General features: G+C 38.7%; 3 protein-coding genes and 1 long non-coding RNA gene across 4 annotated transcripts; 2 read left to right on the top strand and 2 right to left on the bottom strand.

Moving 5' to 3' along the window:
• Positions 1 to 11,468: 11,468 nt before the first annotated feature.
• LOC128519718 (uncharacterized) lies at positions 11,469 to 27,665 on the top strand. Its single transcript, XR_008357892.1, has 5 exons — positions 11,469 to 11,566; positions 12,210 to 12,283; positions 20,860 to 20,962; positions 21,095 to 21,341; positions 25,716 to 27,665. It is a non-coding gene; the product is annotated as an uncharacterized LOC128519718 (long non-coding RNA).
• An 8,855-nt stretch (positions 27,666 to 36,520) lies between these two features.
• myl13 (myosin, light chain 13) lies at positions 36,521 to 42,897 on the bottom strand. The gene is made up of 7 exons (XM_053495612.1): positions 42,715 to 42,897; positions 39,288 to 39,315; positions 38,362 to 38,511; positions 38,094 to 38,267; positions 37,548 to 37,625; positions 36,901 to 36,933; positions 36,521 to 36,755 (listed from the first exon to the last, which is right to left on the bottom strand). The coding sequence occupies exons 1-6, from the start codon at positions 42,814 to 42,816 to the stop codon at positions 36,905 to 36,907; spliced, it is 561 nt and encodes a 186-aa protein (XP_053351587.1). The 5' UTR covers positions 42,817 to 42,897; the 3' UTR covers positions 36,521 to 36,755; positions 36,901 to 36,904.
• Positions 42,898 to 82,308: 39,411 nt separating this feature from the next.
• On the top strand, positions 82,309 to 127,421 carry pth1r (parathyroid hormone 1 receptor). Its single transcript, XM_053515641.1, has 13 exons — positions 82,309 to 82,767; positions 106,104 to 106,206; positions 110,019 to 110,129; positions 112,160 to 112,281; positions 112,778 to 112,872; positions 113,807 to 113,999; positions 114,809 to 114,962; positions 119,165 to 119,225; positions 119,320 to 119,386; positions 119,608 to 119,702; positions 121,317 to 121,458; positions 125,231 to 125,272; positions 125,782 to 127,421. Exons 1-13 carry the CDS (start codon positions 82,693 to 82,695, stop codon positions 126,136 to 126,138), a joined length of 1,617 nt encoding a protein of 538 aa, XP_053371616.1. The 5' UTR covers positions 82,309 to 82,692; the 3' UTR covers positions 126,139 to 127,421.
• Positions 127,422 to 128,774: 1,353 nt separating this feature from the next.
• Positions 128,775 to 142,554, bottom strand: tmie (transmembrane inner ear). Its single transcript, XM_053509066.1, has 5 exons — positions 142,550 to 142,554; positions 142,044 to 142,383; positions 136,018 to 136,135; positions 133,709 to 133,858; positions 128,775 to 129,010 (listed from the first exon to the last, which is right to left on the bottom strand). Exons 1-5 carry the CDS (start codon positions 142,552 to 142,554, stop codon positions 128,775 to 128,777), a joined length of 849 nt encoding a protein of 282 aa, XP_053365041.1.
• Between the last annotated feature and the right edge of the window lie 1,625 nt (positions 142,555 to 144,179).

Below are 144,179 nucleotides of genomic sequence, written 5' to 3'. Positions count from 1 at the left end.
CAAGGCAGCAAGGAAAGAAAAAACACCAGCATATTGTAGATTCTAACCTATTGCTTAATGCGGAAGTTGCAGTACCTTATGTTTCAAGAGGAAGTAAGTAGTAGTTTCTTAGAAAGTGTATATATAAATAATTTAAAAGCTTCTTGAATTTCTCACTTTTTTGTTATTTACTCCTACACCTTAGATTTTATCTTCATACTCTTTGGAAGTTCCATTAAACCAAATACCAGTCGAGTGATGCGTTTTATTTGAAAATCCTGAGTGCGTGTCTTTCTATCACCCCTCTGAAGGAACACTTGTGGCACTGTAATACTGAGAGCTTTAGGGAAAGTTAAGAGTTACTTAAAGAATTTAATCATCTTGGTCACGTCTGAAATTTAACACAAGTCACAACATGTCACTGGCGAAGTACTGTATGTTATTCTGTGTACACAGCTTCATCAAGGAAAAGTCTTAACCTCCTGTGCTTATGCCTCGCCTGCACCCTAACTTATGTAACATGCCATGATCAAATTTTCTATGCTAGCTAGCAACACCCATATTAGCATAGTTTGTTTATGTTTATTTGTAATCACCAACCTGAAGATACAATTGATGCAAGTTAAAATACACAGACATCTAAACTTTAGACAGAAGAAAATAAATATTTCAGAACCAACAAGCAACTTTCATACCTTAAAACCAGTTTGTTGTTCAAAACCTATTTGTGAACTTTTTAATGCAGAGAAACAATTAAACTACTGAGTATGTGCAGAGAAGGTTTAATCACTCTAACGTGTTTCTGATTAGAGGATTTCTGTGTGTTACGTTTGGCCCTAGTCAAATAATTGTTGGCTATCTGTAAATGCTCCATACAGTTCACTCTTTTTCTGGATTAAAAATGATCTGTTGGGGCAAGGTGATATTTGGTAAGTTAGTATTTTTTCTTGATATGAACCCAACTCGTCCCCTTAAATGTCAATAATAAAGAGGTGCATATTTGAACAGGAGCACCTTCTTAAACTAATATGTGTACCACAAGAGCACATAATCAGTCTGTGAGAGGCAAAATTATTGGTGGCTTGTATTCAATTCAATTCAATTTTATTTGTATAGCGCTTTTAGCAATTTTCATTGCCGCAAAGCAGCTTTACACAGTCAAAAGAATTATTTAAGTTTGTATGAAATGTGAATTTGTATGAATCAAAATGGTCAGTTTGTCCCTGGTGAGCAAGCCGAGGGCGACAGTGGCAAGGAAAAACTCCCTGAGATGGTAATAGGAAGAAACCTTGAGAGGAACCAGACTCAACAGGGAACCCCTCCTTGTAGGGGATCAAATACTTATTTCCCTCATTGAAATGCAATTTAATTCATAACATTTGTATCATGTGCTTTTTCTGGAGTTTTGGTTGATATTCTGCCTCAATCCTTTACCATAAACCTATGATAAAAAATATAGACCCTTCATTTCTTTGTAAGTGTGCAAACTTAGAAAATCTGTAGGGGTCCAAATACTTATTTCCCCCACTGTATATTCCTTATCGTGGCAATATTTCCTAGATAAATTAATGCTATCTTGGTAATATTATCTTCATGAGCTTTAAATGAAAGACTGGAATCTATAATCACACCTATAATTACAATTACTGTTGCACTTGATGAAACAGAAAGGCCATTTAAAGTGTGATCAGAAAGCTCACTTCTAGGTGCATGTGCAGGCATAGTGATGCAACCCTGAACAGAGGCCAATAGGAGGTACTACTTTAATAAGCGCCTTTAGATCTGATGCAGAAGCATAACTCGGACTTTACCGATCAGCATACCAGTGAAAACTCAGACACACACACACTTCCCCTCAGTCTCACACATACATTTACCTTATTCTTATAAACACTCACACACGTATCTTTCCCTTATACTTACAAGCGTGCACACACACACACACCCACACACACACACAGCCTTACCTCAGTCTTATATATGCTCTTTGCACTTTTTCATACACACACAAACATGGATTTTCTCTCTCACTCTAGCTTTCACTCTGTCTGTCAGTGACACACATACCCTGTCTTTCTTCTCCTGCCTTACATTAATATTTGCATGATTGGTAAATTTTTGTATTTGACATGTTAAAGCACATTTACCGCATGGACAAAAAAAGTCACATAGTCTAATCATTTGTTTAATCATCTTTAGCTTAGATGATGGCACTTTCACCATGGCCTTGTTTTAACCAACTTCTGCAACACCACGTTCATTGTCATTGAGCTGCACCATTTTTTGGCTTGAGATTGATGATAGGAGAGTCACACTGCTCCATTAATTCTTCTCCAGAATTTATAAAGATTATAAATTCAGTTAATGTGAGACCTCTGAGGAGGCCAAATCATGTGCTGTAAGGAAATAAAAAAACAACATTTGTGAGAGTAAAATCATCTCGGGTTACTTTACTGTAACGCTGTTTCCTGTAAAAGTGTGAATGAGATGCTGGGTGAAAACGCTATGGGAAAAAATCTTTGTTCACTGGTTGTTGAAGCATGTGGGTCAAACACGCCAAAAACTTGGCTTATATAACCTCGGTCAGGTGACGTCATCTGATCAGACAGAGGTTTTTGTTTCATCCAGCTGTATTTACTCAGTGCAACTTTTTACATCCAAGTGTGAGATATAACATCAACATGTCAAAAAAAAAAAAATAATAATAATAATAAAAAAAACATAATCACTGATTTAGAAAAGGATCACCTCACTCCTAGAAATGTAAACTTGTAAACTCAATCAGGTGAAACCTTCTCGAAGTACACAAAGCTTTGCACCTCTAGACTTTGCAATATTTGAACGCTCTTCTTTGCAGAACTGTTGAGTTAAATGTGATGGTGACCTTTTGTGGTCTGTGTTTTTCAAGTCATTTTGCAGATTTTCAATATTCAAGATTTAAAGAACTTTATTAATCCCAGTGGTAAATTTCTTTGTCTTGGTTACAGTGAGGGAGAAAAGAAAAAGAGACAAGGAGACAAAATTAGACTGAAGAAAAAAGAGCAGAGACAAATTTTAAGTTTGTATCGCAACTAAACATAATTTAATATACAGATATTGCACTTGGAATGGAAAAGGAAAATAAATTGAACAAATGATACTGGTATTAAATATTGCACTTAAAACTGATTTGAGCTGTCTGAGAAAGTAGTGTATTAATGTACTTCTCAGAAAATATAGCCGACTCTGTCCTTTTTTTGTAAAGTGCTATTGTGTTAAATGACCAATCCAGTTTGTTATATTCTGAGACCATGTCCACTATCTCCCGGAGGCACAGGGGTCTTACTTCTCCTGAAGTCTACCACAATCTCTTTAGTTTTCCTGATGTTGAGTTGTGGGGTGATTATGCTCACACAAGAAAACAAAGTCATCCACCACAGACTGGTACTCAGAGATATCATCATCCTTAATACATCCAATGGCAACTGAGTCATCAGAAAACGTCTGCAGATGGCATGACTCTGTATTAAACTCAAAGTTGGATGCAGAACACTGTCTCAGAATGCAGAATACCGGGGACAGCAGGTAATCCAGGAAACCAAGGACATGTCTATGTGCATGTTCTTTAGTTTCTCCCCCAGAACTGTGGTCAAATGGTGTTAAAGGCACTAGAGAAGTCAAAGAAAATAATCCTAACAGTTGTTAGGATTGTCGGGGTGGAAGTAGGTTCAGTGGAGCAGGTGCGTCATGGCGTCCTCTACTCCCAGTTTGGCTCATAGCAAAATTGAAAAGGGTGAAGAGAGGACTTTACCTGGGGATGAAGTGTATCTAGGATCAGTCTCTCAAACAACATCAAAATATGTGATGTCAGAGTGACAGGCCTGTAGTCATCCTGAGCAAAGGGTCAAGGTTTTTTGGGGACCGGTAGAGTGCACGATGTCTTCCACAAGGCAGGGACTTTCTGTAGAGACAGACTCAGGCTAAAAAGGTGCCGGAGGACACCTCAGAGCTGGGGAGCATGGGACATCAGGACTCTTGGGATCTGCAGCTAGGAATCTAGATCTGCAGCTTGGCACGGCCTGCTCAGGTCACATTTTACCTGATCATCTGTAATGTTTATTAAAGGGACTGCAGAAGAAGTGTCTGTTTTCTGTGGGTGGAGGACAGGGAACAGAAAAGCATGTATTGAAGCTGAAGCCGAGGGAAGTGTGAGACAGGGACGTCGAATCTATTAAAGAAAGTGTGGAGATCGTTTGCATGTTTCACATTCCACTCAGTAGCCACCTGTCTTTTTTTTTGTGCTTTGACTATTAAACGCCTATTTGACTATCGCGCACGCTGGACAGATGAGTGCTGCACATTTTCTCTCTTTCTTTCTCTCGCTGGCATCTTAAACAGGCCGAGGCTGGGGCTCTGGCTCTGTTTCTAAAAAACGCACTTTGTCTGTCTGTCTGTCTGTCTTTTCAGACCTCTCAGTCTGTAGTCATGCAGTGTAGTGCAGCAATGAAATCTTCTGACCAAACTCTCACATTTCTCTCTGTAGTAGGTTTTCTGGCACATGATGTACATTACCGACAGGGGGCAGTCGTGTTTTTATCTCAGGTCTTGTGTGTCTACTGAAGCCAATAATGGTGTTAATCTCTCCTGGACACCTGTTGACAGCAAGCGACAGAGCTCATAAAAATATCCTGTTCACACTGTAAACAATGATATGTATTAATTCTTAATTTTCTTCTCTCCTCAATAATAATTCTTCTTTGACTGCACTTTCTTTGTTTTTTATTATTATTAGTAGTAGTAGTGCTGTGAATGTATGTATACAGTATATATATATATATATATATATATATATATATATATATATATATATATATATATATATATAATATATATTAAGCAGGCGTCTCTGCTTAAAATTTCTATTTTTCAGCAAAATCTCCTTTATGATTTTAAAACTTTTCTTTTTATTTATGGACAGTTGTATTATGCTTTTTATGCAGATAGATGAGTGTGTCGCGTGGGCGCCGCAATGTTTGTGTGACCCTGGTCTTGGGTATGTCCATGGTAAAACAACTAAATTAAAGTAAAGTGAAGTGACTAATGTGCCTAACTTTTTTCAGCAGACACTCTGTTTCACTGAATTATCCAGGACTTTTCATGAATATGTAAGACCTATTGACGCCTGCTGACTTGTATTGATGTGAAACAAAAACACAAAACATGGTTTCTGAAACATTCTTGAAATGCAATTCTTATGCACAAACAAAAAATAAACTACACAGCAAAAATATGATATACAGTATTATATTATGACTTGAATAAAGCGACTCACATCGGTGTTGTACCAAATACCTTCCACTTCTCAATAATAGATTTTACTGTGCTTCTAGGCAGTGATAAATCCCTTTAATTCGTTATTGTATCTCCTGAATTGATATCCAGTGAGGTATAATGTGCACAACTTTATTATGGAGATCTTTTAACAGTGCCTTGCCACACATAGTGATTGTTTGCTTCAGTTGCACTAACAGTAACTGAAATGCTCTAAGGTCTCATGTTGAACTAATCAAAATGACGACAGCTGATCACAGTTGAAAGTCAAATGGCTTTGTGTGATATTGAGAAGGTGAAGTATATTCAATCAAATGAAGCCAAAGTCATTTTTAGGGGGGGTTGATCCTTTTCCATATTGGTGATTCAGTTTTTCCCCTATTTCTCCTGACATGTTGGTGTTATATTTGTCACTACGATGTTAAAAGTTGCACTGAGTAAATACAGCTGGAAGAACAAAAACTGTGTCTGTCTTCATTTTAAGCGGCAGAGCAACAAAATGTGATTATGTTAAAATGGGCTGAATATTTTCTATACACACTGTACAGCAACCAGTAGACAGAGATACAGATAGTAATAAAAGCATTGTGTTACTCTCCTATTGTCTAGTTTAAAAATGTTGTGTGTAGTTCCCCATTTTAGGGAAAGTGGCTTCATCCTATAAAATTTTCTCTCTATGCCTCATTCATCTGTTGCCTGATTATATAAAATGTTAACTGTATTGTTACTGTATAATAGTACTGTATTCCTCTTTTACAGAGGAAAGAAAATCTGGAATTTGCAATAAGCTGAAGTTACACATAAAGGAAAAATATGAAAGAATCTACGTCACATCTAGGAAGCAGAACAGCACTGTCTGATGTCTACACCGAGCTGTACGTGGTGCATGGTCACACTGGGGGAGTGAGTCAGGAGCATGAGGTTCTGCAGATTGAAGCAATGCCAAGGACCATCAGTAAAGAGACAATCACATTCAGTAAAGTCTTCACTGAGAATTCAAACTTACAAACACAGAACGGTGCTCACCCTTGGGATTGCTGGAGTGGGAAAGACTGTGGCTGTGCAAAAGTTTGCTCTTGATTGGGCTAAGACAGAAAATAATCCTATCAGATGACGTCACCTGACCGAGGTTATAATAGCCAAAAATTTGGCGTGTTTGATACACACATGCTTCACAACCAGCAACATGACAAGATGTTCCCATGGCGTTTTCACGCAGCATCGAGTGTAGCCTTTGAAAGGGAACTTCTGACGGCCCACTCACATTTCTCTCTGTACTACTGTAGGTTTTCTGGCACATGATGTACATTACTTACAGGGGGCAGTTGTGCTTCTGTCTCAGACATTGCATGTCTACTGAAGCCGATAATGGTGTTAATCTTTCTTAGACACCTGTTGACAGCAAGCGACAGAGCTCATAAACATGTCACGTTCACACTGTAAACAGTGATATGTATTTAATTCTTAATTTTCATCTCCTTCTTTTTTATCACTAGGCATTACTGAGATGGACACTCCATCCAGGTTCTTCTTTGGTCTTAAAAAAAAATGGAGCTCTCTGAGAGAATTCTAAAAAGCTTTGTAAATACGGGCCCAGGTGTTTCATTAGTGGGGATTTGCGGCCTAGGGGGATTTTCTTTATGGGGGAGACCAGTCTTCCATATCTAGATATTTCTTTTGTGATCACTTTGTCTGAAATAAATGGGGGAACGTTTGAGAGCACAACCTTTTCGCATGGGGAACTGAGGGGAGAAAGCAATATGACCCCATTCAGTGTTTAAAGTGTTAAAATAAATGACTGAAATGTATTTATTTTTGCTTCATATTCAGTTAATTTTATACATAAACTTGGGTAACAATTTTAATTATAATATATTTTTTTTCTGGAGGTAAAAATTGCTGGTGTCAAATTAACCCAAGGAGAAAAAAGATGTTAATAAGTTTTAAGGGAACAGTAGGGTTCATTTTTAAACCAGTTTGTATTAGAGTTCTGACCTTTTTAACATTGTTAACAAAAATTACAATGGAACTGTTCATACGGGAGGCAGCAACGATATTCCCATGCCCAACCACCTCTCCAACCACTAAACAACATCCCTCTACACCCGCCGTGCACACCACTCACACAGCATGCCAGTAAGGCAAATTTTCAAAAAGCCGCGGGCTCGGAGCCGCCATGCTCCCGCAGCACGTTGCACAAACTCCCAGAAACCACACACACTCACAAAAAGCTACTTCACTCACACACTCATTTGCACCACAAAGTATGCAAATCTGAGATATTATACACAATGAAATATTGCATAAAATGCGGATATAAATTGGCAGAATGCCAATTGCTCTCATACTCTACTCGCACTCCGCCACGCCTGTGTAGAGAGAGAGCAGAAGAGAAGGAGAGATAACAGTTAGCTATGGTCACTGCCACACAATGTATAAAGTGAAAGTATATTTAGTGTAGAGTGCAATCAGGGACTCCAGCAAGACTAACTATGACATCATAACTAAAAGGGAGAGCCAGAAGGAAACACAGACATGAGGGCTCCCTGAGATGTAAAGCAACCATTCATTTCACTTTATTTTCTGATCCATGCTTCCAAGCTTTTCTGTAAATACGTGTGCAGATTTATATTTTATCAAATGAAAAGAAACACATTAACTACATACAATTTTATGCCCTTTTATGTAGTGTTTGTACCTCTTAATTCAATCCTTTCAATGATCTAAATTGTCATTCAGATAAAACTTTTATTTAATTTAGATTTCACAAGAAAAGACATTGTTCTTAATTATAAATTACAGTATTTAGAACAATAGTGTATTGTTCTAAAATGGGAAATTGTTAAGATATTGAAACATGAATTTTAAATGGTTACAGACACTACAGATTGTTTTGCTTTTTAAGCTTTTAACAAAAAACCATTGAAGCAACAATTTTTAGCAGAAGAGAAGAGATAACAGTTAGGCATGGTCGCAGTCACGTAATGTATAATGTGAATATATATTTAGTGTAGAGTGCAAGCAGAGACTCCAGCAGGACTAGCTATAACAGCATGACTAAAAGGGAGAGCCAGAAGGAAGCACAGACATGAGGGGGAACTGAGATGTACAGTAAAGCAAACAATCACCTCACCGTCAACAAACCTGAGTGATCAATGAGAGTGGGGAAGACAGCATCTTAACATACCAGTTCACCATAATACTCTACGTCCATGAGTCCCCCAGATCTGCTCCTTTACCTAAGGCAAATCTATTTATAAAAATGCTTGAATAAATAAATAGGTTTTTAGCCTGGACTTAAACACTAAGACTTCATACTCAGTATACTGAATACGTTGGAAGGCTATTCTATAACTTTGGGGCTTTGTAAGAAAAAGCTCTGCCCCCAGCTGTAGTTTTAATAATACGCTGTACTGATAAGCCTGCATCCTTTGATCGATGTAGGTGTGGCGGATCGTAAGACACTAGCAGTTCGCTCAAATACTGCGGCGCGAGGCAATTTAAAGTTTTATATGTCAAAAGTAGTATTTTAAAATCAATGCGAAACTTCACAGGGAGCCGATGAAGTGAAGATAGGTAAGATATGCTCGTATCTTCTGCTTCTAGTGAGGACTCTTGCTGCTGCATTCTGGAGCTGAAGCTTATTTATGCACCTAGTTGAACAACCAGACAGTAGGGCATTACAATAGTTCAACCTAGAGGTGATAAAAGCATGAACTAGTTTTTATGCATCGTTTAGCAACAATATATTTCTTATCTTGGCAATATTTCTGAGGTGAAAGAATGCTATCCTGGTAATATTATCTACATGAGCTTCAAATGAAAGGCTGGAATCTATAATCAAACCAAGGTCTTTTACTGTTGCACTTGATGGAACAGAAAAGCCATCTAAAGTTACAGTGTGATCTAAAATCTTACCTCTAGCTGTATGCGATCCTATGACTAGAAATTCTGTCTTGTCAGGATTAAGCAAAAGGAAGTTAATTAGCACCTAATCTCTTATGTCCTGCACACATTGCTCAACTTTAGTAAGCTGATTTTTCTCATCTGGTTTGCTGAGACATATACTGAACAAATATATAAACGCAACACTTTTGTTTTTGCTCCCATTTTTAATGAGATGAACTCAAAGATCTAAAACATTTTTTACATAAACAAAATAACTATATCTCTCAAATATTGTTCACAAATCTGTCAAAATCCGTTACGATGAAGAACTGGAGTCAAGTCGAGACCCCAATGAGGACAACAAGCATGCAGATGAGCTTCCCTGAGACGGTTTCTGACAGTTTGTGCAGAAATTCTTTGGTTATGCACTCCGATTGTTTTAGCAGCTGTCCGAGTGGCTGGTCTCAGACGATCATGGAGGTGAACATGCTAAATGTGGAGGACCTGGGCTGGTGTGGTTACACGTCGTTTGCGGTTGTGAGGCTGGTTGGATCCTTTGGAGACGGCTTATGGTAGAGAAATGAACATTTAATTCACAAGCAAAAGCTCTGGTGGACATTCCGCCTGTCAGCATGCCAATTGCACGCTCCCTCAAAACTTGCGATATCTGTGGCATATCCATATTTGAAAGATATGGTTATTTTGTGTATGTAGAAAATGTTTCAGATCTTTGAGTTCATCTCATAAAAAATGGGAGCAAAAACAAAAGTGTTGCGTTTATATTTTTGTTCAGTATATAACTCTGTGACGTCAACATAACAATGGAAACTAATGCTTACGTTGCCCAAAGGAAGCATGTAAAGGGGAAAAAAAGCAGTGGGCCTAAAACTGAACCCTGTGGAACACCAAACTCCACTAGAGAACATTCAGAATAATTACTATTTAAGTCAACATACTGATAACGATCGCTCAAATAGGATCTAAGCCAGGAGAGGGCTGTACCCTTAATTCCTACTACATTTTCTAATCTGTGAAAAAGAATACTATGATCAATGGTGTCAAAAGCTGCACTGAGGTCGAGTAATACAAGCATGGTTACATAACCTTGATCAGAGGCTAATAGGAGGTCATTTACTACTTAAATGAGTGTTCTCTCTGTGTTGTGATGAGGCCTAAATCTTGACTGATACAGTTCATGTATGCTATTTCTATGTAGCTGATCCGCTACTATCTTTTCCAGAATCTTAGAGATAAAGGGGAGGTTTGATATTGGCCTGTAATTGGACAACTGACAGTGGTCAAGGTCAGGTTTAAACGGTTTAATAACTGCTAATTTAAAAGATTTTGGAACATATCCAATGCTGAGTGAGGAATTAATTATTCTTTACAAGGGTTCTGTTATTGCTGGTACTATCTGTTTAAAATAAATGTGTCGGTATAGGAGAAAAGGAGAAAAAGGCACTATGTACTGTACGGAGGGAAAATCCCAGACACTTTTCAAAACGAAGAGAACTTGCAGTTTACAATTGCATTTTCCATATGTAGACGCATAAAGTGTGACATAATTCAAATGCAATTGCAAATTTTGCATTACTGTTTGCTTTTCAGCTTTCGCGAATGAATACTGACTGCCAAATTTCAAATGAAAAAGCAAAGTCCATTTGCATTTCCTGTGTCATACATAATTCAATAACTTTTTTGCTATGGAAATTTTAAATGTAAAACCAACTGTACTATAATCCACTCTATCATTGCTAATAACTACAACCATTCCCTTTGCAATATTTAGTTTGAAATGAATTCAGTTGTTAATTTTTTCTTATTAGTTTTTTTGCAAAAAGAAATAAATAAAAAATTAAATCAAACTTAATGAGAAAGGGGAATGCTTACTGATATTATTAATGATAGAGTGGATTATAGTACAACTGGTTTTACATTTAAAATTTCTATAGCAAAAAATTTTTTTTTTTTATTATTTAATTGTCATTTTTTGCAACTATTAATAGACTGTACCAAATTGCATTCATTTTCATACATACTTTTACAATTATTATTTTTTAATGATAAAAACACTCCGACTCTCATTTAAGAAATTATCTGTTTTATTGGCCCCAAAATTGTCGGTGTAATCATTTATTTTTAAATGTACATTAAAATAATTATTAATCAATTAAACAAACAAATAAATAAACAAATAATCCATACTGCAGCCTAACAGTGTAATATGTTTGATGTCCTGTGAGGCGTTTCTCTGTTATCTCGTGTACTCTTCTGTAAACAAACGGTTGGGTCTTGGTCATGCACTTTTTAGACGGCCCCTTAGTGACTCCATAAATATAAAGCGTGTGTGTCCTGTTCCCCTAATGTTTTGTACAATCCTATGAGAAAGGTGGGTTGCATTTTTTTTCTACTTATTTATTTTCCATATGCATATGGAAAAGACATTCCTGTCTTTTACAATTATTATATGTTTATTTTACTTCTTCTCCATCACCACTATGTTCTTTGTTGTGTATTGAAATGTAAAGATGATGTTTTTTGAACATGTAAGTTGTTTATTCATGACTGCGAGTGTAGCTGACTTAAAAATGTCTGATCATTTAAGCTAATATCTTCTACGTTGATTTGTATTATTTTTTGCATATGTCAGAGTGAGCAGAAGATCTTAAGTGGACGTATTTTTGTGTCACTGTTTATATATAAATAAAGTGCTCTCTAAATGACTCCTCACTGAACAACCCTTTCGAAATTACTCCTCTCTCTAAATACCTTTCTCTTAATGACTTTCTCTAAATGACTCATCTCTCTGAACAACTCTGCATGTTATTCTAATTTTTTTTTTCTAAAACACTCATTGTTTACATGTGTGTTTTAATTATTTGCCAATTTACACTTATTCCTGAACATTTTATTCACAGTATATAGATATAAGTTGCTACTATTCATAGGTCTACATGTTTTTAAATAATTGGTGTTTTTAAGTAACTCACTACATCAAGCTGTTAAACACGACACCCTGGTTATGTTTGCAGATCACACTTGAAGCATTCAGCTTGTGCATTTATCCCAGATTTCAGCTCCTCTTTCCCATAAAACATCAGCACAGGTGAGATGGTCAGTGAAATAGTTGGTGGCAGTGTTTGACCTTAGGGGGCTTACACTCCTTCTGGAAGGTGTAGATGATCATCTGACTTTTTGAATAACATAAAAATATTTTTTTGGAAATGCAACATAAGTAAATGTATACAGAGGTGTTCGTTTTACAGTTCAAGGAAAGAGGTTTAAGAACCTCTGTTTTATCTGCTGAACATATGGTATTAATGTATTCATAAATATTACGGAATATGTTGTTCGAACTGAAACAGAGATGTCACTAATATCATCTCCAAGGCAGCATGCTTCAGTTAACAGAAACACATTAAATAGTTAAAAAAAAAATTTAATATATTATATATATAATTTAATAAAAAAAATTAATAGTGTAGTTTGTTCATGACTGCGAGTGTAGCTGAAAAGTTCTGATCGTTTACACTAATACCTGCCATGTTGATTTGTATTATTATTATTGTATACGTCAGAGTGAGCAGATGATCTTAAGTAGAGGTATTTTTGTGTCACTGTTCGACTCTCCTCTCATCAGTTCAGGGCATCGTGGGCCTGTAGGTTTAGTTTTGTAGCTTTTTCTGGACATGTTGAAGGTAATGTAGGACTGGTTATACTGTACAACAGCTCTGTAGTAGAGGTCTGACTCAGAGGCTCTATCTTAGTACTGTAAATGCAGGGCAGATCATCCTAAAGCCTGCTAGATGTGATCATAAAGGTTTTCACCCTGACCTTGTAGAGCTTTGTTACGTGTATCCTTCAAGTGCTGCTTGAGGTCTTGTTTCAGTTTGTTGAGATGTTCAGTTTGTTATGTATGTTAATCTGTTCTGTGTGAAGTATCAGCCATATACCCCACTTTCATAGGTGTTAGGGTTATAATGAAAAATCAAAAGTTCAGTGTCTCAAAATATTAAAATATTTCATTTGGAGTTTGAGTAAATCACTATTTATGCCATATAAATACAGTGTGTATCTCAGTAGTAGTCAGTAGTCAGTAGTCTTCCACATGTGTGTACTAATCTAGACTGAGATACACACTGTATTTTCACTGTGTTGAACAGTAATTCTTTTGAGAGGAAGAATTTAATAATAAAGTTATTTAAGTTGGATTGTATTGTAAATCTTTTTTTCAGTGATCTTAGGAAAATTCTAATATTCTAAGACAGTGACAGTAAAACCTTGGATTGCGATAACTTGGTATGCAAGTGTTTTTCAAGACGTGTTTTTCTGGCGAGAGTCAGGTGATCAGAGCTGAGCCAATGGTTCTTCTTTTTCTGTCACTGCGGGTTTATGGGTAATCTTTTCCTATGCGTATCTCAATGTGTGCGTGTCACTCGTATAATCAACATCCGTGCGAGGGTGTACTGTTTACTATAACACTGTGACCACGTGTGTCTGCGAGTGTAAAGGATTTTTTTATTTTGCATCCAAGTATAGTGACTGTTCTTTGGAAGATGAATCTATTTAATGAAAATGCAACATCACACTTCTGCGAAATCCTTAAAAGGAGGCAAATGCGAGTTTTATTAGAGAGGTTCCTTGTTAAAGTCGCACAAAAAGATTCTAGTGAGCTAACGGATACGCTTTGTCAGAGAGCAGTGATGCTGTTAGTGTGTGTGTGTGTAAGTTTTCCTACACAATATCCACCTCCTCCTCCTACTCCTTTTCTTCTCTCTCTCGTCTCTCTGTCACACCAGCTACGATTTTTTTCAAAGGAAATTTGCATAATTTTCAAGGTAAAGTGCAGGTTAGTTATTTTTTAAAGTTATTTTTACTTTATATTTTGTATTTATTAGTGATGCATCAGAAAAAAAAATTCTGGGTTGAAACTGAAACCAAAAATGGCTACTTTTAAAAACTTTAATTTTTTTAAACAAGCTTACACTGTATTGTAAATATATAATATACAGTGGTTGGACAATGAAACTGAAACGCCTGGTTTTAGACCACAATAATTCATTAGTATGGTGTAGGCAGGGGCATTTCTAGGATTTTCAGTTAAGGAGAGCTCCCCTATAGATTTAGGTTTAACACATAATTGGCTTGTTCAGAATCAGTACTCAATCACACACTCTTTTTACCCTATAAACCTTTTTCTAACCCTAGACTGGACAAGGGAATAAACTGTGTGGGTGCCAATCAAGGGCGTAAATTTTCTTTGGACATTGGTGGGGACCTATGTCTTACCGCCCCCCCCCCCCATCCCCAGTCTGGCAATACTTTGATTGCTATTATTAATTAGTATTCTTTCACTTGAAATGCAATTCATTAAATTAAATTAAGGAATAGTGTAATGTTAAAAAATATTTAATAAAGACTGTCCTTTATTGTGCCATACTGTAGTGCAAATGAAATATCTCAAACATCAGTATATATTAAAGTTGATTACATCTAAACATAAACTACTGTTACTGTAGGTACCACACAACAGCTCAATGCCTATTGCTCCTATATGAAGGAGCCAAAAAGACCCTTCTCTCCATCACTGTCTGATATACAGCACAGTTGTTTAGGTTCTGTCACCTGACAAAACAGGATAAACACATGCCATTTAAACAGCAATCATTTTATTTCACTTTTTCTGAGTCTTAGTGTGCAAATTTAGAATCATATCATTAATGTTTGCCAAGTCAGTGAATGCATTTTAAAAATTATTTGTGCAAAGTGGATTGTCTATTGGTGAACTGTCAACAAAATTCTAGCCATGGCAATATTAGTATGTAGCACATCAATTTCTTTCACAAGACTGATTTCTGACAAATAGTCGTCATTAGATTAGGAGAACTGACAGGGATCATATTTATACTTTTACATTTAGCTGTTTAATCTGCTGTTAGTGTTAAATCCGTATTCACAGACTATAGCCTGTCCTGCTATAATGAATGTGCGTCAAAGCGGTAAAAAACAAACAAAAAAACAAAAAAAACACTAGCATTAACGTTGACTATTGTCGTTACTTTGTTGGACTTTGATAGATTCACTAGAGAACTTGAAGTCCAGCCTCTTTTTTTTTTTGCTGCCGCCATCCTCACATATATACGTCACCCAACACACCTTCTTGCACGGGAAAAAAATCCACTGCATTTGGCGCTGCTTGTATCTGAACGCAGCCATAGGCTCTCACATGAGAGCAGGGAAAGGCACAGCCAATCAAAATGTTCATATGTGTTTTGGGGGCGGGAGGACTCACAGAGAGAACGTGATTTATCCCTTTCTGTGTGTCTAGGTTAAGGTTGACAGCACGATTTTTTTAAGTGGATTAAATTATTGATGGGGACATTTCAATGGTCGGAGACCTACACCCCTGGTGCCAATAATGTCAAAAATTTATCTGTTAATTCTTTGACAATTGAAGGTTTTTTCAAGTCACATGGGAGTAGGTCTCCAAATAAGCAGCAGGTAAAAATGGAACATCTTTTTTTTTATGTGACTTGAAAAACCTTCTATCTACAGTTAAATATAAATATTGTAGCATTTTACCGCCGGAAAGGATGTTGGAGAGACAAGTGAGCTTACTTGCTGCCCAATGCAATGGCTGGGAGTATTTTATTAAGCACAGCACTGTAGAGCATGAGCAGCACATTCACACGAGAACCAGATCCAATTTACCCTAAGCATAAACCGGAGCGCATTCAACACGTCACACACACACACACAACATGGCCGAAGCCACTACCCCAAACACCCTTCCCCAACAGGGTGAACACACAGACATCCCCGCAAGGCATGCTAGTCGTCAGCCGCCGCCCCGCCCACGCCACAATATTAAAACTTTGATTATCATGTTATCTAGTTTAATTTAGTGTAGCTATAGAAATAAGACAGTAATTTTTCTATTCATCCCCTTAGAATTTCATAGCTACTAGGCTATTAATTCAAATTCATTAATAAAGACAAACATTGTTTTTGTAATTAAACCAAAAATCTTTAGCAATACCCTGTCCACTAATAGGGGTAGTATTAAGTTAACTGTAGCACTGCCACAAGAGCCTGAATATCATTTAGTATTTTTAAAAAAAGATTTTTGCACATTTACTCATAAAAACAACTGTTAAAGTAACATTTATTTGTTTACCATTTATGTGGTGGTGAGCACTGATGCTAAATCATTTCTATTCAGCTGTCTGCCAGTCGCTTATGATCAGTCATGTGAAAATAATTAGACAAACATGCTATCAGGGTGATATATTTTAAACAATTAGACTATTAAAACTAACCCTAGGTATACACACCATAAACAGTAATGTGTCGCCTCTGGCCACCAGTCTGGTCAAATTTAGCCATTTGATGAACTGATGCTGTATTGGCCGCAAAAGGAGGCCCTACACTATACTTACTGTATGAATTATTGCGGTCTAAAACCAGACGTTTCATTTTCATTGTCCAACCACTATATATATTGCTTTATATATTGCTTGAATTTAATGAATCTGAAATAAAAAGCTAAAAACCAATAGAATAATCAAACTTTTATTGACAGTAAAATAACAAAATCTAAAGTATTTTTTAACAAAACAACAATACCAAATATTATCCTATACATTTTATATAACATTAAATAAAATAGTTTTTTACCAGTTGTGCAAAAAAATCCACAATTATCTGTAAAACTGCATTTAAAAACAAAATGGGAGTAAGTCTCTATTCTGCTCCTAAATTTCCGTGCAAATCAATGCAAAACAACAGTGCAAAAACAGCAACAAAACTGTACAAAACTGAACAAAACTGTAGACATCATAGTCTATGTAGCCTTAGTTGTGCAGTGCTATAGAAATTTTAATGTAACTGCTATGCACACATGGACTACTGTTTATTTACGCAAACGTGGCAGGTTTTTCTTTAAGAACAAAAGTTCAAAAGTTGCTTAGCTTTTAGGTTGGAGTGACGGTTCTGTTCTGTGGTTTTCAGTGCTGGTGTTTGGGGTATAAACACCTGCATTCAACCTGTGCAAGCAATGGAAAGCAGTCTTTGTTCGAGCGCAAGTAGTCAAAGTGATTGTCGCTTCTGGCAATGTGTAGTTCAGCTAGATAAGTCTTTAATTGTTGTGCGGCTGCGCTTGTTCCAACACCGCTGCCAATCGGGGTGCTTTCCTGTAGAATTTTAGAACATCTCAGAAAGTAAGGGAGGCAACTTTGCTATGTGCTCCCCGTCATGTCTCTAGAATAAAATAGAATAAAATACTATTAATAGGAAATAAATATAAAAAAAAGAAAATAGAAAGTAAATCTCACTAAGAAAGAATAAAAAATCTGTACAATACAAAATACTGTATACAATATAAGAAAGATAAGGAAAATATAAGAAAAACCTAGCTGTACAATATAGAAAATATAGAATTTATGGAAATTTTGTTTGGGAATGAAGTTGAATATAAATAGAAATGTCCAGGTGGTATGCAGATATGCTTGAAAGGTTTAAAATTAAAGTGTCTTATGTGCATCAGGGAAACAGAATATAATTGAATAAGTAAGTAAGTAATGTGCAGGTGTGCAGTGACCACTAGTGTCAATGAATGTCCAGAGTGAGTGCAAGAACCATATGTGTGGATGTGCAAAATGGATTCAGTACTGTGTGGTGTACTGATTAGGAGAACCGTATTGCCTGCTGAAAGAAGCTCCTCCTCAGTCTCTCTGTGTTGGTCTTCAGGGAGCGGAATCACTTTCCAGACCTCAACAGAGAGAGCAGTTCATTGTTGGGATGGCTGAGGTCCTTCACGATCTTTCTGGCCTTGGTCCAGCACTGCCTGCTGTAGATTGAGTGCAGGTCAGGGAGCTTGGTGCGGATGATGTGCTCAGCTGATCGCACCACCCTCTGTAGAGCTCATCTGTCCTGCATGGTGCTGTTTTCAAACCAGGTCGTGATGTTTCCAGTCAGGATGCTCTCTATGGTGCAGGAGTAAAAGTTCCTGAGCACTTCGTAGGGCAGTCTGAAGTCTCTCAAGCGTCTGAGGTGGAAAAGTCCACTATCAGCTTCTTTGTCTTTCTGAAGTTCAGGAGGAGATTGTTCCTGTGGCACCAGTTCTCCAGATTTCCAATCTCCTCTAGGTAGGTTGTCTCATCGTTGTTCGTGATCAGGCCCACCACAACGATGTCATCAACAAACTTGATGATGGTGGTGGAGTTGGTAGTGGCCACACAGTTGCAGGTGTACAAAAAGTACAGAGTGAGAGAGTGAGAGAGGCTGAGACATGTCTGCCCATCTTTACTGTCTGTGGTCTGCCAGTCAGGAAATTAGAGATCCACTGGCACAAAAATGAGCTGAGTTCCAGGTGCTCCAGCTTGGTGGTGAGTCTGGAGGGAATTAAGGTATTAAATGCTGAGCTGTAGTCGATGAAGAGCATTTTAACATAATTCCCCCTTCGGAGTGTCCAGGTGAGTAAGTGATGTGTGGAGGAGATGAGAGATGGCATCATCTGTAAAGAGGTTTGAGGCAAACTGTAAGCAAACTGTAGTGGGTCCAGTGGGTCCGGTAGTGAAGAGATGATGAAGACTCTGACCAGCCACGCAAAGCAGTTTATCACTAAAGGGGTGAGGGATACATGGCAATAGTCATAAAGAGAAGCAGGATGAGGTTTCTTTGAAACAGGAACGAAGACTTTTTGAAGCATGTGGGGATCACTGACTGAGATAAGGAGAGGTTAAATATTGTTGAACACAGGTGTTAGCTGGTCTGCGCAGGCTCTGAGGACTCTGTCTGGTCCTGCTGGTTTCCCGGTGCTTTCCTCACATCTTGCTCGGAGATGATGAACGTGCTTTATAATCCGTTATTGTCCTTAGTCCCTGCCACAGGCTCCTAGAGTCACTCTGTTGGAGTTGTGACTCTAGTTTCCTCCCGTAGCGCTGCTTCGCCTCTCTTACCGCCTTCTGGACGTTATATGACGCAGCCTTTGATGGTTCCATGTCCCCCGTCACAAGCCCCGTGTTATAAGCAGCGGTGCGAGATCTCAGAGCGTCGCGGATGGTTTTATCCACCCACGGTTTTTCTTTGAGAAACGTTCTGATAGTCTTTTTCTTCACGGTATTATCTGTCAGTTTTCCGATTAATCCCACAACTGCTTCCGTAAACATGTTGTCATCTGAGCTGTTTCTGATCATGTCCTAGTCTGCATCATCAAGTGCGTCCTGTAACGCGGCCACCGATTGGTCCCTCGAGCGGACGACCTCTCTCTGAACCGGAACTTCCTGTTTAAGCCTTTTTTTTGACATGAGAACGATAGTGGCGTGGTCGGATTTCCGAAACAGGGGACGAGATTGTGCCTTGTAGCCGTCCTTGACTGTAGTATAGCAATGATCCAGTGTCCTTTCACCCCTGGTGGGGCAGGTTATGTGTTAATGAAAGTGCGGCGCTGCACGTTTGAAGTTGGCACTTTTAAAGTCCCCTTTTAAATTAAATGATATTTTTTTTCATGATATATAAACATCAAATTAAAATGGTTTAGGATTGAATGATTTTTTTTATCTCATATGGACGAAACTGTAAAGTATGACACAATAGTAAGGTTAAAGTCAGTGCTGTTACTCGACTGAGCAGTGGAGAGGATGGTGCACATTTAGTGTACGCATGGCTTTAAATCTGACAGTAAAGAAGAAGAAAAAAAACCAGGAACCCAAACATTTTAAGACGATGTCATGTACAGTTGTGATGATGTTGCAACACTGTTTATCAAAACACAACACTGAGTCAGCATTATTTTTGGAATTTAAGAAGGACTATAATACAATAATGCTGAGATCATGTTTAATGAATGACAAAAGTTAGTTGCAAATACAACCTCAAACCAAAGACTATTAATCCTTCCTTAAAGTCTGAATACAAAAGCTTCCTGCATAAACCTTGTGTCCCATGTCTCTAAGTGCTCGCACATTGCATGTTGTAGCCTTTTTTTCTGGAAGTGAGAAAGAATGTGGAAAATCAGTGAGTGATATTGTGCAGGATTGAGGCATCCTGATCTCGTACAGTGCAGCTACACTGCAGTATCACATAGAGCTTCATCATGTATCAGCACTTCTGTACTGTAATGTTTGTGTTTACACAATGTTCAAAATGCCCAACATTCTGTCTTTAATGGAGGGGTGCCAACAAATTTATTTATGTGTGTAGCTGTAATGGTGCTCAGAGAACTAGAATAAAGAATAAAGTTTACATCACAGAAATGTTGCTCAGCTGTGTCCCTTTTATGTACAGTTAGGATCCTACTGAGGCCACTTACACTTAACTGGAGCCACACTGTTCTTTTCAGTGGACGCATGTATGTACATTGCACCATAAAGTGCCACAACAATATAGCAACATTTAGTCTAACCTGTCTACATTTGGACAATTATGTCTATGTCCCTGGTCATCAGTGTCGGAGCTTCACGTTTTTTTTTTAACTTTAAAACAGTTGAGTTTATTCATTTTAGGAAAATGATAAGAAACATGACCAAGTGTGTTTTATCTTTTTTATCTTGTTAAATTTTAAAGAGGGAAAAAAAAGAGAGGCAGGTGAACGAAGGACTGTTTATAACTGTTATAAAGTAAGTGACACTTCACTTGAAGTGGGTTATATGTTACTTATTGTTTTCAATATTTTTATTTCAGATTGAGAATGGGAGATAAACGGACTACTGTAACAGTTAAAAATCTAACTTTATCCACGTGGACCGTCTGCATCTCTGGTTACTATGGAAATGCTCATCGCAGAGTAATGCAGATATTAAAATGACCAAATTATATATATTCATATATGTGTGTGTGTGTGTGTGTGTGTGTGTGTGTGTGTGTGTAAACATATACAGTAAGACTGAAATTAATATCTGTTTTTGTGTATGTTTAGTTCATAGTTAAACCTGGCGAAATAAACCCTCAGACTGGTTCCTTCTGTTGTGAATATCCAGAAATCAAGTTGAAGTATGGAGATTGCTCAACGCCAGCCTGTTGCGATAATGCAGATTTATTTTGCAAATTTTATTACAAAGATGACCTACGTTTCTCTATTGGAGAGAGTGGAGACCACCGTGCAATACATCTGGACTGCAATGCCAAGACTTATGACCCAAAGCAACTAACATGCAAAAGTTATGGTATGTCATTTCTTTTGCCACTTATTATGTATATTAGGTATAAATGCTCAGTCTCCACTTGTATGGCAATACAAATTAGATAAACAGGCCCTGAATATTAGTAAAAAGTGTGGTTAAGTAAAAAAAAAAATCACTCTTTGAAGGCAATCTTCCACATGTAAATCTCCTTACCTACAGTATCAGTTATAGCTAGTCAGAGAGTAGTCATCTCACCACCTCAAAATGAGCCTTCATCAGGAGAGGGTGACAGTGCTTTGGACAACATCATTCATTCAATTACATTTTATTTGTATAGTGCTTTTAACAATTGTCATTGTCGCAAAGAAGCTTTACACAATCAAAAGAATTATTTAAGTTTGTATGAAATGTGACTGTGTGTGAATCAAAATGATGAGATTGTCAACCAGAATTTGAATTCTACTGTTGCGGCACCCGGCGGCGGCATTAGGGTTTTGCATTTGCTGGCTTTACGTCGGCTTTAAGTAGCGCTATAACCATAGACTGAGGCCTCAGGTCAGAGTTCATTTTCTCAAGCATTAATAAGCTGCAGCTCATCGACAGCTGCACATGATACTGTAGCATATAAATTTAAGCCGAACATTGTAATTAAACAAACGCATAATCAGAGTACTAATTATATATACAGTATATATTATAAAAAGTACAAATGTAGAATTTAAATTAAATATAGTCATTTCTTATTTACATTGAATTTAACGAAAGTAAACTTTAACGCAGTGAGACTTTAGATTTTATCATGTGTAATTAGAAAATCCACAAAAGGGTTTTGTATCTTCTTATACTTTTTAATTTATAGTAGATTTATTAACTGAAATAAATAAAACATAATGACCATAAAATTCAAACATAAACCGACGTCAGTCAGCAGTGTCGGTGGTTTTGCATTCTTATGATAAGAATGAAATGCAGTAGGCTGTTATGATTATTGTAATTTTCTTCAATAATAAAAACAGTTTTAAAATGTAAATTTCTACATTACAGTAGCACATAGTGGATTACACGCAGTTTTGTTCGAAACGCACACTCTCTCATTTAAACTTGAATGAATAAACAGACAGGATCAGCCATTAACAGGATTAATCTATCACCTTGTTTGTAATGAAATTAATAAGTCTTTTTTCCAAAAAGTTAATTGCCAAATAAATGTTTAATATTAAATAAATGTTAAAAAATAAAAAAAACAGACGTATGTCAGATTCTCGTCTCCTCACATGCCGTAGCCCTGCGCTTTAAGTTAAGGAAGCATTTTTTTTTATATCATTATAAATAAATATTATAGCATCTCCTTTTTTATTAAATTAAATATTAGAGTAAACCAGTTTTAAAAATCAATTTTTTCATACAGTTCGTTGTTAGACTTCTGTATGTTGAGTAAAATGCAAATCGGACAACATGGTCGCTTTACTTATAAAACTTTATTTACAACGCTTCTGTTATGCAGTCGATAGAGCCAGCTGATTAGAGAAGAAACATGCAATCAGAAGTAGTGTATGGAAGGCTGTGAGTGGGTAGATTAGTGACAGTTGTAACACTGGACAAAGGTGTGCGTGCAAAGGTGTGCGTTTCCAAAGAGATGTGGAAAACACTGTGCGTAAATAAAGAAATAAATAAATAGCTCAAATGAAATTTTTTTTTTAACCACTATTATTGTAACATATATATATCAGAAATAAAAATACAAATGTTTTAGTTTAAACCAATGAACAAAAAAATACGACAAAATGGGCATTTGAAAGTTTTTATTTTTTTATTGATCATACGATTGGTTTTCTTTTGTGGCATTAGACTGTAGATTTTAGCTGTTTCAGTGTGTCCACGCTGTAAGGTGTAAATGTGTAAATATGAAGGATGTCTTGTATAATATAATACACCTGTCCATAAATAAAAAGGAATATTTAGACCTATAGCAAAATATATTTTACTTAAATGTCACAGATTAAAACAAGGAAGAAGACGTCCTGAGCTTCAGTTCATTGTGATGCGGACAAAAGGTCTAGGAAGGAAACGGAGACATCAGTTTTCATTACTTTACAAAATCTGAATGTATTCAGTACATTTATGAATTACACTCGAAAAAGTATCAAATTAAACTAGAAACATCTGATTTAATTGGTACCAATAAACATTTTTAGTTTTATTTATTTTATGTTTTGCTGGTGAAATACATTTTAGGCAGAGACGTCTTTAGACAGAGAACTTGAGCGTGTGAAAAAATTACCCAAAACTGTGTATACTCGCCTCACAGACATGAAAAATATATACTTATAGAAATCAAAATGTCTCCTTTTACCTAAACTAATGGAAAACAAATTTCAGATGATGTAATTCGCATGAAACGTGAAGATACTGAAGAAGCATCATCTGCAGTGGAGATTTCATCCTTTTTGCAAAATATCTCTTTAACAAATTTTTGTCCGTTCAGGAATGATTTTAAAGGCGACTGATTTTAATCTCCCGCTGTTGTCTTGTTGCAGCGGTGAATGTGGCGGTAGAGTACATTCTGCTCTCCTACCTACTGTATAATGTGAATGTATAAAGTATTTAGTGCAGTGCAAGCAGGGACTCTGGCAGGACTACCTATGACATCATAACTAGAAGGGAGAGCCAGAAGGAAACACAGACATGAGGGGGAACTGAGATGATACTGCAGCATGAGACGATTTAATGCTTTATACGTAATGCGGAATTTCACAGGGAGCCAATGCAGTGAAGATAAGATAGGGGTGATGTGCTCATATCTTCTGGTTCTAGTGAGGACTCTCGCTGCTGCATTCTGGACTAGCTGAAGCTTATTTATGCACCTAGCTGAACAACCAGACAGTAAGGCATTACAATAGTCCAACCTAGAGGTGATAAAAGCATGAACTAGTTTTTCTGCATCGTTTGGTGACAACATATTCCTTATCTTGGCAATATTTTTGAGGTGAAAGAATGCTATCCTGGTAATATTATCTACATGAGCTTCAATACATGAGCAATACATGAGCACCGAGGTCTTTTACTGGTGCACTAGCTAGAACAGAAAGGTCATCTAAAGTTACAGAGTGATCTAAAATCTTGCTTCTAGCTGCTGGTGGTCCTATGACTAGAACTTCTGTCTTATCAGGATTAACCAAAAGGAAATAGGGTTAGATGGAGGCAGATGATTCGCTGTGGCGACACCTGAAAGGTAACAGCCGAAAGACAAAGAAGAAGATAAATACACAGCAGGGAAAATAAGTATTTGACACGTCAGCATTTTTATCAGTAAGAGGATTTCTAAGTGGACTATTGACACAAAATTTCCACCAGATGTAGCCATCAAGTCTATATATCGAATTCATACAAAGAAATCAGAACATTTAAGTATACAAAGTGAGTCATAATAAAATAAAGTGAAATGACACAAAAGACTGTATAAGTATTAACCATACTTTATTTAATACTTTGTAGAAAAGCCGTTGTTGGCTTCTAAACGCCTCTTGTATGGAGAGACCAGTCGTCTGCATTGCTCAGGAGTGATTCTGGCCCATTCTTCCACACAAACGGTCTTTAAATCTTGAAGGTTCCTTGGGCCTTTTTTATGAACCTTGAACTTTTTTCTCTCCATAGATTTTCTATGGGATTTAGGTCAGGTGATTGACATTCAAACAACTTTATTTTCTTTCTTTGAAACAGTTTATTGTTTCCTTGGCCTTGTGTTTGGGATCATTGTCTTGCTGAAATGCCCACCATCTTTTAATTTTCAGCTTTCTGGTACATTTCTCCATTCATTTCATATATTTATATAATATATGTGTGTATATATATATATATATATATATATATATATATATATATATATATATACATTGATATATTCAATAATATGAAGTCTGCCAGTATCCCTTGCTGAGAAGCAGCCCCAAAACACGATGCTTCCACCCCCAAACTTAACTGTTGGTGTGGTGGGCAGTGCCATTTCTTCTCCAAACATGGTGTGTAGAAAGACTGCCAAAAAGTTTAATTTTGTTTTCCTCTGACCATACTACTGTCTCCCAATAATCCATAGGCCTATCCAAATGCTGTTTTGCAAACTTTAACCGAGCCTCAACATGCTTTTTGTTCTGCAGTGGAGTCTTTCACAGTGAGAGCATTCATGAATGTCATGGTGCTACAGTGCATTGTTTATAGTTTTCTTTGAAACAACAGTACCTGCTGATGCAAGGTCTTCCTGAAGTTCTGCCCATCACTAAAAACTATGGCATTACTAAACAGTTGCCATATTATGAAATAGCCGTTCTTTAGTCGGCCTGATGTGTTGCTAGTATAAAACTTTTTTTTGTATTTTTGTATTTATTTGCTGGTGAGTAAATGCTATTTTTTTTTTTTCAGGATCTTGATGGACCAAAGTCCCCAAAAAAACATAGGTGCTACCCCAGCTGGTGGGAAATTTTTTTTTTTAAATGCATCTTAATTAATTAGAATATCATTAAAAGTTGATTTATTTCAGTAGTTCAATTCAAAAGGTAAAACGTATATAATATAGATTCATTACACACAGACTGATATAATAAATGTTTATTTCTTTTCATTTTGTTGATTTTGGCTTACAGCTAATGAAAACCCAAAATTCAGTATCTCAGAAAATTTGAAAACTTGAAATGGTCTCACAATCGTGGACCCAATCGTGGGGAAGCACATTAATAAAATTGAGGCATTTATGAGATTCCATGTTACTTAGACTGTGTAAAAAAGGCCTCATTGTTTATCGTTTGCTACTTCTTAAAGGAACCATATTTCATTAAAAAAAAAATTATCTGCAAGTTAAAATATGACATATAATCATATTTCAATGGACTAGTTTTTCTTTAGCATTGATAAAGACATAATACAATGATTTTAAAGGGCTAATTCTTAGTTCATTATTCACTTATGCCCAATTATACAACCTTCTTTATTCAGATGAATACAAAGATTTTTATGAAAATTAAAACATAATGTTCATGACAATAATTTATATGACCCAAGTGAATGAATCATAGTCCTCCAATAAAAAACAGTTGTTTGCAAGAAACACAGTAATATTTGCAAAGTTTAACTTTAAATCTTTAATTAATCATACAGAGGATGTTCTAACCCCAAGTTCTAAGTGCATTGTGGAGTTAGAGTTTAAGGTCAGTGGGTCAGTTTGAGAAATAATGTTGGATGCATGGAGGATCATCAAAGTTTTATATTTGCTTACATCATATTATATCTTCGTATAATGGTATTAGGAAGATCACATACCTTGGTGATCTTCCTAATAACATTATACTGAAAGCATTGTTTATCTGAAGACATATACAGTGGAAAATCCATAAAAGCTTTTAATGTCTAAGAGTTTAGGGATTTGCGCATATGTGTCTTTGGTTGTGCTTTAGTTTTGAGACTAATTTGTGTTTGCAGTGTTTTGAAACTGGTACACATGTGTTTACCGGGCTTTTTTCACGTACATTGGAACCTTGGATTATGAGCATAATTCATTCCGAAAGCAGCCTCGTATTTCAAACCACTCATAAACCAAATCGAATTTTTTAGTAAAAAATAATGGAAACTCAAATTATTCGTTCCACAGCCTGAAAAAATAAATACTTAAAAATAATTAACACAAAATATTAAATAAAAATAAAACAAATTAACCTGCACTTTACCTTTGAAAATAATCGCGACAGAGCAGTGTTTCTGTGTAGAGCAGAAAATTATCCACAATTCCGCAGCCCAAGAAAAAGAAAAACCGTTGGCTCAGTTGTGATCACGTGACGCTCGGCGTCAAAACAGGAAGCGCATGCATGATACATGATACTCTGTACTCCTAAACTAAGACTTGTTCGTTTTTCAAGTCAAAATGTATTAAAAATCTAACACTCGCAAACCGCATTACGAAGGAGTTTTAATTTACTTAGATGTTGTTTTTAGGTTTTTCCCTTTTTTATTTGGGCACACTGGTCATTGTACTCATTTAGTTTTCCTTTTTTTTTTTTTTTGCTTAGTTATCCGTGTTTATCTTAAATTGCTTTATTTTGCTTAAGTTGTAACAGCTTTGCATATTAAAACAATAAAAGGACTACCTTCCATTGCGAGGCTAGTGCCACAAGTGCTGTGTTCCAGTACTGTTTTCTTGAAGATTGGGAGAGATGACTACAGTAAGCTACACTCTCAAGGTCTTATTCTAAAGTTAGTGCTGAATCTATAAAGGCCTGATATTTTGAGTATTTGGTCATGTCCATGGTTCCCAGAGCTCAAGCAGTCATTTACTGCAAAGGATTTTTTTCCAAACATTAAAGCCAATCCTTATGTTTGTAATCATGTTTATTAATATTATTTTTATTATTATTATTATTATGTACTAGCCCCTCTACGGTATGTGTATGACTACTGTAGTTCCTGAATGGTAATGCCACGCCTTTGTCAAACCGTTGTGTACAGACCAAATGCCTTCTACACCGACACCTTGTAGCAACACTCTTTCTCAGTGGAAATCCCCTGACACAGACAGGTGCTATGAGAATGTGTGTTGTCCAGCAGGTGTCAGTGTAGAGCTGAGGATCAAATCCTTCAAAGCTTCTAATGTATCACTGATACAAAATGCTACATAAGGCCCATCATTACTGCATGTACTTAGCTGAACAGGAGTTATTTTTATTTTACTTTATTTTTTTTATGTTGTTTTATTCTGTATGTATTTTTGCACATCATTTGAAAGTGCTGAACTTAAAAAACACTCCTGGCTCTTACTCAACCAAGCCTACTAAAGAGACATTTAACACCAGACCGCCACAATTAGTGGTCCTTGGTGGCTTCCAAAAGTCCTGTGACACCACTGATGAAGTTGTTTAGAGAAAAGTTATTAAAAGAGTCGCTTAAAAAGGAGTCAATAGGAGAGAGTCGTTTAGATTGATTCATCTGGACATAGTTGTATAAAAGAAATCATTAGGAGAGAGTCATTTAGAGAGAAGTCATCCGGAGAGCAGGACTTGTTTAGAGAGAAGTCATCAGTAAGAATTGTTTAGAGATGAATCATTATTAAAGTGTCATTAAGAGAAGATTAATTAGTAAAGAATTGTATACAGACGATCCATTAGGGTCAAATGCTTCCAACATTGTTACAGTAGCGCGGTTTTGCACATCTTACTATAGTAACACACTTTTGCACACATTATTACGGTAAAAAAAAATTTATTACATTAATAGTTATTATAGTACCATGCTGTTGCAAAATGTCTCATGCTTTTGTTTATGTAACCACAATAAGACTATTTTTGCAAAGGTTCACTACAACAGCTATGTTACAGTATTCATTAAGGAAGGGCAGTGGTTCAGAGAGAGGGGCTGATCAGTGAGAGGGGGTATTCAGAGGAACACGTTTTTAGAGAGTCTTTTAGAAAAAAAAAATGGTTAGAGAAGGAAGAGTTACTTAGAGGGAGGAGTCACTTAGAGGGAGGAGTCACTTAGAGGGAGGAGTTATTTAGAGGGAGGAGTCACTTAGAGGGAGGAGTTATTTAGAGGGAGGAGTCACTTAGAGGGAGGAGTCATTCAGAGGGAGGAGTCACTTAGAGGGGGCAGTCACTCAGAGGGAGGAGTCACTTAGAGGGAGGAGTCATTTAAAACACTACATGGTTCTGAGACAGGAGACAGTCTGAAAAAGTCGATCCGGAGTCCTTTAGATAGAGAGAGAGAGAGAGAGAGAGAGAAGAGTTCTTCAGAGAGTCGTATAGAAGAATCAGTTATTCAGAGGGAGAAATCATTCACCAAGAGGAGTCATTTACAGAAAAAAGAAAACAGATTATATCCTTAAATGACCTCTCTCTCTCTGATCAACTCCACATTGTACAAAATTCCTTTCTGCTTAACTTTTTATAATAATTTATTGTTGTTATTATTATTATTATTATTATTATAAAAAAAGGAGATAGTTTAACAGGAATTTTAATACACCTGAGTTCAGAAATGCATGGTTAGAAATAAAATTCCAATTAAAAGTTGATTTTTTAAAATCTTTTCATAACCGGCCAATCTTTAATGTATTATTATGAGAACAAAAATCTTAAGTTGAGTCAAAAGTTGAGTCCTCCTTTGTCACAACTGTTTACACCAGTATTACAGCAGACCTCTCTATGTAATGTGTTTTATTTTTTAATGACTATTAAACAGAATGCTATGACATTGCTGGAAAGGGGCCAGTAGCATTCTACCTTCAACTGAAAGATCTTATTGTAGTCACATGTTTAATGTTTCCTATGTTTGTTTTTCTATTAGAGGTGTAAAGTTGTCACTGGATCTATAAATCTGATACGTGCAGGATATACAGTAACACATAAACGTGAAATTTACATTTTAACGGGTATATTACAAATCAATCTTATACTGCAGCTTTTTAACATCATTAGTATCTATTAGTATCTTATTAGTATCTTCTGCTACCTGACTTATCACAGCCCGACTGGACAAAAGCTGTCCAGCTAATCAAAATAAGTATACAGAGATTGGACAGGTTTGTCTTAGGCCCCAATTTATATTAAACCTAGCCAACAAACTATTAGCCAGTTTTAGAATAAAGAGTTTCAATAAAATTACAGAAAAAAGGTAAAGTAAATCCAATTGTTTCAAGTGCAGTAAAGATAAACTTATGTTCAATGCTACCACATGTCTCAGAATAATCTCAGCAAAAAGTGTAATTCATTCATTTTTTAATTTTTTTTACATTAATTAAGTGTAAATTATCAGTTAAATTTTATCCAGTATGTGTCTGTCCTTCATGAAACCAGACTGTGACTCATCAGTGATATTATTAAAAATATGTTTCAATTGTTTTTTTCAAGCAAGAATTTAATGGTTAATGTTCAGAAGACAGAAAGGATGCCAGTTAACAAGTAACAAAAGATTTTTTTGGCCTTGGGAATTAATTGGTGTTAATTAATTGTGTTTATTAATTAAAAAATTAGTAAAGGATGCTTTTCAATACTTTAAAGAAAAAATGGCAATAAAAAGGGGCAAGAACATCTGAAAACAATTAATAACACTCTGACGGACTACCATCTGCCCCAGGGGGTTTATTGTGTTTTAGGCTCGCTTATTGATCAGGTAAACTTATTGATCTGTATTGTGGAAGAGAAACAAAGAAAGTGTGTGTGTTGCACATGCTGATACACTGATCTGGATAAGAGCATCTGCCAAATGCCTAAATGTAAATGTTTAGAAATTTCAATGTATTAACTTTAGCGTGATCATAAGCAGTAGCCTTTATGTTGTTGCCTAGCCATGGCTATAGTTCTTATGCTTTTGTTTGCATCTATTTAATGTGAAAACTTTAATTAAATAAAGGTCTGCACTTCCGGTTCTGCCTCGTGACAGTTCTTTAAATGCTTGTGATAAAACATGGACATGAAACAAGATGTCAGGTCACATATCAGAACTGCTACAACCTCATACCAAGAAAACAACAAATCAGGTCATCAAATAAGAACTCAAATAACTTTAACAAAAGAGACTGCATAGTTGATAAGATGTAAAGAGTCATATCCACAGTTTGAAAGTCTCTTTTAAGCAGGTCGAGTATGTTTCTGACATTTCTTATCCATGAATGTATAAAATATGTTTATCCTTGCCTGGATTTGTTTTTGGAAGTTACAGCAGCATACAGTGGTATGATTAAAGATCTTAAGTAACAGACAAGTAACTAATTGTCCTCGTTGCTTCTAATCTGAGGGACTGTAATGCAAAACTGTTCATAACTTGATCATGTCATTTATGTTTCATAAGTTATTAACTCACAAGTGTTAAATGTTAGTATTAATTTTAGCTTAATTAAATAAACTTTATTTGTTAAACTTCACAAAATTACAGATGACAATGCCATGGATTTTTGCCTCCTCAAAAAAAAAAAAAAAGTCCATAATGCCTCTGCAGAGTTATACATGCATTTTAGGCAGAGGTAAAGTAGAGTAGCCAAAAATTGTACTCAAGTAAGAGTAGCTGTACTTCAGAATAGTATCACTCATGTAGAAGTAAAAAGTAGTCATCCAAATTATTACTCAGGTTAGATAATAAGACTCAGGTATTTGGTGAAAAGATACTCAAGTACTGAGTAACTGTTTCATGGTAATGTTCGATTTTTTTAGGTTTTTAGAAATTATTTAAGCAGCCAGACAAATCAAGAAAATAATGTACAGATTCCAAATTTCTTAAATATTTTATGTTCCAAAAAAAAATCAGCTTCCAAATAATAAAATAAATGAAATTAAATAAATGAATAAAATGTAATGCATTTACAGAATAGCAAAATACGGAACAAGAAACACAAATTTCCTAATCTCACTTTTTTCTCATAAAACGTTTGAAACAAATACCTACTGTAGGTAACTTATGTATGTTTGAACAGTGTAAACTATTTCCAGTGTAAGATGTACTGTAGTGTAAATTCAGTTCACCTCCAAATTGCTCAGCAGCAGATAGAAAATACAATGAAAATAAGATTAGAACATGTACAAGAGGTCTCACTTTACCATAAACTGTGTCCAGCAGAACAAATGTAAGAAACTTATATGTTTTAGCCTCTAGCGTATTTGCTAATTATATATGCTAACATTGCAACATTAAATGAAGCAGCCTAACCCTACTGTAGGTCAGAAGTCGAGTTTTTATACTGTATGCTGAAATGTCTGTGTGTTTGTCAGACAGAGACACCACAGTATGAAGCTGTTCTTTTGCACTGTGTGTAAGTGAGACATGTTTTGTATATGAGGCCGGTGATGTTCATCCTCTTCTGTTGTAAAATTGGAGACGGACGTCTCTGTCATTTTTATGCTTTCATTCCCTGTCTACCACGGATCAAAGTTTTTTCCTCGCTTTGCAGCCAGTTTGTGTGTGGTCATGTGACTACATGTGGTTATTGTTATTGCGGCTGATTGGTCAAACAGAGTCATGTGATTATTGTTGCTACCTCTGATTGCAGCCTTCAGCTCGCCTGTATTGTTGGGTCGGGTGTTTCTCATCTTCCTCCTGACAGTAACCCAGAGATTCTCTATAGGGTTCAGGTCAGGGGAGTTGGCTGGCCAGTCAAGCACAATAATAGCATGGTCAACAAACCAGTTAGTAATAGTTTTGGCACTGTGGGCAGGTGCTGGAAAAGAAAATCGGCAATCTCCAAGAAGCTTTTCAACAGACAGAAGAATGAAGTGCTCTAAAATCTCCTGATAGATGGTTGAATTAGACTTGATGAAAGTGTGGACCAACACTAGCAGATGACATGGCCCTCAAAATGATCACAGACTGTGGAAACTTCACATTGGACTTTAAATAACTTAAAATCTGTTGCCTCTTCTCTTTTCCTCCAGACGCCAGGACCTTGATTTCTAAATGAAATTTAAAATTTACTTTTATCTGAAAACACCATTTGGTGGATCTTTGGACCACTGAGCAACAATCTAGTTCTTTTCCCCTCTTAGCTCAGGTAAGACCCTTTTGACATTGTCTCTGGCTCAGGAATGGTTTGGTTTAATAGAATTGCTACAGGACATTTCCGGCACATATCTGTGTATGGTCGCTCTTGATGCACTGACTCCAGCCTCACTCCACTCCTTGTGTAGCCAAGCTCTCCCAAGTTCCTAAATTTGAAATTACCCATATTGCTTGTGGACCTTTTGCTAACGAGTCAAAGTCAAATAGGATCCAGGAGATCCAGGCCATTTCCTAAATTCCTACTACTTTTTCTAACCTGTGAAGGAGAATACTATGATCAATGGTGTCAAAAGCTGCACTGAGGTCGAGTAACACAAGCATGGTTACACAACCCTGATCAGAGGCCAATAGGAGGTCATTTACTACTTTAACGAGTGTTGTTTCTGTGCTGTAAAGGGGCCTAAATCCTGACTGATACATTCCTACAGTACATACATACAGTACAGGCCAAAAGTTTGGACACACCTTCTCACCATCTATCTGTCAATGTGTTTTCTTTATTTTTTTGAACATTTACATGGTAGATTCCCACTTAAGGCATCAAAACTATGAATGAACACATGTGAAGTTATGTACTTAACAAAAAAAGGTCTCCACAGTCACCGGACCTGAACCCAATCGAGATGGTTTGGGGTGAGCTGGACCGCAGAGTGAAGGCAAAGGGGCCAACAAGTGCTAATATAGTGCTGCATATCGTACTGTGTATGACTGTGTATGTGACAAATAAAATTTTAAATTGAATGTGATTTAAACACCTCTGGGAACTCCTTCAAGACTGTTGGAAAACCATTTCAGGTGACTACCTCTTGAAGCCCATCGAAAGAATGCCAAGAGTGTGCAAAGCAGTAATCAGAGCAAAGGGTGGCTATTTTGAAGAAACTAGAATATAAAACGTGTTTTCAGTTATTTCACCTTTTTTGTTACATAACTCCACATGTGTTCATTCGTAGTTTTGATGCCTTCAGTGAGAATCTACCAACGTAAATGGTCATTAAATGAGTGAAGGTGTGTCCAAACTTTTGGCCTGTACTGTACATGTATGCTATTCCTCTGTAGATATGAACCGAGCTGCTCCGCTACTATCTTTTCCAGAATCTTCGAGATAAAGGGGAGGTTTGATATCGGCCTGTAATTGGACAGCTGTCAGGGGTCGAGGTCAGGTTTCTTAATTAGTGGTTTAATAACTGCTAATTTAAAAGATTTTTAGTGAAGAGTTAATCATTTTCAACATGGGTTCTGTTATTGCTGGTACTATCATATACTGGTAATATACAGGCTGACGATTTTATTAATTTAAGGGGAGTAAATTATGCTAGGTTCTGATCTGATCTGGTTAGTTTATCATTTGTATCAATGTTTATTAAATGTTTACAATTTTATTACTGAAAAAGTTCATGCATGAAAAAGTCCTCACTACTGCATGTTATTGATGTGGAGGTTTCTGTAGTGGTCTTTTTTCCTGCTTAACTTTGATACGGTATTAAATAATAATCCAGGATTTTTTTTTTTTTGCCATTTTCTATAAGACTGGAGATACAGTATATGTTAATCTAGCAACAATAAGAGTGTTTTTTTTTTCAGTTAAAGAAACTCTCCTTCCATGCTATTTGAAAATGTGTGTATACAATTTTCTGTACTACACGAATGGTTAATGCCACTTTTTGTCCCGACCGCTTGAATCACAGCTGAAAGCTGACATCTTGATAGTTTTATTTTAAATTCAGTGTGGTTGTGTACGGAGGCCAAACACCAAAAACATCGCTTTGTTCTAAAGTGTATGGACCTGACTGTATCAGGTACTGTTTCTTAGCGTGTGTCCAGACTTTACTGAGGTCACACTTCACATGTCCTCACTGGTGTATTAAAAATACTGACGTAATTTACCAAAATGTATTTTTAAAACAAATCATCACCTTTAACAATTCAACAGTAACACAGCTGTAGACCAATCATATGTTTATCAACTGCTAACTTTAGCTAAAATTCCATGAACAAAAGACACATCCGTGATACAAGGTCTTTCTCCACTTTTTACATGTGAACAAGTTTTAGTAGAAATCAGACAGACTCAGACTGGTGTTGTGAGAATGTGTGTTGTCCAGCAGGTGTCAGTGTAGAGCTGCGGGTCAAATCCTTCAAGGCCTTCCAGTGTCTCTGATGCAAACTGCTGCGTAAAGCCCATCCCTGGTGCATGCACTGAGCTGAACAGGTGTGATTTTTATTAAAATTTTCATTTATCATGTTGTTTTATTCTGTATGTACCTTCGCATGTTATGTGACTTGGAAGTGCTGGACTCAATAAACACTCCTGGCTTTCACTCAACTAAGCCCACTAAAGAGCCATTTTCCACCAGACCGCCACAATTAGTGGTCCTTGGTGCCTATAAATGTGGCTTCCAAAAGTCCTGTGGAACCACTTATTTATAGAAGAAATGTTATTCAGAGAGTCGCTTAAAAAGGAGTCGTCAGGAGAGGAGTGGTTTAGATTAAGTCATCTGGACATAGTTGTTTAGTCATTAGAAAGGGTTCACCTTTTATTTTGTGGGAAAATCTTGGGAATGATAATTACTGCCCTCTGCTGGCAGATTGACATCCAACAGAATAAGGTCTTAAATTCCTTTAATCAGTCTCCCCACTGAATTTCTGTCTACTTTTTTCTTTATTTGTTTATTTTTTGAATGAAAGTTTTATTTTCTCATCCAATCATCCAATAAATAAAATATATTTTATTCTAATGAGTCACTGCTATTTGTTTATAATGTTGTGTAAATATGTTGTGTCTCCTGCTCACGTATAATAAGAAGAAATCCTCAATTTAGTGTAACCAAGTCTATTTTTTACAGTGTGTGTGTTATATTTTCTGAAGTTTGGTGTGAGTGATGATGTGTGTAAATGAATGAGTGTTGTTAATCTCACGCTTCAGTGCGGGTTTGTGGCTGTGTTTGAAGTCTAACTCGGTTTCTGGGAAACTAAATTTATAACCAGGCCTCCATAATTACGTCTGCTCTATGACTGCAAGTCGACTGCTGTCGCCAAAGACCACATGAGAGAGACTATGATGTCATTTCCTGTGCTGAGGTTGCAGTGGAAGCAGAAAGAGGAGGCTTTTTCTTTCTGTCTTTTTTATATTAATAATAATAATAATAATAATAATAATAAAATAATAATTTTCTTGACTTTTAATTGACTGATTATTTTTTTGTAGCTCATCTGTGATTCCTGTCCATGCATAATAAGCCCCACCCCCCACTGCCTAGAGCTCTATTGATCTGTTAAAGTGACAGCATTGTCATTTAGGCATGTGGCACATTCACGTCCACGTTCCTCACAGCTTTATTCAACCATAGAGTCATGCCAAATGTGTAGAGAGACATAGGACCAGTCACCTGCTGCTGGTCTTCCAAGTAATGGGATTAGGCTACTGCCAGGGTTGCCAGATTTCACCAACAATTCCCACTTAGACAGTCTATAAGACTAGTGTTGGAATTAACCATTCATTACCTTGAGAGCTGTCGTGTTTATTTATCAAATCCTACAGCAGAAAAACTCTAATTATTTATTCTGCTCCAGACAAAAGAATCCATTCTGGTAGGATGCCTTGTAGGCATTAAGGACTAGACAGTCTTGTTTGAATTTTTTTTTTCTCTATACTTCTTTCAATTTATTTGTACAAGCGAGGAATAAAAATCATTGCACCTTAATCAGGCATAAAGTTTTATTTGAATGATTTTTCTTTGATCCACAAATGAACAGCGCTGTGACGTACAACATCTTCAGAAGGAAGTGATGAGAGTCGATGAAGAAAAAGAAAGAAAAGAGAGGAAGAGGCTGACAGGATGACCAGAGTGAAGTGTAAAGAGTTTTATAAAAAAAATAGAAAGAAAGAAAAGGAAAGAGGAAAGGAGGAGAAATCTGCATCAGACAGCACTCCTGGATCTGTGGATAAAAGTGAAATATCAATCAATATATAAATATATATGCGAATAATCTACACAGTGTGTGAAATGAGGCTCAGATTTATTGTTGAGTCCTGAAGCTGAAGAAAAGGTGCATTGTGGGTAGTGTGAAGGTGGGACTCTACCTGCTCAGCCAGCCATGATGTACTTTATGAAAGCTGCAGAAAGAGAAAAACAATCAACAATCTGGTTCAAGAGTAAGAAACACCACATTACAGGAGGAGCAGCGCCACCTGGAGTCCAGGCTGAACTTTACACGCCCCGAGTTCAGAGCGGTATGTTATTATAAACGCACTCAGGAGAGGATGTGGACACACGCAGAATAAAATATCACAAAGAAATGCAGATATAAATAAAATATATTATTAATGATAGGAGAAATCACATCACAAAATTAACTAATTATATAGTGTTAAATTAGCATAAAGGGAAATGTGCAGAAAAATATAGCGATAAAATAATCAAATGATTTCAAAATAAATATATGAATGCCTGCTTGGAGTAAATATTATGTAAATTATTTACAAATAGACTAAATAGAAGTATTTTATTAACATGGAAATAATTGATTGAACATTTCAACAATACTCAGTGAAATGATTATAAATAAATAAATGAATAAATGAAATTAGATGTTTCATTCATTCATTTATAAGACCATTTATTTGCTTGTGTTTTTTTTTTTTTTTTTTTTTTTTGCTTATTCATAATTGTTATTAACTGTGGCATAATATAATACATTATAACTGTGGGTGGGTGTTAGTGCTCTCACCCTCGTAATTGATGCAGCCGTTAGCGTCTTCCTGACCGGCCATCAGCTGCTCCACCTCGCCCTCTTTCATCTTCTCACCTGGGAAGAAGAAATAAGCACATTGAGAAAAAGAAAGAGCGAGAGAGAATGAGGGAGGGAGGGAGGGAGGGAGGATTGTAGTTGATTGACACAGTCTTACATTCTGAATGAATATTTTATGTTACAACTACAGGTACATTTCATATACAACAATTATAATTAATTACAAACTCAAATAAATTCTGGACAATTCTAATAAAACAGATAGACAGGAGCCATGCCAGTAAAAGTAATGGAGTATAATGGAGTCGGGGTGCCAAGACTTTTTTTCCTGTCATTCTCTCAAATTTCATATATTTTACAAACATGTTTGGAAAACCAAGTGAAAATAAAAGATATTTTAAAGTATTAGAACAAATTAAGGTCTGTTCATCTTCAGAAATGTTCAGCCCAAACTAATCTGAGATGTTTGTTGATGTAAGTATGATCTCAGTGATGGAAATGGAAAGGGTGTGAGGTGATGTTTACCCAGCGTGGCGAGGACGTGTCGGAGCTCAGCGCCCATCACCGTGCCGTTTCCTTCCTTATCGAAGACCCTCAGTCCCTCAACAAAGTCCTCAAATGTGCCACGACCTTTGGCCCTGCAGATGTGCTGGTGAATGGGCAGGAACTGGTCAAAGTCCAGCATCTTCACGTTCATTTCTGAAAACACACAGGTGTGTGAGTGTTTAATCTTCTTTCAGTGTCTCAGCACCAACATAATGTACTGTAGCTGTGTAAGCCATTGGTCTCCTACCTTCAGCTTTGGGCTTTCCCAGCACGTACATGACCTCAGCGTTGGTTGGGTTCTGGCCCAGCGCTCGGATCACGTCTCCACACTGGGCGTAGGTGATCTTCATCTCATTGGTTGGTGTTCGGTCGAAAAGCTGGAACGCGTCCTTGAAATCTGAGAAGGAGACACGTGAGGATGTGAGACCCACATTAAAGGACAAAACGTAATGTCTTCTTTTAAGGTGTTGAGTATAAAGTACTACAATGTGCCTGATTAAATACAGTGGTTAGACTGTAACGTTCTTAAAGGGTTTCTTGTGTCAGATATTGTGTAAACCTTTTTTAAAGAAAACAAAATACTTGTGCTTCAACGACTACTACTACTACTACTGCTACTACTACTACTAATAATAATAATAATAAACTGTAAAGAAAAAATGTATCAAAGGAGTGATGGAGGAGTTGGAAAGTGGTGGGGTGCCAATAAAAAAAAAAGGATTTTATTGTTACATTTACTAGGTATAAGTGGATCTTCCACATTTCAACATGTAATGTTTATTGTTGCTTCCTTTAAATAAGTTTAAAAAAAAACATATGCTTTATTGGATATCAGGTCACTTTCACATTACAGCACGTCAACATCAAAGTGATTAAACTGTAAAACTGTAAAGTAAAATAATATTTTTTTATGTCCTAGTTCATAAAAGTCTTGTTTATTTACTGTATATACTTAGAGGCAATTATGTAATAAATTAATTATGTCATGAATAAATAAATAAATAAATAAATAAATATTTTGAAGAGATTGGGGATTAAAAAAAGATAAGTTGGAGTTTAATGCCAAAAATATACCACTGTTATATATTAATTCTATTTTTAATAAAGCTTTAGTGAAATATTTTTACACTTTAAAATTTAGGGTGAAATAATTAGATAACTAAACCCACGTACCCTCGATCTGCTCAGGAGTGAACTCAATCTATAGGGAAAACAAACAAACAAACAAAAAATCATTTCTTGAGCAGAGTGTACACAACATCTGGACTACAATAAAAGCTGTACTACAGGAACATGTAAAGTGAGAGGCAGTACAGTTAGACATTAACAGAATTGATTTTCATACAGTTCATATGCCTATATACAGTGGATACAGTAATTGAGTTTATACAGTGGATACAGATGGACCGGTCAGTAACAGAAATACCATAAATCTAAAATTAGTTTCGAGATGTAATTCGGAGGAAGGCACATGTGTGCTGTATTATTTTTTCTCGGCCTTGAGGCCTCAGTAAATATTTCACTTGTCAGCTCGGGTTACACTCCGTTAATTCAGCTGCTCTCGCTTGCCTTCTGTCCTAAAGCATGTAGGCATGACCTTGGCGCGCGCACACACACACACACACACACACACACACACACACACGCACACACAAGCTAAATTAAGTGTGAACATATTTGCTTTGTCACATGGTATGTTATTGTTTCCTGGCGGTGCTACAAATCCAGTTTAGCTCGAGCTAACATTAATCCCATAATACTTAGCTTGCCGTCGCTAATAGATTTTATTCAATTTACTTCAATTAATTCTTAATTAACTTGTGCAATATGAGCTAATGTCAATACCTTGTGTCAGTTGTTCCCAACCCTGGTCCTGTACGACCCCTGTCCTGCTCATGTTAGTGTTTCACTGCGCTCTCTCTCTCTCTCTCTCTCTCTCACACACACATACACACACACACACACATATCTGTTCAGAAGAGGCTGTTAATTTGTTGATTAGTTAAATCAGCTGTGCTTGGAGCAGAGACAACACTAAATGTGCAGGACAGGGGACCCTCAAGGTCCGGAGCTGGGAACCACTGCCTTGTGTAATAGCGTGTAACAGTGTGTAATAGTGTGTTACAGTGTGTAATAGTGTGTTACAGTGTGTAATAGTAAATTAATTTACACATTATGGATTCTAAGACTGTTATCCAAAACTCTTTTAGATACAACGTTTCCTTTTAAAGCATTACAAACTAACAGACTGTCAACGTTTTAAAGGTAATTTAAAGTGTAATAAAAGTGAGTAAGCAAATAAACACCAAAAGTTAAGTATGCTAAAGTAAAGTAAATACTTTTAAAGAAATACTACATGATAAAATTGATAGTGTAAACTTATTTCAATAAAGTAATTAGCTAACATAAATATCTTATACATTTAAGGTAAATAAATATCTTACCATAAAGTAAATATTTGTAAACATTATAATAAACTTAATAGTCAAAGTAAATATTTTTAAATAAAGCAGATAACTGTAAATAACTGAAATTGTATGTCCCAGTTAGGAATCTGAGGTCAGAGTGCAGGATCGGCCAGGTTACAGCGCCCCCTGGAGCTCAAAGGCGCAACAGTGGCAGCTTAGCGGTGCTCGGGCTCGAACCCACTATTTAAGCCAACACTCTTCCTAAATACTGCACATGAAGTGAACAACTTATAGTCTCACAATCTCGTTAAATATCAATTTAGAGATGTATTTCACTTTGCTGATGTAAATTTTTAAGATCTCATGGTATTCCTTAAATGTCCACTTTATTAGGAACACCAGTATTCCTGCGCGTACAAGCTGTTCTCTTATCAGCCAATCGGGTGGCAGCAGCACAGTGTGTACGGTTACGCAGATACAGGGCAAGAACTTCAGCTAAAGTTCACGTCACACATCAGAATGCCGTGTGACCTCTGTGACCTTTACCCTGGCCTGGTCGATACCTAAAGGACGGGTTTGGAGTGTCTGGGATCGATCTGACAGAAAGAATAAATGAGTAATGTAACAGTAGCATTAGGAGGAGTGCAGGAGGTGGCAGGAGGTTGTGTGTGTGTTGTGTGTGTGTTGTGTGTGTGTTGTGTGTGTGTTGTGTGTGAGCGGGTGGTCTGTACTCTGCTGTGCTGTGGGAAGCAGCTAATGAAACTCAGATGAACTCCAGCATTCCTGTGTGTCTGTGTGTGTGTGTGTGTGTGTGTGTGTGTGTGTGTGTGTGTGTGTGTGTGTGTGTGTGTGTGTGTGTGTGTGGAAACGGAGCAAAGGGCTGAAATACCCTCATCTGAAATATATGCTTTTGTCGTGATGTGTTTTTTTTTAACCCGAGCTCTGTGGTCAGCTTTAAACAAAACTCTGAGAAAATAAATGTGGCATTGAGTTTCGCCTTTTTCCAACGATATGGTTTCAGAATATCGCTTTCAGATGGAATGAAATTTATGAGATGGTGAGCTGAAATAACAGTGAGACTGCAAGGGAATGGAGAACACACTCACCACATGCACACACACATACACACACACATACACACACATACACACACATCCAGCTAATGGAAATGTCTGCTACATCATCAGAAACAAAAGAAACTCAATCAGATTTAACTGTCTGATATTATTACTGCTTTATAATAATAATAATAATAATAATAATAATAATAATAATAATAATGTGAATTAAACACGTGTCATTTGTTTTGATCATTCTAAAGAGAAACATTTAGTTTTCATATTTTAGGTTGATAGGATTTATTTTAATATACTTAGTATGTGTATGTATACCCAGTACTATTGATAATTAAATCAGATGATTTATTATTATTATTATTAGTATTAGTAGTCGTAGCCTAGTCATCATTTTCCTGATTATTTTAACAGGCGAATTTTTTTCCAACAAAGCTAATAAAAGATTAGGAGTTAATTTTGCATCTGCCTCCCCCGAGCCTCAGTCTATAATATTCTACACAGCCATAATTCCATAATTCCAGCCATTAACAATAATAATAATGCAATACTCCACTCAGACGCTCCATTCTGCTCCTCGTCTACTCTGTTACTGGGAGAGTTAAAATACCTACATAACACCTTTCAGTGCTGAAGAAGTGCTGCATGAAGAACTACATTACCCATCAGCCCCTGGCACGCCACTTAGTTGTCCTTCATCACTACTGTACCACGCATGTCCTACAGTGTCTAGTGTTTAAACACCACTGTATACACTACATGTCTGTCTAGCCCTTGTCTTCCTGTAGCTTATTCGGATTGTGTTATCTTATTACCGTAGGATCCGCACTTGCATCTGCCTTCACTCTCATTATAGTAAAGCATCAGAGTTGCTCTTCTTAATGGCGAAATGATCCACATGTGCATTTGCATGAAAAACGAATGATAAATTCTACACTGGACTTATTATTATTATTATTATTATTATTATTATTATTATTATTATTATTAATATAACCACTTCCTGATCATTTTGTATAACAAACATCCCTAATATTTAACATGTTACATAAAGAATGTAAAAATATTAATATATTAAAAGTCCAAGCAAAGTTTGAACCAAACATATAAGATTTTTACCTGCACTTCTGCCGGGTTAAACGCGGGCTCCTTGGGCGGCTCGGGCTCCGGGGGTTTTGGGGGAGCGACGGGTTTCGGCTCTTCCTTCTTTTTGGGGGCCATGATGATGAAGATGAAGATGAAAGGAAGGAGAGAAAGGACGAACGGCAGAGACCCTGTGAAATGATCCCGGTGCGAATCTGCCCCGCTCTAAGGGGGTTTTTATGTCCAGGTGCTTCACACCTCCTTCCAGGGGGGGAGCCTTAAAAGGACGCGAGTCGTGCCGGGGCTATTTGGGACACGGCCGTATTCTCTGAACAAAAGGCCTGAGGGATGAGAGCTAAATTTGGGACATTGTCCATGAAGACAGTGAAGCGCTGAGAGACAGAGAGAGGGCAGGATCGATGCAACCGGACACCACTGTGTGCTGGACACACGTCTCACTGTGTCGTTTCTGTTTTTAAAGATTCCACGTATACGACCAGCTCGGCTCTACTGTAGCTTCCCAAATGTCACAATCTAATTAAAGAAGTCATTTGTGTCAAGCATTATATAACCTAAAGCAAATCTTCATCACAGATTAGGATCACGTTGCCTTATATAGTTTAAGTGACTAAAACTAAACATCTCTTGTACTCGTTCTCACCAAATACCCACCTTTATTATATATCAGTCCCAAGCCCAGATAAAATGGGAGGGTCGCGTCAGGAAGGGCATCCGGTGTAAAACCTGTGCCAAGTTTGTATGTGTGGACCGGATGACCATCAACAACCTACCTTTAATATATATTTATTTAAAAAAAAAAAACTATTTAAAAAGTTGAGCTGGAAGATGTGGATTTGGGAGCAGGGGTTTCTTTCTTCTCATTCAACCTTTTAGACTATAATGACTTGACTGGAGTCAGTGACACTGGTTTTCCAGTGTAACCCAGTGGTTCTTGGGTTGTTTCTGACAATCTGAACCAGTTTTCCTTCAGCTAAGGGACACAGTTTGGGTCTTCTTCTGGACCTTCACCTCCCAATAGCTTATACTTATAGTGTTACAACAGTTTGAACTCATCTTGAAATCTGCAGTTATTTTATGAAGACCTAACTTGTGTAAATCTATCACCGTCTTTCTCAGATCTGGACCGAGCTTCATGGAATTCCCGTCCTTGTGTTGCTCAATCCAATGAGTGCTGTCACACACACACACACCTACTGTACACACTTTTTTTTTATATTGCACAGAGAAGCTACCAGCTGGAGTCCACCATCATCATCATTTTTACATTATAGACATTTGGCAGACGCTCTTATCCAGAGTGACTTACATTTTTATCTCATTACACATCTGAACAGTTGAGGGTTGAGGGCCTTGATCAAGGGCCCAACAGGGACAATTTTCGTGGTTGTGAGATTTTTAACTTGCGTCCTTTCGAACTGTAGCCCAACATCTTAACCACTGTGCTACCCCTGATTCATCATCATCATCATCATCATCACTCATAAGAAGCTGATTTCATAACTTTCAGCACCAGTTAGTCAGTAACCTAATAATCCAGGTGTGCTGTTCTTATAATTTTGACCCTTTGTTGATTTCAGAAAACCCAAACTAAATTACAACTTTTGCTCAAATCTCTTGTGGTTTTCTTCTATTAAAGAAGTAACTGAAAGTGCAGTGTCTCCATGAGATTCCTATTTACGATGAGGGAGTGTGAAGAGCGTGACTGAAGGTCTCAGGAATAAATGAAGTTGTTGTTTTCAGACACCGATCGAGTCACGTTTTATATATACAGTATGTAAAAATAACAAACCCAAAAGGCCGAAAAAACATAAAACCAAAAACAAACTGAATATAAGCAGCTTCTTCATGATGGGATAATGAACCTGAGCGTGAGAGGAGAAACCGCAGCCTTTGCGTTTCGCATTGAGTTTAGATTTTTACTTAAAGTAACATAATATAAACCATATTAAGGGCAAAATGAAATCTATGCAAAGTCAAACTGTTATTATCATGATTTTATTATTTAAATCCTGGGACCAAATAACGTTTGGATTTGGGTTATTTCCCTTTTCCGCTTATTAAAAGTCTTGTGTGACAGAAACAACAAGCACAAAAGACCATAAAATTCTGAAATTAAAAGCTCGAAGTAAAGCAGTGGAGTATAATCAGGGTTTGGATTGAAAACCGAAGCTGAATGTCAGGGTCCAAAAGCTTCTGGCTTTAATTTCATTTCCTTTGTTTACGTCTTAGAGGACATGTCAGGGTCAAATCAGTCGCACGACGTCCTGAGTGACTGTGACGTATGCTCCAGAGCCGAAGAAAGGTCACGTTTATTTTGTTTTGTTCTCCAAATGATTCGTTTCCTCAGACTGACTCTTGAGGAAGAAGAAATCCAAAAGAGTTAGGAATTATTTAAGAATTATTACGCCTTTATATTCATGTTGTCTAATAAGGTCAAAGGAAATATGTTTAAACTTTATTTTCATTAAATTTAAATCTGTAAATAACACAATTATGACAAAAGCTCATAACACCGGACACCAGTTGAGTAGAGAACGATCTGCAGTACAAAATAATGATCAAAAGTCTTTATCTGCATGAGTCTTCCCTACACTCCTGAACTGTCCGTCCTAATCATGCCGAATTTAAATTCCTAACACCTCTGGCTTACATGACTGTGTAACATCACACTCCTTAATCTTGGCTACACATTGGCTATGAAAATGTTACAACGCGCTCACCAATCACTGAGCTCACACGTGACAACTCATCGGTTTATAGTTCATAATCGAAGCAAACTGCAGATATCTATATATCAAAATGCACAAAGTTGTTTCTGACAGCTGCGATTTCTCTCACAACGCAATAAGCCGCACTGACATTTGATATCGGACGTCCTCAGGCTGACACGGGGTCACAATCAAAATTAGGAATGTGAAAGAAAGAGAATGGTCACACTTTAGGCCTCCAGTGTGAGAGCGTCCCAGCTGAGGGAGTGTGTTTGGGGTAACGGGACAGTGTGGGAGGGCTTCTGTAAACGGACTCCTGATTATTTACTCACTACATCACTGCTGTAAAAAACAGCCCAGACATAACGCATCAGAAATAAAACTTATTAGAGGGTGGGGAGGTGGGTGTTCCAGTGTGAACCTGTAAGAATCCCAGCCTCATCCAGAGCTCAGGAAAAACACAGGTTACACTCATCACCTTCATCTGTTCTCCTCTGCAGACCCTCCTCTCCATCTGTACCCTCCCACCACTCGTTCTCCTCATCAGTCCCTTCTCTCCATCTGTACCCTCCCACCACTCGTTCTCCTCATCAGTACCTCCTTTCCTCCTGTACAGTCTCACTTCTCCTTATCAGTACCTCATCTCCTCCTCGGTTCTCTTCTTCAGCACTTTCGGACTCCCCTTGTTTTGTGTGAACCCTTGGTGTTTCTAACTGACTCGATCCTAACGATCTGAGTGGTCTGTTAGGTTTATATTCAGTGAGCATATCTGTAATGTATTTAGGTCCTAGGCCACTGAGTGATTTTTAAACGAGTAAAAGTACTTTAAAATCTATTCTAAATGTTACAGGAAGCCAGTGTAAGGACCTGAGGACTGGTGTGACAGCTTTCTGGATGAGCTGCAGCTGTCTAATGGTCTTCTTGGGAGGGCCGGTGAGGAGACCATTACAATAATCCACCCTGCTGGTGATAAAGGCATGGACAAGTTTCTCCAAGTCTTGATTTGAGACAAAACATCTAATTCTAGCAATGTTTTTGAGATGATAGTATGCTGATTTAGTTACTGCTTTGACATGACTACTGAAACTAAGGTCTGTCTCCAGAATCATCCAAAGATTCTCAACTTGCTTTTTAGTTATCTGACCCCTAGAGTGAAGGTATGCGTTCACCTTCAGAGCTTCATCTTTGTTTCCGAATGCAATGACCTCAGTTTTGTCCTTGTTTAACCGAAATAAATCATTATTAGAAACACTCGGCCCGACATTCTGATTAGAACCTGTGGGAGGTGAGGTACTAGCATAATGTCTTTTAAGAAAAACATTCTAAACTTATATTTAGAGTATGTTATATTTGAGTCACATTTGAGCTTTTTTGCAATTGAGCTGTTAAAAAGCACTAATGCCAAAATATTATATTAAACTTGTTTGAATTAAAGTATGAATTTTGTGTGATTTTGGCGAGTACTTCACCTCCCACAGTTTCTAATCAGAATGTCGGCCGAGTGTTTCTAATAATGATTTGTTTCAGGCCTTGTTTCTTAATGTGGCACAAATTTGTAAAGTTTTGGGAGAAACCCAATGCTAGTTTGGTCATGCTAGTCGCTGAGCGTTAACGCTCTCCAATACCTCCTGAAATCTGATTGGTCAAAGGCTTTTCATTAATCTGGTCGTCATCAAATCTCTACTTACACATGACCAAATATCTGTGTGTGTGTGTGTGTGTGTGTGTGTGTGTGTGTGTGTGTGTGTGGAGAAAGAGAGTATATATGGAGTCCGTTTGTCTCTAAAACAATATCAGGTGATCAGCATTGACTGAATATTTCTCCCATGATGCCATGCAGGCCGAGGCATGTTAACCACGCTGAACCTGTGAGTCTATTTGCGTCTCTGCCTGTTGTTCGCTTGGGTGCGAGATTTATGACACCAATTGTTATTTGGTCCCCTTTAAAATGACCTTCAGCCTGAGACACAGCATTAACAAGTGGAGAATAGCAGAGTAGAATGTGTTAGAGAGACAGACAGACAGACAGACAGACAGACAGACAGACAGATAGTGAGACAGACAGAGAGACAAAAAAGGCTCTGAGACAGATGGACAGGCAGACAGACAGACATTGAGATGGAAAGGCAGACAGACCAAAGCAGATAGACAATGAGAGAGATATGTTGGCAGACAGGATGAGATGCAGACATGTGAGAGACAGACAGACAGACAAGCAGATAGGTTGAAAGGCAGACAGACAGACAAACAGACATGTAGACTGAGACATAGACGGGCAAAGTGAGAGACAGACTGGGTGAGGGACAGACATACAGGTAGAGCGAGAAACAGACAGACAGGCAGACAAACAAACCGGGAGAGAGAAAGACAGACATGGTGAGAGACAGACATTCAGTCAGACAGACACTGAGAGAGATAAATAGACAGACAGACAGACATTCAGACAGACAGTTATAATATTGGAGATTGGTGAATAACTTAGACCCTTTAAACATGATGCACAAAACAAAAGTCTAACATTCCAGCTTGCGCCACCCAGAGGAACAACATGCCACTGCACATACAGAACTGCTGATCTTTTGTAAGAGAGAAAGAGAGAGAGAAGGGAGAAAGGAATAAACAGTCATGGAGTCACTCTCAGTCTCTCGCTGATTCCTTCGTATTGATTATTGATCGTGTTTGTGTGGAGGACGGGTGGATCAATCCAGAGATCAAACACCTTGTTAAGCCTTTGTTTATTTACACATCATTGTCAGTTCAACATACACACAACAAGTGCTCTTATGTCATTAATTATCTCTCTCTCGCACACACACACACACACACCCTTGTTGTGAATGGAGTGTACTCTCATGATGCACTCCTCCATACAAACACAATCAATAATCAATCAGAGAGCATGAGCTCGATGTTTCTCTTCCCTTTCTTCACACACTTGTCATTTACTTCATGTCACTTAGCCGTGAAAAACACTCATCACCTGTGTTTCATTTAACACTTTAGTGTTTGTGTCCTTCTGCTGAGCTCCCAGACCTTTACGTTCTTCAGAATGAGAGAATGTCATTTAAAATAATCTAAGCTAATACTTTTCTTAAATGATATTTACACATTTGAAGTTGTTAAAGCTAAGTTTGTTGTTGGTTACTATGAATATCTATGCTGATCTTAACCCCCATCACGCTAAGCCATGATCTGCTACATTTATACAAAATTGTGTGAACGCAATAGGAACTTGTGCAACTTAGCAGGAACGCAGTAGAAACCAGTAAGGATGTGGAATTGTTTCCCTTTACGCGGAGCTGCTACACTTTTTTGGACATGTTCAAAACATCTCGAGGCAGGAAGCAGGAAGAACTTAATAAGGGCATCGTAATGACAGTATTGGCATCGTAATGACAGTATTGGCCAGTTAACGGCATAACCATCACTTTTTAGCGACTTCTTTGACATACTAGTGAAGGGTGTTCTGACTAAGTTGTCACTGTGATGACATGTAATGTTGCTCCATCAGTGGGGTTCTAATATCTAGTTTTGTTTTAGTATAAATATAGTATAAATACTAGATCCAGTGCCTTACACCAAAAACATTTCCCATGACACGATAACAACTTAGTAAGCAAGTGTGGTTCGATCTGATCGAACATAGTAGTAATTGTTGGTTCTATCTAATTGGACCTGAGCGTAATCATGTGTGTGACAGGAAACTAGTGATAACACGAAAGATCTAGGAACTACTATGATCTTAATTAATGCACAATTTTACAGTTTGACCAGTTCCAGTTGTGTTCTTTGATATTTTTTAGACACTGTGGGAACTTTATGGTCATCTTCAGAGTGTGATTGAGCCTAATGTGCTGTTTCACTCTTTCTGGCTGACAAGGGGCTGTCCTTCAACACCTGGCCAACCTTTAATCTCTTGAGATCCTACTATCCTTATATGTGCAGTATATTTTCAATACAATACATTATCTCTACTACATGATGCATTTTATGATTCTCGTATAAACCATGTAAGGCGTTGCTCTTTTGCAATTCCTGTTTGGAAAAACATCAATCATGTTCAATAGTTATGAGGTTCTATCAGTTCTGTCAGTTATCAGGTCACAAGGAAGCGACTCGCCCTCCACTGGAGCTCATCTGCCCGATCCAGTCTCATTCTGGAAGAACATTTGGCTCTGGTGTGCAAAATAACTTTAGATAGTTGTACCTGTCCACCAACATGGATCATCATCCATAAGTCAAACTGTACTTGTGTTGTGTCCTAGGTGTGACAGTGAGAGTTTGAGTAGTTCTCTCTAAGAAGTCTAAGAAGCAGTTCGTCCATTTCCAGTATTTGGACATCTTCTGTTGAGGCAGCAGGGGCAGCCTAGCGGTTAATACATTGGACTACTGATCAGAGAAGACAGGTTTTAAGAAGGTTCTTGAAAGCTTTCCGTATAGCTCTTACACAGAGTAACTCCTGCAGCCTGGCAGTCGTGTCATTAACCTGACAGGCTTGAAAATTGAATATTGAATATTGTGGTTTGGCTCACAGTCAGCTGGGAAATGTCTCCTGGACACGGCTATTGACTTAGCATGCTTGGAGAAAGAAGCCTTGACAGCTCGGAATCCAGACCTAGTTCTGCCAGTGCCGGTGCTGTGTAATTAACACTCGGCCTGTGCTGAGGTGGCTGACACATTGCCGATGTCTTTTAGACCACGTCAAGGTTGGCACAAATCCTTTTGGCATAGCTTATAATCACTATAAAAAGACAGAAAAAAAAACCCAAAGCTGTAGCTGATGGAATTGCTTGTCTTGGCAGCCTTGTTTTTTTTCCAAGGTTCACACAAAACAAACATGTTCTATTTTAAACCACGCCCACTTCCAATTTAAATCTGAATATAGATATAAATATTTAGAGCACTAAACAGGAACAAGAAGAGATGAGATGCCAGTGTGATACTGTAAGCCATTATACATCACCCACCCCCATACACACACACACACACACACACACACACACAGTGTGATTGCATCAGCTTTATTATAATCTAGACCTGTCTTGTGAATTATTGGTCTTCAGTTTAACAGCCTGCTTTATTAAAGCATAATGATTCTACACACTGATTGAAACGTTAATAGGATGTGTGAGCTCATATGGAAGCGAGATAAAGCTCAAAGCGATAGAGGATTGATTGCAAATCAGAAGGTCCACAACTGCCTTTAGGGTAGCTGTGTGGAGACTTGATGGGGAGCTACAGTATCTATGGGGCTGAGATAACGACATTAGGAGGTAGATGTTACAGCGCAGCATATCTTTGAGGATGTGGTTCTTAAGCTGGAACATGGCGGTGTATTTCAAAAGCTTGATTTGTGTTGTTTATAAGGATCATTATGATTTGACATTGTAGTGACATGATTTGATTCTTCCCACCAGCTCTTTTGTACAAGAGATCTGAATTGTACTGGAGAGCTACAGTATTCTTGACCCTCCTCCTTGAGGTGGGCAGGGGTAGCTGAGTGGTTAGGGCATTAGACTGATAAGCTGAAGGTCCAACATTTAAACCCTACCACCACTGGGGGTGCTACCACTGTTGGGCCCTTGAGCAAGGCCCTTACCCCTCAAATGCTTCTATGGGATGCAGGCTGCTTGTCAGTACCACATATTATGAAAACCTACAGCATGTGGCTAAGCTTTTTCTTACAAAGCCCCAAAGTTATATTCCAAAGAATATTCGGGTCTAGGCTAAAACCTATTTATTTAGCCAAGCAATTTTAAGAAAAGATTTGGCTTAGTTAAGAATTGTCCTGGAGCAGATATGGGGGACTTATGAATGTAGAGTACCATAGTGTACTGGTGAAGTATGTTTAGATGCTGTCTCCACTCCTGTTCACTCAGGTTTGTTGACGATGTTCAGTTCAGGCAAGTGTAGTGGAGTGACCAGTTGTTTTACATCCCAGGTCTGTGTTTCCTTCTGACTTTCCCTTTTAGTTATGATGTCATAGTAAGTCCTGCCGGAGTCCCTGCTTGCACTCGGCACTAACTATAAATTCAACTTGTACATCACGTGACTGTGAGCATACCTACAGTAACTTCTATTCTTCTCTTCTTGCGCCCTCTCCCTGTCTATAGTACACATGTCATTCCTGAAGTACCAGTGATCCAGACCCCCTCTGCCCTCTGGACCTGTTTGAATTATCCTGGGGCCTGCTTCTGGTTGAAGATCTCGTGGATTGGGATACATGTGGTGACTGGGGACGGTTCCACTTTACCGTCTTTGATACAGACAGCTGTTCTCTGGAGACTTGTGACCGCGACTTGTTGATAGTTTAGGACTGGAGTTTCCTACAGTCTACCTAAGCCTCCAATAACCAACTGGACTCCATATGACCTTAAACACATCTCCTGTTATACTGAACTTCCAGCCTCCTAACACACAGTATAAATGCAGATCAATCCCTGCTATCTGTTATCACCCAGATGAGGATGGGTTCCCTGTTGAGTCTGGTTCCTCTCAAGGTTTCTTCCTATTACCATCTCAGGGAGGTGGTTTCCCTCAGCACCGTCGCCCTCGGCTCGTTCATCAGGGACGATCTGATCATTCTGATTCACACACGTTTTCTTCTTATTTCATTGAATTGAACTCTGACAAGTTGGAAGTTGAGCTGTAACCATAGCTACACTTAAATGTGCATGGAAATGTCCTGCCTATTTAACCATCTGGCCATATTTGTGCAAATCAAATCAAACCAGCATACACACACACACACACACACACACACACACACACACACACACACTCGTCCCCCAGAGTTGGTTCCCCCTCAAAACATCAGTCCCCCAATTCCCAAATGTCCACAAATTATAGTCTAGCAATAATAAAACAACACAAAATTGCTTTAAGTGTGAAATGCATGCGTGTGTCTGTGTGTATTTGGGAGAGAGAGAGAGAGAGAGAGAGAGAGAGAAAGAGAGGGCATGCAATGGGTAGTCATGTGATGATATATAAGATTAAATCCATTAAATCCATTAACCTTCTGCCTTCCTGGTCAAACACACTAACGCACCAATTCCACAAACCCATTAAGTCTCGATTCTTTCATCTGTGTGTGTGTGTGTGTGTGTGTGTGTGTGTGTGTGTGTGTGTGTGTGTGTGTGTGTGTGTGTGTGTGTGTGTGTGTGTGTGTGTTTTGAGTGTCACCTGCTGGTCACAGCCACAAATCAATAACAATCTCTATCACAAAAACAGGAAAAGAGGTTTCACCGCCTCTACATAGGTGAAACAGTGTGTGTGTGTGTGTGTGTGTGTGTGTGTGTGTGTGTGTGTGTGTGTGTGTGTTTATTGCTTGTATATAATTTAACATTTAAATTTAAATTCCTTTGTGTACTCGTTGTCTTTGAATTATTTATCACTGATTATTTACACAACCACAGTTTTAGATTAATTATTTATTTACCACTGATTAGTGTTGATTAGTTTATTGTTGTCTAAATGATCATGTGTGCATTTATCACTAGGTTTATTTATTATTTCTGCACTTGTTTATTTGTTCTGCATTCTGTTTAACCCTATCTTAAGCGGACTGCAAAAAACGGAAACAAGGTGAAGTTCAATAGTATGAAAAACGTAACAAAAAACTAGTTGCTATTTTTATTATTAGTGTATAAACAGAAAAGCGATATGATCTAAACGCTGATACAAACGCGAAACTTCCACGGCAACGATACAAAAACAGGAAGCCAATCACCTGATCCAGCTGATTAAGATTAGGTGATTGGCTTAGTATGATAAAGAATACTTTTTTTTATAATTATTAAAAGTAGTTTCACAACCCTGGTGCGTGTCTGGTGACGGTTTCACTCTACCATGAAGACGGTTCTGGCCTCGGCTGCTGTTGACAGCTGTTTCTCTGAGGACTTGACTTGGCTGCAGTCGCTCGATAGTTCAGGACACGAGTCTACCTGAGCCTCCAATAACTACCTGCACTCCATATGAACTTCTCCACATCTCCTGTTATACTGAACTTCCAGCCTCCTAACACACAGTGTGACTGCAGATCAATCCCTGCTATCTGTTATCACCCAGATGAGGATGGGTTCCCTGTTGAGTCTGGTTCCTCTCAAGGTTTCTTTCTATTAACATCTCAGGGAGTTTTTCCCTCAGCACCGTCACACTCGGCTCGTTCATCAGGGACGATCTGATCATCTTGATCCACACACACTCACATCTCATACACACTTTAATAATTCTTTTGATTGTGTGAAGCTGCTTTTGCGACAATGGCAATTGTTAAAAGCTCTATACAAATAAAATTGAATTAAATTGAATGTTTATTTATAGACATGTATTATTGATTAATTAATTGATTAATTATTATTGATTAATTGATTTATTTTATGTTGTTTGTATTTTCCTTACATATGTATCTTTATCATGTAGTGTTTTTGTTATTTATACAGTATGTATATGCTTTTCCTGAGTATTTATTATTTAGATCAGTCTATTTGATTATGTATGTGTGCATTTATTATTTATTGATCATGTACACATAGCCAATACAGTTTGTGGTTATCTTTTATTTTTATTTAATTGCATTTATTTAATAAAAGTCTATGTGTTTTATTTAAAGCATATTTTGTGTTTGTTTATGTTTGCTGGATCTATTTATGCATTACCTTTTTCTTTCTTTCTTACTTTCTTTCTTATTTATTTATTTATTTATTTATTTATAGCTTAACACTTCTTATATGTATTAAGTATATATATGCTGTATTTGCGTGTTGTTGTTTTTTTGTTTTATGTACTTACTTTCTTATTTATGTTTATAATTGTTGTATATTATTACATGCTGCTTTTATTATTATTTGCTTTATTCTTTTGTTCACATTTATACTTTATGTCGCATTGTATGTATTAATTATGTATTTGGGTCGTTTTATTTGATTGTTTATTCCTTTGCATTAAATTAATTAATTGTATTTCTTAGTCTATTTGTTCACATTCCTTTACTTAGTTAGTTATTCACATTTATACTTAATAAATAGTGTATTATTGATTGTTTATTAGAGTAATTTGCATGCTTATCTATCTATCTATCTATCTATCTATCTATCTATCTATCTATCTATCTATCTATCTATCTATCTGTCTGTCTGTCTGTCTGTCTGTCTGTTTATTTATTCATTTGTTCATTTAGAGTACCAGTTAAAAGTTTAAGCAGGAGATCGAATTCATTTTTTTACATTCTAGGACAATACTGGATTTTTTTTTTTCAAAACTGTAAAATTACCCATATGGCATTAAATAATTCAGCAACAGCACTAACAATCAGTTATTTTAAGACATGAAGGTCAGCTGTTCTGGATCAGTTCCTACAAGAACAGTATTGTGTGGAGTGTGTTTGTAAAACCCATCAAGCTCCATGATGATGAAACTGTCTCTCATGAAGACCTTCCCAGGAGAACAAGACCAAACCTGAGCTCTGCTGCAGAGGAGAAGTTCATTTAGAGTCACCAGCTTCAGAAATCACCAATTAACAACCAGCACCTCAGATTAGAGCCGTTATGCAGCTTTACAAAGCAGAAGTAGCACACACACACACACACACACACACACACACACACACACACACACTGTTTAAAAGAGATTGTTATTTTACTAGTAGTTTTTTTTTTATTATTATGTTTAAAATTTTTATTTTGTTTTATTTGTGTAACAGAAATTGAGGAACATAAAGGAGACACTCCCTGAGGGAAATATGAGGGGACACAGTCCCTGGGAGGAACATAAGGGAGAAACCGAGGCCCACAACCCTCAACGAGATAAAAATGTAGATCTCTCTCTTTAAGAGGAGCATGAAGGAAAACACTCCTTGTGAGAGAATTGAGGGAGAACCTCTCAGAGGAACATGAGGGGGACACTTCCTTAGGGGTAACAAACATGAGAGAGGAACACTGAGAGGAACAAGAGGGAAACTTTCCCAAGAGGGAAGGATGAAGGAAATACAACCTTATAGAGGAACATGAGGTAGAAACAATGAAAGGAACAATCCTGAGATGATCCAGACCTAAAGGGAACTCCTCCTCCTCCTCCTCCAGATAGTGACACCATAAATCAATCCCTTCTGTAGCTTCCATTCCAACGTGTTTATTAATTTTTAACAACACATCAGTGTTTATTGTTGTAAATTATTTTATGGTATAGTTTAGAATTTCCTCTGCGTATTTATCATCTATTTAACATGAGTTTATTATTTAATCACTTCATATTTATTTTATTTCTGTATCTGTTGTGTATCTATTATTTACTACATCAGATGAAAAACATTTAGTGATTCATTTATGAATTGTGTCTATTTAATCTACACATGATAATGAAGTTGAAACCGCTGTGTGTGTCAGTGAGGTAATCTGAACCGTGCTTATGTGTGTGTGTGTGTGTGTGTGTGTGTGTGTGTGTGTGTGTGTGTGTGTGTGTGTGTGTGTGTGTGGTCACTAAACTACAGTCTGCTTCAGATTGAAACTCTTCACCCAGCTCAGCAGAGGAGGAGATGTGATGAGATGTTTTTCAGAGCTCCTGTCCTTTACCTGAGTAATTTCCCAAGAGAGAGAGAGAGAGAGAGAGAGAGAGAGAGAGAGAGAAGGGATCAGAATGAGTTTTTAATTATTTATCTCCCGCTGGGGTCAAGCTCCTGGATATCCAGCAGTGTGCTGATTGTTTTGCAGGTCCTGCTTGAGCAGAATGTAGGCCAGAAATCAGAGAATCGGCAATGTGTAGAGCTATGAGAAGATGAAGATGAACGTCAAAGCCTTGAGAAATGACACGTAAGTAAAAGTATAGATAATGTCCCAAAATCCTTCCTCAGGTAGAAATCAAAGTTGGAACCTAATCTCAAACTTTTTTTAGTATTAGTAGATGTTGTTACCCATCCAAAACTTGCAAAAACTTGTTTGCATTTCATAATACCATACAATAACGTCTACTTTATCAATTCCATCAACATCAGATCATCTTAAATTTAAATGTTTAATGCTGGAGTTGCTATTAAATGTTTTTTTCTTCTCGATCTCTTGTTTTCCAATGTATGTACTGTGACATGTCCACCAAGGTACCTTTACATGCATACATGAACTCATACACACGCACACACACAAACGCAGTCAATTTTTAACTGTATTGGTTTTGTTTTTGTCTGTCTCTTTTTTTTGTTGTTTATTTGTTTATTAGTTTGTTCTCCCTGTTGGTGATCCCAATTTATGTACATCTTGCATATTCTAATAATAAAAGGGGGGGGAAAAAAGAGTGACGAGTATATTTGTGATATGATTGTTTCCTGTTTATGCACTTTCTAAAGCTGTAGAAAATAATGCAAAAAAATCTTCCATGATTATTTTCTTTCCTAGTTGGAGATGTTGAATAAACCCCCAGTGGTGAGGTGAGTTCTGCTTGTTCTGTAGCTGGTTAAAGGTCGTGAATGAGGTGATTGTGAAAAAATGTTTTAGAAGGTCGATTCTGTCTCATACTGTTCCTGAAATATTACGGGTTCGATTGTTGATTTGGAACATGAAGTTGCCATAAGAGGAACATGGTGGGGTTGAGGTGTTGATATTTCATTAGCTTTTGACACCAACACACAGTCATGTACTGTAACGTAATACTGAAGTGTTTTTATAGAAGTCATTCATAAATTCTAAATCTTTAATCAGCAAATCCTGTGTTAATGTCTGTTTAATGCCAATTTTTTATGAGTAGCCACTTCAATTCTGCTCGTCTTGGTTTTCCTCCTTGTTTAAGAATAGGTAACAGCTTAACAGCTGATACTGAAAAGCAAGTTCTGGGGTGGATTAAGTCATTGAATAAAAAATTTACAAGTTAAAAGATATGTTGATTCCTAGGAAAAGAATTTAAGAATATGTGAATTCTCTGACATGGAATTTGGAGAATGAGTAGATTCCCAGATGTAAAATTTGGAGAATATGTGAAGTTTTGGAGGATATGTGGATTCCCAAATGTGGAGTTTGAAGAATATGTGGATTCCCAGATGTTAATTTTGGAGCATATGGGTATTCCCAGATGTTACGTTTGAAGGATATGTGCATTCCTACACAAAACGTTTAAAGCATATCTGGATTTCCAGATGTGGAGCTTGGAGAATATGTGGATTCTCAGGAGAAGAATTTAAGGATATATGGTTTTTCAGAGCACTGTCACCTTGCACCTCCAGGGTCCGGGTCCGATTCCCGGCCAGGCTCAATTCCCGTCTCTGTGTATGTGGAGTTTGCATGTTCTCCCCGTGCTTGGTGGGTTTCCCCCAGGTAAACCGGTTTCCTCTCTCAGTCAAAAGACCTGCAGATTAGGCTATTGGTGTTCCCACATTGCCCATAGTGTGTAAATGAGTGTGTGCGTGTGTGCCGTGCACTGGATTAGCACCCTGTCCAGGGTGTGCCCCGCCATGTACCCTAAGTCTCCTAGTATAGGCTCCAGGCCCCCTGTGACCCTGAGCACAGGATAAAGCGGTATAGATGATGAGTGAGTGAGTGGTTTTCCAGAGATGGAGTTGTGGAGGATATGTGGATTCCCAGATGTGGAATTTAAAGAATGTGTGTATTCCCAGGTGAGAAAGTTCAGAGTGAAAGTTTCTCCCCAGGTGCAAAGTTTGGCGAACGTGTGGAGTTTGGAGAATATCTTAATTTATGGACATGTAATTTGGAGAAAAAGTGGATTCCCAGTTGTGAAATTTGGAGGATATGTGGAGTTTGGAGGGTATGTGAATTCCCAGATATTAAGTTTGGAGGATATGTCGATTTCCATATATTTACCAGATGAAGCATCTGGTTTAAAACGGTGATCTGGGCACCAGCATCCCAGTGGTATATTTCAGGTTTAAAGAGAATGACAGAATATCCAGACACTCTTGCAATACCTGAAATAATGGACTGAAATGAGGGAGCTTGAAGGGTTTGTTTTATAGAATAATTTATCATAAGCATAAGGCTGGCTTTATGCCAGTGTGACCTCCTCTGGAGTCCTATAATGTCTTTATTTCCTTAAGGAATATTGTGAGTTTAACAGTGGTAAAGGGCATCATTATCTTGGTCTTCTAATATCACCCTGGCAACAAACTGCTTTCCTTCTCGAATCCCAGAGGAGTTCCAGATATTTACTCTTTAAAAGTGTTATATAAAGTGTGAAATAGCCCAGAATTGGCAGCGTCCGGCTTCAAACCCACATAAAGGGCAAACGAGCGGGCATGTTTAACTTCTCTGAAAGTGAACAAGGACACTTCTAATCAGAAACGTCCTGCCTGAAATTAAGTCACGCTGTGCACACTCACGTTCTTATGGACCACCGATTTAATCAGGTGATTTTTTTCATCATTCAGTCATTAATGAATGAGAGCTACGAGGATAAAATCAGTCTGATCACGTTTCAATCATCACTGCCTAATTAAGAGATTTAAAAAATTTGAGCTTGCAAAATATCTTTGATCATTTCTTGCAGCTGACACTGTACAGTATTTTTGAAGGTTTTGTACATGTCCATCAAACTACTGATTTTGGAGTATTTACAATTTGTAGTGGCCATTTGTTTTCTTCATGGCAGATGTATCATGCATTAATTAGCCAGCTAGCTTGCTTAAACCCAAGACCAGGTATGCCAGAGATATAACTTCTTACATTTATTTCATTATACTGTAATAGAAGTGGACTGGTGGTACTAATATATTCCTCATCTTCTTACTTTTTCTTCTCCTTCCTCCTCCTCCTCATCCTTCTCTTCTTTATCCCCTTCTCATTCTCCTCCTCGTCTTCTTCTTAAGTAATAAAAAGACAATGAGGATGAGGAGGTCACAGCTCCTTCATCAACGTGTGAAACCCATTTCTCTCCAATGAAAAGTCATTCTGCTGTGTGAATGGGCTACTCATTCAACTTCCCAGTCTTACATTACATAACTCTAATGCCATTGTATTATTATTATTATTATTATTATTATTAGTGGTGCTTGTGCAGCGAAGCTCTACTATTATTATCTCACAGGCTTATTATTATTATTATTATTATTATTATTTTCTTATTCTTTCTTACAAAAGTTTAGCGCGTAAGTAGCCCCGCACCGTTTGTCGAAGACCCATGAATAAGGGTATCAAATTGTGCGCCTTGGGATTGGTGTGCTATAACTTTTCTAAGGGATGGGTGGTTAATTGCCCCCGCAACCACCCCAAAAAGTCCCATAGGCTTAACATTGAGACCAACATCAACTGTGACATCATAGCTATGACTACGCTTCTGAGCAGTAATGGGTTAATTGCCGCTGCTTTTACGCTTGCTTCCGCGATGTGCCTGAACACATGTTTGTATCTTCGAAAGTTCGTAACTTGAATGTTCATATGTAGGGGATTCACTCTTGGGAAAGCGATCTGCTGCTTACACACCTGAAGCTTTAAGCAATGACATATAGACGTCATGTTGGTCTTCATGGTCATGTGACTGCCTGGACTGATGTGTGGCCACACCCACTGTGAATCTGATCATTTCGATACGATCCAAGCGCACAGCCTGTAATGGAACACATGTCTGCTGTGTGTGTGTGTGTGTGTGTGTGTTTAAACCCTCAGAGGATCACCAGGGTTCAATCTCTCCATGATGAGATGAAAGCAGAGACATGCATCGTCCACTCTGAGATTTCCACCCTATTATTCTATATAACAGTTATTCTTATCAGCTCCATTACCTCAAGCTTGCATCATTCTTCTCTCAAATAATACACACCTACTCATCCTGTCTTTCCCTTCAGCATTACTACACACACTATCTACGTCCACGGTTAAAGAATCAGCCGCGCCGACGCCATTAAAAGTCAAAATGTCACCCACGCTCCGCTTTTTTCCCCATCAATCGTCACAGGATCTCAATTTCTTTCCTCTATTTATTTTTAAAAAGCACCAACCCGAGGCATCGCTGGACATTTAATGTGTGCAAATCTCACTCCTCTCTTCTGGAGCAATCAGTGTTACAGTGTTTTGGTCATATCTCTCTCTCTCTCTCTCTCTCTCTCTCTCTCTCTTAATTGGTCCGGTATTCGTACAGTATGTAAGGTAACGAGTGGTAAAGGTTTCTTAAAAAAGCACCTGATTTACTTCACATCATTTCAGAAAGAGAAGCTACTGTAATTACAATAAGTTAGCAAAGGCAAGTCGATGTTGTACATTTTTATTGTCCTATCAGAGGTTCCACAGCGTGTGTGAGATGATTCATTGTGAAAGAAATGTACAATACATTTAAAACGAAAATTTGGGTCTTTAATTGTATTTATGGAAAACTTAGATGTAGAGTGACAATATATAAATACAGTCTCTTCCAAAAGTATTGGAACGGCAATGTCGATTATTTTATGTTTTTCATAAAAACTTAATACAAGACAATTGTACTGTATAAACTGTGATGAAATAAACTGTGCTGTCAGAGTGTAACATCACGCCATCGGGGGAAACCTGTAACTCTTGGGTTGCGTCTCTAAGCAGATTGAAATGTAATGCTTATATGATTTTTTGAAAATAATGCATTATTATTATTATTATTATTATTATTGTTATTATTACTTTTATTATTATTATTATTATTATTATTATTATTAATTTATTATTATTATTATTATTATTATTATTATTGTTATTATTACTTTTATTATTATTATTATTATTAATTTATTATTATTATTATTATTATTATTATTAATTTATTATTATTATTATTGTTATACATTTATTATTATTATTATTATTATTATACATTTATTATTATTATTATTATTAATATTATTATTATTATTATTATTATTATTATCATTGTCATTGGGGGTGGTGTGATTAATTTTAGCCGTACTTGATCAAGGATCTAAAATTGTCTACAGGATAAACCAACATGGAGATCAAAGAGATGTCTATAGGAGAAAAACAAGATATTTTGAAGCTAAGAAAAGTCAGAGGTAGTCCATCAGAGGCATTACATTACACACACACACACACACACACTGCACAGAGCACATGGACAACACAATCATTGGGGATTTCCTGTTAAAGAAAGGAAGCAGTGGTGTGTTAGCAATCTAAAAAAAAAAAAAACAGTTTGGATTGTGTGAAGCTGTGTTGCGACAATGACAATTGTTAAAAGCGCTATACAAATAAAATTGAATTGAATTGAAAAATTTAATTGAATTGGCCAAGCGCAAGTACAGCAGGTGATGACGGAAACAATGAAGAAAAAACCCACGATCGACAGACAGTGTCGTGACCAACAGTCTCACACATCACCATCCAGAGGAGAAGGAACACATCAGATGTCGAGCTCCCATTACAGGACAATAACCGACAATGAAACGGAAATGACCTAAAATTCTGCCAACCTGAATGTCTACATAGTATAAACCAAGCATTTGGCTTGCTGTTCCAATACTTTCGGAGGAGACAGTATAAAAGAGATTCTCTTTTTTTCTGACTTCCTGGACGTTCTTTTCTTCTCCACACATGAGCTCGTGTTTCTGATTAAAGCAGGAAGAAAACTGTGTTCCATAAATGTGTTCTCCATGGCGCAACTGAAGATAAGCATCGTGTGTGTGTGTGTGTGTGTGTGTGTGTGTGTGTGTGTGTGTGTGTATGTATGCATGCATATATGTGTGTGTGTTCTTGCGTGACAGCTCACCACTCAATATGGAGGATTCTGACGAGAGAAGAATGAATCTTCCTCACACTGCTGCGAAGGGAAAGGCTGGATGATACTGACAGGCTCTGACAGGCTTTCTGAGTGTGTGTGTGTGTGTGTGTCGGGGGGGGGGGGTTCCCTAACGGAGATGTTCAGATCATACACAACATCTTTACTTCTGGCTACTTCAAAGTTAAAATATGTATCTAGGCTTCATCAAATAATACAAACAGGAAGATTTTATCATTATTATTATAATGCATAATTATACAATTTTAATTAAAGATAAATAAGACAGGCTGATCCTACTATCATTTTAGATCTCTGGGAGGGCATGGATCAGGCAAGTTAATTGCATAGAAGTTAAAAAGTACCATATTGTACTGAATTAAAATGCATTTTTTCCTTTTTTTAATTTTTTTATCGTTTATCTTCTTCTTTGTCTTTCGGCTGTTCCCTTTCAGGAGTCGCCACAGCGAATCATCTGCCTCCATCTAACCCTATCCTCTGCATCCTCTTCTCTCACACCAACTAACTTCATGTCCTCTCTCACTGCATCCATAAATCTTCTCTTTGGTCTTCCTCTAGACCTCCTGCCTGGCAGTTCCAACCTCAGCATCCTTCTACCGATATATTCACCATCTCTCCTCTGAACATGTCCAAACCACCTCAATCTGGCCTCTCTGACTTTATCTCCAAAACATCTAACGTGGGTTGTCCCTCTGATAAACTCATTCTTGATCCTATCCATCCTTGTCACTCCCAAAGAGAACCTCAACATCTTCAGCTCTGCTACCTCCAACTCTGCCTCCTGTCTTTTCTTCAGCGCCACTGTCTCTAAGCCGTAGAGCATCGCTGGTCTCACCACTGTTCTGTACACCTTTCCTTTCATTCTCGCTGATACTCTTTTATCGCACAACACACCTGACACTTTTCTCCACCCATTCCAACCTGCCTGTACCCGCCTCTTCACCTCCTTTCCACACTCCCTGTTGCTCTGGACCGTTGACCCTAAGTACTTAAAATCCTGCACCTTCTTTACCTCTGCTCCCTGTAGCCTCACTGTCCCTCTTAAATACCTCTCATTCACACACGTGTATTACATTTTACTGCAGCTAACCTTTATTCCTCTGCTTTCCAGAGCGTACCTCCACCTCTCCAAATTTTCCTTCACCTGTTTCCTGCTCTCGCTACAGAGCACAATGTCATCTGCAAACATCATAGTCCATGGGGACTCCTGTCTTACCTCATTTGTCATCCTGTCCATCACCAGAGCAAACAAAAAGGGGCTCAGAGCCGATCCTTGATGCAGACCCACCTCCACCTTGAACTCTTCTGTCACACCTACAGCACATCTCACCACTGTCTTACAGCTCTCATACATGTCATGCACCACTCTAACATACTTCTCTGCCCCTCCAGACCTTCTCATACAACACCACAGCTCCTCTCTTGGCACCCTGTCGTACGCTTTCTCTAAATCTACAAAGACACAATGCAACTCCCTGTTACCTTTTCTGTACTTCTCCGCCAGCATCCTCAAAGCAAATACTGCATCTGATGTACTCTTTCTAGGCATAAAACCATATTGCTGCTCACAAATGCTCACCTCTGCCCTTAACCTAGCTTCCACTACTCTTTCCCACAGCTTCATTGTCTGGCTCATTAGCTTTATACCTCTATAATTGCCACAGCTTTGCACATCTCCCTTGTTCTTGAAAATTTTATTTTTTTTATCGTTTATACTTTCTGCAAAAAAAATTAAATCACACCTTGTTTTAAGACACACCTTCCTATACAGTTTCAAATAAATAATTTCATAAATTGCTCAGAAAAACAACACCGGTTCATCCACCAGAGGGCGCTCTAATTTCAATAGCTTCACGTACATCAGCTATCGCAAAACTGAACTGAATACATTTGAGTTATTTCTACACACACATACAGTAATGCTGAACATCTCTGTGTTAATGAACAACTATTAGAATTATTAAGTGCACAGATAATTTATAAACTTCAAAGCCACTCACAAAACTTCATCTAAAAACAATTATAAGTGTATTGCGCTGGAAATCTTCGTGCAAGGAAGCTTAGCCAATGCAGCATGTCAGCTCGCGCACACACACACACACACACACACACACACACACACTAACTCCTTCTCCTTTCATAGGGTGCCATAACTTTTGACCTCACTGAACAGCTAGGGTTTATTATAATAATAATAATAATTATTATTATTATTATTATTATTTATAGAGTTGCTGTGAAATGGGTTTTTCCCGTCACAGATTGATGACAAATTGATGGCTGAAATTAGGTAAAGATTTAAACTTTGAATAAAAGTCACTTATCTCGTTGGTGCATCTGTAACATGCAGTGCTCTCATTGCAGTAAGTCATGGTTGAGTCTCACTCAGGTCATTGGTTTGGTGTTAATTTGGTTTTGAAATCGTTGCGTTATCACACAACTAATCACAACAGTGTGTGAGAGGCTTTTATTTAACATTATCTCTGTTAAGGTTAAATTGGATTAACACTAGAAGCGCCGCGCCAGTGTCACCTACTAAAAACGCGGTTCAGCGGTCATTTGACCGCCTATTGTTTTGAATGGGAAGCTGCTGCTGACACACAATGATCGCTAGATGGCGCTTTCACCCAAAGCAAATAGTTTAGCTCCAAGATCAACTTGCACTTGGACAATGCGCCATTCATTCCCGCGTTGATAATAAGCGGTAACTTTTTTTCATATTCAACTGAGAAAACCTACTACAGAGTCTCTAAGGGGACAAAGACAGAGGGAAAAAACAAGTCAGAGGGAAAAAACAAGTCATGTTTGGAATTATAACCCAAAGTTTTTGACTTTTTTCTGCCGTTTTTTCTCCTCCTTTGTCCATCTAGGGGCTTCGTACTGTAACAAAAAGGAAAGCTCTACTTAATTTTATATCATATGGAGAAAATGTTATTAGTTTGTTCATTCTATTTGAAGCTTCTGAACGTCTCGGAGCAGCGATTTAGTTCTGAACTCGCTTCCGTGAAATTATCGCTAAAACAATATTAAATTTGAATAAATCAGATCTACCACACCAGATAATAAACTATGCTATGTCATAACCGAAGCAAACACCACGATTATGTCTCGTTTCGTTCAGTGTTGCTAGGCAACGGACCACGCGCCTAATCGGTTCACTTGGCCGCGGTGTATTATAAACCTGCGGGATGTTTCACTGTTTATGTTCATGTAATAAAAGCGAGGGAAATGTGGAGGTGATGTGTGGCCACTGAATGAGAACTAAATCGAAGATTTCGGTAACTACACTGAGTGTAACATCTGCATAGTGACACTAAACAGCTGAACAACTTCACTTTCCCGTTTACCTCTGAGAAAGAAAAAAAGCTGTATGTTGTTTGTTTATATGTAGAATGTTTATAAAAGTACACGAAGTAGGCGCGCGCGCGCGCACAGACACACACACACCTCCCCTGAGCCCTCGGTCAACATCTATTGACCGTCGATATGCAAATGAGTCAAGACGTAGCCTAACGTGGTGTCGTGTCGGATTTCAGCGGTCAAAGAAAGTGGAAAGACTTTGAAGTAGTTGCAGCGTTTTTTTTTCAGTTACAACAAGCACAGCGATGAGTCCACGTTGTTTCACTGGTTATGACATAGTGACACTAAACAGCTGAACAACTTCACTTTTCTGTTTACCTCTGAGAAAAAAAGCTGTATTTAGTTTGTTTATATTCAGAGGAACACCTTCCAACCACCTCTCATAGTCTATTGTTAGTTTTAATGATTTGGCTGAAACTAATTATCACTACATAAGTACCCCAACACCCCTGATCATGAGTTTCAGCTGAAACTAATTCTATACATGCAACAGAAAATGTGGATGCAGATTCCAAATGTATAAAGATACATGCTATATATATATATATATATATATATATATATATATGTGTGTATTCGATGCATGCTATATATATGTGTGTGTATGTGTGTGTAATCGAGGCTGGCTCTATTCAGGGGCAGCGCTCTAAGAGGGGCAGCGCTCAACTAAATGTCTGCACATGTTAATATATTCCTAAAATTAATATATTACAAGTTGATAAACTGATCTGCAGTAGCAGAGAAATCCGCTGAAAAAGGGACACTACACAATAAGGTATTAGATGTCCCTCATGTCTCTGTCCCTCTGCTGTGCGTATTCATTCACAGGCTGCAGCGCGCGCGCGCGCTCTCTCTCTCTCTCTCTCTCACACACACACACACACACCTCCCCTGAAGCAGTTGCGGCGTTTTTCAGTTACAACAAGCACAGCGATGAGTATAAGAATAAAATAAGGTATCAGTTTGGTCTGTGTAGTTAGTGCCCTACAGAATAGAATAAATGAATGAATAACACATTCCAACCACCCCTCAAAAGAGTGCCATAGTTTTGCAAAAATACTTGCAAAACATCAGCATACATTGGAGGGAACTTCTGAGGTGGTCAGTGATTGATGGCACGGTCGTTCGGAGGGGGTTGTGATCACACCTACAGTTCTTTTGTTTTTAGCTGTTGGTCAAATATCTCCCCACTTGAAATGGAAGCACAAAATTAAGGGGCAACATGCAAGGGATTTCAGCATCTCGACGCACAGTAGAAGCTGTTTGTAAAGAAGACACTCTTTGTTTTTTTATTTTGTAATCTTTCTCGTGTTCACCTTTTACTGTACAATGTATATTCATTTTATTAATGAATTGCTGTGAATAAACTACATATGCAGTTGATTTACCAGAAAGGACTTTTCAGTTTTTGTGTGCTAAACTAAATTTCAGGGTCAAGTAATAGCGATTTTATTTGAAAAGTATATATATATATATATATATATATATATATATATATATATATATATATAATTATATAAATATATATATAGGGAAAGATTAAGAAACACGCTGAAGCGGAATATATATATATATATATAGCATGTATCTTTATACATTTGGAATCTGCATCTACATTTTCTGTTGCATGTATAGAATTAGTTTCAGCTGAAACTCATGATCAATGGTGTTGGGGTACTTATGTAGTGATAATTAGTTTCAGCCAAATCATTAAAACTAACAATAGACTATGAGAGGTGGTTGGAAGGTGTTACTCTGAATATAAACAAACTAAATACAGCTTTTTTTTCTCTCAGAGGTAAACAGAAAAGTGAAGTTGTTCAGCTGTTTAGTGTCACTATGTCATAACCAGTGAAACAACGTGGACTCATCGCTGTGCTTGTTGTAACTGAAAAAAAAACGCTGCAACTACTTTAAAGTCTTTCCACTTTCTTTGACCGCTGAAATCCGACACGACACCACGTTAGGCTACGTCTGGACTCATTTGCATATCGACGGTCATTAGATGTTGACCGAGGGCTCAGGGGAGGTGTGTGTGTGTGTGTGTGTCTGTGTGCGCGCCTACTTCTTGTACTTTTATAAACATTCTACATATAAACAAACAACATACAGCTTTTTTTTCTCAGAGGTAAACGGGAAAGTGAAGTTGTTCAGCTGTTTAGTGTCACTATGCAGATGTTACACTCAGTGTAGTTACCGAAATCTTTTATTTAGTTCTCATTCAGTGGCCACACATCACTTCCACATTTCCCTCGCTTTTATGCATAAGCAGTGAAACAATTCGCAGGTTTATAATACACTGCGGCCAAGTGAACCACGTTCCCGCCGATTAGGCGCGTGGTCCGTTGCCTAGCAACATTGAACGAAACGAGGCATAATCGTGGTGTTTGCTTCGGTTCTGACATAGCATAGTTTATTATCTGCTGTGGTAGATCTGATTTATTTACATTCAATAATGAGGCTTTATATCCTCAGGAGGGGTCATTACATATGTAATATGTAAAACAATATTGTTTTAGAGATAATTTCACGGAAGCTTCTAACAGAACGAACAAACTAATAAATTTTCTCAAAACCTTATAAAATTAAGTAAAGCGAAATTCCCTAAATTTCCTTATAAAATATCGCTGATTATCAACGCCAGAACGAATGGCGAATTGTCGATATTTTACGGAAGCATATATATATATGTGTGTATATATATATATATATATATATATATATATATATATATATATATATGTGTATATATATATATATATATATATATATATATATATATAAACTGCATATATGGAAAGAAACCTGAGATAGTTACACATACGCACTGAATGACGCAAAGATAGTATGCGCGATTCCTTGCGCCATCTGCTGAGAGAAATGAGAATCGCAGGTTGGAAAAGACAGGAAACGTCATGCCGCCGCGCAGCTGTCAGCGATTTCACGTAAATAAGAGCAAAATAGCTTTATACTGGCTTTTACTGGTGCGATTTTAAAAATTTAAGCATACAGGGTGATTAAGCTCACAGAACTAGGAAAAGTCATGAAAGGAGGGTCCTGGAAATTGATCGAGTGTGAAGTATTTTTTTTTTTTTTACCCCCTTGCGGTCAAATGACCGCTGCTCGGCGCTTCTAGTGTTAAAGCAGAGGTTTTGCTTGATGCGTCTGCCGCACCCTTGATATGCTTTCCTGTTCCCAACTAAAAGGTGGACCAACAAACACACACATGAAATACCTTAGCATTTAACTATACTCTTAGCAATGGTCATTGCCGCAAAGCAGCTTTACAGAATCAAAACATAATGAAAATAAGTTCTAAAAGTGTGAGCAAACATGAATCCCATTTAGATATCAGTCTGTCCCTGATGAGCAAGCTGGACATTATGGTCTGCAAGGGGAAAAAAAAGAACAAGGACAAAGGAGCATGGAAGATACTTCCAAGAAAAAGGGGCGGAGCATAACAACATCCGTCAAGGTTTGTATTACATCTGAATATAATGCAGACCTTCATCTCCTGTCCTACTGTAATTACCCAGACATGACCTGGACACTTCCTCCTTTTACATACCGTACCTAGCACCGTCTATCACCTAAAAAAATAATTCCGATTCTCACTGAACTTAGACACACTTTAATTATCTCGTCTCGACGTCTATGCAATTATTATGCTTCAGTGGTGTTATTCAGGTCAGCCACCCGCGCTTTCAGCAGCTCTTCTGAGACGAGCACAATTACTCATAGCTCCTACAGCCACTCGCTTGCTTCTTCCTTTTTATTCAGCATGTCAATAACACACTAACGGCTTACAGTCTTCAAATTTGATTACTTTTCCACTGTTTCAAAGTGGATGGACAAACACCCTGACCCCTGAATTTAAGAACTCAAAAGAACCCGTAACCAGATAGGGGAATTACGGATGCAGTGAAGGTCCATGAGAACGAGGAGAACATGCACATTGAAAAACGGGCTGGAAAATATTTAAATTTAACAGCTAACAAATCAGAATGGTGGCCTCTACCTAGAACTCGAGGCGTTTTACATTCATCTACATTTCCAGTGCCAATCCAAATAAGTCGAGCTGTTAATATGTCCACACTGTCTGTGTTTTCCTGGTCCACCCCGAGGTCTAACAGCGGAAAGATATGTTTTTAGCCTGTGGTGGAGATACTGAGCCACCTCAGGAACCTCAGGGTTGTGGGAAGCTAAATTCTGTCACAGGATGTTGATGGAATATTTATGGAGAGAAGATGCTGAGAAGATGATAAAGGTGGTGGTTGAAGTTCAAGGACTTCTGGATAGTCAGTAATGCCTCTATTTATAAGAATGCCGAGGATTCTGAGATTTCTTGAAAGCTGCTGTTTGATTCTGCATATTGAGGTAGGTATGTCCTTCAGAACAGGACTTCATTGTATTGAAGCACACGATTGATTGACACACCAGTAGTGCTCCAGATAAGCAGCACCCACACCCAGTCTAAGATTTTATTTGTCCTGGCCTGGGAGTCCTTAGCTTGCCTTTTTGTTTTAATCTTGAATGATGCTTGATGTGTCATTATGGTATAATTCTGCTGATTTGGTCATCCTCCATGATCCTCCAACACAACTGGGCCCGTATTCACAAAGCTTCTTAGAATTCTCTCAGAGAGCTCGTATCTTAGCGTAAAAAGTCCTAGCTGGGAGTCTTAGACTAAAAGTGGTTTAGGAAACTTCTCAGAGCAACTCTGAGAAAGGAAAGTACAAAAACCTTTATCTTTGTAAGAAGTGGTGGTCGATCCCGTTGCTAGGGATGATGCAGCAATTCAAGGACTGTGATTGGTTGATAAAAAATGACCCCTGACCTCTAAAAAGGTCTTAAAAAGCAGTTCTCTTTGTAAAAATAGAATATATGATAGTAGAATGGACAGTGAAATCATAGTGTTTGTATATGAACAAATTGTATAATCATTACTACAGGCTTCTGAATGCAAAGTTTCTCTTATTGGCTAAATATCTTAAAGGTAATTAAAACAGCCAGACGTTGAAAATTTGTCTACTTTTAAAACAACCAATTTCCACACAGTAGTTACTATATTAAAGTTCTTACATTTATTTACGATGCTGATTTTATTACTTGTGATCCATTTTATCCATGGAAGCAAAATGACTCACCTTTTACCAGTTTACATGACTGCAGGACAGACTGTTTACAGTAAGTTGCACTTTTGGATGGTATGTAGCCAACAATCCAAGAGTGATGGAAGGAAGTAAAAGAACAAGAAAACCAAATTGGACAGAAAAGCAGTGTTTACGTTTGGCTTTACGTTCAGTATTTGGAGAATATTTCTCCTTTCCACCATTTTCTCCTCCGATATATAAACTCTTAAACCTCTTAAAAGTCCTCCTCTCTACTCTTAACAGTTTTTACCTTAGGAGCTGTTTTTAGGGCTAAGATGTTTCGTGAATCATTTTTATCTTTACTAAGATTTAGTCCTAAATTTAAGGTGAAATTCTAAGAAAATGTCATAATTCTAAGAATTTTCTAATTTGGACCTTAGGAGCAACTTTTAGCCTTAAGAAGCTTTGTGAATACGTGCCCTGGAGTTTTTGGAGTTGTTTTTATTTTGCATTTTAAAGAGGATAAATTGAATGCATTTCGAAAAAAAAAAGGAAAACAGACTATAGAATTTTTTTTATGGAGAAAGTCAGGAGCATCATCTTAGAGAAGCTCACTGAGGTGAAGTGTTTATCTTGTCTCTGCAGCACTCATGGATCTCCTGGTAATTCCCAGTTCCCCAAAGAAATGTCTGTGGAGTTTAGACATGTATCCCTGCTCTCCTTCCATTATTTCAGAAGTCCTTGGGGTGAGAAGGGACAACATGCTGCCAGGTCACAACCACAACATGGCTCTTATACCAAGACCTTACAGCAGGAGGGTAACACTATTAGGTCAGATTTCCTCCTACGCAGGGCAAGTCTAATCTCTAAAACAGCCTGAGCCCTGAGAGAAGTACTTGATCTTTATTTACACAGTTTGAACAATACCATTAATAAACAATAATTATGTAAAAACATGTTTATGTAAAAACGTGCATTCATGCCTCTTCTGTAGACCAAGGATTGCCCTTGGCAATATATTATATTTTTTTACTTCGTAGAACACAATCAAATCATTTTTATGACTTTTTTTTAATTATACTTTTTCTTGAATTTTTCCCCGATTTTATCCCTAATTTAGTCGTGTCCAAATCCTCCCCTTCACTAGGGGGCTCCACATTAAGGTTACCACTACCACTCAGTCGGGCGGGCCGAAGACTATCACGTGTTTCCTCCGAACCACGTGACGTCATCGACCGCATCTTTTTGAACTGCTCAAAAAAAACGCACAGTTTGAGGGGGGAGGGTATGGGTTAGGGCGTAACACACTCATAGGACAGCGCTATCCGCTCCTTGCACTTGCGTGAGCTCACAAAAGCCTTAAGTGACTTCCAAAGAGAGCTCGGCCAATTTTGCTTTTTTTAGGCCCTCAGCTGCGAGAGGCTACATCATCACTCGGGATTAAACCAGTGGTCTTTGTACCTATGTTGTGTTTATCCAATTGAATGCCCTCTAGAACCATATATGTCCTGTCCCCCTGGGGCATATCTTACTCTACAGTAGAAGCTCATTAGCAGTGAGTTTGTTTTCAGTTCATCACTGTGTGTTTAAACATGTTTCTTGGGGACATGACTTGGAAATGTTAGATTCACACCAAAGAGGGTCTGTGACATATCAGACCCGGAGCTGTTTAGTTCCAGATTTTTTTTTAACTCAGACTGATGGAGAGTTGCAATTTTATACACTGTATCCCTAGGAAAGAGTGACATCATCAGGTGTTCTGCAGTGATGAGTGTGTGGTTCTCTGTCACCTTCAGGTTTACTAATGTTCTTTAGCATCCAAGGGAACACTATAAACCCCTGGTTTGATCTTGGGGCCAGTGGTGGCTCAGCTGGTTAAGGCTGATAGGAATGTCAGGGGTTCAACCCCCAGCACTGCCAGGCTTCCACCTTTGAGCCCATGAGCAAGGCTCTTAACCGTATCTGCTCCAGAGGGCACTGTATTCTGGCTGACCCTGCAGTCTCACCCCAGCTTTCTAACTGGGAAATGCGAAAGAAAAAATTCAACCTTCCAGCATAACACTGAGTCAAAACCTCAAATGATCAAGTCAGAGCCTGGACAGATCTTAGAGACCGTTGGAGAGACCTGAGAAACTTCCATACAGCAAGTCTCTCAGAGCTGAAGATTTTCTGTGAAGAAGAATGCAAAGCAGCTGTTAGTAAGTTTGGAGTATCAAACATCAGATTGGTTTGTAAAAGGTTAAATAAAGAGGCAGAAAAACTGGTGTTTTTAGATGTTTTGTGGGACATTTTTGAAAAAGTTTAATGTACCGTAGTGAAAAAAGTATATAATGCACATTTTTAAGTCCAAAACAAAATGTTCTTATCTTTAAGAAGATTGATTTCTGCTGGATTTCTGAAGCAGCCGTGAGAAAAGCAGATTCATACCTTTAGAATGAATTGCATGTTCAATTCATTAAGCTCGCATCAGAGCCAGTTTAGCATTGGACATCAGCCAGGAGTGTGTATAAGGTGTGTTAGGCTGGAGTTTGGCAGGAAGAGCCAAAAGAGCTTCCTGATGAGTGTCATGCCTTGTCTCCTGGGTGTCAAATGCTCTTTTTTTATTTTAAGTCATAAAAAAGACCAATTTTGGACATTATAGTTTTCCATCAGTTCAACTTCTGTAGAAAGGTTAGGAGAGCACTGAACTTCTTCAATCTTATTAAACCCGGTTCAGCTTCAAGATATGAAGTCAGCTAAAAATAAAGCAACTTAACCTGAAACATGTTGACTTTTCTCGGGGGTATATGAAAGAAAAAGAAAATCTCAGACACACAGACACACACACACACACACACAAACACACACTTGCTTTGGGGAGAATGCAAAGATCACCAGGTCATAAAGGGCAAAAGCATATATCCATAACAGCATGTTTGTACTAGAAATTATAGAAATATCAGGTGGTTTAATATTTATGACCGATATTGTGCCTTGCATACAAGTAAAAGAATAAAAGTGACTGCATAAGTATTGCCCCCCTGTTGCTGTTAAACTTAAATGAGCTCAGCTTCCATCATCGGAAGAGTCATAATTATTCAAATAGGACGATTTTAAATAAAGCTGTTCCCGAGTTTGTTATAGAAAACCCATTTAAACCAACAGCATCACCAAGACCAAGGAGAAATCCAGGACTTTTTAGTGTGCATTCATTGGGGGGGGGTTTGTTATACTTTTTAAAGTAGTGCCAAAGTCTGTAGTGTGTGTGTTATTTAAGTTTCCTTAAAGTTTGAAAATAAAGCTTTTTATTTGTGTGTGTTGAATGCACTTCAGCATAAATCAAAATCACATGTATAAAAAAGCCTGGAAGCGATCATGGAATTGTGTGTGTGTGTGTGTGTGTGTGTGGTCACAGATGGAGGAGCGTGGTGGTTTTCATGACCGTGACCTACATAAGTATTCAAAAGGCAAGTTGACCTTTTAAAGAGCAGCTGTAAAGTGAGCTCACGGTTAGGAAGCCTCGTCTCCGAGCGGAGGTCTGGAGAGATGCACGTGCCGAGCGCACTTCAGCACAGGGAGATCAATCTCCTATTCCAAGCTTTCAAGAGCCTTTTAGCGTGCACTATTAAGACCTGAATGATGCAATAAATTCAACAAGAATGTAATTGCTTTCTAGAGGTCAAGTTGCACTTCCTGGGTTGAGAACCGTTGATGATGTTCGGGGTTTATAGAGATGTGCAGCTTCATCAGCATGCACATTAATAACCGAATGAGAGGCAGAGCGTGGCGTGTGGTTTCCGATCAGATGGAGCTGAGAGGTTTATACTACACTCGTGTCACATAATAGTCCTGCTCCGTCCCGATCGGAGTTTCGGGTACTTTTTGATTTCTCTAAGAAGGGGAAACATGAATAGAAGTGTGGGCGGTGTCACACTCGAGCACATACATTCTAAAATCAAAAATAAAGATCAATAGAAACCTAGCACCACTTCAGCTCTGTTGTAGATTAGAGGAAGCTCTGCTAAACGCTTTGGATTTCCAGAGATTGTTTGTTCTTGCCTTTGAAAAGGGTCAAATAATACATTTTATTTAGAATTGCAAGAAAGCGGTCATTTTTTAAAGATCTTTGTGCTGATCATGTCAATAAATCAATTCAGAAATCAATACCGCTGGACTCCTGTAGGCCAGATAACACGGTCTCTGCAGCTCAGACAGACGATGCTGCTGCTGCTAGGTTTGTATACCTCATTTGCATATTTATTAGATTTCAGTCTCGTATCTAGTCTGCTGTTAATTATGTAGATGAACATCTGCAGTTTTGATCAGGACGGTAAATGCATAGATACACACACGGACAGAAACCGATGCCCTCACACTCGGTCAGGGTTTTCAGATTTTCTGACTGGAATCCATTCAGCGCCTCATCTGTTTGCTGTGTAAACATTTTTAAACGTTCATACCGTTTAACATGGTGTATCTTCACGCTTTCCAGCAGCAACATCGTAAAATAAAAAAGTTTAGTGCTGCGAAGATAGTTTCTCGTAACACTGATGAAATCCCGCCTGGTTTAACAAGGAGCTGATTTTCCCCACAGCGTCAGCTCCAACCTGCATCAAAAACCTGAAAGAACATCTCATAACAAAGGCTTCACCTTATACTGTCTTATATGAGTACAGAGATGGTATGAAGAAGAAGAAGAAGGACACAGCAAAGCCCTCTGGTGAGCACGTGCAGCTAGCACAAATGCATTACACGCTAGTCAGATCGCTAACAATTCAATCCGTCAAACCGTTCGTCTTTGATTTAGTCCATGTTCGCTTCCTTTGCTTCTTCGGATTTGGCTCTCTCTCTCTCTGTAAGAAATCACACGTATCTCAGTGTTTATGAAATATTAACACATAAACATCAAGTCTGTTCTATATATTTAGCATCGCTGTGTACTGTATATTGCAGCCATATGCTAGCAAATAGTACTTAGCCCTTAGCTTTACTAGAAAACCAATAAAAAAATTATTCATTAACAAACTATTTCTTAATGTATTTTGGATAATCTAAATGTTCATGGAACATACAATGACACGTGCAGTTCCAAAACTCCACCACTAGATGGCAAGTAGGAACTGATTGACATTCAGGAGGCAGAACAAACACAAATTAGCTTACTTTGCTAATCTGATCTGAGAATCTGGAAGCAAGGATGTAGCAAGCATTTCAAATATTAAACATCTGACACTTATTATTATTAAATGTATTAAATAAAATTTGAATGGTTAGCTTTGTGTTTGTACAATCCAAATTCCAGAAAAGTTGTAATGTTTTTTTTAATTTGAATGTTTAAACTGAGAAAGTTTAAAATTTTATGCACAAACTGAGCTCATTTCAAATTTGATGCCTGCTACAGGTCTCAAAAAAGTTGGGACGGGGGCGTGTTTACCATGGTGTAGCATCTCCTAAGACGTCTGGGCATTGAGGTTATGAGTTTCTGGAGTTTTGCTGTTGGAATTTGGTCCCATTCTTGCCTGATATAGGTTTCCAGGTGCTGAAGAGTCATGATCATCTTTGACGTATTTTTTGTGTAATGATGCGACAAATGTTCCCTGACTGCAGAGATAAATAAATGACAGGCAGGCCAATTCAGCACCCAGACTCTTCTACTACACAACCATATACAGTAGCTGCAGTATGTGGTATTGCATTGTCCTGCTGAAATACACAAGGCCTTCACTGAAATAGACGTCGTCTTCAACCTTTATATACCTTCCCTCATTCATAGTGTCTTCCAAAACACGCAAGCTGCCCATACTATATCTGCCTATTTACCCCATACCATCAGAGATGCTGGCTTAAGAACTGAGCACTGATAACACACTGAAAGGTCTCCCTCCTCCTCTTTAGCCAAGAGGGAATGACGTCCATGATTTTCAACAAGAATCTCAAATTTGGTTTAGTTTGACCATAGAAACTTTTCCACTTTGAAACAGGGCATTTTAAATTAACCTTGGGCCACAGGATATATGCAGATGGCACGCGAATTGGGTTTACCGACAGTGGTTGCTGGAGGTATTCCTGGGCCCATTTAGTAATGTCAATGACAGAATCATGCAGATAAGTGATGCAGTGTCATCTGAGGGCCTGAAGACCATGGGCATCCAACAAAGGTCTTCAGCCTTGTCCGTTCTGCACAGAGATTTCTCCAGTTTCTCTGAATCTTTTGATGATGTTATGCACTTTAGATAATTAGATTCGCAAACGCATTGCCATTTGACATTGATGAATGTTGTTTTTAAAGTATTCCACAGTCTTTTCATGCACTCTCACAGATTGGAGAGCCTCTGCCCATCTTTACTTCTGAGAGACTCCACCTCTCTAAGACATCGCTTTTATGGCTAATCATGTTACAGACCTGATGATAGATGTTCTCCCAGCTCAATCTTTTCAAAATTTTTAGCTTTTTCATCCCTTTGTTGATGAACTTTTTGAGACCTGTAGCAGGTATTAATTTTAAAATTCATTTAGTGGATAAAAGTGTAACATTTCTTATGTTCTTTATGTTCTATTGATAAAATAGTGGCTCATGTGATAAGAAAGTCTTTAAAAAAATTTTTTTATCCAATTTTAAAAACGTCCCAACTTTTCCGTAACTTGAGGTGCAGTTTGTATTATTTATCACTAAGAAAAGAAAACTGAAGTGATGTAAGCAACTTGTCACAGAGAGTTTTAGCATTATTTAGCATTGCTAGCGTTGCATTCACTTATTTATTCAGAAAAGTTGGTTAGCCAAAAGAGACCGTCAGATTTACACGATTTACGATCCATTAACACGACACTTCACTTAGGCAGGAAAATTTTCCTCACAATCCCCAAAGGACTGCAGCGCTTCTTGACGTCCTTTGTCTTGTTATGTTATTTTCACTAACACTTTCTTTAAATTGAATTGGGATGACAAGAGCGCTGCGACGTGACTGTTCGATCAGGACGTGAAATAGAAATTAGTTGGACGAATTGTGTTCCTGAGATCTAAAATATCTTCTCACCAACAGAGATCAAGCTCTGAGTGCTGCGCTTAATAATTACCAGAACGCCGCAGGAGCTTACAGCCAGTGATATAAACATTGCTATCTCACAGTTAGTGCCTTTTAAGTTTCTGTGGCAGCTCAAATCAGCACGTAAGTGACGGCGCTGTGCCGGTCCACGTGCACCCTTTCATCTGCACGTATAGTGAGACAATGCCGAAGGGACTGACTCAGAGGCGATGGAACACATCCAGCCATTCAGGTGAAACCAGTTCGGAAACAGGATGCAGAAAATATTTCGCTAATGTTCGAATAGCCGGTCTTATGGAATGTCAAGCATGTACGCTGTGAATGAGCGGTTACTATGGAAATAAAAACGAGCACATTAATATACAGTCATTGCTAATACCAGAGCTTTTGTTATAGATATAAGGATTAATAATATTATTTGATCATTTAATTTGAGAATTCTACAGTGGTGTAGGATAACACACACACACACACACACACACACAAGAGACAGAATTACATTACCTGCTATGTGTGTGAGATCACATTTCTCACATCACTGTTGAATTTGTAGTTATTTGTGAGATTGTGGCCTTAAGGTCGCTTCCTGACTCTTGCCATTGACCTTTGACCCCTTTTTATCCCAAAAGCTGCTTTGTTCATTTTCTGAGGTCTTTTGTCTATTTCTCTTTTGCATTTTCCCATGCAATTGTTTTATGTAAAAAATTTTATTCAGTTTATATTTTAGCCTCAAACAACCACAGTTAATTAATTTTTACTCTTAATTAAAATTTTTACAGACTGAAATTTAAATACTGATTATTACTATCTTTCCAAAATAAATGCATAGAGACTATAGCAGTGCAGGAGATCAATCTGTTTACAGGAGTGTGTGTGTGTGTGTGTGTGTGTGTGTGTGTGTGTGTGTGTGTGTTTGTTTGTAAAAGTCGTCCTATGCAGTAGCCCCCCTGCTCCTGCTTCTTCCCTGGTCTAAGAACTGTTTTTTTTTCAAAGGTAAAGTGAAGGTTAATTTGCTTTATTTGTACTTTATACTTTGTATTAATTATTTTCATTTACATATTTCAGTGGTGGAATTAATCATCAGAATTTCTATTATTTATTATGAGGGAAATTCACTTTTATATAAATGCTTTGATATACAAGCACGCTTCCAGAAGGGTCATGCACACAATCCAAGGTTTAGTCATGTGACCAGGGCTCATTATAATATTGAAGTTCTTAATCACATGACTCAGGGCCTCTTATAATAAGGAGTAAGTTCTCAGGTACATGACTGGGACTTATTATAATATTTAAATGCTTAGCCATGTAGGCTCATTATAATATTGAAAGAATTCGTCAGGTGACTAGGGCTCAATAGTATTTAAATTCTAACGCACATGACTAGGGCACGTTAAAATATTTAAGTACTTATTCAGTGACTATACTGAATCTATACTGAATACTGGTTTCATTATGATATTTGAGAATTTATTCACGTGTCTAGGGCTCTTTTAATATTAACATGTTATTATATTATATATATTAATATATATGTTAGATCATTAACATAATCTATAATATTTAAATACTTCCCATGACAAGGGCTTATAAATACAGGATATGAGTATTATTATTATTATTATTATTATAGCAATAACTTACTGATCCAAACAGACGAAAGTGTATTATCATTAAACTCAGGTTCTGTGCATTAGTGTCAGTCAGTAAATGCTAAAACTAAAGTCCAAATTTATATTCAGAATATTTTTGCATGTCTTTATCGTGTAGAAACTGGCAGAACATGAAGTGTCTGTCAAATTAGCCATCTCTGCACACATTTGCATGAATGATATGTTTCTTTTTCTCCACAGGGTTCAGAAATAGTGAGATTTGAGGATGGGGGAAAAAAAAGAAAAATAAATATTGGGCATGGCGTGGGTGCAAAACGACACAGTTCATTAGAAGCAGGCCTCGGAGATTTGACATGAACGATCTGTTTTATTTCACTTCTTTTTTCACTTTTTTTTTTTTTTTACCTGACTTCAGTTTGACGAGGTGAACCTGGAGATTATTTTTGGGAGAAAATAAAAAGTGAACAAATGCTTAAATGAATAATGAAGACTAAACACAATACATGAATACATGTGAGAGCTGCGTGATTAAAAGGAATAGATAAATAAATAGTCATTAAAGATTATTTTCCAACACATAAATGCCATGTAGGTTAATAAAGAAAATAAATAAATAAATAAATAAATACATAAATAAATACTTTGGGTTTGGAAAATATTCAGATTTTTAGTTCTTGTGCACTTTTTGTGTTGTAGATTTAATGAAATTAAATGTATTGCATAAGATTCATGTATATATACATTTACATTTGGGCGACGCGCTTATCCAGAGCGACTTACATTTTTTATCTCATTACACATCTGAGCAGTTGAGGGTTAAGGGTTAACAGTGGCAACTTGGTGGTTGTAGGGTTTGAACCTGGGATCTTCCAGTAATCAAAATCTTTTGTACAACAATGTATTTTACAAATTCTTATAATAAATTATTACAAATAAAATTTATAAATATTTATTATAAAGACACAAACCGATAATAAATGACATCTGATTCTTTTACTTCTCAAGGAATGGTTTTATATATGATTTATTAATTGCCACATGATTTCTTCACAAATTATTTATTACTTATATAAATTCCATTACACACAATTCATTAATTATCACATGACTGCCTTACACATGATTCAAATTCAAATTTTTATTTGTCACATACACAGTCATACACAATACGATATGCAGTGAAATGCTTGTAAGAAAATAAAAACTATATAAAAGGAATAAATATTAATAAAAAGAAATATGAAAAGAAAATAAAGTTAACTAGTAAAATGAACTGTACAAAGGGCATAATAAAAATATTACAAAATATAGAAATATAGGAATAAGGGGGGGTGAGGAAAAAAGTATATATAAAAGTTTTAAAGTGTTTTAAAGTGGTAATGGCTGTGCAAATATGCATAAAAAAGTGTCATGTGCAATGGTTTCAGATATATAAACATGTATAGCATTAATTGTCACATGACTATTTTAAACGTGATTATTTAATTGTCACGTGACTGCTTTACACATGATTTATTGATTTTCACCTGATTGTTTTGCACATAATTAATTTATTTACACATGATTTGATGATTCCTTACATACGATTCATTGATTGTCACGTGATTCCTTTACACTCGAGCCACTAAATGTCATGTGACTTATATATATATGAGTATATATGTGTGTACTCATACACACACACACACACGAGATCTGTTGTCACGTGATTTTATTACACATGATTCCTAGTTCCTTTACACGCGGGTTCATTGATCGTCACGTGATTCGATTCCTTCTTACCCGATTGATGAATCGCCACGCGCTCGCTTCACGTGACCGGTGGCTGTGACTTTGCTCACACTGTGACTTATTATTATTATTATTATTATTATTATTATTGTTATGACTTGCATTGACTTGTACTGTGTGTGATGTCACGCGCAGTTCCAGCCTCCCCGTGCGCGTGTATATAATCACGCGTGAAATCTCTGCGTCATTTCCACCAAATGGGCAAAAATGACCAGGACTGAGACACTGTGGACCCGCGCGCGCGCGTGTGTGTGTGTTAGAGAGAGAGAGAGAGAGAGTGTGTGTGAGGGGGCGTGTGCATCTTGTGTGAGTGTGTGTTTTAATCACGAGCACACGCCGGGGCGCGAGCTCAGTTGGAAACCTCCTCTCTCTCTCTCTCGATCTCTGAAACTTTTCTCTCTCTCTCTCTCTCTCTCTCTCACACACACACACACTCTCTCACACACACACTCTCTCTCTCACACACACACACTCTCTCTGTCCCCGTGTGCGCGTGCGGCTCCAGCGCAGTGAGGACCCTCTCTCCTAATTAAGACCTGGTTGCTGTCATTTGTTGTAATTAGCGCGCGCGCGCGGGCCGGGATGTGAGGATGAGCGCGCGCTGGCCGTTGGACCTCCTGCCCCGGGTGTAGCGCGCGCTGGGGTAACTCCGCTCCGAGACACAAAGCGCGCATTTAGATCGTGAAGAAGAACTTTACTGTGTGTACTGCGGCATGGATTTATGACAGCGAGCTGTGTGTGTGTGTGTGTGTGTGTGTGTTTCCATCATTTTTCATTACTATTATTATTTTTAAATCATAATAATCTTTTAAAAGTCTAACACTGTGTGTGTGTGTGTGTAGCGTGCATCTTTCTCCACGTGCTTAGGATTTTGCGTGATTGCGCAAGAGTGTGTGTGTGTGTGTGTGTGTGTCAGTCACAGAAGGTGTGTGTTGAGTTGAACTCATTCATTTGGTTCCAGATGTTCTTTAATCTTTCAGTCCTGATGTTCCAGATGTTCCTTCTGTAGAATTAGAGAATTAAATCCATTAGAACCTCAGAGTTCATACTGCAGATATACTTCGTTTTTAATACTTTATCTTAGAATAGTGTGTGCGTGTGTGTGTGTGTGTGTGTGTGAGACTGCATGCGTCCTGCTGCTTGAGGAAAGCAGAGATGTTTGAGCATGTACAGTGTGGTTAAGCTGAAGGTTTGATCTGCCTTGAAAGAGAAAATTGTGGGGTTCAGACTTGGAGCGCTGCTTTATTATTATTTTTATTATTATTACTATTATTACGTGTGTGTGTGTCTGTGTGTGTGTGTGCATGTTTTTCTAAAGGGGGTTTGAAAAAAAAAAACGGCTAAAAATAAAAAGGGGGGAAAATATATGTCCCTGCCCCTCCTGCTTTCTTTCTCCACAAAGAAATCATTTGAGCTTCCTACCGCAGCAGCCTGAACGGGGACGTAAATAGTTTCAGCACCATGTGGATGTGATTTTAGCCCAACGAGAAGGAGAGAGAGAGAGAGAGAGAGCAGACTCTCTCTCTTTTTTTTTTTTTACAAAAAAGCTTTTAAGACTTTGTGTTTTTATGGGTCACTCCCTGCCATGTGGTGCACGAACATGACGGAGAAACATCAGCAAGCCGAGCTCGACTGAAAGTTAATGTGGAGGAGCGATCCTGACTCGTCGGAGTGAAAGTCTTTTGGGAGAGAAGGCATGGGATCCGTACCGGCGCCCCACGCGCTGAGCTTCGTCCCCTTCGTCACCCTCATCATCATCATCTTCACCCTGGTGAGTTCCTCCAACTCCTGCATTTCACTTTCACACTGAATCATCAGGTGTCACCGCGTCCCATGATGCCCTGCAGCTCAGGGAACTACTGCATATGCGTAATACACACTTTTACCTGGAGATCTGAATGTAATTACACGCTGCACACTCATACTCTCAGAAATAAAGTTATCGATATTGATACTGGGTTCGGAACCATAACTTCTACCTAAGTGTAAAGTTCTTTGCAGCTGGAGGGCATGGGAGGAGATAAAGCATGGCACACCTTAGCATAAAGCATGACGGACACCTCGAGTAAAATGTACTATTATTATTATTATTATTAGTAGTAGTAGTAGTAGTGGTAGTGGTGGTAAGGATGCCCTACATGTTATTATTATTGGACTTTTCTTGTGCAAACACTTTGACATGTAATACAGGCAGCCCGATCCGTCCTCCCCCTGGGAACGGGCTGCTCTTACGGCGTTTTTACCATTAGGGCCCCAGAATCGTTTCCAACAAAACCTGACCCCAAAGGCTGGTTTATTTTGATCAGTGAGAACACAGTAGTTTCAGGCTTGTAAATCATGCCCGAGTCTGCCTCGAAGAGATAGATCGATCACGGATCACGGATCGAATCAGATATGGAAGCCAATCGTAGATCGTTGTTTGGACGCAACGTCATGTGCCAAAGCCTCCATGTGCATGTAGTGTGCATGGTACAAATCAATCGCTCCTTATGTGAAAAACACTGTTTGGGAATCAGACAAATGGTTTTCCCAAAATTCCATTTTTCTTCTGATTTAGGATTCAGTTTCTGTATCTCCCTCAAAATCTTCCTCCAGGTCTCCAGAGCGTTACAGAACGGCACGTAATGCACCATGTTGGGGTCATACGGATTTGTTCAGGACCCCTGCCGAACCCCACTGCTCGTACCGTGTGACTTCTAGCGTGATTGTTTTTGGGCTATTCAGAAAAAGATCACGTCACATTGAATGGCATAAAAGTCTCTACCACTGAAAAAAAGCATGCCGATCAAAACTAATTAACCCATTCAAATATGGCCCTGAACTCTCTGCAAACTCAGTCCATACAGAATGAAAGGAATTTCGCACTGGAGAGGCAGAGATTCAGGATCGACATACCTGTGCCATTCTCACGTCAATGCTCGCACAGTTACGCACAAAAACCAAAGAGTGAGGTGTCCTGCCGGGTTCGAATTTTATATCGGGAAGATTGGGTAAAATGTTCGGGAGCTATGGAGCACTGTTTGGTAGCTGACAAAAGAAAACAAACAGATTTTTACATAGAAATCCATTCATTTTTGCATTATTATTATTATTATTATTAGTCAGTTGAAACTGAATGAACTGAATGCTAGTTGGAATAATAATAATAATAATAATAGAAAACTCAACACCCCACTGTGACATACATCTGCATGTACTAACTAACGTATGAGTGACCTGCTCCCGCACCGAGCGGACTTAGCAGCATTGTTTATCTGAAGGTGTTACGTTTCAGGTCATTATTAACTCCTCGTAGCTAATGAGACTGAATTTGTTAAGCGGCTGTACTAGTGCAGGACTGCGAATGTTTTAATCTTACAAGACAAAACAAACACACTATTGCTCAGGAGTGTGGCGTCCGTGTGGTGTCCATGCCACCCCAGTACAGCCACCAGGGCGAGGCGGGCCACCCCGTTAGACAAGGTGCTGGTAGCACATAGAAACATACAGTACACCGTTCGTGTTCATCAATCTACACACTCCGTGTGACCTGATCAGACCTGCAGGTGCACCAAGGTACAGTTACAGTTGCTGTGGTGTAAAGGGAATTATAAATAAAAGGGAATATCTATCTGACACACACACACACACACAGAAGGAGAGAAACACAGAGAGAGCAGCAGGATTAGCTCAGGTGAACAGGTGAACTCAAAGTACTAAAGAAATAAAGAAAAAAAGGAGGAGCTAGGAGCTTGTGTCTCTCTCACAGTTGTTTTAATTATCAAATGAAATATTTCGAAAGAGAAAAGGAAAGATAGATAAAAGAGAGAATAGAGGGAAGAACAGGCAGGTGCACAGAGGAGAGAGGTTACCTTTTTGGTGCCCATAAAGTGCTCGGAACCTGAAATGTGTTCTTTTATTTGTCGAGAAACTGTGTGTGTGTGTGTGTGTGTGTGTGTGTGTGTGTGTGTGTGTGTTAGAGATTGAGGGCTGATTACTGCACTCAAACAGCACCTCTGCACTGAGAAGGTGAATCTGGGGTCTGTAATGGACGGATGTTAAAACTGAGCGTGAGATGGAAAATAAACATAAAAAGAATCACAATGAGTCCTCGTGTGTGTGTGTGTGTGTGTGTGTGTGTGTGTGTGTGTGAGTGCAAATACGTTTGTTGTGTATAAGAATGTGTAGGATTGTAGTGACAGTTCTGTAGATGTTTTGATCCCTCTGATATTAAACCCCGCCCACTTTCTTTCAACTCACATGTTTTGGTGTTACATGTGCACTATGGGGGCAAGGTTTGGAACACGACCCACAGTGGACTATATAGTGAATAGGGAGCGAGGTTTGGGACACGACCCACAGTGGACTATATAGTGAATAAAAAGCGAGGTTTGGAACACAACCCACAGTGGACTATAAAGTGAATAGGGAGCGAGGTTTGGAACATGACCCACAGTGGACTATATAGTGAATAGGGAGCGAGGTTTGGGACACGACCCACTCTGGACTATATAGTGAATAGGGAGGGAGGTTTGGAACACAACCCACAGTGGACTATATAGTGAATAAAAAGCGAGGTTTGGAACACAACCCACAGTGGACTATATAGTGAATAGGGAGCGAGGTTTGGGACACGCCCACAGTCAACTATATAGTGAATAGGGAGCGAGGTTTGGAACACAACCCACAGTGGACTATATAGTGAATAAAATGCGAGGTTTGGAACACGACCCACAGTGGACTATATAGTGAATAGGGAGGGAGGTTTGGAACACGCCCACAGTCAACTATATAGTGAATAATGAGCGAGGTTTGGAACACAACCCACAGTGGACTATATAGTAAATAAAAAGCGAGGTTTGGAAAACGACCCATGGTGGACTATAAAGTGAATAGGGGGCAAGGTTTGGAACACGACCGACAGTGGACTATATAGTGAATAAAAAGCGAGGTTTGGAAAACGACCCACAGTCGACTATATAGTGAATAGGGAGCGAGGTTTGGAACACAACCCACAGTCGACTATATAGTGAATAGGGAGCGAGGTTTGGGACACGCCCACAGTGGACTATACAGTGAATAGTGAGCAAGGTTTGGGACACGACCCACTATGGACTATATAGTGAATAGGGAGGGAGGTTAGGAACACGACCCACAGTGGACTATATAGTGAATAGGGTGCGAGGTTTGGAAAACGACCCACAGTGGACTATATAGTGAATAGGGAGCGAGGTTGGGACACGCCCACAGTCGACTATATAGTAAATAGTGAGCGAGGTTTGGGACACGCCCACAGTCGACTATGTAGTGAATAGTGAGCGAGGTTTGGAACACGCCCACAGTGGACTATATAGTGAATAGAGTGTGGGGTTTGAGACACACCCAGAGTGAAGAATATACTGAGTGGGGTGTGTACTTGGGATACGCCCACAGTGGACTATATAATGATTAAGGCGTGTGGTTCGGGACACGCCCACAGTGGACTATATAATGATTAAGGCGTGTGGTTTGGGACACGCCCACAGTGGACTATATAATGATTAAGGGGTGTGGTTCGGGACACGCCCACAGTGGACTATATAATGATTAAGGCGTGTGGTTCGGGACACGCCCACAGTGGACTATATAATGCTTAAGGCGTGTGGTTTGGGACACACACATGTTAAGCATAGTTTTAGACAATGGCCATTCAAATGTAGACACTAATCACCCAAAATGCACTGCAGCGAGAGACTTGGCCCGAGTGAGTCACATTGTTCCTCAGTTTGTTCACTTTCGCAGGAAAATCGACACATTTAGTGAGAAGTTAATTGGAGCCGCATGACTCAGCGCTTAGTCTGTAATGAACTACACACAGCCCTGTGTGTGTGTGTATATGTGAGTGTGTGTGAGTATATGTGAGTGTGTGTGAGAGAAAGATAATGAGATTTTTACATTCTGCAATCCTGAGCGTTTATTTATTTATTTATTTATTTATTTATTCATGTTTGATGTTGGAGAATTAGCTCGCTTGCTAACCTGGAAAGTCACAAATAAATTGCAAATTTCACCACCATAGCAAGTTTGTGTGTGTGTGTTTGTGTGTGTGTGTGTGTGTGTGTTCCCTGTTTTCCAAATTCTTAGCTAGCTAAGCTATTTTGTGATCTGTGGTGGAAATCAGTCACTAAAGTCACAAATTTAACTTAGCTGTAAGAGAGCTCAACACTGTTAGCGTACAACCTGCTAGCATAAGTGCAGCGTTACCCAGAACAAATCTGTTTAATGCTAAGCTAAATGTAATATGGCCCAGTTCTTGTCCGTCACAATACGCTTGCTAAATATAAATACTCAGCTGGCTAACCTAGCTAGCAAAAACTTTCTGACCCAGCTAGCATTGAATTCGATATGCATATGTAAAATGTGCATTAGCTAAGCAGTTAGCATGTGTGTAATGTTTTTTGTTGTTGAGCTGGCTAATCAGTCTGTAAATTAAATAATTTAATCTATCTATCTATCTATCTATCTATCTATCTATCTATCTATCTATCTATTTAAGGAATACAAGAAGCATACGTTTGTATGTAAGTGCTCTGTAAGCTGATATAGTAAATAGTTTTTTTTATATTTTATCTTTGGCTAAGCTAAACTTATTTATATTTATCTGCAAAACTTGTTCTATTAAGAATGCTAACTAGCATTAGCTTTTCTCGTGAAACCATGCCTGTTTATGTTAGTCATATATGAGGTGCTTTATGTTTTAAAAATGGCTAATATGCCGCTGAGAATCTGAGCTAGCTGCACGGTAGCTAGCAATAGAGAGATGAAGGAGTGGTATCCGCATGATTAGTTAGCTTCTAAGTTAATATTTTAATTTCATGTGTCTTAGAATGGATTTTTTTTGTTCCTTAAACAATCTAGTGTACGACTCAGAATGCTAACTAGCCCTAAACTGGGGCGTTTGGGACGGAGCCCGGGTCATGGAAAACCCCAAACAGATCTACGCATCATGTTTAGCCAGAGAAATGTAATGTCTCGCCTACGTTCACCATAAAAGACGAGAACAGCTTATGATTCATCATTTCGGGTCCCTCTTTGTGGACACACACACACACACACACACACACACACAGAAAACAGAGTCCGGAAATTTTTCTCTGTACCATAATTGCACGGCTAAGATTCTGACGCTAGTCACACCACAGAGCTTGGCTTTTCCACAGGTTTTTATAACACACACACACACACACACACACACACAAACCTATATATAACTGATATTGTTCTTTGTGCTGCTTAAGATGATAATTTCTAAATTAGTTGATTATCTCCAAATGCTAATGTTAGCATGCTCAGCTAGCAGGAACTAAAGTTTGGTATGTGTGTGTGTGTGTGTCACACACAGACTCCAGAATGTAATTATACAGAATAGCTGGAATTGTTAGCTCTGCTGTAAAGTTTTCCCAGCGGTTTCACAACACACACACACACACACACACTTTTGAATTCTCTGTTGGAAGGAGAAGTCCACAATATTTTTCTCTAGAGGAAATTCCCTCTCATTGTTAGCATCACTCAGAGTTTGAGCGGTTTAAAGCCGTGTCTCAGACACTAGACCTCACAGAACTGGTTCTAACAGGTCCACAGATTTACAGCAGACACTTACATCTGCTGTTTATATTTCATATATTTCTCTTTAGATTTTTAAAAAATGTTTTTGGAATTTGGAAAGCTGCTTTTATTTACTAGTGGCAGTGACGATGATGATGATGATGATGATGATAAACATGTGGATGATGGTGATATTGTAGGTATTGATGAAGAAGTAGGTGATGATGCTGATGGTGATTGTGATGATAAAGTCTATGATGATGATATTAATAATCAGGAAGATGGCGATGATAATGAGGATGATGATGATGGTCATGATGAAGATGATGGTGGTGGTCATGATGATAGAGATGATGGCGATGATGATGAGAATGGAGATGTGGACCAGAATGATGAGGAACGTCTTGATGGTGGTGATGATTATGATGATGAAGATGTTGATGATGGTGATAGTAACAACAGCGAAGATGATGATGATGATGATGATAAAGATCATGATAATAACGATGTTGGTGATAGTAATATTAATGCATGTGATTGTGATGGTGACGATGATATTAGTAATAGTAACGATGATGAAGATAGTGGTGATGATTATAATCCTGATGATGCTGATGATGATTTTGATGGTACCGATGATGGTTATAATAATGAGGAGGATGATAATGATTATGGCAATAGTGATGATAATGATAAAGATGATTATGATGATGATGATGATTATAAACTGAGTGATGATGATGATACTTATAATAATGAGGATTTTGATGATGACGATAGTAATTATATTGATGATTATGGTGTGATGTGATGGAGATGCTGATGGTAATAGTGATGATGATGATGCTGATGGTAATAGTGATGATGATGATGCTGATGGTTATAATAATAATGATGATGATGATGATAGTAATAATAGTGATGATGACCAAGACGATGATGATGATTATGATGATGAGTTCTAGCAGGTTGGGTTTTAATGGGTTCTAGCAGATGGGTTCTAATGTGGCCTAGCACGGCTGAAGCGGGACAACCTAATTACACAACGAACAAACAAACAAACAAACAAACATCAGCACATGTGCTCATTAGTGTTTGAGTTACACAATTAGACACACGTTCTCCTCAATAAGGGCAAAACTGTAAAGTCCTTCTAAACCCTCTTTAAAACCACAGTCTCGCTCTTTATTCACACACACACACACACACACACACACACACACACACACACACACACACACGACTTTCATAGTATTTACATGATCTCACAGTATTTAAAGACAAGCTGCTTTAGCACGCTTTCCAGTTGCTATTTTCACACCTTCTCCCCCCACTGTCTTATAAAAGCACCATAAAATGCAAAAAAAACTAAAAATAAAAAAGGCTGTAAACGTGGCGGTAAAAACACACACACACACGCGCGCGCACACACACACACACACACACACGCGCGCACATAAATATCCTGAAGCTGTGTTTTTGTGTTGAGAGATTTCTGAGACGCCTTTTATGATCTTAATGCTGTGTGTGTGTAGGTGTGTGTGTGTCTGTGTGTGTGTGTGTCTGGGACATATAACATAAGATGCAAATGCCAGCATCTTTTTTATCTTTGTATCCCTTTTCTTGTGTTATAGTTAGAGTTTTGATGTTTAATACAGATACTCACTAATATTACATTAAGCACCTGTTATTTTTTACTTTGTTTTTACAATTATTTATATTTCTCTGTTTGTTTGTTTCGGAATTGATGACTAATGTGGCAAAATTGTGTTGACGTGAGATTTACTGCAGTAGATTGTGAGATTATATTCTAGCTAAGGGCTATGAGTACACTTTAATTTTGTTGTTGTTGTTGTTGTTTTGCTCTGGTGTAGATGATGACTAACCTTCTACGCGTGGATTGTTCATGCTTTAACACACAGGCTTAATTCTCATGTAGCATACACTGATAAGATCTGGTGTGTGTGTGTGTGTGTGCACATATGCGTCAATCAGAAAACAAGGCACATTTCCTCGTTAAGCTAATTATCTAACGAGGGTCAATCAGACAGTGTAAGCTGCGCATGGTGCTATAAACAGTTCTCAGCCTCTCAGCCAATCAGAGTGCAGATAAACAGCAAACACACACTTTAGCAGCTTTTGTTCCTTTGAGGGTCGACAAGGTTGAGATTTTATTTTTTAAAAAAAGAGAAAAAGGTCTGATTGCAATCATGGCAACCCGCAGCTGTAGAGGAGCGACGCGAGGACGGACGAGCAGCCCAAGGTCAGACGCTCAGATCTGCTCCTCCGCGTACAGGAAGTGATGAAAACACACACACGCACACACACACACACACACACACACACACAGTGTAAATCATTTAAAGAGGTGTGACAGTAATGAGGAATTAACTACTTATTTAGTGATTCTGAGTCTTTGTGCATTTATGGGAAAAATAATCCTAAATACTAGTTTGATTAAAAACAACTTTTCATATTTTTCATTTATATGTTTTTTATTAGTTACTAACTATCCTTGAATTACTTATTTTAATATTTAATTGCTATATTTATAAAAACGAGCGTCAGTGTTCTGGTTCCTATTTAGACAAAATTCGTTTTTTTTTTTTAATTGTTTCATTTTTTCCAACTCTAGATGGTTCATATCCTGGGTGAGGGTTATCAGGGGTTATTTTACAGAAATATGTTAAATTGCTACTTTGAAGCCACGTTGACTTTATTTGTTTGATTTTTAATTACACAGTTTTAGTTGAAATTATTAAAGTATAGAGACAAAAAAAATTAAATTATAAATTATACACACTTCAGTAAAAGATAAACTTGCATAATCATTTTAATATGACATTTATTGCTAATGTTATATATTCATATGTATACTAATATCATGATAATATTATCATTTCATATATAGTTCATATATGTTTCGTATATTGTATATTCGGTCCTGTAAATTTATGTTATTTCATTTTAATTCTATATTTTATTTTATTCTTTCTTAGTTAAATTTACCTTCTGTTTTCTTTTTCATGTTTATTTTTTATTTCATAGTCTTTTATTTTAAGGTTATTTCACTGCATATCGTACTGTGTATGACTGTGTATGTGACAAATAAAATTTGAATTTAAATTTATTATTAATATTATATTACTATAAAATATACACCATACAACATATTTTTCTTTTCCTGAATTTTTTTTTACTTTGTATATACAGTATATCCTGGATCCTGGACTTTAACCTTTGTATTTTTTTATCATCACCTGAGGACTCTTGTGGTAGATCAGGACTTTTAATGCATTTTATAGTTTCCGTTTTTTAACTTCAAATTACTTTAATTTAGTTAGAATATTAACACTAGATGGCTGTTATTACAGACACGGGCAGTCAGGGCTTTTAAAGGCTTCTTAAATTTATTTGTTTGTTTGTTTGTTTGTTTATTTATGACATGTTTACCGATATTGCCCCTGAGTACTTAAATAAATAAACATTTTAAATAAAAAATTATTAAATAATAAAATATTAAAATATATATAAATGAATATAAATAAATTAAATAAATTAAACAACTCGGCTGTTCCCCAGCACACATATGGGATGAGATTTATTTAAGTTCGTATGGAATGTGAACGCGTATGAATCCAAAATTGAGCTGAATTGAATTTTTGCACACAGAGCTGTTCAGCCATACAAGTTACAGCAGTTGAAATTTCTGAGCGTCTCTTCCCTGCCGCTAAAACTATTACTGTTAGCATTGTTAGCTGAGCAGTGTGTCTAAATCCAGATCCGGATTGGTTCCTTCATCAGTAATAAATTCTCACAGGCTGAACGAGCGCTCCTCAGTCCGATCCTTCTCCTACTACCTCTCACCGTTTTAAGCTTTAAACGCTACATCGAGTAATTTGCAGATCCTTTTGCAGCTAATTTGTTCAACGTGTAGAAAAAGTTAGAAACGCTAAGTGATCCAGATGATGTAAGTGGTATGTAAATGGCAGTATTGCGTTAGCGAGTGTGTTCCCTCGTGCGTCTCAGGGCCGTTAGAGTGCTGCAGTGTGCCATGCTCTCAGGAAGGCCGTGTGTTTACTTGACTCCCCCTGACCTCTGGGGGAAATTTTTCTTTTTTTTTTTTTTCTTCTTTCCACTGGAATAATGTGGGAGTTTGTGGGAGTTTGTGTGTGTGTGTGTGTAAGTGTAACTCAATGCCACTTTTATGTTTAAGTTAAACACAGACGTGATATATATGTGTGTGTGTGTGTGTGTGTGTGTGTGTGTGTGCCTTTCCTGTCAGGGCATTTTGGACAGCTGCCAGTCAATATGACGAGACTCGATAGAGGCACTCGTTTATTTCTCTATTTTGTTTGTTTGTTCGTTCATTCACACTCATCCTGATTGAGCCTTCATTAACACAACAAAACTGCTGGAATCATTTTGGCCTGGTCTTTATAACCACACAATCAGGGGAAATGGCAAATCACATCATTGTGTTTATGTGTTTCAGTCTCTTGATTAGTTCCTGTGCTGAAAGTAAACATTTCTGTATAACTTTCACGTTTCACTATAGCATTATAATCTTAGAATCCCAGTCATGACTGAAAAGATTCACTAATCCAGACACTGAACAGCACAGAAGCAAATCTCCTTCATGATAAAAGAAAAACAATAAATAATAATAATAATAATAATAGTAGTAGTGGCAATAATAATAACAATAATTGAAAAATCGACTGCTCCAGACACTGACTCACTATATGACACAGGAACCAATTTTATTAATTACAAAAGCATTCGCTGATTTATAATTGAAGTGCATTGAAATAGAAGTTGAAATTGAAATTACACCTATTTTTAAACTGCTAGCAAAAAAAACACTGGAATGACTCGGAATCACTTGGAGCACCAAGATTGACCTCAGACATGTAAATAATAATAAAATGCTTAAATTGCATTGGAAGAACACTAAGTATAAAACGGCTATAGAATGACCATGGAAAAGACACGGTCATCCAAAATGTCCACATTTACCCCAAATGTGTTAATAAAATAATAATTAAATATTTAAATTACACTTCAAACTCCTAACGCAGTGATCATAGAAATGAATCATCCAGAACGTCAAAAATTACCTCAGACCTGTTAATAAGAAATTATTAATAAAAAACTTACTTTAAATTTAAATTACACTTAGTAGCACAGTGACTACGAAAACGACACAATCATCCAGAACGTCGACATTTACCTCAGATGTGTTAATGAGTTAATAAAATTCCTGAATTGCATTGAAATCACATTAAGTATCAAAGGGTTAACACAGTGATTATGGAAGGACACAGAATCACTCGGAACGTCTACGTTTACCTCAGATGTGTTAATAAATTAATAATAAAATGTTTAAATTACACTTAGTATCAAACTCCCAACGCAGTGATCATAAAAATGAATTATTCAGAATCATCCAGAACGTCAACATTTACCTCAGACGTGTTAAAAAACTATTAATAAAAAACTTTTATTTAATAAAAGTTTTTTATATATTTTAACTTTTATATATTTAATTTAGAATACGCTTAGTCGAAAACGACACGATCATTCAGAACGTCAACATTTACCTCAGATGTGTTAATGAATTAAAACTAAAATGATTAAATCACATTAAAATTACTCTTAGTGCCAAACTGATATTAAAATAACCATGTAAATAACACAGGAACATTCGGAACATCACCATTTACCTCAGACGTGTTAATAAATTTAAGTATTTTATCAAGAAATAATAAAATACTTAAATTGCATCACTTTTTTTTATTAAATTATTAACACAGTGACCATGGAAACGACACAGAATCACTCGGAATGTCCACATTTACCTCAGTTGTGTCAATAAAGTAATAATAAAATGTTTCAATTTAATTTAAATTACACATGGGATCAAAAAGCTAAAACAATAACCATGGAAATGATAGAGAATTATTCAGAACATCAACATTTACCTCAGATGTGTTATTGATAAAATACTTAAATTGCATTGAAATTATACTTATTATCAAATACGTAACAGAGTGACCCTGGAAATGACACAGAATCACTCGGAATGTGTCAGACGTGTTAATAAATGAACAATACATCGAATTGAAATTACACTTGGCATCAATCCGCAAGAAAAGTGACCTTGGAAATAACGCAGAATCACTGGGAACGTCAACATTTACCTCAACTGTATTAATAACCTACAGTTATAATAAATACTTTAATTGCATTGAAATGACTCTTGGCATTAAACCACTAGCAAATTGACCACAGAAATAACACAGAATCACTCGAAACATCAACATTTACCTCAGATGTGTTAATTGTTTAATAATAAAATGTTCAAATTGCATTGAAATTACACTTGGTATCAAACTGCTAACACAGTGACCATGGGAAGATAACTGCTACTCTATATTAAATATGTTCTCATACACACACTTTAACATATTTACCCTAAATGTTTTAGATGTTTTTCAGTTTATTTTATTCCTTAGAAAAAAAAAAAGTGTCTCTTTTAACCTTACGAAGTTTTATTTTCTGACCATTTCTATATTTCGTTTCCCTGCCTGGTGCTTATCACCATTAGCAGTTTACACCTCCAAACTTTTCTGAAAGGCTCTCACTCTATCGAGTGTGGAATATCAATATTTTTCCTCTCAGAGGTGTGTATTCATGCTTGCGTATGGTAATGTGGCCTTAAAGAGAAGCGCGGCGTTGTGTGTTTGTGCGTTTACAGGCCTCATTTCTCATTCTCACTGCCGTGCTGCATTCCACTCGTCTCCGCTCTGACCGACTCGCGTTGACGTGTAAAAACCGTCACCATGGCCTGGAGCTTTTTTCCTGCCCTCACTTGAATGTGAATGTTCTCTTACAGGCCCGAGGTTAACTCTCTGTAGGACATGTCCGAAGTTCAACATTTAATTACAGCATTAATCAATCTACACTCCTAATAGAGCGCTTGAACTATATCTCAGACACATTTAAGGGACATTCATTTCCCAGTGTGGAGAGAAAAAAACAACTGTTACCAGTTAAACTCATTTTTTTATCATGTTTTTAATCGATAAATTCAACACCTGTTGGTTCCCAACATGAAAGAACCTACCGAAGTATAATTACAGTATTTTTTATTGACATTTCTGTGGTACACCTTGATGTTTGGGGTGGTTATATTGTTATTCATACTGTCACTGTTTGAGCAGTGGTGCTAACTATAATTATAGTCTATTTTAAGCCATTTCTTATGCATTTCTCAGCAAATCTAAGGTAAATGTTGACATGATTATTCTGACATTTCCATGTCCATTGTTAGCGCTATGATGGTAAGTGTAATTACGGCATAATTTAAGCATCTTGACCTTCATGTATGTATACCTACATTTATATGAGGTACTGTAAATGTTGATGTTCTGGATGATTCTGTACATCTACATCTAAGCATTTAGCAGACGCTCTTATCCAGAGCGACTTACATTTTTATCTCATTACACATCTGAGCAGTTGAGGGTTAAGGGCCTTGCTCAAGGGCCCAACAGTGGCAACTTGGTGGTTGTGGGGTTTGAACCTGGGATCTTCTGAACCGTAGTCCAATGCCTTAACCACTGAGCTACCCCTGGCCCGTGGTATTTTCTAATTTAAGCTTTTTTTCTTAAACTTATTGACACCTCTGAAGTAAATGTTAGCGTTTCCGATGATTTGGTGTCATTTCCACGGTCACTGTTATCAGCTTGATGCAAAGTTGAATTAAAGTCTAACTTGCCTGATTCCATATGAATTCATCAACACATCCGAGGTAAATATTGATATTGCAGATGATCCCATGTCATGTCCATGGGCATTGCATGGACACACTGTAACTACAATTACAGTCTAAATTAGGCATTTGATTATGCCCGTGCTATTTCCATAGCAGTTTAGTGTTATGTGTAATTACAGTATGCTTTTGTTTTAAACTCGTCAACAAACGTGAGGTAAATGTTGATATTCTGGATGATTCTGCGTCATATCGGTGACAACTATCTAAGCAGTTGTACAATTGTACACTGTGATAAATATTATATTATATAATTTATTTATCAGGACATCTCAGGGAAATGTTGATGTTTTGGAAGATTCTGTTCCATGGCCATTGTGTTAGTGGTTGGTGCAAACCATAGCCACAGTGTATTTTAAGTATTTTCTTTTAAAATATTCAATATATCGGAGGTATGTGTTGACATCCTGAATGATTTCCACCATCGCTGGATTGGTGTTTGGTGCTAAGGGTAATTAACATCTAATTTAAGGGTTACTATGTTTAACGTATATGAGTTGCATAAGTGTGTGTTTAAGCCTCCATGACTCCTTAGCTATAGCTTCTTTTATTACTTGGAGTAGTTATGTATAATTATATGTTGATTTAGGATTGTTACATGTGTATTTTTGCCCTCTGGACCATCTCTTCTGGAGATAGTTGTTTATCTTTCATTGGGGATGTCTTTGCCTTTTAAATGGATCAGTGATAAAAAAAAAAAAAAGCTAATGCCATTAGCAACTATTTTTAGATAGCAGAAAAGACTTCCTGTTGAGTTCTTTGTCGTAGCGGAGCTGAAGCATTCTCAAATTCAAATTCAAATTCAAATTTTATTTGTCACATACACAAACATACACAGTACGAAATGTAGTGAAATGTATTAATTTCTCTTATTGAAAGTGCTAGTATTAGCTGTGGAGGGGATGTAAGGTTTTCTCCATGATGGTTAACCGATCGTGTAGCGTCCTTCTCTCCACTACCAGCTCCAAACACTCCAAGGGAGTGCGCATTATTGAGCTAACCTTTAGGATGAGTCACTGCTTCTGATGCTGCTGATGGAAGCAAAGAATGTTACGCTTGCCACAACAGACTGATAAAAGATCAGCAACATTTTGCTGCAGGCATTTAAGGACCTGACTTTCCCTAACAAGTAGAGTCTGCTCCTGTAGACGGCATCCATGTCGCATTTCCAGTCCAATCTGTTGTCAATAATCTCAGAGGTATCTGTAGCTCCCCACCATCTCCACCTGCTTACCCAGAATGTAGACTCTGCTTGGTGTAGCCTTGGTCCTCCTGCAATCCACCACCATCTCATTGGTCTTGGTCATGTTTAGGACAAGGTGGTTACTCTCGCACTAATAAAAGCCAGCTTAAGGGAATTGTTAAGAAATATAATTGACATATGAGTGTGCCATTAGTACGATCAAGGTAGCTAATGTAAATACATTTTATTGTGTATTTAAAGCCAACACCATGACCTGAAGAATTCAGCAAGGCTAACGTTAGTTTTCTGAATTCATTTTAATTGTTCGAATTTAAATTAAGCCCCGCCCTTACCGCCTGTCACTTTTCAAGAAGTAGGTTTTTGATCTACCGAGTGTCAATTTTACAATTTCTTTCAGTCCTTGTCATTTCTTTTCACCTCAGGAGTGTGTAACACACTCGAGAAACCGCTCGACCTTCTGATTTAATGACGTTCATTTGCCTTTCCAGTGCACCCTTTAACAAGCCAATCAGAGTGGCCGGGTTCGGTACAGAAAGGACGATTAATTAGTTAATTACTGTTTTGTTCATGTGTTAATTATCTAATTAGCTAATATGAAAGAGGAAAAAAGACAGTCCACAGTGTTCACCAGGAAGGTCGTGTCCTTTGGCTTTCTTGTGTTCATGGGACGACATTTCGTTAAAGACCCAGGTCAGGGTGCTGTATGATTTTCACTTTACATAAAGCATGATTATTTTACACTATAAGAAAAAACAGTGTAGATTAACGAATATTCATAATCAACATTATTTACATTCATGGAGGTGTTTCCTTAAATGAGGTGTTTAGTTCATGATACACTAGATGATGCTTTTTCTTTAGGAAACGTTTTACACGCAGAAAAAGATCAGATCATTGACCCTCTGTCTGGCCTTCCTGTCTCCAAACATTTTCCTAGTCATTAATGGAAGTATTATTTTAAACATTAATTCCTGTAAGGCGAGAAGCAAGTAATGTCTCATTACCTCTATTTGGTAAGAGCGCTCACCTAATTAGGACGTTAGGACTTGTGTGACATTTGCCGACCAGGTTATTACAACTGGTGTCTTTTTTTCGCCACGAGGGAAATTAACGCTTAATAAATATGGATAATTATAGACAGAAAGCTAATCTTTAATTAACCTTCACTTATTCACACGTGGAGATGTATAGATTAGCTGTGATACAGATAATATTCTTATATATTCTCAAATGAAAAACCTGTCATACACTGTTACGGTTTCCTACGCAGTTGTTACGTTCGCTCTTGATGTCTAAGGGAGATAGAAATCCAACATAAGAAGAATAAAAAAAGGAAGGTTAATATATTAAAGACCGTCACTGATTACTACAAGAATGAGACAAACCCCAGAGTAGCACCGAGTTACAGCAAAGTTTAGTAATTAAAGCACCAAAAAAACACACATCCAAGAAAGAAAAAATATATACAAAAGATTAAATATCACATTCGACGGTGAAGCCTTGAGTGGAGCTTAAATCAAAGAAAGAAATCAAACAAAACATCTAACTAATGCGCAGCAGTCAATCTAAAACGAAAACAAAATCAGGACGTGGGACGCCTGCTAATGCGATGTCCAATCCCAGGACCTGAAGGACATAGAAACCAAAACACAAGGGACATACCTGAAAATACTACTGGAAAGCTCTTCACACTAGCCTCTTGGTACCTACGAATGAGCCTAACCCCGATTTCCTGATAGCTGAAAACACTGCAGTGTGTGAGACACGGTGTTATGGAGTGTGTTTGTTTGGGTGTGTTAGTTTTACGTTACAGACTGACAGAAGAGATAAGTCAGAGAAACAAAGAAAGGGTCTATGCCAGGTGCTCCGATACAGACAGATAGACAGTCAAGACACCCTCAATGGTCATTTTATTAGGAACACCTGTAGACCTCATGCCATTATCACATGGGGACAGTGCAGGGCGTCAAATCACTCAGCTACTATTAAAACATCTAATACAAGTTAATTTAGTTCCAGTTTGAAACAGTTTGTCCTGAAAACAATAAACATAAAATAATTATTGAAGTGAATTATTGAACCACTGGGTTTCGCTACAGTACGCCAAGAACTGGACTACGGTGTGTACAGACTCGAGCACCTGAGCAGAAGAAGAGCGGGAAATATTTCAGATTTATTCTTCTGGATTGTAAAGAATAGCACACAGCTGCACATGCAGTTATAGGAAAGTAATCAGTGACAGTGTGGTGTGAGGCAGGTATTTATTCCTCCTCTTACGTCATATTGTTCACAGCCATCTGTGGAACTTCTCACTTAGGTTATAGCAGCTGTAGTCCTTTCTCCACTGTGTCTGACACGCGGTCGATACGCTGACATGCTCGAGCCAGTGCAGTGCAGGAAACAATTCACACATGAGTCTCAAGAAAGCAAAAAAAAAAAACATCTCCTCCCTTTTTTCTTTCTCCATCTTTCTCCATAAATGATCTGTTTGGATGAACTCACTGGTATTATGTCATTCAGGCAAGAAGACCAAAAGGGGCCAATTTAAGCCTCTAAGGGTTGAGGAAGCAGTAGCTTATTTGCATTCAAAGCTATGGATAGAGACATGAACAGACACATTTTAAAAATCTCAAAGTCTTATGTTAACTTCTTTAAAGGGAGTATTTTACAAAATTCGGTTCTGCGTGTATGCGGTCGTTTTTGCACATGAAAACTGTGTCTTCAGCCTGTGTTTTCCATGTGGACTTGTCCCTGTTCATGTCTCACTTGCTCTTCACCCTCATCGTATTCATTAATGTCGACACGGCGGTGCTTCTGAGAGATCTGCATGTTCAGCTGAGTAACTCCAGCACAGAATGCCACTGTGAAATTATAGAGTGTGTGTGTGTGTGTGTGTGTGTGTGTGTCTGACTAAGTACTTTATCACTGCTGACGGCTAATCCATTAAGGCCTAAACGCTGATGCTTGTTAGCAAAGATCGTATTAGATAACATTCATGCTAACAAGTGGCCGTCATGCCGTGTTTCTATAAGCAGTTTATTGACTGTAACTAGCGTTAGATAAATTTAGCACACTGCATAGATTTACACACTTATCCTAATTCTGACAGAGGACAAGAAGCTGTTTAGTTTGTGTAATTTGTATAACAGCCTGAGCGCTACCTAGCTGACCCATGGGTGATTATTATTTGAACGGGTTGGTGTAAGTAAATCAGTCGATCGGTACAGTCACATTTATACTTGAAAGGACCAATTCAACCAAATTGCTAGCTAGCTAGTCTGACCAGGGCTGCCAATCGTCCTGTAAGACACGGAATTGTCCCGTAATTGGAGACGAAAATACCTACTGCGCATTAAACTGATATGGGAAGCGCTTTATTCCGTATTTTTGAGAATTAAAGTGAAAGCTTTACGACAGGCTGATTTATATGAGACGTAGTCAGTCATGGGATGGAAGGAAACCCCTCCTCCCCCTCATGGTCTCCACCAAAACAGAGAACAGAGACTGTGCTTCGCCTCTTACCCGGGCATCACTGAGTGCATGCAGGGAAAAATCAAGGAAAGTTCAGAATGATGAAGCGACGGATCTCAAACGTGTGAAAGATCCTACTTGTACTTAATGTATACTCACAGTATATACAGGGTGGTGGAAATCAACCTGGTGATATTGAACGGCTATAGAACTTGTGTGTGCGTGGTTAGAGCAGCATTTTCCAGGACGTTGGCTGGGACCACGCAGTCCTCATGAACGGCCTCCAAGAAGTCCAGATCTCACTCCATGTGATGTTTTTCTTTGGGGCTACGTGAGGGAGGACAAAGCCTCGCACACTGGGGGACTCGGGGGCACGGAGTCAGGAGGTCCTCACCAAAATCCCAGATGAAGACTGGCCGTTCCTCCCCAGGAAACTGGTTGACGCCACCATTTCAACGTTGTTTCTCATGTAATAAATAGTTGCAATACACTGTAACAGAAATATGGACTTTATTACCAATTTCTAATGTCTAGTTACTTTTCACCCACCCTGTAGTATATGATCTATAAATCTTACATTCCAATCAACTCTGTAACTCTTTATGAACAAATCGCTATGGTGCATGAATCAATAAAGTGAACCGGTCACTGTAATTTTGACATTTTTTCTGAATCACTTACTGTAGGTGGAGAGATTAGTGCGGTCGTGATGAAAGAATGACTCAAAGAGATGAATGAGTCACTGAATCAGTGTTTCTGAACAATGATTTAGGGTAAACTCACTACGGTGAAGAAATCTGTTCAGTGAATCGCTGTTTGAGCCAGTGAATCTTTTAATCCTGCCCGTTATTTGTTCCTCAATTTTTTTTCCAGTGAGTCAGTGTTTGACCAACTTATTCTATTTATTAATCAGTTCATTCACACATCCAGTGTTTTGACTCATGAAGTCATTTAACCGGGAAGTGAGTCATTTAACCTAACGAATGTGTATGGATGTGTATGATACAGTGTGTGTGTGTGCAGGTATTTTGCAGACTGTTTTGCATTCTCCCTGAAAGGTCTCACATGTTCAGTCTCATATCCGTCAATGTAAGCGTTAACTGCAGATGGTTAGCATTAGCGCAGAAATACGGCGGGAGATGAAGACAAGCCACAGACAGGGTGTATTTTTGGTGATATAATTACAGAGTTGAGCTGTAACTAGCATGCTGCTTACGGTTAGCCCTGTTCAGCTCTCATCGAGTCACTGTTTCAGTTAGCATGCTAGTTTCAGCTTGATTTCATCCTCATTTGTGTTTTATTTTGGTGTTATTTTCCGTTTAACCTGAAGTTAGCTAAAGGCATTTCTCCGAGGAAAGAAAAACATATATAGTGCATATTAAAAGCTCTTATACAACAGATCAAAACGCTCCATTTTTGTCAATTAGAGGGAAAGGAGCTGTGCGGCAACACGACATGTTTCCATACGAGGCGATTTGGCCGAGGAAAAGCTGTAATTACGGCTCTGAATGGAGCTTTAAGTCAGAATGTGGTTTGGCCGAGGTTTCCAAGGGACAAGCAGTCTTGTGGTTTGTGTCATCAAATGCAAATTGCACAGTCGTGGAGGAGAGAAAAAAAGAGCGAGAGCGAGAGAGAGAGAGAGAGAGAGAGAGAGAGGAGCTTCCAGGATCCCACTTGGCTCCATCGCTCCCATCAAACCCAAATTTTTTTGGTGTGAAATGGAAGAGACGCTCTCATTCAGATGACTGTAACTGTAACGAGGAGGAGCTCCAGGACCCGGAGACTCGACCCAAACACAACCGAACACACAGCCGTGTCAACACCAGGGACGGGGGTTTATTATCCGTGTCAGAAAACATCAGGAGCAGGGGAACGTCTGTGCCGTCTGTGGTCTCTGTCCTTCACAACAGAAAGAGTCTTAACATAAACATCTTTCATTGTGTGTTTAATTGTAAATCTGCAAACCTTCCTGTGTGCATGTACAAAGGGGGCAAATAAATATAAGTAAATATAATAATGGCGTAATTTATATTACTAGAGTTTAAAAAATGATGTGAAGTCTCTCTGGGTGGTGTGAAATGAATTGAATTTCTAATAATAAGTTAAAAAGTGTCATTTAATAACTTGGCTAAACCCGTAGCTAGCATTTTAGCATTAGCCTAAAACAGCAAGACTTCCTTAGCGTCCCGCCGCGTGACGTTCCCGGAGCCGCTACTGAGAGCTGGGGTTGTATATGATGTAGTCACGTATTTACACTAAACCTCCGAACAGGCCTCGCACACACACACACACACACACACACACTATGCTCAATCACTGGAAATTTCTGTGTTTTCTGGCCTTTCATTTTCCTCAAACAGTTTATTTTTAGGTCCTTTCTTCTTCTTTCCTTTCTCAAGTAAACACACACACACACACACACACACACACACACACACACTGGCAAAGTGAAGTAAGGAAGAAAGTTTCAGATAGGTTTTGTTTAAATCATGAAAAGGCAAGTGTGAGTGTGTGAGACAAGTTTCTAGGACACAGTGGAGCGTGACTTGGGATGTGATCCCTACCACCCCTGTACTGTAGTGTTTATTACTGTGACGCATGATTTGGGACGCGACCCTCCCTGATGTTCTGTTACATTTACATTTAGGCATTTGGCAGACGCTCTTATCCAGAGATTGGATTTTAATCTCATTACACATCTGAGCAGTTGAGGGTTAAGGGCCGCGCTCAAGGGCCCAACAGTGGCAACTTGGTGGTTGTGGGGTTTGAACCTGGGATCTTCAGAACCTTAGTCCAATGCCATAACCACTGAGCTACCCCTGGCCCCTGTGTTAATTACAGCGGAGTGTGATTTGGGACCTGACCTTCACCTCCAAAGTTTCTGGGTTGAAGTTTGTGTCATGGTTCGAGTGTAATGCTTTCTGCATGTGCATTAAAACGATTTATAATAATAATAATAATAATAATAATAAAGTTTGTAGAAATCCTGTAATCACCATTTGTTGTCCATAAGAGTGCTAGACTGCAGTGGGTTTTCAGGATGTAGATGATGATGATGATGATTTCTTTATCATATTATTTATCGTAATGTGTTACTGTTATTAAGTTTTTTCATACTCTAAGGCTTTTGGTTTACTGATATCAGCCTGGAACTGCATGGACACTGAGGAGGATCCAGAGGAGGAAGAGGAGGAGAACATGAAGGCAGAGGTAGACGTAGATGTGGAGGAAGACATAGACATGTAGGTAAAAGAACATGTGGATGTGGATGTGGAGGAAGACATGGAGGTGGAGTAAAAGGTGGACGTATCAGTGGAGGAAGTGATAAGACAAGTCATGGCGGTGTGGGTGGACGAACATGTGGAAGTGGAGGAGGGTGAGGAGTTGGACATATAGCTGGAGGAAGATGTGGATGTATAGGTGGAGGCGGAGGTGGAGGTGGACGTCAGTCCCCCGTCAGTGTGTTTGGACAGGATTGTGGAATATTCTATACTTACTCTGCCTGAACAGGTTTCTATCTGTGCCGTGTTTACTCTTGGCTCAGCCTTGTTCCGTTTGTGGTTGTTTGCTTCTTGCTGCCATAAACGTCCAGTAGCGCTGCGTGTGTGTGTGTGTGTGTGTGTGTGTGTGTGTGTGTGTGTGTGTGTGTTTTGCTTTTTTAGAGCTCCAAACCAACAGGACCAGAGAATACTGATGCCTTTAATACTGGGCATGAACACCATGTGGTTTACGAGGACCAGACAGAGTTCAACACAAACACACACACACACACAGAAAGAGAGAGATTCTATCTGGTTTAATATGGTATGGTCACTCTGAACCATAATTGACTATTTATTTGTTTATTTATTTATTTATTTATTTATTTATTCAGGCTGCAGTTTAAGTCTAATCCCCAGGAGACGTTATTACTCACCACCGCTTGTTTTCTCTCGAATTATTCAGGAAGCATAGCTGGCAATCACTCCATTATTGTTACACACAATTAATTTCAATAAATAAATAAATGAACGGTGCAAAAAAAAAAAACATGAACACTAAATCAATTTGACCAAATAAATAAATGTACTTCAATAGGAAGAATAATTTAATAGCACTCCATTATATTTTCCTGGAACAGAGTGAGGGCTGAAGGTTTTCCTTCTCTTGTTTATGTGAACGTGACTGTGGTGCCGTCTGCCCGCTGGAAGTGAAAGTCGGAGATGTTATTGATGTGAAGTGCGCCGTCGCTCTCGCTAGCTTCAGAAGGCTTTGTAATGTCTTTAGTCTGATGGTTGTGGTGGACGAGAGCCCGAGTCCGAGAAGCTCGCGCTGTTGACCCGAAGCCGCAGGGCTCCGCTGTATCGACCCGGGCTCGGGTTTCAGTGCCCGATCCTTCCCGTAACGCCATCCTGCTTCTGGTGTGATTTATTCTGCTGCGTGTAAACACTCACCCCAGTGCGCACTGCTGATCGTCCCGTCATTAACACACAGCTCAGACCCTCTGTGTTGTTGAGTCGCTACAGCATTACAATACATTACATCTTCACATTCATGCATATTTGCGCACTCCTCTGACATTTCTATTTAAATTCTCTCAATTTCCACCACACTTTTCATATTTGTACAGCCATCGTCTATACTTTGTACAGCTTAAAGTTTAAATATTTCTTTCATATATTATATAATTTATTTCTTAGTCTTGATTTTAATGTGTCATAAGCAGTCGTATAAACATTCCACTGCATATCGTACTGTGTATGACTGTGTATGTATCAAATAAAATTTGATTTTGAAATATTATTCAGTGCTATCCTATCCTAATATGCAAATGTTCCACTGATTATGCAGGTGATCTGTTTTGTTTGAAGCACAGTTCCAATATACAGATGTACAGTAAGTTGTGCAAATGATCCATTTTTACGAACCCGTTTTAACTCTTCTGTCCCCATCGCCGATCAGCACGGTCAATACTGCGACGTTAGTTTTGAACCTCCCGGCTGTGATGCTGTTGGCTTATTAGCTCCTGACGTGTTCTGCTTTTCCTCAGGCGGAGGCTGACGACGTGATAACGAAGGAGGAACAGGTCTCCATCATCATCAAAGCCGGGAACGAGTGCAAGAGGTCCATAAAGTCCAGTCAGAAAACAGCTGGTGAGAAATGAACACTTGTAAAAACACCTAAGCGGCTGTGTCCCACATGACTTTCTGCTCACTTCCCCCAGTGCACTATGGTTTACTGACTTTTTACGCCACCATCAGGATAAACCAGGAAGTATACCGTTAGTTATGTAATGATTTCTAGAGTGATTTCTAGAGATTTGTGAACAGCTTCCTAAATAGTTCAAATAGATTTTTTTTAAATAATTCCTTACTTACTTCCATTTGAAAGTGACTCTTTGAGTAATTTATTTAGATTTGTAAATGATTTGTAAACTTCTTAAGCGATTCCGTTACATAGTAAATGAGTCCTGGAGTAAGTCACTTAAATTTGTAAATGAAACCTTAAGTGTGTGTTTTCCGGGACAGTGTGTCCTACCAGAGGGTTGGACATGATTTCCCCATGGGGTGCATTAGCGACGCTCTTGGCTGACACAGCAAGGCCGCTGGCTTCAGCCGCTAATCGCTCGCCTCTACAGAGAATTAGCATTACTGCTGTTTTATCCGCTCACACTCAGGTTTCTGTAAAGAATTTCCCTTCGAGCTGAACTTTATACCGTGTAAAGCGTATTAGACCAAACTGTAAAGGGTTTTTACTGAAACGTCGGGGCTCCAGCCGACCCATCAGAGAACTGCGGATCAGAACGCATCTGATTGTTCAGCATTCATGAGCCCTCGCATGTGCGTGTGTGTGTGCTTGTTTTCTCTCTTAGACCTCAGCCCACCCTTCAGATCTCCCCTCAGACGGTAAAGCAGTTATTATTAGTTGTGCCATGTTGGATTGTTTGCCCAGCGCGGTTTGAGATTTAGCGAGCGGCTAGCTGAATCGGGTTTGGCTATTCTTGTCCTAACCTCAAACCTCCAACCTCCTGTTTGTTGTTCCTGCGCCTCACTGAATCTCGAGTCTCCACCACACACACATACATATATATATGTCTCAGTCTCCACACACACACACACACACACAAAGAACAAGGTCCTCATTGAGATGGATGAGCAAACTTTACTTGATTCTATGTCAAAATAATTCAGAAATAACTGCTCAAACACTCGGCCTGTGTGTGTGTGTGTGTGTGTGTGTGTGTTTTCCATCTGTGTTCCATCACCCCAAATGGCATTAAAAAAACAACAATCAGGGATAGAAAATACAGACTGCAGAAGGAAAATAAAAATGACTAATAAGATGCTATATGAATTGTTGCCTGGTTCCTGGTTGCCTAGCAACAGGATAACAATATGAATGGCGATTGTATTGCATGTTGTTCTCCTGTTGAACCAAGGCAGTGCAAAAGCGGATGGACAGGAAGTGTGTTTTGTAAAAAGCGAAGCAGATACTCAAGGTTTTATTCAATGTCCTTGTTTGACCTTTAGGGATATCGGAGGGTTGTGGCTTCACACAGCGAGATTACAGAGTCGGGAAAAGACAAATATTTAAACTCAGCCACGGTGACATCACCGAGAACCGCACACCGGCCGGGGCAAATACCTGAGGCGCTGGGGTTTTTAGGGGAAGTGTGGTGTGCGTCGGCTCCGGTAGGACTGGAGTTAAACTTAACACCGTGAGATGGAGTAATGCAGTGGTGGGTGGGCTAAAGGGTAATTAACACCATGCAGTGGTGGGAGGGCTAAAGGGTAATTAACACCATGCAGTGGTGGGAGGGCTAAAGGGTAATTAACACCATGCAGTGGTGGGAGGGCTAAAGGGTAATTAACACCATGCAGTGGTGGGAGGGCTAAAGGGTAATTAAGGCCCTGCAGTGGTGGGTGGGCTAAAGGGTAATTAACACCATGCAGTGGTGGGAGGGCTAAAGGGTAATTAACACCATGCAGTGGTGGGAGGGCTAAAGGGTAATTAACACCATGCAGTGGTGGGAGGGCTAAAGGGTAATTAACACCATGCAGTGGTGGGTGGGCTAAAGGGTAATTAACACCATGCAGTGGTGGGAGGGCTAAAGGGTAATTAAGGCCCTGCAGTGGTGGGTGGGCTAAAGGGTAATTAACGCCATACAGTGGTGGGAGGGCTAAAGGGTAAGTAATGCCCTGCTATGGTGGAAGGGGTAAAGGGTAATTAAGACCATGCAGTGGTAGAAGGGGTAAAGGGTAATTAACGCCATGCAGTGGTGGGAGGGCTAGAGGGTTATTAATGCCATACAGTGGTGGGAGGGCTAAAGGGTAATTAAAACCATGCAGTGGTGGGAGGGGTAAAGGTTAATTAACACCATGCAGTGGTGGGAGGGGTAAAGGGTAATTAACGGCATGCAGTGGTAGGTGGGCTAAAGGGTAATTAACGCTCTGCAGTTGTGGATGGGCTAAAGGGTAATTAACGCCTGCAGTGGTGGGTGGGGTAAAGGGTAATTAATGCCTGGAGTAGTGGGTGGGGTAAAGGGTAATTAATGCCCTGCAGTGGTGGGTGGGGTAAAGGGTAATTAACGCCTGCAGTGGTGGGTGGAGTAAAGGTTAATTAACGCCATACAGTGGTGGGAGGGGTAAGGGGTAATTAAGACCCTGCAGTGGTGGGTGAGCTGAAGGGTAATTAACGCCATGCAGTGGTGGGAGGGGTAAAGGGTAATTAATGCCCTGCAGTGGTGGGTGGGGTAAAGGGTAATTAATGCCCTGCAGTGGTGGGAGGGGTAAAGGGTAATAAATGCCCTGCAGTGGTGGGTGGGGTAAAGGGTAATAAATGCCCTGCAGTGGTGGGAGGGGTAAAGGGTAATTAATGCCCTGCAGTGGTGGGTGGGGTAAAGGGTAATTAATGCCCTGCAGTGGTGGGAGGGGTAAAGGGTAATAAATGCCCTGCAGTGGTGGGAGGGGTAAAGGGTAATAAATGCCCTGCAGTGGTGGGAGGGGTAAAGAGTAATTAATGCCCTGCAGTGGTGGGTGGGGTAAAGGGTAATTAATGCCTGGAGTGGTGGGTGGGGTAAAGAGTAATTAATGCCCTGCAGTGGTGGGTGGGGTAAAGGGTAATTAACGCCTGCAGTGGTGGGTGGGGTAAAGGTTAATTAACGCCATGCAGTGGTGGGAGGGGTAAGGGGTAATTAAGACCCTGCAGTGGTGGGAGGGGTAAAGGGTAATTAACGCCCTGCAGTGGTGGAAGGGGTAAAGGGTAATTAGGACCCTGCAGTGGTGGGAGGGCTGAAGGGTAATTACCACCATTGGTGTGTGTCTGTGTGCAAGTGTGTTTATCTGTCTGTGTGTTTATGTTTATGTTTATGTGTGTGTGTGTGTGTGTGTGTGTGTGTGTGTATTTTTAAGTTGCCCATGAGAGCAATCATTCGTCTTTTATTTTCTAACTAGTTTTTTTGCAGCAGCTGGTTTTAATAAATGCTACATTGAAAAGCTGAAAACACATACGATGAGGCCAAGGAGCTGTGGGAACAGAAGCAGATCACACTCATTATTGTAACCCACACACACACACACACACACACACACACACACACACTTACCCACTCTACCACATAAACGTTTAAAAAGTGCAGATCCATCAGAACCCTTTCTGCTCCTGATGTGGACTGTTTGAAGGCGAAGCAGTGAGGCGGTCCATATCCCCATCGTGTGGTTCAATAATTACACACTGCACTGATGTGTGTGTTTGTGTGTGTGTGTGTGTGTGTGTGTGTGTGTGTAGGCCTGGGAAAAACCTTTACACACAGGCTGTGTCTCAAATCACACTGTGATCTAATACAGTAAAGTATTTATTATGTGGATCACATCAGAACTGAGAGTTTCATTATGTTCTGTGTGTGTGTGTGTGTGTGTGTGCGTGTGTGTGTGTGTGTGCGTGTGTGTGTGTGTGTGTGTTTCAGAGGGTAACTGTGTCCCTGAGTGGGATGGCATTGTGTGTTGGCCTGATGGACCTCCAGGAGGAATGGTGGCTGTTCTCTGTCCTAAGTATGTCTACGACTTCAACCACAAAGGTGACTGACTGGGTAACACACACACACACACACACACACACACTCAATCGATAAGAATAATGAAAAGGAAAAAAAAAAGGTTGTAAAAAAGAAACATTAAAAATAGAAAGACTAAACTATTGAAAAAAAGGCGTGACAGAACTGTCTTATATATAAACCTCTCTAAATATAGAACAAATGGTTAAAGCCGCAAACAAAAAAGGAAAAGAGGACAAGAAAGAAAGAAGTTTAAGCACCAGATGTAGATAGTATCACTGCATTACGCCGCTCCTGCCGAGCGACTTTTTATCTCTGAAACTGAAGGTCCAGTCTGAGCTGGTGTGAAGATCTCCAGAGAGTAGAGGAGCTTGTGGTTAGTGAAGTGCACAGTGAAGTGGAGGAGGAGCTGAGAGCAGCAGAAGCGTTCTATAATAATCCCAGTAATCCCTGAGCTAAAGCAAGTGGGACGGTAGTCAGAGGCTCTACAGCGAGGAACACTGATCTCACTTACCGTCTCTGATCTGATCTCACTCACCGTCTCTGATCTGATTTCACTCGCCGTCTCTCATCTGATCTCACTCACCGTCTCTTATCTGATCTCACTCATTATCTCTGATCTGATCTCACTCATTATCTCTGATCTGATCTCACTTACCGTCTCTTATCTGATCTCACTCGCCGTCTCTCATCTGATCTCACTCACCGTCTCTTATCTGGTCTCACTCAACGTCTCTTATCTGATCTCACTCACCATCTCTTATCTGATCTCACTCACCGTCTCTTATCTGATCTCACTCGCCGTCTCTCATCTGATCTCACTCGCCGTCTTCTCTTATCTGATCTCACTCGCCGTCTCTCATCTGATCTCACTCACCGTCTCTTATCTGATCTCACTCACCGTCTCTCATCTGATCTCACTCACCGTCTCTTATCTGATCTCACTCACCGTCTCTTATCTGATCTCACTCGCCGTCTCTTATCTGATCTCACTCGCCGTCTCTTATCTGATCTCACTCGCCGTCTCTGATCTGATCTCACTCGCCGTGTCTCATCTGATCTCACTCGCCGTCTCTTATCTGATCTCACTCACCGTCTCTTATCTGATCTCACTCGCCGTCTCTTATCTGATCTCACTCGCCGTCTCTGATCTGATCTCACTCGCCGTCTCTGATCTGATCTCACTCACCGTGTCTCATCTGATCTCACTCACCGTCTCTTATCTGATCTCACTCACCGTCTCTTATCTGATCTCACTCATTATCTCTGATCTGATCTCACTCGCCGTCTCTCATCTGATCTCACTCACCGTCTCTTATCTGATCTCACTCACCGTCTCTTAGCTGATCTCACTTATTATCTCTGATCTGATCTCACTCATTATCTCTGATCTGATCTCACTCACCGTCTCTGATCTGATCTCACTCGCCGTCTCTCATCTGATCTCACTCGCCGTCTCTGATGTGATCTCACTCGCCGTCTCTGATCTGATCTCACTCGCTGTTTTGATCTGATCTCACTCGCCGTCTCTCATCTGATCTCACCCTCCATCTCTGATCTGATCTCACTCACCGTCTCTGATCTGATCTCACTCACCGTCTCTGATCTGATCTCACTCACCGTCTCTGATCTGATCTCACTCGCCGTCTCTGATCTGATCTCACTCGCCGTCTCTGATCTGATCTCACTCGCCGTCTCTGATCTGATCTCACTCGCCGTCTCTGATCTGATCTCACTCGCCGTCTCTCATCTGATCTCACTCGCCGTCTCTGATCTGATCTCACTCGCCGTCTCTGATCTGATCTCACTCGCCGTCTCTGATCTGATCTCACTCGCCGTCTCTGATCTGATCTTACTCACCGTTTCTGATCTGATCTCACCCTCCATCTCTGATCTGATCTCACTCACTGTCCCTGATCTGACCTCACCTGCCGGATCTGATCTCAAGTTTATTATAACTTTGTAAATGAACTAACACGTTCATTTACTGTATGAGGAAGAGGAACATAACTGTGTGTGTGTGTGTGTGTGTGTGTGTGTGTTTCTTTGACTAGGCCGTGTCTACAGGAAGTGTGATGTGAATGGCAGTTGGGCGGTCACTGCAAAGAACAAGACATGGGCAAATTACAGCGAGTGTTCAAAGTTCATCCCACCCTACGATATACACCCTAATGGGGTATGAACACACACACACACACACACACATGCACTTCTTGTATACGTATTGTCCTTTACGCGTGTGTGTGTGTGTGTGTGTGTGTGTGTGTGTGTGTGTGTGTGTGTGCGTGAGTGTGTGTGTATATGTGCTTCTCACAGCTATTTATTGTAAAATTCATCTGCACCAATGAAAAGCTTCTGAACCGCAGACTTAAATTGTTTGGCTTCGTCTCAGATGCTAAATGCTAACAGACTCTTGTTGCTCCACACTCTCCCTCTCCCTCTCTCACTCTCTCTCTCTCTCTCTCTCTCTCTCTCTCACACACACACACACACACACACAATTATTTATTATCAATCAAATACCATCAGGACAAAATTAAAGTTAAGCGGTTTACTCAGCGGCAGTAAAATAAATATAAATGTAAAACGATAGAAATGGGAATATAAATGTAAATAAATGGATCTGTTTTGTGTACACACACACACACACACACACACACACACACATGCAGCCCGTGTTTGACAGACTGTACCTGATTTACACCATCGGATACTCCGTCTCATTCAGCTCGCTTATGGTGGCCGTCGTCATCCTCGGATATTTCCGGTGAGTGAGACTTTGTCTCTGTCGTCCCTCTTTAACCTCGCAGCTGTACCCAGGGTCTGCACTGTCTGTACTGTCTGTGCTGTCTGTACTGTCTGCGCTGTCTGTACTGTCTGTGCTGTCTGTACTGTCTGCGCTGTATGTACTGTCTGCGCTGTCTGCGCTGTATGTACTGTCTGCGCTGTCTGTACTGTCTGTTCTGTCTGTACTGTCAGTGCTCTCAGTGCTGTCTGTGCTGTCTATACTGTCTGTGCTGTCTATACTGTCTGCGCTGTTTGTACTATCTGCGCTGTCTGTACTGTCTGCGCTCCTAGTGCTGTCTGTACTGTCTGCGCTGTCTGCCAGGGGTAGCTCAGTGGTTAAGGCATTGGACTACGGTTCAGAAGATCCCAGGTTCAAACCCCACAACCACCAGGTTGCTACTGTTGGGCCCTTGAGCAAGGCCCTTAACCCTCAACTGCTCAGATGTGTAATGAGATAAAAAAAAAAAAATGTAAGTCGCTCTGGATAAGAGCGTCTGCCAAATGACTAAATGTAAATGTAAATGTACTGTTTGCGCTTCTAGTGCTGTATGTACTGTCTGCGCTGTCTGTACTGTCTGCACTGCCTGCGCTGTTAGTGCTGTCTGTGCTGTCTGTACTGTCTGCGCCGTCTGTACTGTGTGTACTGCAGCCACACACTCACTGACTGACTGATTGATTTCAAAATCAAGAAAAGAAAAACCTTCTATCTCTCTCTGTCTCTCTGATTCATGTGTTAGGCAGACAGACAGACAGACAGACAGACATGTGCTTGTAGACACAGTGAATTAATCTTACTCTGGTCTCAACACTAATATATATTGAGCTTTTCCATCCTGTGTCACTCATTTCTGTCACTTCATGTCACTTTCTCCACTCCCTCCCACCCCCCACACGTACCCCCCCCCTCCCCCCAGACGTCTGCACTGTACGAGGAACTTCATCCACATGCATCTGTTCGTGTCGTTCATGCTGCGAGCCGTCAGCATCTTCGTTAAAGACGTTGTTCTGTATTCGGGGTCGACTCTGAACGAGACTTACGGTCTGCGAATCACAGTCGAGGATCTCAAGTCCATCACCGAAGCCCCTCCCACCGACAAAAACAAGTTTGTACGTCCTTTTATTCTTCTGAGCACCTGAGCAGATCCATGAGCTTTCACTGTCTCTCCCTCTCTTCCTCTGTGGGGCTTTACGTCTTACAATCCACCCTGAGGAGGAGGTCTTCTTTCTTTCTTTCTTTCTTATTTCATTGTTTTACTTCGCTTTCTTCTTTTTACTTATTTCTTTTCTTTCTTTGGTGTTTTATAATTGCCTTTGTTCTTATTTTTATTTCTTCCTTTTTTAGTTCTTCTTTTCCTTGTTTTTTTTTTCTTTCTCATCTTTTTTGTTACTTTTTATTTCATTGTTTTAGAATTTCTTTCTTCCTTTTTTCTTCCACTTGTTCTTGTTGTTTGCATACTTTGTCTTTTATTCTTCAGTTATTTCTAGATCACTTTTTTCTTACATATCAGTTTTATTTCTTTTTCGTTTTACTTTTCTTTTTATTGTACATTTTGCATGCTTTGTTTTGTTCTGTGTCCTTTTTATTCCTTATTTGTTCCCTTTCTTTTTGTTTGTACAACTTTTTCTTTCTATATAAACACCAACCATGTCGAAAGACTGGCACAAAAATACTCTTAACTTATTTAATATGTTGGAAAATTTATGGTGATGAGGCGTGTGTGTGTGTGTGTGTGCGAGCGTGTGTATGCGCGTGTGTAATAGAGCAGCGTTAAATGGAAATGTAATGAATCAAATCTAAATGTGTTCCTGAATGAACACTAAATGCTGTTTATTAAAATTAAAATGCTGTAAATTAATACTGTGGATTAATTTTCTCACTGTTGTTGTTGTTGTTGTTGTTGTTGTTGGTGATGAAGATCGGCTGTAAGATCACCGTCACGCTCTTCCTGTACTTCCTCGCGAGTAATTATTACTGGATCCTGGTGGAAGGCCTTTACCTCCACAGCCTGATCTTCATGACCTTCTTCTCTGACAGGAAGTACCTCTGGGGCTTCACTGTCCTTGGCTGGGGTAAGGAAATGGGCGGGGCTTCAAACACAGTCAGATCTATAAATGCTATTTTTAGTGTGTGATAGATTTTAAAACAATACAGAGTAATTCATTACACACTTTGTTTGTTCGTCTCACCATGTGTAGTGTGTAACGCATTATGGCTCATAGAAACTACACACCTTTCTTATTTTCTATTATTTTTATTATTTAAATATAATGTCAAATACAGTAGTATAACATTTATGAATACCATACAATAATATGCTGCCCGGCCAAAAACATGCAGACAATCAATTAAATTAAATTTTATTTGTATAGCGCTCTTAGCAATTTTCATTGCCTCAAAGCAGCTTTACACAGTCAAAATAATTATTTAAGTTTGTATGAAATGTGAATTTGTATGAATCAAAATGGTCAGTTTGTCCCTGGTGAGCAAGCCGAGGGCGACAGTGTCAAGGAAAAACTCCCTGAGATGGTAATAGGAAGAAACCTTGAGAGGAACCAGACTCAACAGGGAACCCATCCTCATCTGGGTGAAACAGAAAGCAGTAAATGATCTGCATTTATACAGTGTGTAGGGTGGGAGGCAGTTCAGCTATAATAGCTGATGTTAATTGATGTTAATATGGAGTCCAGGTAGTTATTGAAGACCCAGGTGGACTTTTTTGGTCTGCGTTTGTGTTAGCGTTTAAATTACATACTTTTTTTTCATTTATACAATAATAATATTAATAGCAACTAGTTTTTACATCTCACACTATTTGGCTTCGCCTTTTTCTGCGCTTTTTGGAGAACGCGCGAGTTTCTTTTTCTAAAAACAACAAACGGAATTCAGCTCCAAACAACTACAACTCTGACTCAGGTACGTTATCATGTCCAATATTCAGCTCGTTCAGTGTGTAGAGTGCAGGATGTTTAGACATTCTTCCTCCGTCGTTAGTAATGATTTTATTTGTGATAGGTGTGTGTTAATGAGCACTCTGACGGAGAAGATATCAGTGTTAGAGGAGCGCATCCAGACTTTAGAGAGGGTTAGAGAGCGTGAGAGCAGTGTTATTCCTGTAGCGGACAGTCTGGGTGCCGCAGGCGGAGATAACCAGCCCCCGACTCCGGCATTAGAGCCCTCACAGCGGGGCGAGTGGGTGACGACTCGGCGGCATACTCGATCAGCCAAAGCTAACGCTAAGGCTAGCCCACCGGAGCACACCTCTTCTGCGCTTCACGTGTCCAACAGGTTTGCTCTCCTCAGTGATGCACCCACTGAGAAACCTGAAAGAGCTCTGGTCATAGGAGACTCTATACTGAGACACGTGAAATTAGCTAGACCTTTAGGGGCGGCAGTGGTTAGGTGTATCCCGGGAGCCAGAGCACCGGACATAGCAGGTAATCTTAGGGCTCTAGGACAGCACAGGTTCTCCAAGATAGTAGTACATGCTGGAGCTAACGATATACGCCTTCATCAGTCAGAGGTTAGTAAGAATAACTTTATAGAGGTGTTTAAACAAGCGAAGGCAATGTCCGATGGAGGGATATGCTCTGGTCCCATCCCAATGAGACGTGGTGACATAACTTACAGCAGGTTATGGTCGCTGAACCGCTGGATGTCCAGGTGGTGCTCCGAAAACAACATGGGCTTCATTGATAATTGGAAGACCTTTGAGGGCAAAACTGGCCTGTTAGGGCGGGACGGTGTCCATCCCACTCGGGAAGGTGCTGCTCTCATTTCTTGTAGTATAGCTCATAGTCTTAGAAAAGGCCTAGTTAATCAGTGACAATCCAGAGCCCAGGCCAGGGAGCAGACAGACAGGCTAAACCAACTGTCTGCTAGCTGCATAGAGTCGTCACTCAGGGTTCACTCTATTGAGACTGTGTCTGTTCCCGAGCTAAAATCAAATTTAGAAAGACTCAGAAAGTCTGTTTTAGTAATCTAATTAACATAAAGACCACAAAAGGAAGTTAATTAGCATCCAATTTCTTATGTCCTGCACACATTGCTCGATTTTAGTAAGCTGTTTTTTCTCATCAGGTTTTGCTGAGACATATAACTGTGTATCGTCAGCATAACAATGAAAACTAATACCATGCTTACGGATTATGTTGCCCAGAGGAAGCATACAAAGGGAAAAAAGCAGTGGACCTAAAACTGAACCCTGCGGAACGCCAAACTCCACTAGAGAACATGTAGAATAATCACCATTTAAGTCTACATACTGATAACGATGGGTCAGATAGGATCTAAGCCAGGAGAGGGCCGTACCCTTAATTCCTACTACATTTTCTAATCTGTGAAGAAGAATAGCGTGATCAATGGTGTCAAAAGCTGCACTGAGGTCGAGTAATACAAGCATAGTTACACAACCCTGATCAGAGGCCAATAGAATGTCATTTACTACTTTAACGAGTGCTGTCTCTGTACTGTGATGAGGCCTAAATCCTGACTGATACAGTTCATGTATGCCATTTCTATGTATATATGAGCATAGCTGCTCAGCTACTATCTTTTCCAGAATCTTAGAGATAAAGGGGAGGTTTGATATTGGCCTGTAACTGGACAGCTGACAGGGGTCGAGGTCAGGTTTCTTAATTATTGGTTTAATAACTGCTAATTTAAAAGATTTTGGAACATATCCAATGCTGAGTGAAGAATTAATTATTCTCAACAGGGGTTCTGTTATTGCTGGTACTATCTGTTTAAGAAAATGTGTCGGTACAGGATCTAATATACAGGTTGATGAATTTGAAGAAGAGATGAGTGAAATTAGTTCATTCTCTTCAAGGGGAGTAAAGTATTCTAGGTTCTGAGCTGACATGGCTAGATTAACATCTGCATCAATTACATTGTTCGGTTTCAAAACCTCAATTTTATGCCTAATATTTACAATTTTATTATTAAAAAAGTTCATGAAGTCCTCACTATTGCATGATGTTGTTGTGGAGATTTCTGCAGTGGTCTTATTTCTGGTTAAATACAACAACAATCTGTACGGGAACAATCTATCATTTCATTCTTCCACCTTTTGCTTTGATTACAGCCATGGCATCGTTTGATAAGCTTATGTAATGTCACAGCGTTTATTTTTATCCAGAGTAGCATTAATTTTTCTCCAAGGTCTTGTACTGATGACTGAGAGTCTGGACTGCTGTGTAAGGTCTTCTCCAGCACGTCCCAAAGATTCCCGATGGGGTTTAGGTCTGGACTCTGTGATGTCTGATGTCCATGTGTGAAAATGACGTCTTTGACTCCCTAAAGCACTCTTTTATTCCTGAGCCAGATGAATCCTGGCATCGCCATCGTGTAATATGGCTGGCCATTAGGGGAGAAAACAAATCCATAGATGAGATAACCTGGTTATTTAGTACATTCACATCACACCATCTCCCACTCCACCCCACTTACTTACTCCCACTTACTGGCTTCCTATAGCTGCCGCATCAAATTCAAAACCCTGATACTTGCCTACAACGTCAAAAGCAGGCCAGTACTCACTTACCTCTGTGTCTAATCACACCTGTATAAAGTATAATATGATATATTTAATATATGTTTAATATGAAAACGCATGTATTTACGTACCTTTATTTGTTAGGTTTTTCTTCCTGTGTTTTCTAGACGAGTGTGTTGTGTTGTGTTGGTTTTATTGCTGCTTTAACACTCTGATCCTGCGAGCAATTAGCTCCTAATATTAAAACATGACATAATGAACAGGAAGTGTTTTTCTGATGAAAACCAGGATAATGAGGGTAATGACGGCTGCGTCACCACGTGTCACGGCTCCTTTATAAACCGGGATCCTGTGATTTGTGTGTGAATGGATCATAATTGCAGGCAACATAAATTACTCACTGTTAACTCCAGGGGGCGTTGTGTGATTAAAGGTCGTGTCACGAGTCACGTTAATATATGGATAGGTTTATAGGATTTGGGCCTCACTGCGCCTGCATTGTACACACTGTGCGAAGTGTGTGTGTGTATGCACAGCGCATACAATGTGGATGCAGTGGAGTCGCCTCGCATCACTGATCAGTCCTGACCGCCGTTACACTCACGTCTGGCAGTGTTACACGCAGGCCTTATACCAAAAAACTCATCTCTCGTGTCTTACAGCATTACACTCACTTATTTTGAAATGCAGATCAATCCCTGCTATCCGTTATCACCCAGATGATCATGGCTGGTGTCTGATTGCTGTTCTCTCTCCCTTTCTCTCCCCGTGTTCCAGGCATTCCTGCTATATTTGTGACCGTTTGGGCCAGTCTTCGAGCCACACTTGCTGACACAGAGTGAGTAACACACACACACACACACACACACACATACTTATTTGAGGATAATAGACTGGGTGACAAAACGTGTGTGTGTGTGTGTGTGACACAGGTGCTGGGACCTGAGTGCTGGTAATCTGAAATGGATTGTACAGATCCCCATTCTATTAGCCATTGCGGTGAGTTTTTACATACACACATACACACACTGTTGCCAAGATGTTGCTATGGAAACCATAATGTATTAGAACAAGCCCATTAATATAAGTCTGCACTACTGTCATATGAAGTTAACTCTCACGTTCAGTGTGGTGTGGTTACTGCAGAACACTGACGTTACGCTGCACACAGACATGAGGATGTATAACTCCACTTAAAACCATATTCCTCTATTGTATAGATTAATTTCCTGCTCTTCTTGAACATTATCCGGGTTTTGGCCACGAAGCTGAGGGAGAGTAACGCCGGCCGCTGCGACAGCAGACAGCAGTACAGGTGAGGTGGAAGCTCCGCCCCCACAACCCCAACATTCACACAACACAATTATACTATACTATACTACACTACACTACACTACACTATACAGCACGAGGCGAGTTCCTAAGATAAATTTTGTATTGTGAAACACATTGTCCCATAGGAAATACATACATAGTAAGACCTCGGATTGCGAGTAACACGGTATGCGAGTGTTCCGCAAGACAAGCAAAGGTTTTAAATACATTTTGACTTGGAAACGAACAGGTCTTGGTTTACGAGTACCGAGTATCATGTATCATGTATGTCTTTTTGTAAGTCGCTCTGGATAAGAGCGTCTGCCAAACGCCTAAATGTAAATGTATCACGCATGCGCTTGTTGTTTTGACGCCGAGTGTCACGTGATCACAACTGAACCAATGTCTTTTCTCTCTTTTGCACTGTGGAATTGTGGGTAATCGTCTCCCCTGCTGGGTCTTAGTGCGCGTCTCCTACTGGTATAATCAACTTCCATGAACGCGTGTACTGTTTACTATAACACTCTGACCACGTGTGTGTGTGTAAAACATATTTTATTTTGTGTCTGTATATGTGTGTGTGTTTAGCGTGCGTGTACTGTTTATTATAACACACGTGTGCGCATGTGTAAAGAAAAAGAAAGTCTCATTTGAGAGTTTAAAGATCCATTTTCTTCCTCAGCCTCTTGTTATGTGTACACACACACACACACACACACACACACACTCTCTGCTCTACACAGGAACGCTGCTCTGTCGCGATTCTTTTTAAAAGGTAAAGTGCAGGTAAAGCACAAAAGGTAAAGTGCATTTGTTTTTTTTGTTTTACTTTACAGCAGTGATTCCGTTAGTATCACTGAGTCACACGACACGAGTGTCATTAGCGATGTTCCTTCCATTTTTTAGTCAAAACAGTCTTTTCGTTAATGTGTGTGTGTGTAAAGTTTACAGTGTAAGATGAAAAGGGGAAGGGGCTGAACGTAAGAGTCTCCTCTTTAGCCTCACACACATACACAAACACACACACACACACACACACACACACACATACACAGCACCTGCGCGCATAAACGGACACTCTTATCTGTCGGGATTTATTTTTTACTTTTTTTTAAGGTAAAGTGCAGATAAATTTGTTTTATTTTAATTTTATATTTTGTATTAATTATTTTTATGTATTTTTTTGGGGCTGTGGAACGAATGATTTACGTTTCCATTATTTCCTATTGGGAAATTACATTTGGTTTATGAGTGTTTTGGAATACGAGCCCGCTTCCGGAATGAATTATGCGCGTAATCCAAGGTTCTGCTGTAAAGTAAATGCAGATAATCTGGTCCAGCTGCCCAAAAATATTACCAGTATTACAAATTTTTGCATATAAAAACAATCAAAACATTTAGAAAAGACAAGCAAATAAAATAAAATATGAAGTAAATAGACTTTAAGCTTTAGCCCCTTAACCTTAATTTATGATTCCTCTCGGCACTGGCTGCTTTAAAAACCAAACTGAAAGTCGCTCCCTTTTCTTCTTGCTAACATCCTTGATAACATTCTCTAGTGGTGGTGATAGTGATGTTGGTGATAAAGATTATGACAATGATTGTCTGTGCGCAGGAAGCTGTTGAAGTCAACGCTGGTGTTGATGCCGCTGTTTGGCGTACACTACATCGTGTTCATGGCGATGCCCTACACGGAGGTGTCCGGAGTGCCCTGGCAGATTCAGATGCACTGCGAGATGCTCATTAACTCCTTTCAGGTATCGATTTTAAAGAAAAAAAAATCTTATATGTGTTTCAGCCTTGAAAATTAAAACAAACAAATGTGTCATGTTAAGTTTCCTAGCAACGAGGAGCAGAAGTTAAAATAAAGGTTTGTATTTAATCTACATCCTGCACCTGGCCAAGACACATTCTCTTATTTGTTCCATACCAAAGCTATAGTGTGCAGCTACAGTATATACAGTGGGGGAAATAAGTATTTGATCCCCTACAGAAGTTTTCCCACTTACAAAGAAATAAAGGTTCTATCATTTTTATCATAGGTTTATAGTGAAGAATTGAGACAAAATATCAACCAAAAATCCAGAAAAAGCACATGATACAAATGTTATGAATTAAGTTGCATTTCAATGAGGGGAAATAAGTATTTGATCCCCCACCAACCAACAATAATTCTGCCTCTCACAGACTGGTTATGTGCTCTTGTGGTACATATTAATTTAAGAAGGTGCTCCTAACAACAATGTGGTGTGTGTATAAAAGCCACCTGTCCACAAAATCTCTATCTTCCATTCAAACCTCACCGCCATCGGCAAGACCAAAGAGCTGTCAAAGCAAGTCAGGAACAAGATATTAGACCTGCACAAGGCTGGAATGGCCTACCAGACCATCAGCTAAAAGCTTGGTGAGAAGAAGACAACTGCTGGAGCCATTATTTACTAATGGAAGAAATACAAAGTAACCATTAATGGCCCTATATGCAAGATTTCACCTTATGGAGTAAGAATTATCATGAGAAAAATGAGGGACCAGCCCAGGACTACACGGGAGGAGCTTGTGAATGATCTAAAGGCAGTCAGGAGCAAACAAACCATTGGTAACACAATACGCCTGCATGGATTGAAATCCTTTAGCACAGCAAGGCTTTCCGTCCTCAAGAAGACACATGTACAGACCCGTCTGAGATTTGCCAATGAACAGAGAAAGATTGGGATAAACTGCTGTGGTCAGATGAGACCAAAATTGAGCTCTTTGTCATCAACTCGACTTGCTGTTTTTCAGAGGAAGAAAAATGCTGACTATGGCACTAAGAACACCACAGTCCCTACAGTCAAGCATGGAGGTGAAAACATTATGCTTTGGGGCTGTTTCTCTGCTAAAAGTACAGATTGACTTGAGGGGCCAATGGATATGGCTGTGTGTTGTAAAATTTTGGATAAGAACCTCCTGAAGATGGGTTGTGGATGGGTATTCCAGCAGGAAAATGACCCCAAACATACTGCCAAGGCAACTAAGGAGTGGCTCAAGAATAAGCACATTAAGGTCATGGAGTGGTCTAGCCAGTCTTCAGACCTTAATCCAATAGAAAAGTAACGGAGAGAGCTGTAACTTCGAGTTGCCAAGCAACAGGCAAGAAACCTTAAACATTTAGAGAAAACCTGTAAAGAACAGTGGATAAAAATGCATCCCAAGATGTGTGCAAATCTGGTAAACAACTACAAGAAACAATTTCCCACTGTGCTTTCCAGCAAGGGTTTCTCTACCAAGTACTAAGGCATGTTTTGCTTGGGGATCAAATACTTATTTCCCTCATTGAAATGCAACTTAATTCATAACATTTGTATCATGTGGCTTTTTCTGGATTTTTGATTGATATTCTGTTTCAGTCCTTTACCATAAACCTATGATAAAAATTATAGACCATTCATTTCTTTGTAAGTGGGCAAACTTATAAAATCCGTAGGGGATCAAATACTTATTTCCTCCACTGTATATCTAAGTTCTATATAGTATATTTAACTGTGGTAATGGCAAGTCAAGACAACCTGATCCCGGATCACCCTGAGCCAGGATTTACCCTAGTCTGCCTTGGAGTGGAGGGGGGTATCCTCTTCAAGGGCACTTGGCCTGGCGTAAGGTGTGGAAATGTGGAAAGAGGGAGCTGTGGCATGCCAGTTCAAGCTTGTAATGACGTTGTTATGTTAGTATTTTACGTAGTATTTAGAAATGGTTGGCATTGCAATGTGCAGCCTTTATGCAGCCTTTATACTGTATGTCAAACCTTCCAGAGCTACACCAAATCATCAGGTAGGTAGGCAGGTTTCTCTCCAAAACATCTATATTTACCAATGTGGAAGGCTTCCCAAGACACAGACCATTCCATAAATCCAATTGATCAGCTATTGAACATTTAAGATTCAAAGAGCTTTATTAATCCCAGAGGGAAATTGCTTGTTATTGCTTACAGTTTAATATCAGCTATTGAATGTCAGCTCTGCTGTCTTAAAGACTGATGGGAGATTGAGCAAAGATAGTACTTGCATAGGAGGTGAAAGGAAGCATAAAATGACATTCAAAAATCACTATGGTAAATGCATCTCAGAGCAGATCAGCGATGAAAGGTGTGGACATGGTCTTGGCCTGTAGGTAGTAGGAGGAGTTGGAGCCCTGGCTTGGGAATGAGACAAACCTCTGTTTGGCCAAACATTTTTCCTTTGTATTAGATGTTGGGTTTAGTGAGTGCGTGGGTATCCCGAGATTTGAGAGGTACGGACCTACATGATCAGCTCATCTTAGGAGGGGGGAGGGGCATTTTCTTTCCTCCAGTTAGTGCCACCATTTCTCCGGAGCCAATTTGACCGCAGGTAGCTGTCTGTTTTCATTGCTATTATCTCAATCACCTTCCTAGAGAAGAATACTGAAGTGACAGGTTTGACTGTAACTGCTTATTTCCGCTTTTCAGAAGGGCTTTTAGTGGAGGTGCAATTGGTCTACATAATGCTGTATTTCTTTGCCAGTTCATGACCTCAGAAGATTTGTCCTGGTCCATAAGTACCCCATCTGTCACCAAGCAATGCCAAAGTGCACATACTGTATGAAATTCACATTTCTTTCCCTTGACGTAGAGCTGATGTTCAAGGAGCCTTGTGATTTATGGTAGAGATCTGTGAGTTGTGGATCTTCATCCATGAGAAACCCAGCAGAACTGGGAATGTGGTGGTGATGGTGGTAAATTAAACCCCACCCCCTTTTGAGTCAGTGTCCTGTGTATAAATCAGGAGGTCTAGGAATTGCTTTCTATATACAATTGGTTTTATATATATATATATATATATATATATACACACACACACACTCCCGTTCAAAAGTTTGGGGTGACTTTCTAACTCCATGATGGTTCCTGATTTTTATTTCTTTCTACATTGTAAAGGAATGCTGAAGGCGTCCCAAAAATGCATTAATCTCCTTTGAACAGTTAATGGTGAGATGTTTCTGCTACTTCTGCTCTGTAAAGACTTCATAACGCCTCTAATCTGAGGTGATGTTAATTGGTCATTTTTCAGGCTGATAACTCTAAATAAACTTCTCGTCTGAGACAGAGGTAGGTTTTGGTCTCGCCCTCCTGGGACGGCCTTCATGTGAGCCAGTTTCATTATGGCGCTTGACAGATTTTGCAAATGCACTTGACAATACAGTTCTTGCAAGAACTATTACAGAAAGGCTGACCTCTGTGTCTTAAAATAACAACTAACTGTTTTTTTTCTTGTTGTTATGTAATTACCTAATTCCATATGTGTTATTTTATAGTTTTGAAATCCCCAGTATTGTTGTAGAATGTAGAAAATAAATCACTGAACAAAAACAAAGAAATTTGCAAGTGACCCCAAACTTTTGAACAGTAGTGTATATATATATGGGTGTGTGTGTGTGTAAAAACCTTACACTGCCCAGATCATTCATTCACTACAGTTTATTTGTTTGTTTGTTTGTTTGTTTACTAACAGCAGATTATGTGTGTTCTCCATGCAGGGCTTCTTCGTTGCGATTATTTACTGCTTCTGTAATGGAGAGGTGAGATCAGCACAATACTGTACTTATTATTGTTATTGTTATCACAGCTAAACTCAACCTTAACACATTTAGTTACTTTCAGGACTTTTATTAATATATCGACGTGCCTAATCTAATCCACTATTTAATTACTTTACTTCACTTTTACTTACATTGATATTTAAACAGTCTAGTGTTGTAAAGGATTAGTCGTGTACACGATGATTAAAGGACATTCAAAAATGTATGCTTGTTTTGCTTTAATATTTGCAATATATAATTCTTTAATTAACTACATTAATCTAATACTTATTTAAATTATAATAGTACAACTATGAAAGAAATCAATAAATAATTATGTTTTCAGTCATCACAATGCTAATTTTGGCAGCATGATCATTAACTCAACAACTGACTTTAAGCTAGCAAATAAAGTGTAAAACCTGAACCTACGATCAATAGCGATGATCTTTATACAGTTTCAGCCAATTGATAGCGATTTGATTGAGCTTTTTTAATTCCATGTCCAGGTCCAGGCGGAGATTAAGAAGTCATGGAGCCGGAGGACGCTGGCGTTGGACTTTAAGCGTAAAGCACGCAGCGGTAGCAGCACGTACAGCTACGGCCCCATGGTTTCCCACACCAGCGTGACTAACGTGACGTTGCGGCAGCGTGATGTCAGCATGCGCCTCACGCCCGCTAACACTAACTCGAGCACCAACGGGCACCGAAACCTTCCGGGCTACGTAAAGAACGGCTCGGTGTCGGACCAGTCCATACCATCGTCCGCTCAAGAACTCCACGTGCAGGAAGACGAGTCATCCAAGATGGCCACGGACGAAAAACCTGCCCCGTTAGTCGAGGAAGAGCGGGAAACTGTTATGTGACTTCCAAAAAAAGTTTAGGATCTGCTCTGGAGGAGGAGCTTGCTAGTTTTGCTGAATCAGCTAACAGGTTAGCGTTTACAGGCTAACCCAGGAGCTCTGGACCACCAGCCAGATCCTCATCACAGGATTTTCATTGTTATCAGATGAAGATTATATTTAATGTGTAAAATATTTTATAAATATATTCTGTATAGTGAAATGTGTTATTACATGGTGTTTTTTGTTTGTTTGTTTGTTTGTTTTTTAAGAAAAAAAATCAGGTGTTTTTATGTTTTTTTTGATTGTTCTTGTACTTCACACTTAAGTTCAATATTTTACAGAATCCTTTTTGTGTTTAATTTTTTTTAGGAAATTATGACCTTTCGTACTTTTTGAATTAACAAAAAATGTGGTTAAATTCAGGTTAATGGAAATCGCTAGCGAGCCTCCCACACGAGTTTAACACTTCACACAGAACATGTGACTTCTTCAGGACTACACAATTTAACAAAGTTCATCTCATTCCTCGATTCATTTTCCTGTGCTGTGTAGCCGTTAGCATGCGCGTGTCCTTACTTCTCGCTACATCGACTTTGCTTAGCAGTAAAACACTGGCTTGCTAATTTTATCTTTAGTTTGAAAATGTTTGCTATATTTTGCTACATACAGGAAAAATGTATGTACGTTTGTGCCATGACCTCACTTCCTTTCAAAGATTATTTTTTTAAGAATTTTTAAAGAAACAGGAAATAAGCTCACAGGAAGAAACAAGACACAGCTAGTCAGCTAGAGTAACTGTCTCAAGTATACAGAACCTAGCATGCTAGTCGCTGAGTGACCAAATAAAAAAAGTGATGCTAACTTTAATTCTTTAACAGATATCTTGTCACATAGCAAGCTAACTTAGCTAAATATTTACCCCCTGAGCAATAGTTAGCACTTACTGTAACTAACTGATTTAGCAAAGAACTGGAACTGAATATTTTAAATGAAAAATGTAATGAATTCTTGTGTTTTATATAATTTTTAATTGTGGATATTTGCACATTTCTGTGTATTTATTCGATTAATTCAGCGTACAGTACTTTCACCGTTTAGATATCATTTATCGTTTAAAAGTTTGTGATGTTTTCCCGTTTAGCAGAATGTCCTTCATCTCAAATTATGACTTCTGTTTATTTATTAAAGTTTTAAAACTGTATTGCAAACATGTTATGTGTAATTCCACTCAGTGTCTAAAAGTGTGTTAATGTTTGTATTTGTGTAGGTCAAAATGTTTACAATAAAAAAAATAACCAGAAAAATGTTTGTATTGTCAGCCATCACACCAACTCTCCTGACAGGTGACAGTAACTATGAAGGACTCTTATTTTGCTCAGATATGCTGATGACTTATTAAAGCAACATTGCTAGATGATTTCTATATTTAAAAAAAAAAGTTAAAGCTAAACAATATTCTTGGCTAGCTAGATTGTCAGGTTTGCTAAGGTACTCAAAATTTTATTTGTCTTAAATCAGGGAAGCACAAGCAAAATATTTGTCAGTTTCTGATTAGCTAACTGAGCATGTTAGCTAGCTCGGTCTACAAAATATTTTTAACCTGACTGACAGAAAATGTTTGGGTTTTTTATTGTTATTATTATTATTATTATTATTATTATTTGAAGGAACTTTCACTTTTAAAAAGTTATATTTGCATATTATTATTATTATTATTATTATTATCATACTAGCAAAATCTAATTAGCAAAATTGCTTTACTTCACCAAAAAACTTTTCTAAAGAATTACTGGCAATTTTTTTTTTTTTTTTTTTTTTTTTTTGACCAGAAAATTGTTTATTTTTAAAATAGTTGCAAATTTTTTGTATATAAATCTATGGGGAAAAGGAAGGAATTATTGTCATATTAGCAAAATATAAGTAGCAACGTTGCTTAAAAAAGTTCTTAGTGTGTGTTGAGATTTTGTTTGTTGTTTGTTTGTTTGTTTCCTTACATGTGATCTTTTTCAGAAAAATAATAGGTTTACAACCTGTCCTATTTCCTTGTGCTTTATTTTTCCAAAATTTGTATCTAAAATATTCTTCTAAAATATATAATTGTTTAACAGTTAAAATGTCAATTTTGTTTTCTCTAAAAGTCTGTAAAAAGTAAAACATGTAAAACATCACAGGAGTTTTTGACTTGTTTTGGAAGTTTTTTCAAAATCTCCCTACTATTTCCCATATTTCCATTTTTTTAATAATACAGGAAAAATATATTCTATATTACACATTTTATATATAATTTTTGAGAGAATGTCTTAGAGTTTAAGTTATCTTTTCAAACAGTTGTAAGGTTTAAATTGTTTATCTACAGCGAAAATAATTATTATTTACTATATAAATTATTTTAATTTCTTTTCTTTCTACTTTTTTGCTTGTTTTCTTTTTTTTTCCTCTTTCTTTTTACAGTTAAACCTTGGATTGTAAGCATAATTGGTTAAGCATGCTCGTATATCAAAACACTCGTATTTAACCAACATTTCTTCAGGAAGCATTTTTATTTTAAATATATTTACAAATTTACAATAAAGTACAAAAACATCTCTAAAACATTTTTTTTTTAGAAAATAAAGTTATGAAATAAAACCTTGCATTAGAAAAAAGGTTTAGCACAATCACTTCTTTGATTTTTTGGCCCCGCCCCCTTTTTCACTCTTCTTCTCCTCTGATTCGCCTTTCTTCTCCTCTCCCTTACCCTCCTTCCCTGGCTTCTTTCCCTCTTTCTCATTCTCCTTCTTCTCCTCTCCTTTGCCCTCCTTTGCTCCCTTTTTCCCTTCCTTGTCCTTCTTCTCTTTCTTCTCTTTCTCTCCGTCCACTTTCTCCGACACCGTGTTCACCTCCACCTTCGCCGCTGCAAAACAAACGAGACAGAACACGGTCAGCAGTGATGACTGAGTGACGCTGTAGCGCTAGTAAAAACGCCACAAGTGTGTGTGTGTGTCGCTGAGTTTATCACCTGCAGCTCTGTTATATAACTGTACATTAACATACGATGTTCTTTACCTTAGAGCATGTCTCCTAGACATTACCGTGTGTGTGTGTGATAGTAAAGCTCATGATTATACGCTCATACATACCTGTGTGTGTCTCTCTATTTGTATTTTAGAGATGATTTCACCGTTTTATTTATTTTTTTTCAAATATGTTTTATTTATTTATTTTAAAGAAGCTGGCTTTTGAATCACTGTAGCATCAGTGAGACTTGTCGTGTCCACAGCACACTCTCAATTTCACAAAAGTACAGAATCAGTCAATAAATAACCTACAAAGAGAAATTACAGAATTTTAATCTCCATCTTTTTCCAGTGTTGTAAACGTTATTTAGACCAGCAAAAACAAACAGGAACTCCCAGATCTCCTAGACTCCAAAGTGCAAGGTGGTGTAGTAAGAACACACTCATACGACATTAATCAAATGGATGCAGAAGAAAAAAAGGACAAAGCCACAGTCAAACGTTTTATACACAATTTATGCTTTGAAAATAGAGACATCTGATACAGTCGATATTCATATGAGAGCTGTCTGACTTTATGAAAAACTATACTATCACAGAGAAAACTGTTTTTCTTAGAGAGTCTGCCCAAAATTTCCCAGGAGGACAGTCTGAGACAGACGGGCCAAAACAGGCCAAAGAACTAGAAGAACTTTCTAAAGCTCCACACTATATGAGTAATGGTAATGTCTCAGGCAAGGCTGGATTCCTGATGAATTTAAAATTCACTCACTCATCATCTATACTGCTTTATCCTGTATTCAGGGTTAAGGGGGCCTGGAGCCTTTCCCAAGAGGCTTAGGGCACAAGGCAGACCCCTCTCTGACTCATCCCTTAGCTAAACTGAACTGGACTCCATGTTAACTTCTTTGGTTATGTTGAACTTCAAGCTGCCGCACATTATGTCAGCAAAAAGAAATCCCTTCTATCCCTTATCACCCAAATGAGGATCGATTCCCTGTTGAGTCTGGTTCCTTTCAAGGTTTCTTCCTTTTGCTGGGGAGTTTTTCTGTGCCGCCATCACCCTCGGCTTGCTCATCAGGGACAATTTGATAATCAGGGGCGTTTTTAGGATTTTCAGTTAAGGGGGGATCAGCCCCCATAGATGTTTAACACATATTTGGTTTGTTCAGAATCAGTACTCAAATGAGTTTTCTTGATCACACACGCTGTTTACCGTATAAACCTTTTTCTATGTTCAGGTACAATCAAAAAAATGTAACCAGAAAACAGAATATAACTTTAAACTTACATTGATTATCAATATAAACAACACACCTATGAGGCTGGACATTGGAATAAACTGTGTGGTGCCAATAATGTCAAACATTTATCTGTTCATTCTTTGACAATACTGATGCTTTTTGTTGGAAACTGGGAACCCAGTGTTAATGTTCCTGAGAGGCTGCGCTTTCAGAGAACTGAACTGTAGAACTGAACAGAGAACTGGAGATGGAGGGTTTTTAAGTCACATGGGAGTCGGTCTCCAAATGAGCAGCAGGTAAGAATAGAACATCTTTTTTTTTCCAAAACCTTCCATCTATAGTTAAATAGAAATATTAAAACTTTGATCATCATGTTATCCAGTTTAATTTAGTGTTTTAGCTACATAAATAAGACAGTAGGTTCTCTATTCAACCCCGTAACACTTCATAGCTACTCGGCTATTTATTCAAATTCATTAATATAGACAAACATTGTTTTAATGTAATTAAACAAGGCATCTTTTCAATATTATTCTTTGTTCCAATTCATTAAAAAAGTAACTTTTTCTAAATCAAAGTGACAAAACCGTACTCTAAGGCTAATAAATGTATTTTACGATTTGGGACATTATTTAATACAATACAATATTTATTACATTAAAAAGGATTTCTCTCTCTCTGTAAATCACACTGCTATACAGTTAAACCGAGTGCACTGAATGCTGTCTGTCACTATGTTTAATCATTCATGTGTATAACTCTATGGTAGTTAATGCCATATGCACTATGTAATGTTTTATATAGACAGTTAGGTTTTCCAATTAAACCAGCATCAACATGATTGTTGTATAAAGTAGACTATAGGTTTATAGAGTATGATGTATTAAGGGCTTCATGTTCACTGGAGGAAACAGCTGGTGTGATGAGGGTGAACACAGCGAAGATTTAACTGATTAATCCCTCATGACATTTTGTAAACTGTATTTATGAGAAAGGACTGGTGCAGATATCCAGTAACAATTTCTTGAAAAACACACACCTTGCCTTCATCCTCCCTCTGTGATGGCGAATTGAAGACCTGCTGAAAGACGGGGAGGAGCCGAAGTCTGCCGCCACTTTTATATTAAATTTAAAGCGGACGATGGGCGACCAGCAATGTGTGTGAAGTTTATGGAGAATTTTTAGGGGCGCTGAGTACAAATGGTCTAGTGATGCCCATGGTGATATCTATGATCTGTACATTTTTAATTTCTTCTACACATTCCCAAAATCTTTTTTTCATTTTGTGAAGCTGCTTTGAGACAATGACAGTTGTTAAAAATGCTATATAAATAAACTTGAATTGAATTTAACCTAGAGCAAATTTCCAAAACACAGAAAATCCATCACAGGTTGCAAATCGAAGAGGATCTTAGCACAACAACATGAAGAGACCGACCGACAGACAAAGAAAGTACTGTGATTGGACAAAAGGATGAAAAAGGCTCTTTCTGTCATTTCCATCTGTCTCCAAACTGCTCATTTTCTAAACTACAAAAACCTTACAAACATGGATTTCTACACTGTTTCAGAAAAAAAAACCTTTTAAAGATTGTGCTTTTAAAGGTTTTAATAAAATATTTCACATTGAAAAGTTGATACACAATAGCATGATGTGCTCAGATTCCTTGAGAAAGAAGACCAAAGTGGAGATCACTGTACAAGCCACCATTAACTTGAAGATCTGGAGGCTTAGAGGCTTGGAGAACGGTATTTTAGCGGTGAATGCTTTTACCTTTTGCCGTTACCTGAACACAAATCAAGCTTCACAATCCTTTTGTACGTTGAAAGAGACCATTTTTCATTCAGAGTGTTCTGGATTCCAACCACTTTTTACTGTTTTGTACTCCAAACAAAAATGTGTTTAAACCTAAGCAGGAGAAATTAACCTATTGTAAAATTATTTTCTTGTAGCAGTTACAATCGCACAAACAAAATCAAGGAGCTTAATTGATCTTCTTTTTGATAAGAAAACAGAAAATGTAAAAACCTTTGAGAGAACGTGGAGCACTGTGCAACCTGGTAAAAGATGAGCTTGTTTTATTTTTCACACACCTCCTAAAAGTTTTCCTTTTTTCCATTAAAAAATCTTCAAGAGGAATTTTGAATAAAAAAAACCCTGAAAATAATATATATTTTTTTTAAACATCTCTCTCAATACAATACTAATTTTAGAAAAATTATCTGCGAAAGACACAGATACGACTGTAATGCATCTACAAAGTGCCTAAATAAAACATAAACAGAGACAGCATGGCTTACTCCAGCAAAAAGGTATCATGAAAGATCATTGTGTGTTTATTCCTTCTTGCGAGAAGTTTAAAACCAGTTTGTCTTATATGTTCAGAAACTGTGGTGATAATAAAAATCAGATGCCACCATGAAATAACACTCGGGTCGTTAGAGCAAAGATATCTGCAGCATTCCGTGGTGAGGGCGTGTAAAACACCTGAACTGAGAGCCCAGTGGTATGCGCTAAAATCAAAATGTAAAAAATGTAAAAAATAAAAAATAGCGATGCTATTTTGTAATTTTTGTTTTTAATCACACACACATCACATACACACACACACACATCACATAAGCACACACATCACATACACACACACACATCACATAAGCACACACCACCCACATTACACACATTACATAGTACACTACTGTTTCTGCTGACGAGAGAAGAGGAGAGACAGACGAGTTTACTCTGAGATACAGAGACACAAAACAGCACTAACACACACAGAGAAAGAGAGAGAGAGAGAGACAGAGAGAGAAAGAGTAATAAAGTAACAGACAGTCGGAGGGAGAGAGAGACAGACTAATGGAGAGTTTTATCCCGTCTCGTTCGGAGCGCTCTGACTGGTCGGTTCATCTTCCTCATTGACAGCAGGAAGTTGATTTGCGTCACGCGTCTGCACGTGCTCAGAGACGGTACGAACCACTGACAGGTTGAACACACAAACAAAGAGAGAGGAGGAGAAGAAGAAGAAGAAAAAGAAGAACAGGAAACATCAGAAAACAGGATTGTGAAGGAAATACAGAAAAGCAACAGGTAGCATAAAGAGCTAGAAGAAAGAGCTAACAGAATTAGCATAAAGAGCTAGTGTTAGCTAGCATTGTTAGCGCAGTGATTGTAAAGAATCTTTGCACCGTTAGCATTTCAGTCCTGTATCTCAGCCACAACACAGTAGCATTGCTAATCCATGCTACATTATTATAGTTGTTATAATGCTCAAAGTGATGGCTCTGTTAGCATGTGTGCATGTATGTGTGTAGGTGTGTGTGTGTGTGTGTGAGTGTGTGTAAGTGTACCTCCTGGTATCTCAGTGAGCTCGTTGAGTGGAGGAACAGTCTCCAGGGTGTTAGCGTAGGTCTTAGCCGCCAGTCTCTGCGCGTGACGAGCCTCGATCTCCTTCTTGGTGCGAGGAACTCGACATTTAAAGATACAGCACAGTGTGATGACTGGAACACACACACACACACACACACACACACAAAAGGCACAGAGGAACCTTTGAACACACACCATCATGTCATAATGTCCTGGCTTACTGCATGCTAATGTAAACTGGTTTACAGCCCTGTGAACACTGCAGGAAACCCTGTGCTGGACAACACAATTCTCCCGAACATAGTGCTGGAGAACACTATGCTAAAGAACACTATGCTGGAGAACACCATGCTGGAGAACACTATGCTGAAGAACACCATGCTGGAGAGCACTGTGCTAGAAAACTCAGTGCTGGAGAACTCTTTGCACAGTGGTTTGATCCTCCCATCATCAATACAAGATCTTAAACAAGTATTATTTACTCTGGCTGTAAGGTGAGGTGACAGATGTGGCGTAGCGCTGTGGCCTCGCAGCACCAGGGTCACCACCAGCCTGTGTGAGTGGAATTAGCATGTTCTTCCTGTGCTTGGTGGGCTTCCTCCCACAGGCCAAAGACATTTAGGGTATGTGTACTGGGGTTTTGGGTCAGGGGTAGCTCAGTGGTTAAGGCATTGGACCACGGTTCGGAAGATCCCAGGTTCAAACCCCACAACCACCAAGTTGCCACTGTTGGGCCCTTGAGCGCAGCCCTTAACCCTCAACTGCTCAGATGTGTAATGAGATAAAAATGTACGTCGCTCTGGATAAGAGCGTCTGCCAAATGCCTATATGTAAATGTAGTTTTCAAATTACCTGTAGTGTGTAAGTGAGTGTGTGTGTGTGCTTGTCTAGGGTATACCCCGCATTGTGGCCGCATCCAGGCCTCCATAACCCTGTACAGGAAGCACTACAGAGAACGAAAGAGTGGATCACTGAGTAGACCTTGTAATCAGAGTCAACAGCAGAACAACAGAACATTAGAGTGTGTGTTTATGTGTGATGTGTGTTAGAATACGTAAATAGCTAAATAAACAAGTGCGGCATGATACAGAACTCTAGAACAGTGCTTCGGCTGCTCGACCACATGTTTGGTGTTAAGCAGTAGGAGGACCGAGCCGCACCCGGACTAATCGTGACTCTAATCTCTGCTTGTTTTCTCTGTGATCAGATAATAGCAGCTTGTCCGATCTGTGCACTTAGTGTGGATAAAGAGAACACAGGGACAGGAGGATCAGTAATGATGGCAGTAATGAAAGGTTGAAGTGCCGCAGCAGGACGTGTGTCTGTGTGTGTGTGTGTGTGTGTGTAGAACGTGAGCGGAGTCGTCACCGTTATTTACACAGGATTTGATGGAAGCTGAGCTCACGCTGCGATCTCATGCAGTCTTTATAAATGGATCGGGCATTACTGAGCTCACGCTCGGAGCGTCACTGTTTAATCAGTCCACAGTGGCTGGGGTGATGTGCTTACCGCAGCCAGGAACCGGTCTCAACCAGTCTGGAGATCAACATCCTCAACTTCACATCACCTACAGTGCCATACGCTCTGACCTCAGCACAACACACTCCAGGACCCCCACCCCCCTCCACCCCCACCTTCATCATTAGTATTATACGATTCGATACAATAAAACCATTACATCATTAAACCACTGTTACCATGGTAACCTCTCAGATTTAAATATTTCATCAATATAATTTTTTTATGCCAAGTAAGACCATGGAGCTAGCCTAAAGTGTTATTTAGGCTTGTTGTCATGGTTACATCATTTCACATTGTTTTTTGAATTAATACCCAATCAAGCACAGAGCCTCTCACGATCGTTCACTGGAAGGGTGGAGTCAATTTCAAGATAAGTTCTATTAACCAATCACAAACTTGACATTCGCTAGCCTTGCAGTAAAATGAAAATTGCATTTTAATTTGTATACAATAAAATAATTAGAGTAATGTGGGCAACCTCCGCCTAGTCACGGTGAATTTTATGTTTAATGTCCTTTTAGTTTATGTTTAATATTTCCTTTATGTTGGCTGATGTAAAAAAGCGTAACCATGACAACAAATATAAAAAAACCTTAAGTGCTAAGCTGGATCATTACTTGTGTATTATTTTATTTTTTTATTTGTTGATCCAGAGGTGTCAGTCAGTAATATTAGATTAAAATAAATGTTTTATTAGTAATAATGTTGTAGTGAACTGGTAAGAATCAGACTTTCTGATGATGCAGCAGTCGGCGTGGTGAAGACTTACTGATGGCCAGAACAAACATGGAGAAAATCCCCACAACCTGCCAGAGTCGCAGCCCCCAGAACACAACTGTCTCCGAGGTGATGGGGTCCGGCTTTGGTGGGGGGTCTGTGGGCAAAAGCTAAGAGAGAGAGAGAGAGAGAGAGAGGTAAATTAATTACTCATAATTAGAATATTACTCAGTACAATAACATGTTCTGTCCATTCCTTTTGTTTTATTTACATCACCAGAGATAAATTAAGCCTTGTTATTAAACACATGTTAAACCTATCCACCACCACCACCAGTACAATCAGCACCAGCTGGACCACCATCACCAACAGGACCAACAGCTTCACCTCCTGCACCACCATCACAACACCAGCACCACCAATAGCATTAGCACAACCAACTCCACCAAACCTGCAACACCACTAGCACCAACAGCACCACCACCAAGACCATCAAGACCACCAGCACAACCAACACTACCAGCACTAACATCACCAACAAAACCAACACTACCAGCACTAACATCACCAACACAACCAACACAACTGTCACCACCAGCACCACCAACGCAACCAACACCACTACCAGCACCAGAGCCATGTGGCTGAGGACTTCAAAGATGATGATGATGATGATGAGGAGGAAAACCATTTAATATTTGTTTGATATTTTATCCTGGAATAATAGGATTAAAGCATGAAGCTGGTTAACATAGGGTGTGTGTGTGCTGAAAAGCCCTGAAAAGAACCTGAGAAGGTTAAACTAGAAAGGCGACATTTCTCAGCACCAACATCAAACAGTGCAGTGAGAGACGGAGCAAGCGCTTTATTCCCAGGGTTTAATCACGACACAACTCACGCTTCTCTTCTCTCAGCCTTTCTTCTGTCTTCTCTCTCACCTCTTTGTGTTTAAATGTCAAAGTGAAGGACGAACCATGTGCGAGAGGTTTCTTCACAAAATCTTTAATCTCAGGGTCAAAGGGCAAATCTGAGGAGCGGCTGAAAAAGGTGAAGCAGGAGTCAAACACGAAGAGGCAAAAACCACACACAGGGCCAGGACTACGAGATGACAACACATCATCACGAGCGCACTGAACCGAACCACGTGACTGAATAGTCAGAAACACCTCATGTGACCTGAACAATCAAATGAGTCGACAGATAATATCCTTATTCGTTTTTTATGTAGCAAAAGTTAAAATAAAAAATCTGTATATAAAATAGAATTTCTGTTTGGCTGGTTTGCACAGGTAGTTCCATCACGAGCCTTCAGTATAGAGCCTAATAATAAATAAACACATCTTCCTTCTTCTTTGTCTTGTCTTTGTTTGCAAATCCCTTTCAGGCGTCGCCACAGCGAATCATTTGCCTCCATCTAACCCTATCCTCTGCATCCTCTTCTCTCACACCAACCAACTTCATGTCCTCTCTCCCAGCATCCGTAAATCTCCTCTTTGGTCTTCCTCTAGACCTCCTGCCTGGCAGTTCCAACCTCAGCATCCTTCTACCGATATATTCACCATCTCTCCTCTGAACATGTCCAAACCACCTCAATCTGGCCTCTCTGACTTTATCTCCAAAACATCTAACGTGGGTTGTCCCTCTGATGAACTCATTCTTGATCCTATCCATCCTTGTCACTCCCAAAGAGAACCTCAACATCTTCAGCTCTGCTACCTCCAACTCTGCCTCCTGTCTTTTCTTCAGCGCCACTGTCTCTAAGCCGTAGAGCATCGCTGGTCTCACCACTGTCCTGTACACCTTTCCTTTCATTCTCGCTGATACTCTTTTATCACACAACACACCTGACACTTTTCTCCACCCATTCCAACCTGCCTGTACCCGCCTCTTCACCTCCTTTCCACTCTCTCTGTTGCTCTGGACCGTAAGCAAATAAATAAACCTAAAACAAAAGTTAATTTAAACTATGAAAATTAAACAATGAAACATCGTCTGTACCGCTTAATCCTGTAAGCCTGGAGACTTAGGACACGAGGCGGGGTACATCCTGGACAGGTGCCAATCCACACACACACACTTTACATTCACACAACACTACTACAAATTAATAAATATAACTACAAGTAAGGAAAACAAGAAAATAATTTTCATTCATAAATTGAATTCAAAAGGAAGATTTTTTAAATGACATCCGAAAGAAAAAGAAAGAAAGTGAATGAGAAATCCTATTAAAAAAAGTAACGCTAGCAGCTGGTGCTGACAGCCAAGAGAATCACTGAAGCTTTAACCGAAATAATAACCAACTAACTGTGCTGTGCTGTGTGTGTGTGTGTGTGTGTGTGTGTTCATTGTTAAGAGGGAGAAAGAAACCCAAACGAGGAAGGGTGGCTGAAAAATCGAAATTCTATCCTTCTGTGACAGACAGCGTGAATCTTTCAGACACACACACACACACACACACAATTTACCCCAGTCAGTTTTGTTTATTACAGTGCCTTGCACAAGTATTCATACCCCTTGAACTTCTTGTCATGTTACAACCACAATGTAAATGTTTTTTTTTTAATGTTTTTTTGTGATCGACTTACACAAAGTGGCACATAATTGTGAAGTGGAAGGAAAATGATAAATTGTTTTCCAATTTTCCCCAGAGGGTGTGGCGTGTATATGTATTCAGGCCCCTTTACTCTGAATTTAATCTCAGTATAAATACAGCTGTTCTGTGAAGCCCTCAGAGGATTGTCAGAGAACACTAGGTCAACCAACAGCATCATGAAGCCCAAGGAACACACCAGACAGGTCAGGGACGTGGTGGAGAAATTTAAAGCAGGATTAACTTATGAAAAAAATATCTCAAGCTTTTTCAATCCATCATCCCCGAAAATGGAAAGAGTATGGCACAACTGCAAACCTACCAAGACATGGCCATCCACCTAAAACTGACAGGAGAGCATTGATCAGAGAAGCAGCCAAGACGCCCATGGTAACTCTGGAGGAGCTGCAGAGATCCACAGCTCAGGTAGGAGAATCTGTCCACAGGATGACTATTAGTCGTGCTCTCCACAAATCTGGCCCTTATGGAAAAGTGGCAAGAAGAAAGCCAATGTTGAATAAAAGCCTTCCTTCCACTTCACAATTATGTTCCATTTTGTGTTGGTCTCTCACATGAAATCCCAATAAAATACATTCACGTTTCTGTTGTAAAATTCAATTCAATTGAATTTTATTTGTATAGCGCTTTTAACAATTGTCATTGTTGCAAAGCAGCTTTACACAATTAAAAGAAAAACATGACGATGTGGAAAAGTTCAAGAGGTATGAATACTTTTGCAAGGTAGTGTATTTGTGTTAAAGCGTCTCTTTCTGACTTTATGGTTAGGTTTGATGCTAACACAAGCCTTCCTCAAAACAAGCAAATGCTAACACACTGCTAGCATGTTGTAATGATAAACAAAAAATAACTTTTAGCACTTAGCATTGCTAAGTACAAGGGTTGTTTACAGCTTACATGTACTGCGACAGAGATGTAATACGTCAGAGATGTCACTAAAATTTCATTACCTCAGGATTAAGATGAATTCTAATAACTAATACTTATTAATCTTCTTAATTAAAATTTTACCTGTTATTTTTTATTTTACCTGTTCATGAGAAAATGCACTCCTTTGCTGAGAATGATGGTTAATGCTAATGCTCAGTGTTGCTAGGAGTGAAAGTTTATCATCTTAAAATTGTGTTGTCATTGAAGTTTTAGCTTATTCAATTCAGTTCAATTTTATTTGTATAGCGCTTGTAACAATTGTCATTGTCCCAAAGCAGCTTTACACAATCAAAAGAATTATTTAAGTTTGTATGAAATGTGAATTTGTATGAATCAAAATGGTCAGTTTGTCCCTGATGAACAAGCCGAGGGCGACAGTGGCAAGGAAAAACTCCCTGAGATGGTAAGAGGAAGAAACCTTGAGAGGAACCAGACTCAACAGGGAACCCATCCTCATCTGGGTGATAACAGATAGCAGGGATTGATCGGGGCCTCCATGTGACGAGATCTCCAACCAGAAGGCACCAGGATGGGTCAGACAGGTCCAGAGGGCAGAGGGAGTCTGGATCACTGGCAGCTCAGGAACGACATGTGTAGCTTATAATGCTGCTTTAAACTCTTTTTTACGTTCACAGTTTAGCCATAAACGTTACAATTTGTAGTTTGTGAATTGTTTTCAAGTTAAGTATGTCCTTTAATTTTTTTTTGTTTGTTTAGCATAACAAATTAATTCCTGCAAACTTTGATCAGTAAATCTCATGTATCTCCGACTCATTAACCAATGGGATTCGAGAAGGACTCTGATCTGATCTGATTGATTGGTTTAAATAAAGCCCTAGGAGCTAAAATTACCCACCTGTCGAGCTAAAAATAATATTTATTTATTTATTTATTTATTCTGTGAATACATTTGCAATAAATATACTTGCACTTTTAAATTCTTCTTAAATAGCAAAAAATTATCATTTTAATCATTTTTTTCTTAGAGGTTTTAAATGTTAAATTATTTATTATTTTAATTAATATTTTTCATAATATTTAAAGTACATTTTACCTCAATTTTACTTGTACTTATTTTCTCTTGCTCAAACAATCTATAATAAGAAAATAAAAATCTGTCACTAAAGTTATGTTTATTGTATATTTACTGTATAACGTATTATAAGAATAATGTAAAGCGAACGATTTAAACAACCTCCGTTCAGTACTAGTTTAGTTCCCACTGTTGGTATCTCTGAAACGTCTACAATTAATTTTTATTGTGTTTTAGTGTTTCAGCCTGCTAATGCTAATGGGTCAGGGGTAGCTCAGTGGTAAAGGCATTGGACCACAGTCTGTAAGGTCCCAGGTTCAAATCCCATGAGCACCAAGTTGTCCCTTGACCTAATAATAAAGCTATTAGTTCTAACATATAGAAGACATATTCCACTTGGTGAGGTTTTAACACAAATCCCTGACGTGTTTATACAATACAGCACGCTGTCTCTCTCTCTCTCTTCCTGTTTGTTTACTTTCATGACAGAGTCGATGCTAATCAGTTTAGCGTGGAAGCGAATCCCTGGAGTGGCTCACTCACAGGTTTCTCCACACGCACCTTCAACCTTTCAGCAGCTTTCTAAGACCCTTGCAAACGAGTCTAAAAATATTGAAATGTGTAAAAGAAATAAATAAAAAAAAATGCAAATATATCATGACAGTTTCATCCTTTATGCAAACAAGAGATTTTTCTTAAGCTAAGATAATCTGAGCTAAGAAATAACGCTTAGTAACAAACAGATACCCAATGTGTAGAAAAACTTCAGGTTTACACACAATGGATAATTCATGAGTATTAAGACTTAAAATAAATAATAAAAATATAAATATAATATAAGATAAGCACAGAACTGGACTTTAAATGAACATTTAGAACATTCTAGAAATTGGCTATATATATATATATATATATATATATATATATTTTTTTTTTTTTTTTTTTTTTTTGGCGTCAGGTTTGGTTTCACTGTTCTACAAGAATGTGGAAGAGATAAAGTGGCTCAGGGTACTGGTTAGAGAACCTCTGCTGTAGAGAACACATGGATCATATAAAGTATCAGTGTTCTAGAACACGACACTAACTTTTACAACAGTTTTCAGAACATCTAGAGACCTAGTGGCGCTTTCTTGGAATTTTAAATCCTTTTTAGAGCACCATAAAGCCTTTCAGAACCCTGAACCAGGGAGTCAAAATCTCTGAACCCTGCTATAAAATGTGGGTTTGAGAGAGAACCGTTTACGAACGTTGTCTTTCTAGACTCTGAATATCTGAAGTACCATAAGGTATTTTTCTTTTGCAGGGAAACAAACAAGAATGTTTATGTGATGCAGAACTGATGCAGACCAACATGCCATCTGCTGCTGCTGCACTGGATTTCATCTTTTCGTGGTCTAATGGTACTGCGGCGGTTTTATGACCGGCTGTCGAGTACTTGAATTGTGTTTTTTGTAATGGAGGAAAAGGAAGAAAGGAAGGAAAAATAAGGAAGGATAGTCTTACCGCTGGATCTGGGATCTGGGCAGCAGCGTTGAAGACATAATGGGAAACCAGAACCGCTCCAGCGCTCACCAGAGCCGGAACCAGCGCCGGAGGAGGATGCGTAGGCCAGTCCATGGCTATTCTCTCTCTCTCTTTCTCTCCACTTGTTCCACCTCTCCCTCTCTCTCCCTCTGCAGCAGCAGGCAGATTGATAGCCGGACCGGGTGAAAGTGCCACCCTTCCTTTATACTCTTTTCTTCTTTTCCTCCCCTCGTCCTGTCCTCTTCTTCCTTCGCCACCTTTCTTTTCCTCTTTGCTCTGTCCTTTCACACAGAAGAGAGCCTCGAGTCCCACAGCCAGCCTACTGCCGAATGGCCATTAATTAATTAATGGCCTGGTGTCGTTTACAGCCTGCGCCCCAAGGGATTGTGGGAGTTTTATGGCTGGGGTGGAGGAAGGGCTGAGAGATGGAAGGAGTGGGAAGACAAGTGAAGTCTCAGGTGTCATTGTTACGTATAACCTTGTACGGCATGATTTTTCACTAAATCTGTCTGGAGGCTTGGGAACACCAAATGTGTTGATTTATTTATTTATTTATTAGTAATAAGCATTTTTTCTTAGTTTCTGTTTTATTTTTTCTTGCTTTGATTTCTATATTTGAAACTTTTTGAACTCTTAAAATTTAAATTGTTACAATCATAATATTGTTATATTATCACTGTATTTTCCTTTTTCTTTTCCAGTTATATATTTTTCTCTAACTAAACTATCTTGTCTGAAAAATAGATACACATTATGGTTTTATTCTTAAATTACGTTATCAAAGCTAGCTAACTGTACTAGCTACATACATGCACCAAGCCTCTTCAATATGACAAGACAAACTTGGAAGCCTTCCATTTGTTGCTGAAACTAATTGAAGGTACAAAATAAACTTTGTGGGAGGGAAATTAAATCAATTTAAAAGTAGTTTATAAAAATCATGGAGTAATTTACAAAGAATCACCTGAGGCATGATATACAAATACACTCTATTGCCAAAAGTATTCAATCGTTTGCCTTCACATGCATATAAACTTGAGTAACATCCAATTCTTAATCCATAGGACTTAATATGATGTTGGCTCCACCCTGTGCAGCTACAGTATACCAGCTTCAACTCTTCCCACCATGTTTAGGAGTGTGTGTATGGGAATTTTTGACCATTCTTTCAGAAGCGCATTTGTGATGTCAGACACTGATGTTGGACAAGAAGGCCGGGCTGTTATTCATCCCAAAGGTGTTCTATCGGGGTCAGGACTCTGTGCAGGCCAGTCAAGTTCTTTCCCACGAAACTCGCTCATCCATGTCTTTATGGACCTTGCTTTGTGCACTGGTGCTCAGTCATGTTGAAACAGGAAGGGTTCGTTCCCAAACTGTTCCCACAAAGTTGGGAGCATGAAATTGTCCAAAATGTCTTGGTATGCTGAAGCATTAAGAGTTTGTTTCACTGGAAATAAGGGGACGAGCCCCCCCCCCCAACCACCGAATATAACACTTGGCACAATGTAGTCAAACAAGTTCCGTCTAAAGTCCAGTGACGTCGTGCTTTATACCACTGCATCCGATGCTTTGGATTGCACTTGATGATGTAAGGCTTGGATGCAGGTGTTCGGCCATGGAAACCCATTCCATAAAGCTCTCTACCCACTGTTCTTGATCTAACCTGAAGACCACATAAAGTTTGGAGGTCTTTAGCTTTTCACTCTCTGACCCCTTTCTGTGATTTTACATAGCCTACCACTTCATGGCAGAGTTGCTGTCATTCCCAATCACTTCCACTTTGTTATAACATCACTAAAAGTTGACTGTGGAATATTTAGTAGTGAGAAAATTTCATGATTCGACTTATTGCACAGGTGGCATCCTATTATGGTACCATGCTGGAATTCACTGAGCGACCCATTTAAATTCAAATTTTATTTGTCACATACACAATCATACACAGTATCATATGAAATAAAATGCTTATACATACAACTGATGACGACCTAAAAATTAAAAAAGGAAAGTTTCACTATGAAATAAGAGAATTTTTACAAATTAAAAATATAGAAAAATATGGAAAAAAAAACTTTAGCTGTAAAAAGACTTTTAAATTTACATTATGTATAAATA

This window comes from Clarias gariepinus, chromosome 1 (genome assembly GCF_024256425.1).
Source record: "Clarias gariepinus isolate MV-2021 ecotype Netherlands chromosome 1, CGAR_prim_01v2, whole genome shotgun sequence".
In the NCBI taxonomy this organism is placed as follows: Eukaryota; Metazoa; Chordata; class Actinopteri; order Siluriformes; family Clariidae; genus Clarias; species Clarias gariepinus.
Note: the sequence above shows the minus strand (reverse complement) of the source record. Positions and strands in the feature narration are given on the sequence as shown.

Excerpts from the sequence above, each read along its gene's own strand:
- myl13 (XM_053495612.1), bottom strand. The coding sequence starts at position 42,816 with ATGGCCCCCAAAAAGAAGGAAGAGCCGAAACCCGTCGCTCCCCCAAAA. Across the intron at positions 38,512-39,287 it reads CACTCCTGAGCAGATCGAGG|ATTTCAAGGACGCGTTCCAG; the intron begins GTACGTGGGTTT and ends TCTCCTTCTCAG. Across the intron at positions 38,268-38,361 it reads GGGAAAGCCCAAAGCTGAAG|AAATGAACGTGAAGATGCTG; the intron begins GTAGGAGACCAA and ends GTGTGTTTTCAG.
- pth1r (XM_053515641.1), top strand. The coding sequence starts at position 82,693 with ATGGGATCCGTACCGGCGCCCCACGCGCTGAGCTTCGTCCCCTTCGTC. Across the intron at positions 112,873-113,806 it reads GTCATCCTCGGATATTTCCG|ACGTCTGCACTGTACGAGGA; the intron begins GTGAGTGAGACT and ends CCCTCCCCCCAG. Across the intron at positions 114,000-114,808 it reads CCACCGACAAAAACAAGTTT|ATCGGCTGTAAGATCACCGT; the intron begins GTACGTCCTTTT and ends TTGGTGATGAAG.
- tmie (XM_053509066.1), bottom strand. Across the intron at positions 133,859-136,017 it reads CATGTTTGTTCTGGCCATCA|TCATCACACTGTGCTGTATC; the intron begins GTAAGTCTTCAC and ends TGTGTGTTCCAG. Across the intron at positions 129,011-133,708 it reads GCTCACTGAGATACCAGGAG|CGGCGAAGGTGGAGGTGAAC; the intron begins GTACACTTACAC and ends TTTGTTTTGCAG.